At 41.4% G+C, this 115,901-nt stretch overlaps 1 protein-coding gene and 1 long non-coding RNA gene across 2 annotated transcripts; one reads left to right on the forward strand and one right to left on the reverse strand.

Annotated features, from left to right (window-relative positions):
- Positions 1–7,589: 7,589 nt before the first annotated feature.
- On the forward strand, positions 7,590–112,528 carry plcl1 (phospholipase C like 1). The gene is made up of 12 exons (XM_061792237.1): positions 7,590–8,318; positions 73,552–73,626; positions 74,689–74,976; positions 78,870–79,148; positions 84,399–84,790; positions 89,479–90,586; positions 92,806–92,982; positions 102,303–102,665; positions 105,278–105,481; positions 107,824–107,899; positions 108,431–108,540; positions 108,937–112,528. The coding sequence occupies exons 1-12, from the start codon at positions 8,142–8,144 to the stop codon at positions 109,135–109,137; spliced, it is 3,450 nt and encodes a 1,149-aa protein (XP_061648221.1). The 5' UTR covers positions 7,590–8,141; the 3' UTR covers positions 109,138–112,528.
- Positions 39,536–42,279, reverse strand: LOC133486691 (uncharacterized). The gene is made up of 3 exons (XR_009791105.1): positions 42,139–42,279; positions 41,902–42,005; positions 39,536–40,215 (listed from the first exon to the last, which is right to left on the reverse strand). It is a non-coding gene; the product is annotated as an uncharacterized LOC133486691 (long non-coding RNA).
- Positions 112,529–115,901: the final 3,373 nt, after the last annotated feature.

Consider the following 115,901-nt stretch of genomic DNA (forward strand, 5'->3'; position numbering starts at 1 on the left):
CAAACAGCAATCCAGCCCCTTGTCAATGCAAATGAATATCAGCTGGTTCAGTCCTAACTGATGGCCTACAAAAAGGTTTCATTGCCAAGGTGTGAGTCAAGAGACATCTCATGATGGGTAAGAGCAAAAAGCTGTCTCAAAACCATCGCAAACTAATTGTTGCAAAACATAACGATAGCATTGGATACAGGCGCATATCTATATTTCTGAACGTTCCAGTGAGCACGGTGGGGGCCATAACACGTAAGTGGAAAGGCAATCATGCCACCATAAATCTGTCTCAATCATGTGCTCCTCGCAAGATTTCTGAAAGAGGAGTGCAAAGAATAATCAGAAGAGTTGTCCAAGAGCCAAGGACCACCTGTGGAGAGCTTCAAAAAGACTTGGAATTAGCATGTACTGTTGTCACAAGGAAAACAGTGAGTAATGGACTCCACCGCCAAAGCCTGAATGCACGCTCACCACAAAGACCCCATTGCTGAAAAAAAAGCATGTCAAAACTTGTTTAAAGTTTGCTGAACAACGTCTGGACAACCCAGTTAAATACTGTGAGAACATAGTCTGGTCGGATGAGAATGAAATTGAACTGTTTGGATGCCATAATGCACACCACGTTGGAGGAGAAATGGCACTGCACATCACTCTAAAAACACCACACCAACATTGAAGTTTCGAGGTGGGAACATGATGTTGTGGGGCTGCTTTCTCAGCAAATGGTACTGGCAAACTGGGCAATGTACCAAGACATTCTTGACAAAAACCTGCTGCTATCTACGAGGATGATGATAATGAAACGAGGGTAGACATCTCAGCAGGATAATGATCCAAAACATACTGGCAAGGAAACTCTCAATTGGTTTCAAAGAAGGGAAAAAAGCTACTGGAATGGCACAGCCAATCACCTAACATGAATCCAATTGAAAATCTATGGAAAGAACTGAAACTCAAGGTCCATAAAAGAAGCCCACGGAACCTTCAAGATTTAAGGATTGCTTGTGTGGAGGAAAGGGGCCAAAATCACACCAGAGCAATGCATGCGACTAGTTTCTCCATACCGGAGGCGTCTTGAAGCTGTCATTGCAAACAAAGGCTTTTGTACAAAGTATTAAATAAACACCAGATGGCGTGTTCAATGCTTTTCCCCTGTGTCATTTCAGATTATTACACACAACTTAATTTCTGATCTTATTTATTCAACTGTTTTTGTATGTAGGGATTACTTGGGTTGTTCCCAACATCTGGTGAAATGTTCATGTCAATAGCACCTTGGTAAATATAGTCAATGAGAAATATGGTGACTTGTTAAATACTTACTTCAGCCGCTGTAGCTGGTGTAAAAAGGCTGCCAGTTAAGGTGGACAACAAGTGCCGATATTCTCCGCCAAAGAATGTCACGGCCAAAAACGTTGAAAACAGTGGTAAAATGAATGGACAGAAAAAGTGACCACATTAACTGCCAGAAAAAAATTGCAAGTCTAATGTGAGGGATACTTTCTCATTAAACAGTGGGTGGCTCAAATAAGCATTGCTGTTTCCCACTATGCACCGGATCGAGTCGCTATAATAGCAAAATCAGCTTCAACCATTTTTCTAAAGACCCCGTTCTATCGTTGTGTGAACAACTATATGCCAGTAGCAATGTCATCATGGCATACAGTAAGTTTGAGAGTTTGTCAGCACAAGAGAAGAATACTTACGGAAACAGCGTAAACTGGGTTTCGATCCATCCATCCATTTTCTGAGCCGCTTATCCTCACTAGGGTCGCGGGAGTGCTGGAGCCTATCCCAGCTATCATCGGGCAGGAGGCGGGGGTTAACTGGTTACCAGCCAATCGCAGGGCACATACAAACAAACAACCATTCGCACTCACATTCACACTATGGGTAATTTAAAGTCGTCAATTAACGTACCATGCATGTTTTTGGGATGTGGGAGGAAACCGGAGTACCCGGAGAAAACCCACACAGGCACAGGGAGAACATGCAAACTTCACACAGGCGGGGCCGGGGATTGAACCCTGGTCCTCAGAACTGTGAGGCAGACGCTCTAACCAGTCGTCCACCGTGCCGCCTAAACTGGGTTTTCATATCATAAATTCTGTCTGCTCCATTCTGAGGGCTAGGGTCCCGTTTAAGAATATTTGCGTATCCAGATGAATGTGAGTGGGTGACAGAAGGCCGAGAAATTACATGTTTTCATGCTTTTCATTAAACACCAACGTTATTGTCCTCAATTAATGTATTTCTGTTATTTTAGCTCAACAATACTAGTTCTGCGAGAATTGTACAGTCTAATTGTTATTCAGTTCCACTTAATCTCCGAGCTCTTTCTGCGAGTAAAGTTAAAAAGTAACACCTTCTGTTATGTGTCATGCAGCGAGTTAGTGCAGCGCGTGCTTGTACTTCAGCAGCACATAACGCAGGAGTGCGAGGGGTGAGCTGGGTGCACTAATGGGCCTCACTGGCTGACCACATTCCACAGCTGTGTGGCTCAAGGACCGACACATATCTCCTCCGCCTTGCAAGTATTCCCGAGGACCCACTCTCGCACGCTTTCAAAGTGTTTTTTGAAAAGAAGCAACACTGCTGTATGTGAGCATCGTTTTTGTTGCAAACCGAAGAACAATACATATATCGTGTATAGTGTTGCCACACTTACCTTGAAAAAGAAACTTAGTTACTTTATTCATTACTAGAGCTTAAAAGTAACTTAGTTACTTTGATGATTACGTTTCATCTAAGTATTGTAAGTCCTTCAAGGAGTCAGTCCTTACCCTCCATGACCGATTGATGAGACCAAGATAGAAATTGTTGGCCTTAATTCTAAGTGGCATGTGTGGAGAAAACCAGGCACTGCTCATCACCTGTCCAATACAGTCGCAACAGTGAAGCATGGTGGTGGCAGCATCATGCTGTGGGAGTGTTTTTCAGCTGCAAGGACAGGGAGACTGGTTGCAATCGAAGGAAAGATGAATGTGACCAAGTACAGGGATATCCTGGACGAAAACCTTCTCCAGAGTGCTCAGAACCTCAGACTGGGCCAAAGGTTCACCTTCAAAAAACACAATGACCGTAAGCACACAGCTAAAATAATGAACAACTGGCTTAAGAACAACTCCATGACTGTTCTTGAATGGCCCAGCCAGAGGCCTGACTTAAACCCAATTAAGCATCTCTGGAAAGACCTGAAAATAGCTGCCCACCAACGTTCACCATCCAACCTGACAGAACTGGAGAGGATCTGCATGGTCGAATGGCAGATGATCTCCAAATCCAGGTGTGAAAAACTTGTTGCATCATTCCCAAAGAGACTCATGGCTGTATTAGCTCAAAAGGGTGCTTCTACTACAACGTAAATACTGAGCAAAGGCTCTAAATACTTATGGCTGTGTGATATTTCAGTTTTACTTTTTTCATAAATCATGTTTCTTTTTGGGATAGAAATATATCTTATCGTTTATATTATCTCGAGAAAATAAATGGAAATATACCAAACTTATATCATCATGATCTCTTAATTGGAGGTCCAAAGTAATTTAACAAAGAGAATAGTTTTTTTCAGCTTGTATAGTGCAATTTCAAAGAAACCAACAGAAAATAGCATGCACAGCAATATTGCCACCCCTCTTTAATATTTGGTTGCACACCCTTTGGCAGCGATGACAGCCTCCAAATGTTTTTGTATCCATCTATAAGCTTTTTGCACCTCTCGGGTGGTATTTTCTCCAACTCTTCCTTTGGAATTTCTTCAAGCGTTTGAACATTTGCAGGGTTCTTTTTCCCAGTGGCAGATTTCAACTCCCCCCCCCCAAAGATTGTCAATTGAATTGAAATCAGGACTCATTGCTAGCCATTTTAAAACAGTAATTTTTTTTCCTTTTCAAACATTCCTGTGTGCTTTTGGGCGTGTGGACTAAGAGCCATGAGTGATGGAATTAAAAAAACAAACACACACACAAAAAAAAAAAAACAATGAGCTGACTTGACAGTGCAATAGGTGTAAATTAATCCACACAATTTACTTTCGTGGCCGACAGGTTTCCTTCTACAATGAATCATTACAGCTATTGATTTCCCCCCCCCCCAATCATGTTTTTATTGCAATTTTACATGGTTCACATGTTCATTAACCCAACATTTCATCATTCTCCTCCATTCATGTGTAAATTACAGTTGAATCTCCACAGCATATCCAAGACTGTATTAATAGCACAGAGATCAATGATTGGTCCATCCACCATATTATAAGACAATCTACTGTATTAATACAATATAAGAAGGAAACTCCTTTGAAAAAGAATACTGGGGTGCTCCTTTATGATATCAAAAAAAAAAGAAAACTCTAAAAATGAAATAGAAAAAGGATGAATAGAAGTCAAAGGGCATACAAGTTAGCATTAGCTAAAAGATAGCTGTACTTGGTGGTGTAATCCACCTGGTCCATCTTTCCGATCTTTTCAAAAACACACTTTCAGAGTCAAGAAGAGGTAGAGTTATACGTCACTTCTCACACACTTGATGTTTCCAAGTGAGTCAATAGATTTGCTTTCAAGCTATTTTCAACACTTTAGTTAATAATTTTTGAAATATAACAGACCACTTTGGGACTGACAAAATGTACCCATTTGTGAAAAAAAAGAAATTGAGGATATTTGGACATATGACTTTTCCGTCTGATAGTGCCAAAATGTTTATGTTAATGGGAGGCATGTAAAAAACATCAGTCAGTCTGCCACTTCCCCTGTTTTCCAGTTTATATGACACACAGACTCGTTCTAGCAGATCCAGCCTGCACGTTATCACCGTCAACAAGTGTGTAAGAATCCTCCCAGATCAGCATTGCAACCTTGAGCGAGGCATTTAATCCCTCCTTGCAAGCTCAAGACAACAAAAGGTCTATTGTAGGGAATACACCCAGTATCAGAATAGGAGAAGTTAAAAGAAAATGCTCACTACTGATTGGTTGTCAGGTTGGTATTGGTACTTATTTAACAACATATTTTTTTAACTGCAAAGTAGAACCACAATAATAAACATATGCCCTGTCGGATCTGTTGACGTTGTCTTAAACCATTAATTTGTAGTTAATTGTTATAGTTTCCAGCGGTGTACAACTGCAATAGGGCACGCGGAGAGCCGTCCCTCATATTTGGACCCTTTCGTGGAGCTAAATGAGGTAAACAGAATATTAGTAAAAGCTCCCAGTATGATGTGGAAAGCAACCACAATAACAAACAGTTAAATTAATGTCTCACAAAACCAAGCATAACTCTGCTAGCGGTTACGAAAATCCATCCATTTTCTGAGCCGCTTCTCCTCACTAGGGTCGCGGGCGTGCTGGAGCCTATCCCAGCTGTCATCGGGCAGGAGGCGGGGTACACCCTGAACTGGTTGCCAGCCAATCGCAGGGCACATCGAAACAAACAACCATTCGCACTCACAGTCATGCCTACGGGCAATTTAGAGTCTCCAATTAATGCATGTTTTTGGGATGTGGGAGGAAACCGGAGTGCCCGGAGAAAACCCACGCAGGCACGGGGAGAACATGCAAACTCCACACAGGCGGGGACGGGGATTGAACCCCGCACCTCAGAACTGTGAGGCTGACGCTCTAACCAGTCGGCCACCGTGCCGCCGGTTACGAAAATCTTTTTTTTTTTTTTTTTTTTAAAGAATTGATTTCGACTTTGTGGAAGAGTGGTTCAAAGGTCCAGGAAGGACCCATAAGATCGCAGTGATCTGAAGTCAAAATATTCTGGGATATTTGGTACATGTGGAAGTGAGGACATTATCAGTTGTGGATGGTATGTGACACAATAGATGCTGAGGTCAAAGGTAAGATGACTCGACACATATGACAGTTCTCAGCTGAAGTTGCTCCGTCCCACATGCCAAAAGCATGCATGTTAGGTCCAATGAACACTCTAAATTGTCCATGGGTGTAAATTTGAATGGTTGTTTGTCTATGTGCCCTGAGATTGACTGGTGACCAGCCCAACGTGTACCCCACCTGTCACCCAAAATCAACTGGCATATAGGCTCTAGATCACTCACGACCCTAATCAGGACGAGGTACAGACAATAGATGGCTGGATCATTGATAATTAATTTAACACTAAGATCTCTCCTTGCATGCCTCATTGTGGTGCACCGAAAATACATGCAGCATAGTGCAAAATAAATTCCCTCTTCTGGACCCAAATGTCAAATTGTGTCCACTTTTAATAACGTTGAGAAATTGCAAGCATTTTAAAACGAGAAAGTTAAGAGCCGGATGCGTTTAGTGTTTGTACGTAAACCAAGCAGACATACAAAAGCTGGGGTAAGATTTTCACGAAAAAAATGTGGAAAATCTAATCATTTGAAAACTAGGGCGTACGAAAACGGAGGTTCCACTGTATATGTAATAATATGATGACGATATTGTACATTCATATGGTTCTACAGTCATAAAGGCTGTCCGAGGGAAACCATAACTACAGTGTGGCCTGTGACAAAAAATGAGTTTGACACAATGATGATCTTGTCTCAATTGACTAAAAAGAAATACTTCCTTCGTGTGAAATTTGGGCCTGTTTGGTTAAACACAGACCTACTGGATTATTCTGTTGTATGAACAACAACAGGCAACTAGAGGATAAACAAGTAGATTGTACCATCTGCCAACTAGTGGAAGAGCATTTAATAGTTCTGCTTATCACTATATATCACTGGCATAGATGGATGAGCAAAGATACATTATTTGTAATACATAAATAATGATTTTTGGACCAATTTAGCACATGGCTAAAGATGAGGCGCTACCCTTTTTGCAAAACAAACTAAAACTAAGTAATTATAATGAAAATATAATTTTTTTGTCTTTATCATTTAGTTTCATACATGAGTTTTCGGTGTGGGTTTTAAATGTATTTATTTCTGATAAATACATAGATGCAAAAACGGATTCGGAAGGAAGGCCGAACAGTCCTTCGGGTATTGTAGTTCACTTACTATGTGTCCCCTTGCAATGATGTCATCGGGCAGCGCCGTCATATTGAGTGCTGGCCAGACCAAGCGCAAGTTTTGCCGCGAAGCTAACTTTTACGTCCTAGCTGGTTTTGTTGCTACGTGTTGCTTATGGAAACGGCTAAGACGGCTGCCGACTAGCTAGCGCCTTCACGGGACCTGCAACAACAGGACATTTTCGCAGGACTATTTCAGCAACAGCAGGAAAACATGAAAAGCTTTGTCACAATAATCATGGACTCAACAACAACAACAACAACAACAACAAACAGATTGGATGCACTTTCACTGGAGATACAAGTATCAGATAAAACATTCTTTTAAATTGTATTTTTGTTGAGTTTTCATTACACAATACTCATTGTGAACTTTTTTTAATCTCACAATTGACAAATACCTCAAATAAAACAGCTAAAACTAATACTGAAATTAATAAATACTAAAACGAAGCATTAAAATCACTGCTTTATCCACGAAGTATTTTCTGCCGTCTTTCGACTTTTGGGATCAATGGTCCTCGTTTGTTCAGGAGTCGCCTATTGGCCGAACAGCACGCCAATCACGATTGAGGTCACCATTAGGGCGGGGCTTGAAGGGAGGCGGAGAGGCGGGCGCGTGTGTCAATTGTTGTTGGGTATGGCCGTCAAAAGTCGCCCGCTGTTGCCGTGAACAGCGCAGCCGAAGCGGTACAAGCACTACCAGTTTTTTAGGGGTTGGAGAAGGGGGGGTTTGGGGTCTCTGGCCTGCGCACAGAAGAGGTAAAATCTTTCCTTTTTCTTCTTCTTTCAACTTGGCTTCCCTCGTGCACTTTGACATCGGAGAGGAGAGGACGAGGTTCGGAACCCCCTTGGATCCCGTCCACTTGCTCCGACGTGGGCGGGTTTTGACGCCCACTCGCAGTCCCTCCCCACGCTAAAACACTGCGAGGACTTGTTGCGCTTCACCGGGGGGAGCGCACCAGTCTGGTTGTGCGCGTACACTGCACCTGGTTGCGTTCAAGGACCCAAAACAGAGAAGCCAGCTCGTGGTTACGATCGCGCGGAACATTTACATGGCGTTCAAACACAGCCGAGACAAACTTTCATCAGGTTGATTCATTCCTCTTGCTAATCACCGACTCGAGCCGCCTCAACATGTCCGAGCGCGACGGACCGTGCAGCGACGCAGCGCCGGACTTCATCCCGGCCAGGGTGTCCCGCGGCCGGCGCAGCGGCGTCGTCCTGCCCGGCGGGGCAGGGACCGCCCAGGACCCGGAGACCATGCTGCTGGAGTCTGTGAAGGCAGCACCGCGTCGGAGCAGCATCATTAAGGTAAGGAAGACATACTGTGATGTGTACTTTATATAGGCCGTCCCCAATATATGAATATTTAGGTGTAAAGTCAAAGCATTATTAATTATATTTTAACCTGTTTTTAGATGAAAAAGAAAAATCAGTTAAGCTATAAAAAGTGAGTACAGTATACGATATTTTTTATTTAAAAAAAACCATATATATATATTTCTGGGGGGAATACTTTTAATGTAGTGGTGCTCATTTTTCCATTTGGGAAACAACAAAAAAGATGTTTTCAGGTTACACATACAAATGTATTATAAAAAGCACATATCTGCAAATTTGTGTTTTTAAACATAAAGCAACAAAAAAAAAAAAAGTCTAAATATTTCGGAAACAACACGGCAAATAATTGGGGATACACTGCATTCTTTTTTATTGGACGATGCACTAATTAATAAATCGTCAAAAATAAAAAAAATAAAAAACATTTATAAAAAATTCATAATAAAAAACATATCTTCATTTTGTGTTTAAAAAACAATTTTTTTTACAACTCAAAAGGGAAAAATGTGGGCATACATGCCTTTTAGACAAAACCCACATTGTTGCATAATAATAATAATAAAAATAGTTTTGTATGTGTTCAGGGAAAAGTCAAATATTTTTAGTATTGTTAGAAAGAAAACACCCAAAAAAGAAGAGATACATGCTTTTTATTGCACAGTGATAACATGGTAACATGCAGGTAGAGTCTAATTAAGGTGCTCATGAGCCCCTAGGGCACTGTATGTGGGGCCACCTCAAAACTAAGCTAAGCCCCAAAATACACACAAGATATGGTGATACATGTTTTTTATTGAACAGTGACAGACACTGAGAGAAAATACACATTGTTGCAGTGTAATAAATATGTATGTCCAAATTCTATTTTTTTCTGTCAGCAATAATAAAAACTATTTTAAGTCTTTGGGAAGCAAATTTCCACGCTCACCTGTGCTCAGGTTGCAGGTGAGTAAGAAGAAAGGTGAGGAAGTGAGGAGGATCATGTTTGGCCAACATTACGCTTCATGTCTCAGGCTCATTTGTCAGCAAGTGTGTGCTGGGCTCATGTAGCAGCACTCAAACCAGGACACAGATGTACATATCAACACAAGTGGCTCCAGATTTATCATTCATCATTTGAAGAAACATGCTTATTATTGCTTATTATTATTATTCCTCCATCCATCCATCCACAGAGCGCTTATTATTATTATTGATTTTAGTTTTACTTGTTTAATTTTAATTTTGATGATGTTACAGAAACGTGTTTATTCACAATCCAATGGCGGGGAACCAAATTTTGGGGGCAGCATATCGTCGAACGACAAAAAATGTATATAACGAAGTCGTTAATTTAAAACATGACAACCTCAGATTTGCAATGCACTTTGATATCTTGCCCCTACCCGTGTAAGAGTCCCTGTCTGTCATAGCTGCAGCCAGCCAGCTATGAGGTCAGCGAAGTCCAGTTGAATTTTTTTTCATCTCTCTGGAGGACATTTTCATTATTGCAATGTCACAAACAATCATAAGGTGGCTTGTTACATATGGTGGCCCTGAAGAGTAAAAAAGACTCAATACTGATTGAAGAGACCTTCACAACAGATCCGCAGGTATGGAAGGGGGCACAATACTTGACCTCTTTTACGCAGACATCCCATTATAACAAAAGTGTTGGCATTTATCTGCCTATGCCTTTTACACAGAATCCAGTGAAGGTAGGATATTGGTGCAACTATGTAAGAAGTTAGTGATAGACCGACATATTTTTTTTCAGGGCCGATACTTATTATTAGTAGTCAAAGAGGCCGATAACCGATAATTGGAGCCGATAATCGTTTTACGGTAAAAAGGAAAATATTGGTGTCAAAATTTGAAATAATTAAAAACTCCAACACTTGACTTCATTTAAATAGCTTCAAGCATATTTATTAAACCACTTTTCACATTTGCAACATGTTATTTGTTTTAAATCTTAGAAAATAGTCATCTTTGTTTTAAAATTCTAACAAAAAGTGCAGGGAGCTCCCAGCAGCATAAATAGCTCTCAAAACTTTTCTATAGTAAATAAACTTTTCCAAAATTTCAATATAATTGAAATGCTACTGTTTTTCATAATAATAATAATAATAATAATAATAATAATTTTGTTTAAAGTTCAAAAACAAAAAAGTACAGTGAGTTTCTAGGGTCACCAGGGGACTTGGTGTTAGAGAGGAGGATGCAGGCTTACATGAAAAAGGATGACAGAGCTGTAGCGACCCCTAACGCGACAAGCCGAAAGGAAAGGAAGAAGATTTATACATTGCATTTAAGGTAACTCAATGTCCTGTACATGATTGAAAGTACAACATTTACTGTAATCAAATTCATGCGATTAACACTTATAGGCGTGTACAGCTACAGGGACGGGGAGGGAGCAGACATGCCGCATGTGTTTATGAAACCTTAATGGTGTCATAATAATGTTACAAGTAGTTGTGTGTTGGAGAGGACTAGGATTTATTACAATTTATGTAGCCTGCTGCCTTAGCTTACCTTTGAAACATATACAGTCTTTGCTCCCTTGACCATCTCCGTTTGGTAAAACTTTCTCTTCTCTGTCCCGTGTGTGTGTGAGACTGAGCGCCTTGTGCATGCATTGCACGGCTTTTACTGCATGCTGATTGGCTGTTACCAGTGCAGTGGCTGTGCACGGGTAATCAATCAGGTGTCGCCGTGGCCGGGACAATGCTGGAGAGAGAAGAAGTCACAGACAGACGCTCGCAGTGGCGGCATCAGAGCCAAAATAATTAAATTAGCGGGCGTCAGATTAAAAAATGCGCCAAATGCCAAATATCGGCCCTGATAATCCACACCGATTTTCTCAGAAAATGTTGTGGATCGGCAATCGTTAAACCTGTTCACTACTGTATTTACGAGTACTGTACACAGAGTTGGGCCGAGCCATTGACTCTCAGTGATTGAGAATGGAAACTACAATACTGTAGTCAATTAGGAAGCGACTTGACGCTCGTGCTCTTGCCAGACACAAATAAAGCAGCCTAGTTGTGTTGAGTGTTTGTATAGTGTCCCCCCAAGTCATTCACAACAATGAATATGACAAGAAGTGTTTACAACTGCAATGTTGTTACCAAATAGGCGAACAATTATTGTTGCTTCTTCTATTTGTTCTTCTTCTACTACTACTACGACTGCTACTACTCACTCCTTCTTTGGATTTTCCAACAGTTTACATAACATGCTGCCTCAATCTTGGTACTATGACAGACATTTGGTTTGAGAGAGGAGACAGAGATATTGTTATGTGTGTTGTGCACTGCATTGTTGGTTGTCTCGAGTATACACCATAAGAGCAGATGTTAAGAAAAATCAGAATGTGTGTGTACTTTGCTTAACGGCTCTGAAGTTGGGAAATTGCCAGCTAGATGGCATCCGCCTATTTTGTGACGGTCTCGTTTGAGCAGAAAAGCCACATGAAAAAGCCCAAAAATCTCAGCTTTAGCGGGCAGTGTAAAAGGAGTTGTAGCAAACATTGAAGGCCTGTTTAGGCTGCAAACGAGTTGGGCCTGAATGAGTTGTTCCTCTGCTGGTTGCTGTCAAGGAGAGAAATCCATTCTGCCTCCATAGCTTCAAGATGTTGTGATTACACCACGCAACAATTTTGCATGATTGTTAAAATGGTTACACCTTTTACACAAGGTATTTGAGACCATCTCGGCTGATTTCACACGCAGAGCAAACATCCGTCTCCATATTTCCCGTCAGCGGCCCGTGACAGCGACCTGTCCATCTGGAAGAGCCAGACGAAGAGATCGCCCTCTCTCAGTGCAGCCGACAGGAAGTGGCGGATGAGAGCGACCATGTCAGTGATGGGCTCGGTCATCTGTGACAACGTCGCCCCGTCGGCACTCACTGAGATGTGTCACCGTGTCACATCACTGTCAATGGGAGAAGTTGACCTGGTCACATTCCCAGACCACTTCAGGGTGTACCCAGCCTCTCGCCCTAAGATAGCTTGGATAGGCTCCAGCACGCCGGCGACCCTAGTGTGGATAAGGGGTAGAGAAAATGGATGGATGGATAATTTGTTTCATTTGTTAAGTTAAAAAAATTAAAAAACAACAACTAATTATTATTGACGTCTATCAGATTAATCGATTTTCTCTTTGCAGTTTGCAAATACTAATTGAGGCTATTTAAAAAAATACTAGCGCTGCAAAATTACTTTGTAAAAAAAACAAATACAAAATTAAACTTAACTTTATGATTTGAAATTTCTCGGAATGGAATTGAAAAAAAAAAGAAGAACTATGTGACTTTGTAGGAATAAACTGGAAATGGCCTTTTATGCTTTAACAAGGAATAGGGAAATTTCTTTCTTATTAACACATTTATTATACAGGGTGTTTCAAAAGTCATGTTATTGAAACAAAGTGGAGGTCACTGAAGCACATTGTTTCTTATGCGTTCTTCGAGCGTAGGGAAATCCCGAGGCCTACGTTGTAATCTGTGTCCCTGAATTGTTAGCTAAACAATAGCAGCAAGTAATTGTCCAACGAGATGGCGCCCCTGTGCATTATTCGCGTGAGGTTCGTGCGTTCCCAGATGAGCAGTTCCCGGATTGGCGGATTGGTTGTCGTGGTTCCGTTCAATTGATTTCACACCATGTGTTTTTTTGTTTTGGGGTTACTTCAAGTCCAAAGTCTATGGACCAAGAGAGGCTTTCCCACCGCAGGAATCTTCGCAGGAACTTACCTAGCTACCCTGGTAGCTCATATTCCCCCTGTGTGCCCTCTGAAAAAAACTACCAGGATAAGGAAGGTTCTACCCTACCTTTCATTCTCCTGGGCCCGGCGACGAGCTGTGGTAGGGGTCTCGGTGGCGTTAAGAAGCGGAGGTCCGAGCCCAAGCGGGCGTGTACGTCTTCCTCGGCCAGGTCAGAGGAGAGGAACACCGGTGTGGACACTCTGATGGTCCAAACCAGTCAGTTGCGGGGGAAAAAAAATAAAAAAAACCTTCCCAGGCAGGAGCTCCTCCAGCCTGTGGGAAAATGCTGCGTTTGCCATAGTGCAAGACAAGGAAATGAAGCCTGGCTTTTTGTCTGTGATTGTACGTTCACAAATAAATATTTAGTCTTTTTTTTCATGAAAACACTTCACACTGTTGTATTTAAAAACTGACTAAGACCTGCCAATGTATTTTTAAATTTTTTTTTTTTATTGAACCTTATCCAGATAAGGTATTTGTAATGGCAACCTAGCAGAGTAAATCAAAGCAAAATAGAAGCAAATACATATACAAACTGTGCAATGTGATATAGTAACAAGTTAAATATTACATTACATCAAAGCACATGGTGAATACAAGGTCCATAAATGGCATGTGAGCGGATGTTCTCTAAAGCTGGAGGTTACTTGCCTGAATGCCAAGATATTAGATAAACTTGTCTCTTTCAATAAATAAATAAATAAATAAATACATAAATAAATAAATGTAGAAGCCTGAAGATGACTATAGATGTGATCTATTGTTCTCAAATTTGCAGTGGAACTGTGTAAGGCTTCAGGCTCATGTCCCTATTGAATTTTCCAGCTGAGAAATCACATCTATAGTCATCCGCAAGCTTCTGTTGTACAATCTATTTTGGTATGTCATCTCAATAAAATAGAATAAATATATTCTCATTTATTGAAATTTATCTGTATATAATAAAACTCCCTACCTCAAAGACTGTCTGCAACCAGGTTGGAATTGCAAATGAGAATCAGTTCTTAATTGCCTCACCTGGATAAAGGGTAAAGTTTTAAAGGTATCAAATGAATGAATGGATGAATATAAAATAAGACATTCACTTGAAAGCTTGAAATTGCAGCATTTTTTTTAGATCCAGTAAGTGTCAGTATTGAGCAACATCACCCTTATTTGCTTAAGCGACCCTGAACTAATAAGTGCGATGGAAACACAAAACACATGGGCCACCAGGAACTCTTCCTACCAGGAACTGGGGTGTTTGGTGGAAAAGCCCCTGAGGCCGCAGGATCTCCCAAAGCTTTTTTTTGTCTTTCTCTTTTCATATGGGATAATACCTTTTAACTGTTACTCTAGTAAATGTCCAACAAAAGCACAGTCTTCCAGGCAACGTTTCTGCAAAGTGTGTGAAATTTACGTGGGAATGAGATGGTTTTAGAAGACACACATGATGGTCTCCAGTATGTGGAGCTACCAGATGTTCTTAAATGTGTGCAGTTGCCCTTTAAAAGAAATCTATTGAGAAGGACCAATGGAATGGAGGGAAAATCTCCAGCTTGGATTCGCATTACTGCGACGTGTCTGAAATGCCTACTGACACACACACACACACGCGCGCGCGCACACACACACACACGCGCGCACGCACACACACGCACGCGCCCACACACAAACACACACATGCATGCACGCACACACACGTTTGTTCAGCTTTCAAAATACACACAGGAAATTAGAGGGAATCTCATTAAGTTTCATGGATGTAGTGATTGCGTATTGAGCAAAAGAATGCGTATGCAAATAGTAATCTAAATAATCATCATTATCATCATCGTCATAAACGTCAACAGCTTGTTCTGGTTATGTTGACTCTGCAGTCAAGTCTTGTTTCCTTGTCATTCATGTTGCTTAAATGCTTCAGCAAGTTGCATTGAACAAAGTTAGTCTGAAGTAGTGATGACATCATCACGTCCCTTGATAACAAGCATTAGGAATACCCAATAATGAGCATGCCATTATTGACAAGGAAAACAACAGCGGACTATTTTAAAGAAATTTTTGGCAATGTTTGCTAGCATTTTCATTGGGCATAAACACTCTCACCTTTTCAACTCTGACTCAGACTCTCCTGAATGTTTTAACGCTATTATAGTTTACGTAACTCAGATGAATTATGAACACCTTCTAGTATGCGAGTTCATGCTGTTCCCATCTGTGTCACATGGCCAATGCCACTAGAAACCACTGAAGGTTTCCATCACATAGTCCAATTAAGTTCTCCATGATACCGAATGGATGGGTGAGTCCTGATGCAGGTTGATGTGGCGATAGCTGTATCAGCTACGCAAACGGCATGGCATCGTAGTGTGGGAAAAGAAAACATGTTCATTTGGTTCACTGATGAGTCTAAAGACTTTTTCTGATAAGGATGTTAAATTCACAAAACACTAAATTGTGTTCAAAAATGCATACACTCGGTTCATCAGAGACGAAATTGTTTTCGGGTTTACGAAAAATCATATGTTTGGCTCACTGAAGACTAAATTGTATTACATTTTTACAAAAATGTGAATGTTAGCTTTGTCTTTCAGTGTTAACATAATGTAGCAGACTAAACTGACATTCATGTTCATGTCAGACAACCTGTGTTGGATATTTACCAAAACAAGTGTTCTGCTTGACTATGAATTAAAACTTTCTTTGATGTTTAGGAAAACCTTTATATTAGCTTAATTGAAGACTCATAATTGTCTTGATGTATTATAAAAACATCAGTGTTAGCTTCACTGAAGACTCTAAACTATTTTAAGATTTTTCCAAAATCATATGTTACATTCATTAAAGACAAAATTGTCTTTAATGAATTGTGATTAGGTTCTCCATATCAATATAGACTTTGGGATACAGTGAACATCCACGGGGGTTTTCCTCCGATTCTCCAACTTCATCCCACATTCCAAAAACATGCATGTTAGGTTCATTGAAGACTCGAAATTGTCGTTAGGTGTGAATGGGAGTGTGAATGGTTGTTTGTCTATATGTGCCCTGTGATTGGCAGGCGACCAATCCAGGGTGTACCCCGCCTCTTGCCTGAAGTCAGCTCCAGTTCACCCATGACCCTAATGAGGAGAAGTAGTATAGAAAATGGATGGATGGATGAACCCCTGTTCATCGGGGGGGGGGGATATATATATATATGTGAAAATCTGTCTCAGAACTGTGAGACAGATGTGCTAATCAGTCGTCCACCGTGGCGCCACTTGTATTGAATGGTCAAAAACTGGCGAACTAAAACAGATAATCCCGACCATACCACTGTGGCATCCTTCAATTGGAGGAGTTGGTACGGATTCCATTTTACGGCATACAGTAAGAAGAAAAGAGCAATGCTATTAACTCAAAAAATAAACAGTACGTTAAAGACAATTGTGTGATTGGTGCATAGCTGTGTGCTATGATGGAAATTCCGCCGCGTCGCCTCGTACAAATCGCGCAGGAATATTAATCTCAATCAGGTTAAATACCTCAGATCAGCCTCATGCTGTGATATCAATGCTAGCCAGCGAAGCATCATTCAATTAGCTCGCTGTGTTCGCGTGTAAACTGCCAGCAGGCAAATGTGGTGATGGATAGTGATAGTGTAGGATTAACAAGGATTAGAGCACAATACTTTGCGAGAGGTATTCACGTACGAACATGTCTATTGTGGTGGTTGTACAGTGGTGTGTGAATTCGGCAAAAATCTATAAACTACAACAATAATAATAATAATAATAATAATAAGAATAATAAACTCCAGATTGAACTAAAAGCACTAGTGGTAATATAATCAGTTTTTCAGTGAGTCACTCGATGATTCCTAACAACAAAGTGTGCGTATAAATGTGTGGCTGTGTGTGTTAAAATGTCACAAGCCCATGCAAGTAGAAGGAGGACAGTGTGACATTAATGACATCATGCTGACGGGTGTTTTTTGGGGTGTGTGGGTGGAGGGTTATGCTCATCGAAACATCGTGCATCGTGAAGCCATCTGGCGAGATGTGGCGTGGGCCTATAATTTGCAGGGGGGTGACAATTCTGGAAGAAAATGTTTTTAAATGAGTGGGGGACCACTTTCAATGTCTCTAAACCAAGTGGTAGAGGATGATACATCACCAGATAGTGGCACCGTCAAAAGACATTTTTCTTAACCTAAAATCAGAAATCTTAAAAAAATCCATGTTGTTACATATGTGACTAGTATTTTAGGGTTGTAATTGAAAATGGACGTATTGTGGAAAATTGACTTGACTTTGTATGTGCAATTAAACAACTAAGTAAATCTTTAGTATGCCTACAGTGAATCGCCATTTATCATAGGATATATGTTACAAAAATCTGCAATATAGTGATACCATCAGTATTTTTTTTGCAGAACAACTAAACTAAAACAGCAAAATGTGGTATCGTCTTACACTTCTTTTTCTTCCTCTTAATAATGCTGCATCCTTTCCAGTACTACATTAAATGCACGTACCTCTAAATTCAGACTTGCCTGTATACTGTAAAAACCCATGATAAAGGATCGCTTTAGTGGGGGCATGAACGAATAACTTTGATATAGCGTGGGTTCACTGGATTTCTGAAAATATGTTTGTGCGCTGTTACGGAACAGTGAGGCTAAGAAACAATTACTTGGCAACTAGACTGGACTAAATTCTGTGCGGAGGAACCGCTTTGATGCGGCGGTCGCAGCCATAGCGCTATGGTGTCAAAGCCAAAAGGTAAGCAGAGCTACAGTTTTAGCACAGATAAGTGTTCGCGAAGAGTTTTTGCGAAAATTAGCTTCTGATAATAATGTTCGGCTAAATTGACTGACAGGAGGGTAGCTGCATTTGTGCTTGACAAATCATGCGCCACCTCGCTAAGCTAATTGACAAGTGTTATTTGGTAGCTTGGTGATCAAATTCTGCCTTCACAAGTGATCATGCAATTGAATCTCTTGTGGCGCTTGCTTTAAATTTATGTGCGGTTAATTACCAGTGGTAGCGTCACACATGGTAAACAAATCTACACTGAGTTTTCTGGGATTCATAGATTAGCGTTAGATACCAGTGTGAGCTTCTAAAATGCGACACTAACTTGATGGCGGTGTTTGTGTTTGTGTGTGGCGATATGTCCATTCGCCACAAAATTGCTTTTATTGTCTTTGGCACGCTCTTCTTTTCTTTGAGCTCTGCTTCCGCCAGTAGAAGCAAGCAGTCAGCTGCTCACTACACACTTGCAGCATGTTTACAAAAAATTGTACAGGATTTAAGCTTAATTGAAGACTAAATTATCTTTCCATGTTTACCAAAACATATGTTAAGTTGGTCGAAGGCTCTAAATTGTCTTGGATGTTTACAAAAACACAAATTAGGGTTTACAGCAGACTAAAGTATCTTTGATGATGTTGATGTTTGCGAAACCATGTACTTAGGTTCATCAAAGACTGAATTGTTTTTCAGTGTTTACAAAAATGCGTATGTCAGGTTTATTGCAGACTCTGAATTGTCTAAATTTGTCTGTCTTATTTATGTCTTTCATTGAAGACAACTGTAAATTCTCCAATGTTTACAAAACCCCCTACATTAGTTTCACGGAAGACTACATTTTGTCTTCAGTGACACTAATGTAGGGAATGTTTAGGAAAATGTGTATGTTAAGTTCACGGTTCGTCATTTGTTCTTCAGCGCTCTTGAAATATCTCAAATATTGGGTCGTGATCACAGAACCATCAAATGTTTTGTTGCAAATAGTCAACAGGGTCGCAAGAAACGTGTTGAGAGAAAAAAACTCAAATTAACTGCCAAGGATTTGAGAAGAATCAAGATGATAAAAGCTGAAAAAGACCCCCACTGAACAAGACACTAGCTGAAGTGTCTAGACTGAGCTAAGAAATATCTGCGTACAGATTTCTCAACGGTTTGATGGAGTGATAAAATGAGAGTGATTCTTGACGGACCCGGGCTGGATCACGAACGGACACAGAGCTCCACTTCAACTCAGACGCCAGCAAAGTGGAGGTGGGATCCTGTTATGGGCTGGTATAATTAAAGATGAGCTGGTTGGACCTTTTCGGGTTGAAGATGGGCTCAAAATGAACTTCCAAACATTCTGTCAGTAGAAGCAGGAAGAAGTCTGCATTTTTCAATGCAGGACGATGCTCCATCACATGCATCCAAGCACTCCTCTGCGTGGCTGGCCAGGAAAGGCTTGAAAGACAAAACACTGATGACATGGCCCCCTTCTTCATCTGATCTGAACCCAATTCAGAACTTGTGGGCAGTTCTTAAATGGGAGATATACAGTGAAGGAAAACAGTACACCTCTCAGAACAATGTCTGGGTGACTGTGGTTTCTGCTGCAAAAAAAACAGATCGACTACAAATCAAGAAACTGACATAATCCATGGATTGAAGGCTTATCACCTTTTTTTTTTTTTACTGAGTCCATGCTAGAGAGCCACTCTATGGAGGTCTAAGTAGCCCAAATATAGGACATTTTAAAAAATTCAAATAAAAAAGTGAGATTGGAAAATGAGTGTTTTAGTTGCGTAATAATTCTGCACACCAATAGTTGCCGAATAATAGTCCACATGCAGATTCTAAACTATCTTCATTATTTGCAACTGTTAGTTGCAACTGTTAATGTCTTTGACGTTGACTTTACAAAAAACACTTACTTAAGTTTCATTGAAGACTAAACTGTCTTTAATATACTGTACCTGAAATCAGGTCAGGTTTGTTAGGTTTATTGACGACTCTGTTGTCTTGAATGTTTACAAAAACACCTTTTACGATTTAGGAATCCAACGTTTCTTTGATGTTTCCAAAAACAAAAGTTTGTTGAAGGCTCTAAATTGTCGTTGATGTTTACAGACCGTCAGACAGAGCTGCCGAATGTTACGGAATGTCTGTATTTTGTTACGGAAATCACTGAATGTTGACTCGTTACGGCCATAAACACAATGATTGTACAGGATATTTGGGGGAAAAAAAATCCAGCGTCTGACATTACCGTCGCGTCCATATTGAACAGCTGCTTGGTGCACGCTTTTTTATTAGGCCCCCCAGCTGCCAAGCCGCGGAGGGGAAAGTTCTCTTTGCGTCCTGTGTCAACTCATTGGAAGTCACTGATCATCGCCTCCATGGTAGCAAATAAGCTACACTTCTTACCATGCTTCTTACAAAAGTGTCGCAAAGGGAGGACGAGGGGAGAAAAAGACGGAAAAGCATGATACTAATTGCTGCATGCTCGTGTCACGCAGTCGGAGAACATTGGAATAAGTGATTTGGTGAAACGATACACGTGTCACATACGTCTGGCTGGAACCGCATTTTCGTGGAGAGTAACCAACTTTGAACAACAGAATAGCAGGCCAATTAATACGTTTTTAAAGATATAAATATAAAATTATACACGTCCACACGGGACGTCGCGTCTTTTTTTGGGACCAGGGTTGAAAACAGAATTGGCAAAGGGGAATTAATTCATAGATATATTTTTGATGATGGAATGTTGAAGTCTCATATACTGGTATTTTGATTCAAGCTGCAACTGGGTCTTCTATTACAAGGTTGATGTAATAAAAACATTCAAATGACAAATACTGAAGCCATAATTTCCTAACGATTATGATTATGACTGTCGCAAGGTAATGTTCTTGACAAAATTGTGAAAATATGGAAATTCAGACAAATTTGGACAAATTGTTCTGGAGCTGCTCTGTATTTGTTACTTAACTTTGCTCACAAACAAACAATAATAAAAACATCACCTCCCAACAACGAGTGAACACATGCAATCAGAGGTGGAATTGCATGCACCATGCACATGGGGAGTATATGTTACCGATGCTGAGTTTATTTTTGTCCTTTTGTCAGTCTGTGTGCTCCTGATCACTCAATCTCCCCCCCCATCCTAAACCTGTCTTGTGTTTTATTTTGTTGTTTTTGTTTTGTTCCAAATCCTGTTTTCTTTTAAATGTTTACATGGCCTTATCTCCTTGTTCTCACTTTGTTGTGTTCAGTAAAATTCTTATATCCTCTCCCGCAGTGCCAGGCAGAGAACAATCATTTGTTTACTCCTGGACACTGGTCAACACTAATGACAGTGTGTGTGTGTGTGTGTGTGTGTGTGCATGCAAAGCAATGCTGGCCACTGAGGGCCCACTGTGAGGTGGTGTCATGCTGCTGCTGGTGCAGTCACATCAGCTCATCACAGGTGCTGACTGTTGGCGACAAAGCATCTTCTGTGCTGTATGAGGACATCACTTTACATAATCACAGGAAGCAATATTAGGTACAGCTGCGTGGACTCTGTTCACATCCCATATTGGTAGCTTCATGCAAAATGAGTATGACACTGTGCAGTTCTACAAGGCACAACGAAGACTAAATTGTCTTTGATGTATACAAAAAACACGTTATTAACTGAAGACTAAATTGTCTTTTATGTTTGTGAAAACATGTACCCTATGTTCCCTGAGACTTTAATCTTCAGTTTATGAAAACAGGTAGACTAGGTCCATTGCATATGAAATTATTTTCATCTCTAAATGTAATATAACTTTTGTATGGGATACAAAGACTGGACTTAACAAAATATCCGAATTGGGCATCATGCACTGCAGTGTGAATGTAGCCTTTTTTTTTTTTTTTTTTACAAAAAGGTAGCCACATTGAGGACTAAAATGATTTTGATGCTTACAAAAACGTGAGGATGAGCGGTACAGAAAATGGACGGATGGATGTACGATAGCTTCTTTGAGGACTAAAATGACTTGGCTCTTTCAGAAAAAACACGTATATAGTATGTTCAATCAATTGGAGACTAAATTGTCTGATATTTACAAAACATGGACGTGAGCTACGTTGAGGTCTAAAACGTCTTGGAAGTTAGCAACGGTTACATTGTGACCCACTGTAAACATTGAACTTCTTTTAACTTTTTTTTAAAATAAAGAAAGTTACCTAAGGCACCTCGAAGTCTAACTGCAGTGCATTTTTAGTTGTTAATGATAGACAAAAGCAAATATAATTAGATTTATGGCATGTGAGCAGATGACATTTGATCATGTGTTTGCAGCAAAATTAGGTTGGGAGTGTTTCTGTCTTCTATTAGGATGTTAGTGCGAATTATGTTGGATTTATAAAGTTGACCTTCACTCCTCCCTCGCTCGCGGCATGGAATTAAAACACCAAAGCATAAAAGAGGATTTGAAAAACAAAACAAAAACAGGAGTTACGGTTGGAGGGCGGCAAGGACAACTAAGCGACGACAAGCTGTTTATCTACAAATCACTTCCTGTCCCGCCCACTTTGTGTGTGTAAACACATCTCACTGGTCATTGCCACCACCACCATCACACACACTCTCCCTCTCTGTCTGTGTGGATCTGAAGAAGGAGAGAGGATGACAACCTGGCAGATGTGTGTGTGTGTGTGTATGTTGCCCTCCAGGCTGAAGCTGGAAATGACAAAACAAGCCGACATGCAGTCTCTAGAGTTTCCCCCGACCTATCCACCCCGAGGTTAATGCTACACACAGCTGACACACGCGCACGCACACACACAAGAACACAGATGATGTAACAAGCCGTCGTTGTAGTGGGTCAGAGTTCTCTCTCTCTCTCTCTCTCTCTCACCCAAAAGATTTAAATGATTAAAGATACTCTGATTTGTTTGAATTGTACCACAGTTTTATCCATAGGAAATAAAAGATATATATTCCATCGCAGTCAAACTGCCACCATCATACATTTATCCACTGTAAATGTCAATGTATTAAGTACTTTTAGAACATTCTAAACCCTCATTCAAGTGTAAAATGGATGGATGGACACTGAACCCCTCACTAGGGGTGTGGACTCCAGTCATGAATTTGATGACTTTAGACTCGACAAAATGTCACAAGACTTGCAACTTGGACTTGAACAGCAATGACTCACGATGAATCGTGACTTCACTCGGACTCGAGCCCAGTGACTTGGAAAGGCTTACTGTTTTGATTGTACTCTATTGAGGTACAACTCCACAGGTGTCTCTCAAAACCTCAATATGCCAAAGTTTAGAATACTACAGAACTTTCAGGACAATGTAACCATAATGTCAATTATGTAATGTATATCAGTAAGGTAGAAACATCCCGCCGAAGTAACTATTTAATCACAGATAAAATCTTTTGACAGTTGACATGTTGTTAGGTATGAACATATAGAGGAATTGCTTGTGATGTCACTCTTTCAGACACTACCTAGAGTAATGGTGTCATTAAAAAAAAAAAACAGTGCAACATAAATCAACAATAAATGCGGCAGTTTCTGGCAACGACACTGTCAATTAATGTAACAGTAAGGACGTTAATTATGGCAAAAACAAAACAGCCACATTGCATTGTGGGAATCACAATCGTTTTTGTTAGCATTAGCAGCTAGCTTTGTGAGCGATCACGCAAACAGTTAACATGGCGGGCAGCACGTGCGCTGTTTGGGTTTCCTGTTCATCATTTAGTCAGTGTAGTGTTCTGAGATCCCACAGTTAAATAAAATTGTGCCTTTATAACAAGATGAGAAACTTGCCCTCCTCTTTTTTTTAATTAATGCCTTTTTTTGATACTCACAAGAAATGCCAAGGTTAAACTGAAATCTATTTATTCACAATCTATTTGTGTTTTCTTTATTTTTATTTGTGTTAAAATTGCCTCACTAGAAATGGTTGTAGACAAGAAAATTAAGTTTTCTGCTAAATGCACAATGAGAATTTAAAACAAATACAGCTGATTTTCTAAAAGAGGAAACCAATCAGTCGTTCATGATTAATTGACATTTTCTCTTGTGGATTCATAATTGCTCTTTAACCAAACAAAAATGTATTTTAGCTTATTACTTGATTATTCGATACAATTGTCAGTACGACACTCGATTACTAATTACAATACTACTGGTAGCAAATTCTCATTTGTAACAGGTCTGTTTAATGTCACTTCAGAAATAAAGTGAGAAAAAGTAAGTCATTGCATGTTGTATAATTTTTCATAGAATAACTGAAAACGTACTATCGATCAGTTTTGAAGGGGCAAACACAAAAATACAATATATTAATAAAATATACAATTATTATATATATTCATCCATCCATCCATTTTCTGAGCCGCTTCTCCTCACTAGGGTCGTGGACGTGCTGGAGCCTATCCCAGCTGTCATCGGGCAGGAGGCGGGGTACACCCTGAACTGGTTGCCAGCCAATCGCAGGGAACATAGAAACAAACAACCATTCACACTCACAGTCATGCCTACGGGCAATTTAGAGTATATTAAAATATATTATTACTTTGTTGTTAAAATGACTCAAAAGGACTCAAAACTAAGAGTTACGACTTGACAGGGGACTTGCTTGTCTTGACTTGGGACTTGACTCGGGACTTGAGGGTAAAGACTTGAGACTTGTGACTTGCAAAGTAATGACTTGGTCCCACCTCTGCCCCTCATTATGATAATAGTATTTGAGCCCCCCGACCCCACCAAAGTTTCTAAATACCTGTGGACTTGTTAACCACTGAGCTGTTAACTTCACTGCCAATGGAGATCCAGAACTTTTGTCAGGATTCAGATTGCAAGTTGGAGTCAGATGCAGAGAGGACAGGGAGGTGAGTTTGTGAATAACGGTTTATTGCAGTTTGGAAGCGAACAAAGGAACTCCGAGAACTAAATCTGGGATTGGCAGGGTTCCAACGAGGACCGGTTTGGCAGGGTAGAAGTCTGTGTTGTCGGTGGGCCGCAAGAGGTGAGCACTGGTTTGCAGGGAGCAAGGGCAGATGGCAGACTGGGGACAAAGAACAATAATTAGGTAGCGATAACTCACTAGGTCTTCAGGAAGCAAAAAGATAGGCGAGGTGGCTAGGCTACGAACTCGACGTAGAGCGTTGATAGTCTGCCGACGAGTTGGAGTCCCACAGCGTCTTAAGAGCAGTCAGGTGTAATTAAGATGTCAAGGTGCAGCTGCTAGACTCAAACACATCAACCCTGCAAAGCACTCATGGCACACACACACATGGGCTGGACTCAGGGTGCTGAAACAGCAGCCCTGGCAGTACCCCCCCTCCCACGGGCGCCACCCGGCGCACGAGCCAAGCAACCGGGTCGGGCACGATGGAAGTCACGGATCAACGACTTGCACAGGATCAACCGCGCAGGGACCCAACTCCGCTCCTCCGGACCATAGCCCTCCCAGTCAACCAGGTACTGGAGGCCACGACCTCGGCGACGCACTTCCAGGAGCTTGTCCACGGCCCAAGCGGGATGACCACCGATCACCAAGGAAGCAGGAGGGGGTGACACAGGGGGGGATAGAGGACTGGAATAAATCGGTTTTATCAGGGAAACATGGAAGGTGGGGTGAATGCAGAGAGAGGCATGGAGCTTAAGGCGTACCACACATGGATTTACCACAGCCACAATCTAATATGAAACGGGGGGACAGTTTTTTTGGATTCAACCTTGAGTGATAGATGCTTCGTACTGATCCAGACTTTCTGACCAACCGTGTATGCGGGCGCAGGGATGCGGCGACGGTTGGCTTGTACCTGAGACATGGCAGAGGACCGGAGAAGGGCGGCACGGGCCTGCTTCTAGACCTTGGAGCACTGGCGTATGTGGGCCTGCACTGAAGGAACTGCAAGCTCCTGCTCCTACGATGGGAACAGTGGATGTTGGTAGCCTAAGGAGCATTGACAAGGGGACATGGTCAAGGAGGTGCTGGGCAGCAAATTATGGGCATACTCAACCCAGGCAAGGTGGGTGCTCCATGAAGCGGGACGAGACTGGGATATGCAACGGATGTCATGAACGGAACAGAGGATAGGACCCAAAAATGCACGACTCCAAAACAACTTGACAGTTTCCAAAAAGAGAGGTTTAATAGACGGGCATAGGTCGGTACACAGGCAGGCAATCCAAAAGAGGCAACAGTATCCAAAAACATGAGGCAAAGAGACAAGGTCAATAATCGGAACAGGGTCAGGTCTTACTGTGAATCTATGACGTGGAAACAAGGAATGCTGGAACGCGACGACAAGGTACAACGAACTGGCAACGAGAGGAAATGAGACACGAGGTTATATACAAGGGGTAATTAGGGTGAACGAGGCACAGGTGATGAAGATGCTCACATGAGCAGGTGTGTGTGAAACAGGGGGGAAGACAAAACCCGGAACACACACACATGACAGTACCCCCCCCTTAACGGCCGGCCCCAGACGGCCCTGGGGCCCCTGGATGCGCAACGTGGAAGTCCCGAATGAGCGAATCATCCACGATAAACGCAGACGGTACCCAGGAACGCTCCTCAGGCCCATAGCCCTCCCAGTCCACCAGATATTGAAACCCCCTGCCCCTCCGACGAGATGACAACAGCCGCTTCACAGAGAAGACAGGGCCCCCATCCACAAACCGGGGGGGAGGAGGGGGCCTGGAAGGCGGGACCAGAGGGGACTCCCGGGCTGGCTTGAGTAGGCTGACGTGAAAAGTAGGGTGGACCCGCATAGACCTTGGGAGCCTCAGCTTCACGGTGACAGGGTTGATTATTTTTGTGATGGGGAAGGGCCCAACGAACCTGGGAGCGAGCTTCTTGGACTCCACCCGGAGTGGAATATGTTTGGTCGAAAGCCAAACTCGCTGACCCACTTTGTAGTTCGGGGCCGGTGTCCTCCGACGGTCAGCAGCGGCTTTGTAGGACCGTCCCTGGCGCAGCAGCATCTGGCGGGCTCGCTCCCAGGTCCTCCTGCAGCGTCTCACCAAGGTTAATGCTGCTGGAACTGTGGATTCTGGGGCTATGGCAGGAAACAGAGATGGTTGGTAACCATGCACAACGTGAAAAGGCGATAGACCAGTGGATGCAGAGGGGAGGGAATTGTGGGAGAATTCGACCCAAACCAGTTTCTGAGACCAGGATCGCGGCTCCTGTGAAGCGAGACATCGGAGCCCCGTCTCCAGGTCCTGGTTCAGCCTCTCGGTTTGGCCGTTGGTTTCAGGATGAAACCCGGATGACAGACTGACGGTAGCACCTATGAGTTTACAAAACTCCTTCCAAAATTGCGAAATGAATTGGGGACCCCTATCAGACACCACATTCTTGGGGAAACCATGGAACTTAAAAACCTGATTAATCATTAGCTCGGCAGTGTCTTTAGCTGAGGGGAGTTTTGGAAGTGCAATGAAGTGCGCCATCTTAGAGAACCTGTCAACAACTGTAAGAATGGTGGTATTGCCTTTAGAGGCCGGTAATCCTGTAACAAAGTCTACGGAATGACCCAACTGACCGCAGTAGAAGCACCGCCCTTCCCTCAGCCGGCGTTGACGTTCCTCAGAGGAGAGACGGAACCTGCCCCGTTGCATGGGCTCATCCGTGGTGACGCTAGCCAGTGGATTGAGACTGGCAGCAGGGAATCTGCCTTGGTTTGGCTTGCCACCGAGGCTCGTCCTCCAAGTGCGCGGTGAAGCATCCTTCCGCCGATCTCCTTCCAGCTCGCGATCCAAAAGCCTTCTGTCGATCTTGAGGGCGAGAGCGATGAGAGTGTCCAAGTCGGGTGGCAGGTCTAGCGGGACTAAATGATCCTTGACGGCGGGGGATAGTCCTTGAAAAAAGGCATCAAGTAGCGCCCGATTATTCCAATGAGTCTCAGCTGCTAGAATGCGAAACTCAATCGCGTAATCTGACACCCTGCGCTTGCCTTGTTGTAAGGTGACAAGGGAGCGAGCTGCCTCACGATCAGGAGTGGAAAATTGAAAAATTTGCTCCATAGTCTTGACGAAAAAAGCCCATGAATGACACGCGGCGGAATTGCGGCTCCATTCAGCAGTAGCCCACGCCTCCGCACGACCAGTCAGGTGGGAAATGACGAATGCGATCTTTGCCCGCTCGGTGGGGAAGGCGGCTCCCTGCAGTTCAAAGTGGAGTTCGCACTGCGTGATGAACGGCTTAATGTTCCCAGATTCTCCAGAGAACCTCTCCGGTCGAGAGAGCTGTGGGCAGACAGCAGCGGAGGTGGCAGGTGGCTGCATGGTGACTACTTCACATGGAAGTACCGTGGCGGTACTGGGTGTGGTGCCAACTGGTTCCTTCTCTTGAAAAAATTTCATAAGAAGTTCAAACTGCGAGGCCACCTGTCTCATCATATTGTCCTGATAACTTGACAGTCCCTCTAGATGAAGGTGGAGGGCGGCAATCTGCTCATCCTGCTTCGCGAGGCGTTGACCCTGCGCTTGAAGGGCTTTGCGCACCGGGTCTGAGTCTGCTGGGTCCATGTTCTGGCCAGTTCGTTCTGTCATGAACGGAACAGAGGATAGGACCCAAAAATGCACGACTCCAAAACAACTTGACAGTTTCCAAAAAGAGAGGTTTAATAGACGGGCATAGGTCGGTACACAGGCAGGCAATCCAAAAGAGGCAACAGTATCCAAAAACATGAGGCAAAGAGACAAGGTCAATAATCGGAACAGGGTCAGGTCTTACTGTGAATCTATGACGTGGAAACAAGGAATGCTGGAACGCGACGACAAGGTACAACGAACTGGCAACGAGAGGAAATGAGACACGAGGTTATATACAAGGGGTAATTAGGGTGAACGAGGCACAGGTGATGAAGATGCTCACATGAGCAGGTGTGTGTGAAACAGGGGGGAAGACAAAACCCGGAACACACACACATGACAACGGAGCGCCGTCTCCAGCTGTTGATTGGTGCGCTCACATTGCCCGTTAGTCTGAGGATGATAGCCAGAGGATAGACTAACACCTATACCAAGCGCTGTGCAAAACACTCTCCAAACCTGCGAGGTGAATTGGGGGCCCCTGTCAGAGACTATATCAGATGGAATTCCATGTAGGAATGTAACCATTCAGATTTGTATCCAGAGCGTTAAAACTCATGTGTCACCATGCGGGTCTTGTTATCAAAGTAACTCCCTGTATACACGGTGTACTTTTTTTTCAACAAAGTTCATAGTCTATCACTAACTAGTCATCGACCAATTAACCAGTCATAATCTAGGCCGTGAATATAAAACAAGAAAGTAAAGGAGCAATCGAGTGTGTCGTATTCTTACAAAGCTGCATTTATTACAATATATCTCTGCATGATGGGTCAAGTTCTTCCTGGTCAAAATGTGCATGAACATTTTTTTTATTTGCGGAGTTGGAGGTCATGTGAATGAAGTTCTGACAAAGCAGATCGGATGTTTCCTTCCCTGATGAACTAATGGAATTCCTGCATTCCACTCTCTCCCCCCTTTCTGTATACACAAACAGCAACTGGTCCTTAGCAACTGTTTAGATTCAGTGGGAGAGGAAGAGGAGATATTTGCTCTGCCTTGTGCAATCACAATGAATAGAGCAGCACACTTCAATGTGGCACACATCATCATCCATCCATCCATCCAGTTTGTAAAGCACTTGTCCTCATGGGTGAGTTGGATCCTCTCCCAGCTGACTTTGGGCGAGAGGACGGGTACACCCTGGAGTCATTGGAGCCATTCACAACCGTTCGCACTCACACCCACGTCAATGGACAATTTAGAGTCTTCAATGAAGCTATCGTGCATATTTCTGGCATGTGGGAGGAAGCATGAGTACTCTGAGAAAAGCCACACAAGCACGGGGAGAAATGCAACCCGGAGAGCCTGAGCCGAGAGTCTAACGCAGAACCTTTCGACCGTGAGGCAGAGGTGCTAACAATTATTCCACTGTGATGCCCTGTGGTTGCTGCCAAATAGTTCCGCCTTTCCAAAGGAACTCTCCCGTGAAATTTACTTTTTGGGTCAATGTTACAAGGGTTAGCTTGTGCCACTGATGCATTGCTGAATCACAGGTCCTGTGGAGAAGGATGAATTGGTCTTTTTTTTTTCTCCATATAAATAGACTAAAATGACTACGAAACAAGGTTATTCTTTCTTTGTAGCCCAGTACCAGATGATCAGTGGTTGGGGATCCCTGGTCTAGAGGGTACAATAAACCCTCGCATAATCGCGATATATAATAATAAGTTTCTTGGAACTTACCTGTGTTATTCGCTGAAATTTTTATATAATATAATAAATAATAAAAATATATACTTTTGCTATTTTTAAGCTCAGGCCAAAGCAGTAAAAGTATTACTCATCTTGGAGCCAAGGAACTATGCTGAAGTGAGTTGAAGAGCTTTATTTAGACAAGGCAGTGCTGTGCTGCCATCTTGTGGTATGTGTAGGCAAATATAAACATTTTGGGGTATCGTCAATTATGTGTAGATTTTCACTATATATGATGCAGGGCGAATCTCACATGAATAATGTGGTTCACTGTATATTTGAATGGTGTCTGGGAGTTGCTATGACATGTCATGATGCATTATCTTTATTTCATTATTATTACTATTAATTTAGTTTAGAATCCAATGGAAATTGTTGATTATTGTAATTATTTATTTTTTAATTTTTAGATGTTTTTTTTTTTTAAATCTCAAAATGACTGCTGGCGAAAGGGTCATTAAAGCAACACAACAGGGAATATGAGCGATCAAAATATTTATATTTTAGCACCTGCATTGTGTGTATGTGTGCGTGTGTGTCTGTGTGCTTGTGTGAGCTAACGAACTCGGTACGGTAAAGACTGCTCAACGACGTGTTCACTCGAGGACACGCGGGACACGTGGGATGTAGACTATGCACACTCGCACACGCGCGCACACACACACATATATACACACACACACACACATTTTCCGAACTCTGAGATTAAACCGGAGTATCCGGAGAAAACCCACACAGGGGCGGGGAGAACATACACACTCCACACAGGCAAGGCCGGATTTGAACCCGGGTCCAAAGAACTGTGAGACAGATGCGCTAACCAGTCGTCCACTGTGCCGCCCTACTAACTAATATGAATATTTGAATATAACAAATAAAAAAATAAAAAAAAACAAACTTGACAAACGAGAAGGGATCAGAAATCACACAACTGTTGCACAAGAATGTAAAGAATTCAATCACCATAACGCACATGTAAGCATTTGGAGGTTGGCGAGTTAGCACCGAGTGCAAGAATCTAACGTAGAAATCTTAATGTTTACTCACAGTGCTCTTTTGCATCAGAAATAGCACAGACCAATTTATTGTGGAAAATGTTGATTTAATGCCTTGCATATAAATAGTTGGTCCCTGGGGTGCCTGCCCACCAGAACGTGAACAACCGAGTAAATGTGTTGTATTGGTCTGTGAGCGGGACGCTCTGAATTTTATGAATTGTGTCATCACACGCTGGCAAATTTGCATAACATCCACCCACTCACAAGTTTGCCAGTCCTCTTCCACCACTTTTGGGGGCGGGGCTGGTAAGGCATTTCAATTAATTTCAATAGGGAAATTAGAACTGATATGCGAGTAAAGTAACAAATTAACAACACATTAACAAACAACAAATTAACAAATTAACAACAAACAAATTACTCTCGTAAGTCAAGGTAACACTGTAGAAAGCTACCAAAATAAAATTGACTGTCATTCACATGGCTGGTGGTAATCATCTCCAATTATCACCATCTAGATACACTTGCTTATGCCTAACAACAATATCTGGACACTGCTAACTTTTGGTGGATATTTTTCCTTTTCTTCTTCTCTCCTTATAGAAATAGTGTTGCAAAAAGCCAAACGTTAAAGTGACACTTGTGTGACATGCAGATGACACGCGTGATGGTTCCGTTGTCAGCATTTGTATGTCATAAAAGGCATATATTTCACTTAAGTTCATTGAACCTGTGACATCATTTAGCTGTGTGAGAGCACGTTTGGTGACAAGAGCGAGCTTAGTCTGTATTTAATTACAGTCACGCCGGTACAATTATAAATGGGACAGAACTAGTTTTGAACCACACCTTCAACTATGTTGTGCTTATTTTTTCCCCCCCGCACCTGAATGTGGCACCAACATAAATAACACCGTGCTAAAAACATTGCATAATTAGCCTGTTAGCATGCAGGTCAGGGACTGTTTGCCGTCCGCAACTAATCTTCATTAAACGTCCAGCCGTTATTGTGCTAAGCAGGAACCCTGCACATTTTGCGTTACCATATTTCCTTAAATATTGGCTGTTCCTCTAATAGATGCCGTGCCCTAATTAGTGTGCGTCATTCACTTAAGACAAACAAATGCTTTTGAGAAATGGATGCCTCCCTTTTCATATCCAGATTGAAGCGATAGTAAGTGAATTTATTTAAGTTCGTAGATGCTATGGTTCCCATGCATGTGAACTCCTTTGACATTAATTGTAATTTACCGCTAACATTTTTCAATATCATTTGACATTTTTATATATGTTGGACTCTCTCCAATAGACTCCTCCTTTGTAATCCTGAAGATTTTGATTGATTATCCTACAACAGATGTGTCCATAGTTTGCATCTGCGATGGAGAAAAGGATAGGGACTCGAGCCCCCTTTGATGTCTATGTGTGCATGTGCCTGATTATATATTTAAACACCAAAATGTTCAACCAAACCAAATAATTTCATCCAACAAAAATCTGTGAGATTAATGCTAACATAATGACAAATGCCATAGACAGGCTAACTGAAATTATGTAGTATGTAAAGTATGTATCTAATTTAGCATTGCTTTTGGAATATTTCGATAATAACAATTTCCATTAAATTTAAATAATTTGCCGCAAAAGCTCAGATTGATCAAATAGTTGTTTTCTTCCGCCTTCAAGATGACACTTATGATTGGCTCTCTCTGGTCATGTGCCATTCTGCCGCTTTGTGATTGGCTCTCTCTCGTCACGTGCCATTGTGCCGCGCTACTCAATTAGCTTCATAATAATAATAATGGCGTTTGGCAGTCAGAATCAGAATCAGAATCATCTTTATTTGCCAAGTATCTCCAAAAAACACACAAGGAATTTGTCTCCAGTAGTTGGAGCCGCTCTAGTACGACAACAGACAGTCAATTGACAGAGAACACTTTTGAGACATAAAAACATTGACAAAAAAAAACAAAAACAGTCAATGAGCAATAAATGGTTGCTAGTTGTCTGGTAATCTGGTAATGCCGGTACATTATTTTTTTTTTTTTCGACAATTGTGCAAAAGATGCAGAGTCCTCTAGCACTCGAGCACAACTCAGCTGCGAGTTTGCAACAATGACAAGACATTCACGGGTTGGAAATAGAGTAAATACTTAATACAGGGGCGGCACGGTGGCCGACTGGTTAGAGCGTCAGCCTCACAGTTCTGAGGTGCGGGGTTCAATCCCCGTCCCCGCCTGTGTGGAGTTTGCATGTTCTCCCCGTGCCTGCGTGGGTTTTCTCCGGGCACTCCGGTTTCCTCCCACATCCCAAAAACATGCATTAATTGGAGACTCTAAATTGCCCGTAGGCATGACTGTGAGTGCGAATGGTTGTTAGTTTCTATGTGCCCTGCGATTGGCTGGCAACCAGTTCAGGGTGTACCCCGCCTCCTGCCCGATGACAGCTGGGATAGGCTCCAGCACGCCCGCGACCCTAGTGAGGAGAAGCGGCTCAGAAAATGGATGGATGGATGGACTTAATAGAGGCAAAAGATAAGGGCCCGAACATTTTAGCGCAGAGCAAAAAGGGTTTGCTGGCAGTGAAGGTGCTGTGACGGCGAAACAGTCGACCAGTCAAATCTGAGGACACATTTACAGGTACGTAGTCTACTAGTTATAGGCTAGCGGTGACTGCAAGCACTCACATACATTAAAATGGGGAAAAAGTGCCTACCTTCCGTGTCTCTTGATGCCTAGCAGGTTTAATGATGCTGACAAAGTGAGCTTTAGTTTTTATATCATTTATCATGTAAATATGTATGTAGTGTTATGATGTAAACTGTAGCTCTCAAACACATCATTTTCCCTTAACTATGACGTCGAAGCGCCACCTTGTGGTACAATCTATCGGTTTTTCTCAGATTTGGAACAGGTGAGACTCAATGTATAGCTATAATTTTGAACATATCAAAGAACATTGACATTGAACATCTTTATATCATCTTTGTCATTTTTGCCTTCTTTGGCATTAATGTACCATCATTAATGCCATCATTTATCTAGATTTTTATACGATAATAGCCACATGACTGATTTATGGACATCTGTTGGCTTTATGGGTTGTTCTGTTGAGCAGTTTTATTTTACAGAGAAAGTGCTAAATTTAATTAGCATTGACTGTTGAAAATATTGAATGTGAAAGTTTAAGATTGTTAGGGAAGTCTGTACTGTGCAGCTGTTCTAACAGTAAAAAAAGTGACTGAAGTTCAATCTTGTGTGGTCTTTTATGATATTGTCTTTGTTGTAGTCTTAAGTCTGAAATAGTAACACTACTATTACATTTGTATTGTTAATGAAGGTTTCATACAATAGCGACAGTTAAAGCCTTGAATGGAGTGACTGGATTTTTATTTCCTATGGGGATAATGGTTGCCCAGAGGGACTGTGTTGTCAAGAGAAGTGTAATAGGTTTTGTCATTAATCCTTCTCTATTAGTCGACTCTCCCGCAATGTTGGTCTCACTCAGGCTAAAGCAGTAGTGCCTTTCTATCCTGTCGCCGACTCTTAAAGCTACTTCGTCCCCGTTCACCTCTTGCACTTTTGACACTGGGGACTCGTAAACACTTTATTGATGACCTGTCAGCGTATCGGCCAGATTATCTGACAACTCCTGATTGGATTACTGGTGACTCGGTCGGGTTTATTTCCATTCTGTGTGTTCACATTGGCAGGCTTTTAAATTCTCATTTAAGCATAATATTTGTTGTATGTATGATAGACGCCTTCCATGCAAACCATCCTGTGGCGCTCATGTTTAAGTGAGTAGGAACATTGGAGACTAATTAGTATGAATTCAAATGGTGGCTCCATGCAGAGTTAGGAAGGTCACTGTACACTACACGGCTCAAAACAACTCACTCGTGTGTGACAATTAGCTCACTCGCTAGTCTGCTTATGGTGAATGAGACCTAACTACATCATCATTATCATCATAATCGTCTTTCAGGAACATCTCGTACCATGCTTTTGATAACATGACACACTCTGAATTGTGAGAATTAAATGAAACCTCGGCACAGGTTTATAATGTACTGTTGAACACGAGTCCGTAATGTGAACGTAATTTGTGTCGGGAATTATGTGTCGTGTTCTTTTTTAAAGCGTCATTAAGTTTGTGTTTAAAAAAATAATAATTAAAAAATTAAACACAGTTCACGTGAAAATGTAAAAACAGAACACTGAGTGACAAATGATGTAGGTGGAATGTGAAAATAGTTTTTATCGTGAATCACATTTCGCGGTCTTGACATTGTTTTTTTTTGTATTCTTCATTATCACAAAGGTGTAACAAAAGTGAAACACTGTATAATGTAAAAACAAGTCTTCCTTTACTCTGATAACAAGGCAGCAGAGCAGATAATCACAGAATCTCTCAGTGCCTAAAGAATACCCTTAAATCCAATGAACAGACACTAACAGTATCAATATTATAGTGTATACCAGTACATTATTGGATTTACAGAAGTTCGTCTGCTGCCGTTGCACAATCTTTTGTGTGCTTAGAGCACAGGTCAAAGTTTTAATTAGATCACTATTGTGTGTTTGTCTGTGACCTGGAATTTCAAGTTGTTGTTTTTTTTGGGCGAGCTACCATATCTTATGACAGGATATTGTTTTCTTATCAGAAGTAGGCAACAGATGGCAGCATTCTTGGTTTGCATTTTGTGTGTCATTAACTGTACATGAGATGAAAACATGGGCTCAAATGGTAGTAGTAGTATTGGCATTTTCTTTGGTTTTGTTTTGTTTTGGCAAAAGCAAACTGCTCCACTAGATAGAGCAGCTACGCTCAAACTAGTTTCTAACCACTGTAACAGACCGTTCAGAGGATGCCAGATGGGAAACATTGTCTACAACCTGTATTTTTATGTACAGTGGTACCTTGACTTTAGAGTATAAATCATCCTGTGACCAAACTCATGATTCAGTTTACTCAAATGTAAAAAATAAATATTCCCCATTGAAATGAACGCAAATGCCATAATCACCTGCCCCAAAAGAACAGTACAACAAATTTGTTTGCATTTTGTGTATTAGTAACAGTTCTTGAGTGTCCGTGTGTGTGTGTGTTTAAAAAAAAAATACATTCAATACTGTATGTTTGAAGGTAAGTCCGGAAAACGTGCAAAGTCTGAGAACACTTTAGTACTCAATTGTTGAGATATGGCATTAAAGAGTTTTTCACCATCACAGTTGTTCGGATTTTCTGGGCGGGGTTAAACGTGGGTGGCGCTGAACCAACCAGGGAGCAGCATGAGTTCGCCCTCGCTCATTGTGTAAGTATTGCATGGCGTCTGTGGCAGTTCGCTGCAATTATGAGTAATGAGCGCTTAACCCATTTCTACCACAGCATCGCGCAGTTAGCCAATACACAAAAAAAAGTGTTTTGTCTTATTTGGGCCACAGTATCTCTGTCGTGTGGCTCACATGATTTGGATGGCTCCACTGCGAAGTGGCCGACTACTAACGACTAGGCTAGTACTTGTTAGCCGCTAGTGGGCTCGGGGACCGGCGGACTGGTGGACCGGCGTTGGGTCCGTCCAATACTCCACAGCCTCGCTCCATGTGCCACGTGTCGATCCAGGAAAAGTTAACTGTTTATGATGTTCGCCAGCTCGCAAGCTAACAAGCTAGCGTGGGACTACACAGGCACTTTATTTTCTTTTTACTACTCTGTAATTCACCAACTTCACCATTCTATCGACTCTAATTCTGTCGTCATCCACCTGCGTTCTTACAAGTATGAGGCAGCAGGTGGCAGTAAAAGAGGCATTTATTTTATTCCCCTGTGTGGCTCTGAAATTCGTAGTTTTAACTTAATGAGCGGTGGAACAGTGGCCGACTCGTTAGCACATCGGCCTGACAGTTCTGAGGACCCCGGCTCGTATCCTGCCTCGCCTGTGTGGAGTTTGCATGTTCTCCCCGTGCCTGTGTGGGTTTTCTCCGGGTACTCCGGTTTCCTCCCACATCCCAAAAACATGCACGGTAGGTTAATTGAAAACCCAAATTGCCTGTAGAAGTGAATGTGAATGCGAGTGGTTGTTTGTTTATATGGGTGTCGAACGCAGTTAGCTGGGATAGGCTCCATCATACCCGCGACCCTAGTGAGGATAAGCGGTGTAGAAAATGGACGGATGGAACTTAATGAGCTAATTAGCATTTGAAATACTGCATAGATTTGAATGTGATGCCAGTAAGCGCACATGCAGATTTGCATCAACCTTAATGCAGCAAATTGCTATTATCCTTATTGTATCACGATGCATTGATATGTAACCCCCAAGTGTGTGTTGATATTAAAGAAAAATATAAAAATAATAATAATAATTAATAATAAACTTATGACTAATGAGTGAATATTTGATGTACAATTCGGTTTGTTTGGCTTATCTGAGATCTTTCAGTGTTTCTCGACCCTGTGACAGATAGTGGGGCTTTCCCCTCAATCCCTCTGTCTCTCCATTATGCCAACCTATCGTAAACATTTCACTCACACTTTGCAGTGCCGCTTGATTTATTTAGTGCGCCTCTGACATAAAGCTCTGCTCTCCATCTCTGGCTCAGCCCGTCACCCCTGTCTAGAAAGCATACGGTTCCCATCCATCCTTGTTTGGGAACTTTTTTTTCATCTTCAAAGTCCTCTGAGGGCCATGACAAAATATGATGCAATTATTTTTTTTTTTTTAAGTCTTATGAATATTTGTGGTTTTTATGTTTTGGGCTTTTACTGGATAACACATCTACCAAGATTTTATTCTCGGAGATACTTTATACTAAGCTCACAGCCTTACTGTTGGGTAAGATAAATCCAACACTTACGTAAGGAATGAAAACACTGGACATTTCAAGAAATTCCTCATAATGATGTCTCAAACGTGGGAAAATGTGTTGGCCCGATAAAACCAACGCTTGAACTTTTTGGCCATAGTTTATCCCCTGACCTCAACCTTATTGAGAACCTGTGGAGCATCCTTAAAGGAAGGTCTTCCAGGGTAGACAGTAGTATGCCTCCAAGCAGCAACTCTTGCATCCTCACTTCATTTGTTTGTTTGACATTTCAGTCAACTATTATATTCCATCCTTCCATTTGCTGTATCGCTTATCCTCACTAGTGTGGCTGGTGTTCTGGAGCCTATCCCAGCTGACTCAGGACAGGAGGCGGGGTACACCCTGAACTGGTTGCCAGTCAGTTGCAGAGGTCATATAGACAAACAACTATTTGCGCGCACATTCATACCTCCGGTTTTCAATTCACCTTGCATGCGTGTTTTTGGGATGTTGGAGGAAACCGGAGTACCCGAAGAAAACCCATGCAGGTACGGGGAGAAAAATGCAAACTCCACACAGGGGAGGTCGGAACTGTGAGGCAGATGTGCTAACCAGTTGTTCACCGTGCCGCTCTACTATTATATTATATTGTTTTATTTAAAATGCTAGCATTGTCTGTGTTTTGTCCATCTTAAATTTGGATGTCAAAGAAGCAACTCGACTGATTAATATTTTCCCTCCTGTCTTATACACCCTCCCCATGTTTCAAGCTTCGGGATGTCTTCGTCTAGACGTCTTATTAAAGTCGATAACGGTCTGTGCAACCGGAGAAAGGCCAAGGTGACACGTCCCCCCCTCATAAGCTCGTTAGCACGCTGTGTCTCCATGGTGGATGTGTTAATATTCGTTTATTAGCCAATATGTTATTAGCTTTCAGCTGATGAGAGCGGTCCGGTCTTATCTGGCATGCATGGAATGGGTGGGACACATATCTATTATGATAAATCGGCGTTGTTCATGATAACCATTTAGAAGTGTCAAATTAATCTTTTTTTTTTTTTTTAAAGAAGAACGAAAAACATCTCACAGCCTGACACCAAACAATTGATCAACAGTACCTCACTATTGCGAGGCATTAAACAGGATGTTCTCTGCCACTGAGCTTAGAGTGTCACAGAGTGCAATCAGCAGTGATTCAGAGAGACTGGAAGAGTCACAGAAAGGAATAGAAGTGGACTTTCCTGGACATTTTCATGGATCAAACACCTGTTGTGAGTTTTGTTAGAGAACAGCAAGTTGTGCAGAAAGTACTGAAACATTAAACAGCTGGAAATGTGCATTAAAAAGTTTAGAGAAGATCAAATAAAGCTCACCTGCAAAGGTTATGCAGCATTTTAGGTCCATCCTGAAATTTCACCCAAAAGCTTTTAACTTTTTGTTTAGGTTTAGGTAAAAATGGATATAAGTAACCTTTTTCCTATGTGTAGCAAGGAAAAAAAAACAGCGTATTTCAGCAAAGCTTGCATTGGATTTATTTACGTTGTACCGGCATGATTCATAGTTTGATTGTGAATTTAACCACACAGATTTTGCTTTCAATCATCGGCTCAAACAGTTTTTATCATCAAAGGTTGTCTACACTCAACGATAGATGAAGATAAAAAAAAATAATAATAAAATCATCATGAAGTATAGAGAGTCTTTTTCTCAGACAGCGAGGAGTTTCTTTTTGTGTGTTTTCTGTTCTGAAAGCATCACTGGCAACAATATTGTCATACTAAACTATTAAAAGTTGTTTTAAATTTCTCCAGCTTGATCCCAGAGGTCCTCCGACTTTACACCCGCGCAAACTTGCCCGGGCGCTGCTGAAAGTGCCGCCCACAGGCAACTCAAGGTCACAGCTTCGAGGCTTACCATTTTCAATTCATTTTGCACTGCGATTAAAAAAAAAACATCTTTTTCTTTTGACATTCCTCAACCATGGCTTTAAAGCATATTTTGAAATCATTGAGAAACATTTCAAAGCAATGGAATAGTAAAAGAATACAAAATAGTTTTCTTTGTGTGTTAAAATGTCACCAGCCCATGCAAGTAGAAGGAAGACAGCGTGACATTGATTACATCATGTTGACGGGCGTTTTTTGGGGTGTATGGAGGGACGGTTATGCTCATCGAAACATCGTGCATCGTGAAGCCATCTGGCAAGATGTGGAGTGGGCCTATGACTTGCAGGGGGGGTGACAATTCTGGGGAAAAAAAAAAAATGAGTGGAGGAACACTTTCAATGTCTCAGATCTAAACCAAGTGGTGGAGGATGATACATCACGAGATATCGGCACCGTCAAAAGACATTTTTCTTAACCTGAAAATCAGAAATCTTACAAAAATCTATGTTGTTTCATATGTGACTTGTATTTTAGGGTTGTAATTGAAAATGGACGTATTGTGGAAAATTTACTTTTTTTTAATGATTGTGTACAAATAGATGGGTCTCTGTAGTGCCTGTCCACCCATCAAGTGTGTAATTAAACAAGTAAATCTTTAGTACGCCTACAGTGAATCCCCATTTATCATGGGAGATATGTTACAAAAATCTGTTACTACTATTAATAATTGTATCCTTCCCACACACTTTAAACACATTTAATCAAACACACTTTTTAAAGTATTCCTTAGCGCCTGTTATAACTTCTCACCTGCACAGTATCCAAATAAGAAGCAAAGTAGGCTTGCGTCAAGCTGTTTATTTGTCACTCCCAGTTGATGTTTACTCTAAAACCGACATATAAAACGAAAAGAACTATACATTGTATAATTCAAGCACCAAACTGTTCAACTTAACCATATCATTTCATCTAACGAAATTCTTAATGTTAACAACAAATGCGAAACGCCATAGACAGGTTAACAGAAATTACCATTGATGTTATGATAATAAACATTCATTTTGTTGTACTCAAGGTGGTATTCCAACAAGCCTGCTAGTAGGGTGCCCCATTAGGGAGCTCTCCAAATCCCAACGTGTCATTGTAGTGTCTGGTTACTAGACTTTACACCGATTTGATTGGGCTGATCGTTATCGGCCGATATTTAGCGTTTTATGCTGATCGGCTTTAATGTCATAATTCGCTGATCCGATCAATGACGTCGTTGATTGGCTCCGCAAAAGACATTTACTCCGCGTCGCCGCGTGCACAGTATATTTTAATCCAAAAGCTAGCTGCCAATGCTAACGAAAACAAGCCGACGTGACGTCAGCCACGCGATTCCCACAATGTAATGTGGATTTTTTGTTGTTGCAATAATTAACATCCTTATTGTTATGTTAAATGTCATTGTCGTTTCTGTGTATGTTAATAATGGTTCTTGGAATGTATACCTTATTTAGCGGTCACAGTTGAAAAACATGACAAACGTTGATTTAAGAACTAACTTCACATTAACAATTATGGTGTGAGACACTTCGACCTAATAAAGAGTCATTAAGACCTACAGCATTATGTAGTCACTTATCATATTTTCCTGTTGTAAAACAGTAAGTTCCACATATAGCTATAGCAAGAGAAAGCTGCAAAGTGTTATTTTCTCAGTGCTTTGGTCTTTTCAAGTCAGTGAGTTCAAGTCCAAGTGAAGTCACGATTCTTTGCTGTTCAATTCCAAGTCGAGTTGCAAGTCTTTGAACATATTGTCGAGTCTAAAGTCATCAAATTCATGACTTGAGTCCAAGTCATCTAACTCGAGTCCACACCTATGTGCAGCAGTGCCCGCATTGTAAATGTAAAAAATTGCCGACGATCAGGGTCATTAAATCGTGGCAGCCAAAATCGTGATCACGGTTAAAATTCTATTAATTGTGGAGCCCTGTCGCAATATAAAACATATATCTATTACATGAGCATTTGATGTTATGTGCTGGAAATCAGCTTGCTCACAAAATGTGATGTAGACCATCATCATGGCAATGTTGCTCTTCGACCTGAGATTTGTTGATGCTGTTGCGACTTTTGGCTTGTCCCACCAGAGATCACGGGTTCCACTGTAATTGCAATTTCAAGTGATAAGTATAACATTTTTCTGTGAGGCTTTTATGACAATCTGTGACCTGGTTGTATACTATTGTATTTTCCAGGTCACCACCGTTAGTGTGGTGGACGAGACATCGAGAGTACCACAGCTGTGCATGGCGACGCCGTGGTGGCAGTCATTTCCATGGTTACAGTGATCCATGATGGCCTGTGAATGCATGCCTCCTGCAGACAATGCTGTGCACTCTCATTACTGCCCGCCATGCGTCCTATATCCAGCTGGGAATGCCACACAGCAGGAGGAGAAGGAGGAGAGGAAAGCTTACAATGTGAATAATGGAGGGAAGCATGGAATGAAAAGAAGCTTTTAAAGTGGAGCGTGGCGTGAAATTAAGATGAGAGTAGATTGATGCCGAGGTGTGGAGGAATCAAATAAAAAGCAATAGGAGATTAATTGGGACTGTAATAGACACTGTCAATTAAAAAAAAAAAAATTTTTTTGATTGCTTTGATGTACAGTGGAACCTGTAATATTGGATTTGTCAGGAAAAATACGCCTCTTTGGTTGGTCATTCGCGACCTGACACAGCCAGAACCATAAATTGAATTTATTGTGGTAAGCAAGACTGCCCAGACAAATATTAGAGCTGTAACTGACGATTATTTTAATAATGGAGTCATCAGTCAATGATTACTTTTGATTAATTGATGAATCGGATGAAACAAAATTTTAATAACATTTCAATTCCTTTATTAAAAAACAGGACATTATATCAAATTGAAGATTGAAGAAAATGCCTAAACAATGAAATTTTGCATCACTACATCCAAAAATGACATCCATTTCTCTCGTTCAGGTCAGGTTTTTATGCTTGTTGTTCACGTTTTATCAATCAAATATTACCAACTTTGCTTACTGTAAATTGAATAGTAGGCATGGATAAAAAAGTAAGTACCTGGAAATTGAATGTTACGTCATCATTGTTCAAAATTCAGGGCATAAACCTGAATTTGAACCTCTAAAGCGAAAATACCTATACAAAAATGTGGCCATAGTTCAAAATGTTGACCTGACTGAGCAAAACCAATGTGATATTTGTTGACCAGTGTTATGAGTCAGTTCCTGGTTCGGACTGTAACATGTCAGAAAATGGGCAAAAATGTTGAAAATTGTTTTTCAATGTTAAAGATGTTTGCAAATGCCATATTCTGACGAAACACAAAGATGATCAGTTTGTGACTCGATTAATTTGATTGTGGACAAGCTCAATCTAAAATGGATGGGTGGATAATAAAAAGAAATGAAAAAGAACAGGAAAAACAGCATAAAGTCAGCTACATTTAGTTTACGTTAAAAGACTCAAGCACACGTTTTCTGTAGCTTGTCATCAAAGTTAATGGTTCATTTATCACAATTTGTAATCGTATGGTATTGGACTGGACCCAAAAGCAGATGGAGGCGGAGGAAGTAGTGGAGAATGGTTTATTTGGGGTAGCTCAGGGTTCGTATATGCAAGGCGTGATGGTGGTTCATAGGAACAAGGAATGTGCAGGAAGCAGGAGCGTGAGCAGGTGGAAGAGCTTTACGGCGAGGTTGGAGCGGGCAGCGAAGCAGGAGACACGGGAGGCACACTGGAGGCGGAGGACAACACAAGAGGGTCAGTACAAATGCGGGAAACCAAGTAATCAAATCAAGCACTTAGAGAAGGGATCTTGAGAGTCGGCCTGTGTACCACAGACAAGTGTGAATACTCTGGCGCTGGATCCCTGGATCTGGCAGGCTTATATGCAGGCAGTGATGAGTGCTGATTGAGAACAGGTGCGCGGGCGAGGAGGTGATGATAGCTGGAGAGAGAAGCAAAAGCGAGGCAAAAAGCACCACCCAAACTCCAAAAAGTAACTGCAGGGCACAGATCATGACATCATATCTTTTTATGTATACTGTATTTGTGGTTCAGCATTCACAAATTCAGATCTTTACAGATTTTTTGGGACCCTATGCTTCATTATTTATGAAAAAACTCACCTATATTCTTTTTTTTTTGTACTCAAGCTAAAGCAGACAAAAAGTACAATATTACTTTCGGGCCATTTTGTAGTCTCTTGGTCAATAGAACCTATGTTAAAGTAAGTTGATAGTTTTTTTGCTCCCATCTTGTGGCATATGTAGGCAATTATAAACTTTTTTGGAGGGTGTTAATTAATATTTGCTTTTCGTGGGAGCGCTCAGACCCTATCCACCACAAATAGCCAGGGTTTACTGTATACATACAGTGGTTAACAATGATTAACATGCATCTTCAAAGCAAAGCAAAGCAAATTTATTTACATAGTGCATTTCATACACCAGGTAACTCAGTGTGCTTTACATGATTAAAAGCATTTAAAAACAAAGAAAAAAAGAAACCTTTAAAACAAAGAGAAAAATAAAAATACAATTAAAACAACATACAGTGCATGAAAGATCATTAAAAAGTGTTTAACCTGGACTTAAAAACACTCACACTTGGGACTGATGTCACATCTATTGGCAACTTATTCCATTTGTGTGCAGCATAACAACTACTTGAAATGCTGCTTCACCATGTTTGTTTTGGACTCCACTATTTGACCTGAGTCTGTAGATGTCAGAGCCCTACTGGGTTTATATTCGATTATCATCTCTTGGATGTATTTACGACCGAAACCATTATGTGATTTATAAACCAGGAGCAGAACTTTAAAATCTATTCTAAAGCTAACTGAGAGCCAGTACAGAGACTTAAAATTGGAGTAATATGCTCTGACCTCTTTGTTCTGGTCAGAACCCGAGCTGCAGCATTCTGAATGAGCTCCAGCTGTTTAATGCTCTCTTGGGGGAGTCCTGTCAGAAGACCATTACAATAGTCAAGTCTACTTGAGATAAAAGCATGGATGAGCTTCTCCTGGACGGCTTGGCACATGCAAGCCTTCACTCTGGATATGTTCTTCAGCTGGTAGAAGGCTGTTTTAGTAATTGATATGATATGGCTGTTGAAAATCAGGTCGGAATCTATCAGTACACCAAGGTTTCGGACTTGGTCTTTGATTTTTGAAGAGAGTGACTCCAGGTATTTACTAACAGCAATCCTCTTTTCTTTACTGCCAAAAACAATTATCTCAATTTTGTTGTGGTTTAATGAAGGAAAGTTTTGTCTCATTCAGGTATTTATCTGTTTTAGACACAAAACCTCAATTGAACCGTAGTCATCTGGAGATACTGCTAGATATAACTCCGTATCATCTGCAGAGCTATGATGGTCAACATTAAGCTTCTGAAGAACTGGCACAAGGGTAGCATATACAGGCTGAACAGTAGGGGTACAAGAAATGACCCTTGAGGGACTCAATAGGTCGGTCATTGCCATTCGATGAGATTGAACAGTTCCAATGGTTACGAAATAACTCCTTTCCTCCAGGTAGGACCTGAACCATTTAAGGACTGTACCATTTAGTCCACCTCACGTTTCCAACCTATTCAGCAGTATATTAGGATCTACCGTATCAAAAGCCGCACTGAGATCCAACAAGACCAGAATTGACACCTTTCCCGAGTCAGTATTCAACCTTATATCATTTAGCACTTTGATAAAAGCTGATGCAGTACTGTGATGAGTTTGGTAACCTGATTGAAATTTGTCAAAAAGTCCATTTAAGTTCAAGAAATTGCTGAGTTGATTAAGGGGTAATTTATTGACTTTATTTTGGTCTTCATTTAGTGTTACTATATAATGCTTAGCTTATTTTTACTCTTGTATGACAGTTAGTACACTGACATGCTGTCCCGTGACACCTTGCACCAATGCTGCTGGAAAGTGTTTATTAAGGAGGACTTTTTGCTCTACAAGTGCTTGTGTGTGTGTCACATTCTCGTACATGGCCACACACAGGACTTCCTGTGGGACATTATTTTCTATATATAGTCTATGTGTGTTTGTATGTCTAATGGTGCGTGTGATAAATAGCAGATGTCATGTGTGCATTGAGGAGATATAGCAAGCGGACAAAAAAAAAGCACAAATGAGTTGGAAGCTGATAAGGAGGTCGTAGCGATGACAAATAACGGCGCTTATGTAGGACATAATCATAATAGTCCTTACCTTTTGCCACCATTTTGTTGTGAATTAAGGGGCTATAAGCATCTTCACATGTAGCTCCAAAACCTAGGTAGCTTGCCCAATAATCCAAGCAAAAGAACACTACATAAACATGTGAAAGGTATTTTTTATATAGTGAAGTCACACTTACTAAACAGATACCTTGTTATTACCGCCGACTGCTCAAGCATGTCTGGTTATCTTTTTAGCCTTAATTAAAAAAAAAAAGTAAATCAATAAATCAGTCAATAAAAGAGCACTCTTTGGTTCACTGCTAGGCTGTTTTATTTTATCTGGTTGTGGTAGCATTTGAGGTTTTTAGCATTAAGACTGACTGCTTTCGCTTGACCGACTGTGTTCACGTTAGCTCGCTGCTAAATATCTTTGCTTCGTTACATTAGCTGGTGAGCTCTACAAGTGAATTAATCAAATTACTAGCTAAACAATTATTATAATAGAAATAAAAATGATCTGGATACAATTCAGTTGTGTGTTTCAAGTTTTAAAAAATGCACCCAAAAATTTGGTTTTCTTGCTGTCCACACACATGAAATGCTTTCACGCTCCTAGCTTAGCATCGCCATCAGCACGCAGCTTAAAAGGGGCGTGTCATATCTACCTCGTCATATCTCCGGTCTGCTGTAGCGTGACTGGCTGTGTTAGCTTATTGCTAAAAATCTTGTAAGCTGAAGGGCCAACTTCACTAGCTTTCTGATTGTTTTAGCGTGTCACCTTTATTGTTACTGTAAAAAAAAAAACAAGAAAAAATTATCTTACCACATGGCTAACAGGTTGCTAGCTGGAGTTCTGATGAATGTGCCTGTTAGCTTGTTGCTAGCCATGTAGCCATTGGTTAGCGAGTTAGCGGGCAACTACTTTTGTTTGTCTGGTTGTGTTAGTTTGTCATCTTATTGTATTTTTGATGAGAAAACAAATAGAACAAACAAATGATTAGCTGTGTTTGCCAGTTTCTCTAGCTTTTGGGTTGCATTAGCCTATTAGCTTGTCGTTAAACAGATATCAAGCTCCTAGGTCAGACTAGTATCTTTTCTGATTGTTAACTTATAAAGGTACAAAGTTAGGGCACGTACGAAGGTACGTATCTTGGTAGTTAGCTGGAGTGACGGCTATTAGTTTGCTTGTGTTAGGTTGCTACTGTGAGGCGAGTGCTGTGGAGGACCGTGTTGACAGTGGGACCCTGCGAGAGGTCGACAGAGTGTTCCATCCTTTTCAAAAACCTTCAAACTTGTTTCCCAGTTATCTCGGCATGTTGCTCCTTGTACCTTGTCATCGTATGATTTAAGTTTTATGCTCTTAAATACTTCTAATTGTTATCCAATGTTTGTGTCGCCAGGGGATTTAGGTGATTGTGATGTCGTCGGACAAAGCGCACGTAGCCGGTCGGATGATTGTTTTCGTTTTTGTTAATGATTGTGCTGCAAATTTTCAATAACTCATTTATAATACTGCTTGTGTTTAAGTCTATTCAGCTGTGTTACGTGACCTCGTTTCCTGCATTTTTGTCCCGTGTGTGTGTGCATATGTATTTCCGTTACATAAGCAGATTATATTATGTAATATTTAGTTGTATTTTTGTCAAGCAGGTCATCATTTGCTTGCGTGTTTATGCATGTTCTATGTGTGTGTGTGTGTGTGTCTCTTACCCTAGTGTAGCACCCGCAGCAACCGGGTGCCACCTTGGTCTGTGTGCACACACCTGCCCTCGCTGCAAGCTCTTTTCTCTCATTATCGCTCTCCCCCGCCTCTCTCTCTCTCTTTTTCTCTCTCTCGCTCTCTCGCACCCGCACCAACATGCTTCCATTCATGTGTCACTCACCGTTGAATCTTAAACCAGCATGGAAAGGATGCATTCCACAGGGGTTTTGCTTTTTCTTTGGCTTTTTTGATGTCAATCAGAATGAAAAACACAACTGAATAGCTATTATACGCGACATGGAAAAAAAGGGAAACACAATGATCAGATCATAAAGCTATAGAATTGGGAATAATTTGTGTGTGTGTGTGTGTGTGTGTGTGTGTGTGTGTGGTGGTGGTGGTGGTGGTGGTGAAGAGCTTCCACACACAGCAAATCAAAAGTACAAATCCTCTCTTAGTGCTAGCCAATCAGAGGCAGAGTAGGGCGGGCTATCATTCCGTACAATGGACAAAGGCGTTTTTTCTGGACTTGATAAATCTTAATTGATGTGGTAACACCCGCCACGCCGGTCACGACGCAGCAAGCCGTTGGAACAACGGCGTTTGCTCCGTAGATGCACATAGCTGGGACAAAGTGAAAGTTAACTTTCGCTAGCCTGCAGGCTAACGAGCTAGCGAGCTAAGGGCTGGAGCTGAAAAGCTCACTCGACCGCAGCAACATCGTTAAAATCTCAGCGCACACACACACAGACACACACACACACACACATATATGGGAAAGTTAACTGTTTCTAAACCATAACCACAGCGGCACATGTTATCAATATTCAGGCTGTAGTAGACTTCATCGAACACATTTTCAGCATCATTTGATTGCCAGGTAAAAGGTCTAACATCACAGTCCAGCAGCTCAAGAGCGGGCCTTATTTTACATTTTAGTCATCCTTTATTTAAACGGGTAAAAGCTTATTGAGAGATAAAATCTATTTTTCAAAAGCCAAGAGGCAGCGGAAATTATACAGGCAACAGAAATTATACAGTACATAACACGACAACATTCATACAAAAAACAAAGACTAACAAATAACAGTGATATTAAAATGTATGACATCTGATTTAAAAACAGTGACAAAGCCCAAATGCTTTCGAGTACATACATGGTGTTTTTTAAATTCATTTAAATTTGCCAGGCTTTAAGACATTTTTTGGGCCTCTTTAGTGGGTTAATGACTCTATACCAATTTTTGAAAACTGATTTATTTATAGTTTTTATTGATCAAAGACATATATATATTTTTTTATTGTTCTACATTACAATGCCAATGTTCAGTGTTCTTTAGAATTGAAAGTTAATTGTTCTCTAAAAGGATGCACTTGAAATATTACACTCTATAATATGAATATGTCAGTGGCATAAAAACACTTCAACAATACTATTGTTTATTGTGGTAGCTTTTGCGAAAATATATAGTTCTTAAAATTTTGCTATTGTGGCTGGCTGAAACATATTGACAAATATATATATAAATATAATATATTGAGCGAGAGCAAGAGCAATAGATAACACAAAAATATTGTACAAATTGTACAAATAAAAAGCAACAACCGTTATATAGCGGACGATTAGCTTACAGAATCTGTACTCTGTGATGATAAATTGCAGGCACTCCAGGGCTGGGTCTCATTGTTTCCATTCATGTGCATCCTGGGACTCACATAGTCTCAAGTGTAAACTGATCTATGCATATCCATCCATCCATTATCTTAACTGCTTATCTTCAGTAGGGTCGTAGGTCTGATGGCGCCTATCTCAGCTCACTCTGGGTGAGAGGCGGGGTACACCCTGAACTGGTCGCCAGCCAATCGCAGGATCTATGTGTGTGTGTGTATATATATCCATCCAACCCCGGTCCTCAGAACTGTGAGGCTGACGCTCTAACCAGTCATCCACTGTGCCGCCGTGTGTGTGTGTGTGTATATATATATATATATATATATATATTTGACTGTATTATCTATTGTATATATTTGTCATTTAAAAAATTCCTCTCACTGTTGTGGCATTTAGCAAATACGAGACAAACTGGTACTCCCAGTTGATCTAAAACAGGAAACGTTTTGTCTGATTTCATGACAGAGAGCCAAGAAAAAAAGCATAATGTGTTTTTTTATAGTCGTAGCATGATTGTGTGTCTATGTGTGTGTGTGTGTATATATATACTGTAGATCTATCTGTCTTCACGACTCGCTGTCAGTAATTCTGTTCAGGTAGGATTTGTCATCATCTATTTCATGCCAGCTGCATTGGTACCTCCTGCTCCCTTGTCTCGCTTTGGTCACCCGTCAAGTCCATGGCCCACCTTCTTTTCTCATCATTTTATCATGCTTATCCCTTCACCGCTACATTCATCACACCATTCGTGCGTCATATGAATGGCCCGCTTGGAGCTGCGGTTATTAACAGCCGAGATGATTCACTTAAATCTGCTTGATTAGCTTTGCCTCTCCTTGATGAAACCTCAGAGAGCACAAATAACGCAGTTGTTCACATGCAAAAAGCAAAGACCCACACAGCAAAGAGTCTATTAAAACTTCCATTCATCTGTTTTCTATACCCTGGAATTTATCCGAAGTGATTTTATTCAAATGGCTATAGACTAAACGCTGGTCGAGTTGCCAATCAACCACAGAGTGACAGCACAATGAAGCATCAAGGTGGAATTGAGCCCACGCGAAGTCCGTTATGTAAACTACAACACAATAAATGCAATTTTCTTCCCAGTTGACCAGTCAATTGTAGGGTGTGAATGGGGCTTAGAGTAGGAATTAATGTCATGACGGCACCACTCAACTACCAATGGCAGTTTTATATGCTGCATTCATTCGGCACTAATCACACGCCAAGATAGCTCACCCTTATGTAAAGAACAGAGAACAGCGGCAACTTCCACTCTTCTTCATCTTTTGCTTCTCAATGGGAAATGAGGTCAGAGTGCGATGCCTTATCCCGCAGATTGTAGGGAACATCAATGTCATTATTACATTGAGACGTTTGCTTCACAGTCTGCACAAAGGGCTTCGGCTTTTGTCTTTGCGATCATTTCACCGCACACTCCCGTTTGTTTTCAGCATTGCCATTAGCGCACATTGGAGACATGTCCTTCGAAGAAAAAACAGGAAAGCATTCGCCTAATGCAAGCGCCGCCAAACTCCCTTATTTCATTTCATGCTCGACTGACAGCAGCCTTCTAGCACCAGAAGTAAAAATAACACATAGATTAAAAAACAAAAGAGAGATTCTGTCATTTCTGATGAAGGTATCTACTTTTTGCATGATGTGTTGCTTTGTCTGTCTGCAACATTTGACAGTACAGTGAACCCCCGCTGTGTCGTGATTCATCCTTTGCGCCCCCGCTATATCGCAGATTTTTATGCGGCTGTTTATTTTATGGGTTTTTACAGTATAGAGGCAAGTCTGAAGTTATATTTGCTTGCCTTCAGTCTAGTGGCGTGGTGTACCATTTAGCTTTGAGCTCTACTGTAGATGCAGTGTCATTAAGCACAAGAAGAAGAGGCAGAAAATGTCTCCTATGCTAATTTACATGAGCCTGTCCATGGCTTTAGAAAGTGCGATCTAATAAGTTTAAGTGTGCTTTAATAGGTTTAAATGTGCATGTGGGTAGGGGTAAAACTAATCTTAAAAAGTACACTATTTTGCCAAAAGTATTCGCTCACCTGCCTTGACTCATAAATGAATTTAAGTGACATCCCATTCTTAATCTATATGGTTTAATATGACATTGGTCCTCCCTCTGCAGTTATAAGATCTTAAACTCTTCTGGGAAGGTTTTCCACAAGGTTTTGTAGTGTGCTTATGGGAATTAATAAGCATTTTTTTTCAGAAGTACATTTGTGAAGTTACACACTGATGTTGGAAGAGAAGGCCTGGCTCTCAGTCTCCGCTCAAATTCATCCAAAAGCGTTCTATAGGGTTGAGGTCAGGATTGGACAGGCCAGTCAGGTTCATCCACATCAAACTCTCTCATCCGTGTCTTTATGTACCTTGATTTGTGCACTGATGCACAGTAATGTTGGAACGGGAAGGGGCCATCTCCAAACTGTTGGAAAGGTCCAAAATATTAGCCCCTGAGGTCCAGTGAAAGGAACTCTGAATGCTTCAGCATACCAATAGATTTTGGTCGTTCGTGTTCTAACATGTCTGTGCACCAATGCACAAAGCAAGGTCCATAAAGACATGGATGTGATAATTTGGTATGGATGAACTTGACTGGCCTGCACAGAATCCTGCCCTCAATCCGTTATCACATCTTTGTGATGATTTCGAGTGGACAGAGAGCTAGGCATACTCATCCAACATCAGTGTATGACCTTCCAAATATGCTCCTGGAAGAATGGGCAAAAATTCCCATAAAGCCACTCCTAAACCTTGTTGAAAGCCGTCCCACAAGAGTTGGTGTTATAGGTGCAAAGGGTAGACCAACATCATCATAAACAATCTGGATTTAGAATGGGATATCACTTAAAATCATATGCGAGTCAAGTCAAGGCAGGTGTGCAATACTCCTTGTGGTCTCTTTATATTGTGTTCGTAAATGGACACAGAGGTTCTGAACATCTGTAGAAAGCCAGAGAAACATCCCTCCATCCATCCATTTTCAAGACCGCTCATCCTGGTGAGGATCAATGGGTCGCTGGAGCCTATTCCAGCTGACTTCGGGCGAAAGGCGGATTACACCCTGAACTGGTCGCAAGTCAGTCGCAGGGCACATATAGACACAGACAACCATTCACACTCACATTCACACCATCACTGGGTGGGAACTGAACCCACGCTTCCCGCACCAAAGTCAGGCGAGTTTACCACTACACCATCAGTGACCCCAGAGAAACATTATTTAAAAAAATACCAGTTAAATGAGAAATGAATTGTTAAGAAGTCCGTAGATTGTGTGGAAGTTATTGTTGATTAATTCTTAAAATAACTGAGTCAAAATGGAATGTATTACTTGGCTGCAACCAACAGAGGCACTGTGGATTCTTTCTGAACTCTAAAGAAGGACAGCGTGACGTCAGCTATGGGAAGGAAAAAGACGTCTATGCAGACTATTAATTAAAGGCTGTCCTTCACCTGAAATTGCTCGCCAGCAGTTGTCATTTGTCGGGTGTGGAAGTAGAATTTTATTACAGAATCAACATTGTATTGTGTATGGGTGATTGTGACCTGGCTCAGAAGAGTGCATGTTTTTTTTTTTTTTTGGATACGATTACATAACTGCTGTCTGGGTCAGTAATGGCGGTGTCTGCCAGACTTGCTGCTCCATGTTATGCTGTGTAACAAGGACACGGGCAAGCAGTGGTGAAATTTGTATTTTTTTTTTAAAAAGATTTTTATCATCTGCTGTTGCATCACTTGTGTAAATTGTCTTATCCCTCAAAAACACCCTTTAAAATGTGAAAATGTTATCACAGTGCATGTGCTCAGTTTCAACCCCTGCCATCTAATTACCTTACAGTCAATTATTTATCTTACTCTTTCTGCTTTTCATTCTTCAACTTCTCTCTGTCTTCATCTGTGCCTCATCTTGTGTGAAAGATTCATCAGGCCATTTAGCAAACGTCTCCTTTTCTGAAGCATACATGGCTCACATCCAACTCATCTTCGTGTGCGCTCCTTCCCACCCACCCACACACGAACACACGGCGCTCCGATAGCAGTCTGGACTGTTGTTTTATTTTAGTATGCAAACTGATTAACTGTCCCTTATTTGACTCCATTGATGAAGTGATTGCCCTACAAGGCCTTAAAGCTCAGGAAGCTCTCTAAGGGCTTCTTGGCTCGGTCGGGCTGAAGAGAGGTTTATTCAGGAAGCATGGAAATTGGCATTGTTAACTGCAAAATACACACTTACCGTATATTGGCTTATGGCGAAAATCTTATCTCCTTTTGAAATTCAAAAGGCAAAGAAAAGGCACGTTGCTAACAAATTATTGAGATTGTTGGTTTTGATGTACGTGAATAAACTGATGCTCATATTCATACTCAGGAAACAAACCAAAAGAAATTTGTTTTACCGAGTTGAGGAAATTGTGGAGTTTTCCGAAAAGTTTAACAAGTTAGTCAAACTGTTAGCATCATTTAACCTTTATAAACTGTTAACAGTGTTGGGGTGTAACTAATTACATGTAACGAGATTATGTAATTTAATAGGATAATTATAATGTGTAATTAAACTGCAGTTGCCTTTGGAAATGTTCCCGATTTCAGTTTGAGTTACATTTGAAAAATAGCCGCAAAGCAACGAATTTATCAAATACTGCAGCTTTTTTCGTATCAACATCTGCCTTCTATAGCCGACACGTGCGGTTGGCTCACTCTGGTCATGTGCTGTTCTTCCGCGAATCGACTTGTTAATGGTATGGCAGTCAGCTGAGCAGTAAGAATGTCGGTGGCACACAAGACATTCCTCTGTTGGGCCCAATCATTTTCGTCCAATGCAAAGAGTTAAGGTGCTGTCGATGTCAAAACAGTCAATGTCGAACCTGAGGACACATCTATAGGTATGTAGCTTACTAACTTATAGTTCTAGCTTTAACTGCACATAGTCTTCAATAAAATGGGGAAGAAGTGCCAACCTTCCGCGTGTCTTTTCATGCCTAGCAGGTTAAATGATGATGATGGAAAAAGTCAGCTTTCGTTTTCATATCACTTCTGATGCAAGAACAGTGTGATCAAGTCAAATGTAGACTAACAATTAGCCTCAAACATGACATGGTTTTTCCAAATATGACTTTGAAGCGCCACCTTTCGGTGCAATCTTTATGAGTTTAGCTGAGATTTTGAAAAGATTACATCAGGTTCGACTCATAATGTATAGTTGATATTGTGAACACAAAAGAACATTGACTTTTGAACAGTTTTTATGGAGCATTTGTGCCATCACTATCTCTGTACAGTAGGTTTAAATTGCACACATTTATCAATAGGTCAACATGGTATCATGTTTTCCACATGCTGTATAGCTATAATTCAACAAACACCTTCTGTTATTTACGTTTCATCATGTTTTATTATCAGTTTGTTATTGTGTAAAGAACAAATATGTGGTTAATTCCAAAATAAGGACCTACTGTATGGTTTTAATTCACTTTTTTTTCCCGAGAGGAAACATTCAAGGGTCATGCATTCATTCCAAATTAAGAAAAGTAATCAAAATGTAATCAAATGTAATTAGACTTTGCGTTACAAATTTTCGAAAACATTGTGTAGTTCCACTACACAATGCACCTTAATCTGCATCTACACCAAATGTCCAAATCCTGTAGTTTTGAACCATTCGTTTATCGTCTTTTTCTGCTCTTCTGTCATTTTCTCCCTCAATCTTTCCCTGCTTCCTCCCTTCTTTTCATCGCCATTCATTCCAGCTTTAATCTTCTCCCTCTGTCGCTCCACTCGTGCACACACAGTAGATATCAGTTCGAGTCAGACGAGCTTGACGCTGTTACGTAACAAACGTCCTCTTGACTTGGAAGTGTGTCATCTCTCGGAATAAGGGCCCCCCTCGGTGAGCACAATCCAAAAAAAGACCCTCTCCCAAACCCCCATAGGGCCTCCCTGGAGAATGTTAATGCTTGGATGGTGTGATGGAGGAAGGGTCGGGCAAAGGAAGGAATGGATGAGACAATAACAGAGACTTGATATACTAGTACAGAGTGGAAGAAGGGAGACGGTTGTCGGGGGTGACCGCCGTTCTTGAGCAGTAACGAGAAAAGAAGGAGGAAGGAGTAACGAGAAGAGGGGGAGGAAGACGAAGATAAATATTGAAGTCATGGAGAGCTGCTGCCTTGTCCTTTGTATGCCTTTACAAAGATACAAATGCTCAGTTTTATTGACGCTGACAGAAAGGTATTCGTGTAACCATCTGTTTACGGTCCCTGTTTGTTGTGCTTCACAATGAGATCTGTTCCTAATATTCTGACCCAACAATGGAAGCCAAATATCCACATGTCAATCAAAACAGAGCATTATTGTCGTGCTGGCGCCGGTGGCATGCGCAGTAGCACTGGATTAGCGTCCGCCTGTAGCGGTAATCTATTGAGTTAATCTGCCGCCAGTATGCCCGCAGATCATTAGCCGGATTTATGGCATCAAATCATGAGATCCGATTGGGAGCAGAATTACGCAACGGCCAGGTGTTGGCAGGGGGTGTGTCAGCCATGTGTGTGATTTATGCACAAGGTTAACAACTAGTTACTCAGTGAATGGAAATTGAAGTGTGTGTGTGTGTGTGTGTCATAGCTGTAAATGGATTTTCACATTTTTCATTTGAGAGATTGTTGAAGGTTATCGCGACTCAACAGAAGGCTTCGATTTTATTGTCGTGTTGTTATTTTTTTTCCCATTACATTCATTAAACTTTCATTTGCAAAGCAAAAATCCAGAAAAACTAGCCAAGGAAAATAATTGTTTACATTTTACTGTATTTTTGTTAGGCAGCATGGTGGCCTATCCCAGTGTATTATCTGGGTACTTCTCCCACATTTCAAAAAGAGTTTAATTGAAGACTTAAATGGACCATCTGCACAGCATTTTCGGTAGAACGAGTACGTGGCGTACGAGTTTCCGTTGTCGATATGTTTCATGCTATCTGACGGAAAAATAACCTCCTTCTTTAAATGTGTGGGGTTGCACAAGAGGTACAGTATATTCAATAGTATTCTAACAAAGTCTATTATACAGTGGCCGTGAAAACAAAGAGCCACGATTGTTAGCATGGTAGCCAGATAGCGCGACATTATCTCCCCCTTGTTGTCTAAAATCAATGACCTCTGATTGCGAACGTTAGCCCTCAAATGCCACTCATGCGGACAAGGTCGGCGGGGTTAGCAAATGCTAAGGGCGCTGCTGCCTCAAGGGGGTGCCAGAAATCCGGTGAAAATATTATTTTAAATTGTTTTTTTTAGGGGGGGGGGATTCACCTTCAAGACATCCATCCATCCATTTTCTGAGCTGCTTCTCCTCACTAGGGTCACGGGCGTGCTTGAGCCTATCCCAGCTGTACACAATTTTAATACAATTATATTAAAATAAAATCAGAAAGAAATTCATATAACCAATGAAATAAAAGAAGAGATGCAAGGTGCAATTATGAACAGTACCTCACCTCGAAGCTCTCTCTGTTTCCCGCTTTCCTCACAGTGTGCGGAGGTATGCATTCAAAGCCCCTCAGAATTAACAGTGCTAAGCAAAACAGAACACTTTTTGCTCTCACAACCACCCAGACAGCAACACACAACAATAAACGCACATTAGAGTTAGTTAAAGGGCAATAAGAACATGTAAATAGATCACTTATTTAATGTTAAACTAAAAAGTTAAAACAGTGACAGCCTCATTTGAATGGTTGTTTGTTTATATGTGCCCTGCGATTGGCTGGCAACCAGTTCAGGGTGTACCCCGCCTCCTGCCGATTGGTATACTATTCGCTCTCTGTTGGGGTAGAGGGAAATTTATAGATGTGACCCCAGAGAACTCTGGAAACAAAACGACCAAAAACTGTCCAGAACACAGGGAAGAAAAAAAGAGGGGTGAAAATGGGGGAAAGCGAGGTCAGGGTGTTGCTACTTTTGGTTTGTCCCATTAGATGTTGTAAGATGTTAGATGTTGCTGGCATGATTTGTTTGGCAGTAACGATACAGTAATGAAATGAGGAAAATGTTCTATTTTCTATACTAAATTGTGTGGCATGTTATCTTTAGAATTAAAGACAATGTTAAAAACTACTACTTATAAAAAGGCTTTTATAAATCAAAATCCCATCTAGGACACCACATTGACTAGGACTGGCTTTGCATGCAGGGGTTCCTATTAAATCGTACTAACAGAAATGCGCTCTACCTGGCCAGCATTCATTTTTTTTCTCCCCCCCCCCACTGGTAAAGTAATTTTCAAGAATAACAAGACACGTCTGTTTGAGTCTATGTGTGTGGTGAACTCATTCATCCTGAGTGTAGAGCCAGCTGCTGTCTAGATCTGCTCCAAGTTCACGACAATGACCCATTGTCCTTTCTCTATTTATTTTGACATCACCTCTTGCTTGCCTTCTGCCGCGCAGTCCACACATCTCTTTTCATCTCCTTCATTCACTCTACTCCAGGTGGATGCGTATTAAAAGATGGCAGAGCAATTGTTCGTTCTTCATCATAACAATTACACATGTGCAGTCTAATTAGGCCCAATTTATATTCTGTCTGGGCAGCGTGGTGCGTTAGTGTTTAAGCATGTCTGCCTTACAGTTCTGAGGTTCGGGGTTTGAATTTCAGCTCACACCCTTCTGCGTGGAGTTTGTATGTTCTCCTTGTGCTTTCGTGTTTTTTTTGTTGTTGTTGTTTTTCCACAGGTATGATGGATTCCACATTCTAAAAACATGCCTGTTAAGTTCACTGAAGACTCTGAAACTGTCCAGACGCGTGAATGTGAGTGTGAATGTGATTTGTTATCCATGCATGCCCTGCGATTGACTGGCGTCCAATCCAGGTGTGTACCCTGCCTCTTGCCCAAAGTCAGCTGGGATTGTCTCCAGCTCATCAGCAACTGTAACGAGGAAGATAGCAATAGAAAGTGGATGGATGGATATGTCCATCCACCTTCTGACAGCATATTTCCATTTTTTTTTTGCCAACTCGCATTTGAGACTTTTACACTGAATATGCACACCTCTTTGGCATGGTAGCCAGATTTAGGGGTTTCCCTCACAGGGGTCAACTGTCCCAAGGGTCCTTCCAACGGGGCATGCCACAGATGGCCTCATGACAGAGTGTCCCACTTCTGACAACAATTTTTGTGGAACTCTGAGCAGTATTACCACATTTGAACTCCAGTTTGTTGGCACCTATTGCTTGATTGTCTATTATACAATGACCGTGAAAGAGGCAGATATCCAATACAAGAGCCAATACACAGAAAATACAGTGGAGTTCAATGGGGAAATACACAACTCACAAAAAGTTAGGCATATTCGGCTTGCCGCTGAAATTTCATGATGAACCCAAACCTCCACTATAACCTTTATAGGTGATTTTGTTTTTGGTTTTATTCTTTAGCTGTCAACAAACATATGCATTTAAATGAAATACATTTAAACAAATGGACTTTGCCCAAATGAGCCCCTGTTGGAAGCAGGTATCCCTCCAAGATTGGCCATGCTTAAGACTCTCCATTTTAGGGGGGCTGCTTTAGCTGAAATTCTACAAGTATCTGCATCAAAATTTGGCCTACATGTCCGCATACTTTTCAACACTAATTCGTTTTACTTGCAGCTGCACCTTTATATGGATCTACACCAAAATGTTGCCGCTTGTGTTTTCCCCCAGCATGTCTGCAAGTACTAAATATGTACTACCGCCATACATAAGACACATTTAACCTCCAGCAACTTGATTTAGTCGTGAAACATGCACGCTCATGCACCTCCGGTGTACTCTGGATAACGTGTGTGAATGTCAACATGAAGGTCGGATGTGAGCCCGCAAAAAGGCCTGCCTCCCAACTTCCAAACTTGTCTGATGAGTCACACGCAGACCCAAGGCGCGGTCTCCTTGTAGGGTAGGTGATATGTCGAGGAGCACCTCAAATAGCAAAACCCACCCAAAAAAAACAGATGTCTATGTTAAGAAAAAATGAAAGTCACACAATTCGGACTTACATGACTTACACGTTTTCCACGGCACAGTGACAATAATAGCTGATGCTAATTAATCAAACTGGCAATTCGCTGTCCAATAAATAACCTCCATCCATCCATTTTTATTTAGAATGGAATAGAAGTCAGCTGACTTGGGATGAAAGGCAGACTATACCTCGGATTGGTCACCAGTCAATCAAAGGGCCCAAATACTGTAGAGACAAACAACCATTCACACCGTCACTGTGTGGGCACAGAACTCCACATTGCAAGTCAGGCAAGCCAACTACGATACCGTCAGTGACTATGCAAAAATATCTGCTGTATGGTATCCCCCAAAATTATTTTAATGAAAAAATCAAGTCACAGAGTTTGGACTGGAACATGTTTTTCATTGGACAGCAATGAAATACCTGGACATTTTTTACAGTTTACACGCAAGCCCCAATTTAGAGTTCACCATTGAAGTCTGCTGGATGAGCTGCAGCGTGATAGAAGACAAATAACAAGAAGAGGCTGAGAAGGTCCCCAACTAAACTCCAGTATTAGCCGTTGTTTAGAGCAGAGAGAATAGATGCCTGTGAGTATTGCTGTATGCTCTTTTTGCATGCGTTACATCTCCTTGTCTGTTAAAGTAGTGGTTGTTTGACGGTTTATGATAACCGTAAACCCTATGCTAATTGTCGTTAGCCCCTGTATTGTGTTCAGCATTATAGAATGAGAGGAAATTATATAATTTGGTTGAACATTTTGGTGTTTAAATATACAATGTTTAATTCTCTTGTTTTATGTGTCAGTCTTACAATTAACTTCAACTGTGAGTGATGAATGAACAGTTCATCACGCACGCTTGGCCACTTATTTGGAAAACTGTGAGCGAAAGAGTGAGAACATGCGCTAAGAAATACTTTAAAAAAAGTTTGTTTTTAAAAATAAGTTTAAATGTGTTTCAAGTGTGTGGAAGAGGTAGAACTCTTCAAAACATATTTTGTCTCTATATCGCAGATTTTCGCGTATTGCTAATGGGTCTGAAACGTGTCCGCTTTGATGAAAGATGCTTTAATGTATCGCGATTGCTGGAATATCGTTACTGTTCAATGAGAGGTAGCAATATATTTTTTTCTGTTATCATCATGTCAATACTTAGCATGCATTGTGCTGGCCTGAAGAATTCCTGAGTCTCTGTTATTGATCAGGGGCCTTGCAGCAAGAAGCAACAACTTGAAGAGCGGAATCAAGACTTATTGAGCTGGAACGTTTGTGCAAGACCTTCAAGCAGACACAGATTATCGTAACTTTACTTGCGGGGTAAATTGATGCCGGCTACACAAACGTATGGATTTCCAATGGATGAGGGCTGTTTGCCTCTGTTCACGTAAGCGTCCCAGAAAACGTCTTTTCAACAAGTTGACCAGACGGGGCCGGACAGACACGCTTAGTGAAAACAGGTCAGCGCGTATTTAGGTGGACCGAGTGTGTGCGGCCTGGTTGGCTGCTGATGCTTAGGGCCTCGGACGTTTGGGAACATTGATGTTGTGGCTGTAGGCTGATAATCCAGAGTTTGTGTTTGTGTGTGTGTCGCATATTTTTGCATTGACATTCCCGTGCACGACACACAACGCCACCCAGGAAACTATGAGCGTGGCCTGGCAAAGTCGCTAATATACAGTAGCACTCGGCTTTTGTCCAAAGAGGGCCAATGGGTTCTAATCCACTGGCTGCTCTTAGGGTCTGCCCCCTGCGCTCTCTCTCTCTCTCTCTCGCTCTCTCTCTCTCCCACCCCATGGCAATTTGTTTGGATAGTTCATCTGCAATTTGGTCGTTGGCTTCACAGCTTAGTCACCGCCTGAAGAAAGAGTCAGAGAGCAGATGGGAGTGGAGAGACGAGCGAAGTGGAGCGAAGGCTGGAAGTGGGAGACTGGATCCGGAAAAGTAAAAATATGAATGGATGAAAAAAATATCCTGGGTTGGGACGTAACATTAGGTACATCTGCACAGTCTCATGCGAATCCAGATGAAGGTGCAGATACAAATGAGATAAGCAATGTTTTCAGTATCATTGGCATACATTTATGATCTTTACTTAAGAGTTTAATTTTTAATGACCAAGCTCGTAACTCGATTTACTCATATATCAAATCCCCTTTGAAATAAATTGAAATGCCATTAATCTGTTACAGCCTCCCCAATAGCCACCACAATTTCTTGGGTGTTTTTAATAAAGTCGAGTGTAGGTCCTGTTCAGGGTCAGCTTGAGCCTATCCCAGCCGACTTTAGGCAAAAGGCAGACTCAACCCTAGACTGGTCGCCAGTAAATCATCAGGCAATTATCCAACATAAGAAAGGATAATACTGTAATCAAATGCAGGGACAATCGTATAACATGATGGAGTGTTTATTAGCGTTCCCACAATCGGTGGCCAATTTAGGCAGGAATTTGCCCTCTGAAAAGTATTTTCCCAAGTGTTTAATGACTATATGTATGAGCACTGAAATCAATTGAGTTTTTTTACAATTTGTATTTTTTTTTAGATGTGCCTGTATATGATTGCTACCATTTTGGAAACAGTTACGCAAACAGAATACATTCAAACAATATTTTATTATTTCCTGTTGACGCAATATTTGGTCAAACATTTTTTTTCTGTTAGTCATAGTAATTTCCAAATGCCACAACTACCACCATATTGCAATGCATCACACAATGTGGCCTCAGATACAGTGGCCTGTGATTATACACATGAAGCATCAAGAAATGGACCATTACTCGAACCAATGGCTGAAGTGTTATGATGCTTCGTGAGGCTTCATCTCACCATCACAACAAGCAGATCAGGTACCATTTATCTTAGCTTAACTTGTGGTAAAGCAGCACTGACTGGGATGTCACCCTATTGCACACAACCCACAGTCAGGGTTTCATGAAAAAAAGTGCAACATATATGTAACCGTAGAGTTAAATAAGACACATTCAACAAACTACGGGTAATTTAAACACACATGATCAATGTTACGTTAATCCTTATCGTTAATGAACATTAAAGATTAACGTCTTTATTATGACAACAGTTCAACATTTTACGACGCAATGCATGCTGCGAGCACACTGCTTCACAATTTTGCTGCATGCAAAGAACAGTAACTGTGTGACGTCGACCAAAATCCCATGATGCAGTGGAAACTGTAGTTAATTACTGTACAATTAGTTAAAAGATTTTTACTATAAGGTATGTGGTAAATAACCGTAGAATTTACAGGAATGTCTAAGTAGTTTATTAACAACGATGCACATCCATTGCCTTATTTAAGAGAATTGGAAAAAGAAAAATGACGTTGTGCCTTATGCCAGCCTAAGAACCACCATTTTCTGGCATTGAACAATTTTCCATATAATCAGAAAAAAAAAAAAACATACACAGTGTATTGACAAAGAGCAAAGCTATGAGAAGATGTTAATATGATAAGCCTGAGCCAACGCGTTAGCTTTTGCCTGCTCAGAACAAGCACTATGAAAGCTCATAAAAGCAGAAAAGTTTGTTCTTTCACCTTGTGCCAAGGTATCAAAATGGGTATTTTAAATAAATTTTTACTCAACTAGAGTGTGTGCTTTTTTTTACTTTCACTTGATTTGAATTTGAAGCAGTACTTCCGCCTGTGTATCTCTCGTACAAGTATCTGTAGAATGTGAGTATTCATGCCACCTCTGCTTCTAGCTATGAAACGTCATGCCATTGGTGTTCATCATAATACTCTAGACTGTTCAAATTGTGACTGTTAAATTTTTCTGCATCGTCCACTCACTAAAAAAAAAAGAACAACTATTGCTTTTTCCTAAAAATAAAAGATTTCAGCTTTTCATTTTCAATGTTAAATCATTGTTTAGTGTAAACCTGTTTCAACTAAAGATACAACAAGCAGGATTTGTTTTGGCTTCTGTTTCTCTCTGTACCCAGTAAGATCCTAACTGTGAGTTTTGGCCTACTGTTATACCCTTAAGGATTTAACATTTATGTGTATTCACTGTTAAAACTTGAGGGCGACCAAATTTACCCCCGAATTAGAACATCGGTCTTGTCATGAGTGGGTCAAATACACGAACAATTACAGTTTGTAGTGCGTGCCAATAACACAGATGCACGAAGCAGATTTTTCAGCTCTCAGGTTGCTCTCATTGGCTTCCCTTGCATTCCCTTACATTACATTATTGATGATGACGATAAAGTCTGGTTACTGTGGTATGTAGGGCTGTTTGTGACACTCCTCTTCACACACTTCGAAGATACTATCACTATTGCACACACACACGTAAGTATATTCAGTTTCAGGACAGGCCTGCACACCCCCTTATGTTGCAAACTCATCTTATAAAAAAATGTTAAAACAAGCTCTCAGTATGATGCTGTTTGGTTGTATAGCAGTCCAAACTACCACCACAATAACAAAGTCTGCTCAGTTAATACCTCTCTGACAAGTATTGCATCATAGGCTTGCTGACAATACAAGTAAGAACCTGCTTCCGCAAGAACGCCGCCGCTCATTATTAAATGCGAGCAGCTATTAGCGGGTCCCCTGGCTGACACCTCCTCACCACATCACTGATGAAGGTTGTCATAGCATTGACGTTTGCCCGCCATGCAGCGATGGAGCTGTCAATCAATGTCTTGGTGGAGGGTGATTCCAAGTGCAGCGACCTGACATGTGAGCAGGGTGTGTTTATCAACCTATTTTTAAATTCATGACTTGATTTGGTCTTTGCTGACATTTCACAACCACACACACACACACACACACGCACACACAGACACACGCACGCACACACAGACACACACATGCAAACAGACACACACAATGTACATACATTGTCATTGCTCATTTGTTGATCATTTTCCCGATTGGAAATTTGCAGTTGGGCATTCATAAGTTACATTTTTCATTTTTTTGTCAACTTCTTTTATTCCTTGAAACATTCACCTATTGCTTTTCTACTCATATGACTGATATTGAAGTATCATTTTGGTGCCATCTTGTGGCATTCTGGTGTCAATGATCTATGTACAAGTGAGTTGAGGAGTTTCATTTTGACAAAAATAGTGCTTTGCTGCCATCATGTAGCCTTCTGGTGCCAGTGTGCTATGTTGAAGTGAGTTGAGGAGTTTTATTGGTTTTTACAAAACCTGTGCTTTGCCATCATCTCGTGGCATCAAAGGCAATTAAAACCTTTTTTGGAATGTCAATTACTCGTGTCGCTCTTTGCAGCTGGTCTCTGTCCCATATTTAACGTGCTGCACTTGTAGATATCCAATACATTCGGAAAATCTATCATTCTGATCTGAAGTACAGTGGAACCTCGATAAAATGGACCCCGATATAACAGATATTGGAAAAAATGGATCGTCGGGACAATAACATGGAAATTGTTTTTTAAAGAACTCTCTGCTATACTAGACACATTTGACCTCTCTCAGCATATTAAGAGTCCAACCCACACTCGAGGTCACATCTTAGACCTGGTTATCTCTAAGGATGTTGAAATTCTATCAATTGACATTAAGCATATGGCTATTTCTGACCATTTTTGCGTATTCTTTGAATTACAGATTCTTCCAAAAGTTCAGACAACCTCTATGCCTATTAAGAAAAGATACATAAAGAGTACCGCTACCGTTTTTGGGGACCATTGCTGTGCCACAAACTGTGAATGCTGAGACAGTTGATGAACTTTTGGATAATTTCACCTGTATAATCTCAAATGTCATGAGTGCCGTCGCTCCTATTAAAACTAAGACAATCTGAGGCGCTCTAGAACACCGTGGAGGAGCACAATGATGGTAAAGACCTCTAAATCAAAGTGTAGGAAAGCGTAACGTAAGTGGAGAAAAAAATTAAACTCCAAATTGACTATGACCACTACAGACAAAGTCTTTGTAATTTTAACCAAGAGTTAGTCAGGGCTGGACACTTTTCTGAAATCATCAGTAAGAACTTCAACAATACTCACACTATGTTTGCTGTGGTTGACAAGCTAACAACCCCCCCGAATCAGATAGCTCCAGCACTTCTAATAGCAGATAAATGCAATGAATTTGCTTGTTATTTTAGTGAAAAAATACAATCCATCAGGTTAAACATTAGCACAAATCAGCAAAATGATAAAATTATACTACATCTGAAGCCACCCAGGAAAAACTCTATGACCATGTCAGGATTTGATACAGTTGACCAAAAAACTGTAGAGAGAACGGTTCAGCAGCTGAAACCATCAACGAGCTGTCTTGACTTAATACTATTTGACTTTTTCAAAGCTATTGCGAAGTCTGTCCTAGCTGATTCGCAGCAAATTGCTCACTTCAGTCAGGCGAATTTCCTATAGCTCTTAAAGTAGCTGCCATAAGCCTCCGCAAAAAAATAGAACGCTGGACGCTTCCATGTTAGCAAGCTATAGACCCATCTCAAATCTCCCTTTCATAGCCAAGATTGTTGAGAAAGTTATTTTTAATCAACTTAGCAATTTCTTGAACTTTAAATTGACTTTTTGACAAATTTCCGTCAGGGTTCCGAACTCATCCCAGTACAGAATCTGCTCTTATCAAAGTGCTAAATTCTATAAGGTTGAATACTGACTCTGGAAAGGTGTCAATTCTGGTCTTGTTGGACCTCAATGCGGCTTTTGATACGGTAGATCCTAATATACTGCTGAATAGGTTGGAAACGTGAGGTGGACTAAATGGTACAGTCCTTAAATGGTTCAGGTCCTACCTGGAGGAAAGGAGTTATTTTGTAACCATTGGAAGTGTTTAATCTCATCGAATGGCAATGTCCTATGGGGTCCCTCAAGTGTCAGTTCTTGGACCCCTCCTGTTCAGCCTGTATATGCTACCCTTGGGTCAAATTCTTTAGAACTTTAATTTTGACTCTCATAGCTATGCAGATGACACACAGTTATATCTAGCAGTGTCTCCAGATGACTACAGTTCAATTGAGGTGTTGTGTCAATGTCTAAAACCGATAAATAACTGGATGAGCCAAAATTTTCTTCAATTAAACCACAACAAAACTGAGATAATTGTTTTTGGCAATAAAGAAAAGAGGATTGCTGTTAGTAAATACCTGGAGTCACTCTCTTTAAAAAACAAAGTCCGAAACCTTGGTGGTCTGTCATATCAAATCAATTACTAAAACTGCATTATACCATCTCAAGAACATATCCAGAGTGAAGGCTTGCATGTGTCAAGCAGACCAGAAGAAGCTCATCCATGCTTTTATCTCAACTAGACTTGATAATTGTAATGATCTTCTGACTGGACTCCCCAGAAAGAGCATTAAACAGCTGCAGCTCATTCAGAATGCTGCAGCTCGGGTTCTGACCAGAACAAAGAGGTCAGAGCATATTACTCCAATTCTAAAGTCTTTACACTGGCTTCCAGTCAGCTTTAGAGTAGATTTTAAAGTTCTGCTACTGGTCTATAAATCACTAAACGGTTTAGGTCCTGAATACATGAATGAAATGCTCATGGAATATAAACCCATTAGGGCTCTGAGATTGACAGATTCAGGTCCAGTAGTGGAGCCAAAGCAAACATGGTGAAGCAGCATTTAGCTATTTCACTGCACACAAATGGAATAAGTTGCCAACAGAAGTGACGTCACACCCAAGTGTGCATGTTTTTAAGTCCAGGTTAAGGTTAAGGTTTCCCCCCCATGCTTTTTAGAGCATTTCCACTTTTAAATGATATTTCTTGCACTGCACGCTGTTTTAATTGCACTTTTATTTATTTTTTTGTCTTTGTTTTAAATGTTTATAAGCTGTTTTTTTCTTTGTTTTTAAATGCTTTTATTCATGTAAAGCACATTGCGTTACCTTGTGTATGAAATGCGCTATATAAATAAATTTGCTTTGCTTTGCTTCAATGTACCGGACAATCGGCTATGACGGAAGACCCCCCCGCCCCTATTAGTCCGTTTTATCGAGGTTCAACTGTTATGTCATTCCATGCGTTTTTATTTTTTTAACACAGTGTGCCGCCCAAAAGAACAAACACAGTGAGTTGATAATGTTAATCCTTTGATGTTTGCTAAACTGAGGTCTCACCATGTCGCCGTGACATGAAGCGTAATTTTTAACCGCTTTGTGTAAATGACTTTTTGCCGGGCCAATTATAAGTTAGGATAATTTTATTCCACTCATTTCTTTCACATGCCTCCTTAAGAATTAAAATGAATTCCGCCACTGAGCTTCTTCCCAGATTTGCTCCTTTCATTTCAAGCTGTTTCCCTAATGCCATGTCAAAATCATAGTACCGTATTTTCACGACCATAAGGCGCACTTAAAAGTTTTACATTTTCTCCAAAATGGATGGGGCGCCTTATAATGCGGCGCGCCTTATGTGTGCACCGAGTTCCAAAATCTAGAAATGTTGTGTGATGAGCGCTCCGCTTGACTTTTTTTTTTTTTTTGGTGACTTTTTTTGACCGCTTGACTGACTGGGAGCATTTCCTGCCGACACGCTGCTTATACAGAGGAAAAGCGGACGTTGCTGAAGACAGCATGCGGACGTAAAGGGGGAAGGGTGCGTGAAGGAGGACGCTAAAGCTGCGCCCCTAGTTGGTATATAGCGCCGGGGTGTGCATTGTGCAAAACGACATCGGTTTGGCTGAGGACCCCCCCAAAAATGGCACCTACGAAGAGACACGCTTACGAAGGATAGTTTAAACTGCATGCTGTCAGTTACACGGAGGAACATGGGAATCGAGCAGCCGCGAGAGAATTCAAGATCAACGAATCCATGGTTCGCAAGTGGAGGAAGCAGGAAACGAGCTTTGCCAAGTCAAGAAGACGAAGCTGAGTTTCCGCGTAAACAAGGTGAGGTAGTCCGAGTTGGAAGACCAACTCGAGCAATGGATTAATGAGCAAAGAACAGCCGGGAGAAACGTCTCTACAGTCACCATTCGACTGAGGGCAATAACGCTTGCAGAAAAAATGAAAATCGAACATTTTCAAGGAGGTCCGTCTTGGTGCTTTTGTTTTATGAAACGGCGCCATTTATCCATTCGGGCAAGGACTACCGTGGCGCACCAACTTTCGGCAGATTACAAGAAAAAGCTGGCGTGGGAGCGATGGATGACAGATGGCGAACACAGCTTTACTAAGACTGGGAGGCGACGCCAGGCGAGTTACGCCACCATATGTGAATGGATTGTGGATGCGTGGGCTAACGTGTCTGCTTGCACTGTTGTTCGAGCTTTCGTAAAAGCCGGCATCATTTCTTTCTCTTAATCACTCACTTAGCACACGCTCGCACCACTCACTGTATATATTTTTCTCATTAATCACATCTGGGTGCATATACATATCAAAGGGTTCCTGGAGACTGGTATGGGGTCGGAATGCTGTGGGTGTCGGACCGGGTTTCAGCATGTCTGGTGTGGCATTGGGTCCCAAGTTGTCGGGGCACCTCGGTGGGGCCGGCGGACCGCTCTGGGTCCCTCGGCGTGGGACGTGTCCCGTCCACCGGGCTGCTCTCGGGTGGACCCCTGGGCCCGATCCCGCCCCTCGATTGATTGGGTGGCATCCTCAGCCTCCGTGGTGCTGGCACAGCAATAACAGGACACTTCTGTCAGTCTTTGTGCATGTAAACCGGTGTCAATTCACTTGTATGTGTCCACAGGCACACACTCCTTGGACTCTTTCACTGGGTGTGGGGCCACTCACTTATTGCGACAAATAACTCATGAATATGCAAATTGCTTGTGTATCCCCTCACTCATACTCTCGTCCTATAGACTTTTATAATTTACATAGTCAATCCCACCACACTTCAGTTGTACAGCAGGGTTCACGACCCTTGTCCTGCATGCTTCTTCCCCTGTCCTTTTCCTGTTCTATCTTGTCCTGTCCTTCCCTCACAGGGTGTAGCACTACAGCCCATGCAACACTCATATTTAATGTTTCATTGTTGTAGATAATGTAATGACTTACTTTTCTCATCCTGTTTACAATTAGTGCTTTGTCTTTTGTCTTGGTTTCTCTCTCCCCTCTAGAAACTTTGTTCTGTTCGACTGATCTATTCTGATTCTCAATAAACTTCAATTATAATACTAAGAAACACACAGACTGCGGAAGGTGAAAAACTGTTCTGGTCTCAAAGGGACACAGATCCTCCATTCTGCTTGCCCTAACAGCCTAACAGGACCAAAAAACAAAAAACAATGACTTCCCTATGTAATCGGCATTAATAACCAATCGTGTATATGTACATTGCATGCACAGGTGGTGCTGTGTTTGTAGATGAAACATTCTTGCTTTCGAAAGGTTGGGTATAAAGTTTCCAGTGTCAAATCTGACATTTTCATTTGGGAATAGCGACTAAATAGGGATGTGTATCTGGAAAGAAGATGGAGGAAAACAAAAGGCTGAATGTAAAAAATGGGATTACCAAGTGAAACCCAACACTAACACGCACTTTGTCAATCTTCATCACTCGCCACGTCAGCCGTATTTATAGATGAAAAGAAATGTGTAGTTCCTGCCTGCTCAAAACAAAGCTCCACCCGCTCTTCGTGCACGTCCCACGATTCCTCATCTGTGACCTGTCCGTTTGTCATTCTTTTGTTGTGTACAGTGAGCGGGACAGGGGTCCAATGCTGGTCCACCTCTGTCCAGAGATGACGAGTGTTTCAATGTCTTCATGGTCAGATGATTACCAGTAGCCATGTAGATGAATAACCACTGGTGTTTAGCTAGGGACTGGTTTTGTTATGGTTTCTCCTTCCTGTTTCTGTTCCCATTTCCCTTGGCTTGATTGGACTCTCAGGCAGAGCAGATATCGTCCAGCTTTTTGTGATCAAAAGACTTTGCATCTTCTGTGACTGGTGTAGTGCATTTCAGTCTCATTTGAAGAGAATGCTCATACATCTGTAAAAATGATTTAACTTTTTGTTAGTTAGTTCATTGTAATACCATTGTAAAACTGGTTCGCCACTGTTAAACGTATACACATAAAAAAATTCTCATGTTCGCTGTTCCTTTTCAATCAAGTTTTGCAAAAAAGCTAGAGCCCTTTTCCAATGGGCTAAAATCAGCGTTTTTATTTATTTATTTATTTTACACGTTACAACATAGGACAAAGATAATGACAGGAAAAAAAATCGGAAATCAGATCTTTGCCAATTATTCTCTCTGTTGTAAGGTTAAACAAATACTAAACAACAAAGTTTTGTAAAACAGTCAAATGATCTGCCTGTAATTTATGTATTTATTGTTGTAAGAGTTAAGGGACCAGAAAAGAGGTGATTTAACGCATGAATATTTTTTAAATCAATCGATTAAGCGCTTTTTGGACTTTTATTCTGCTAAATATCGTAATCGGCCCTCGGCCTCAAAAAAAAAAAAAAAAACAATATCGGTCCACGCTCTCAGACTTTTCATTCAGTAAATCATCACGTAGCTTATCCCGTATTTATATCAGTATGATAACCATGTGCACCAAATAGGTGATTTGCGGCCGTGTTTAGGTTTGTGTGTTTGTATATTTTTGCTGTTTGGGCAAAACAAAACATGAGGCTTAATATTACAAGCAAAATGACAACAATAAAGTGAAGAATAAGGTCGAGAACATGCACTAACTGACCAAGAGAACCAGATAAGAGAGGACAGAAAAGGGTAAGACAGGATGTGGGAAAATGAGCAAGGCAGTGCTACTGTCGAGTGGTGCGGTGGGATTCTTTTTTAGTGTCTAAACACCTGTAAGAACTAGGCTTTAGACGATCAGGATTTTTGGGGCCGATAAGCGAATTTAAAAAACCGATAACCGATCACATGATAGAGGAATGTGTCTATTTAAATGACCTGTTCATTTACTGTATATACTTGTGTACTTAATTGCTCCAAAAATTATATTTACAATAAATAATGTATCTTTGTTCATCTATTTATGCCAATGAGGCTTAGTGACGGACAGAACAAAACAAACTTCTATTAAATGCCAGGAAGTAAATACAGTAATGAATGTATCCACTTTTTGTGACATTTTTGTTTGTTGGTGTGCCGTGAGATTTTTCAATTGTAAAATATGTTCCTTGGCTCCATAAAGGTTGGAAATCTAGGTCTAGTCAGATTGTGTATTCTAATCAGTCAGATCTAACCAACATTACATGACAGAAATAATGGGTGCTAATTTACTGTAATTAGATTATTTCATTTTGAATTAAATTACTTCACCCACACCGAAACTTTAGCGCAGGGGTGCCCAAACTTTTTTTGCCCCAAGATCTACTTTTCAAGCAGCCAACCTCCCGCGATCTACCTTTTTTTGGGGGTGTGGGGGCCGCGACCATGTCTCCGGTTTGAGAGCCCAGTGCGCTACCAATGAGCTAAAATTCTGGGCCTTGCATCACCGCATGAGCCAATCTTGCACAACACAACATAATTAACAATGTACATTTTTTTGTCATTACCTGAGTTTACGCCAATTTGCACTGAAGTGCCAGGGATGCCAGGGATGCGTAGTCAGTGTCTTATTTTCCATGCACAGTCCTAAAATGCCGCTCCACATTTCCGTTCTTTGGTAATGCGATGGCAGACTTGCAGATGAGGCATACGCATTTCGAAAATGTCATCGTGAAAAAAATACTCCTCCTCCCATTCCGTATGAAAGTGGTAAGTTTTTGTCTTCTTACTTGGTCCAGCTCCCCCACTCATTTTTATACCCTTTCTTAAGTTTAAGAGAAAACACGAGAGATAAAAATTGGAGGTAACTCACTGACTAGCTGGGTAGTTTTGACACACTTGGCGCCGTTGTTTGCGCATCTGCAGTTACCTTTTAGCAGCATTGTTTGCACTGTGTGTGACCTAAGTGTCAGAATAATTCAGATATAATCGATTATATATGTATATCAATAAAGCAATGGGATGGATGATAGTCTTTTTTTTATGTCACGTGATGTCATGCGATCTACCAATAGTACCTTCGCGGTCGACTGGTCGATCGTGATCGACGCATTGAGTACCCCTGCTTTACAGCATGATTCGACAGAACGGTGGGATGTTTACGTCCAACCGTTCGTGCTAGCAGTAGCTTGCTAGGCTGCATAACGTTTTTGTTGCCTGCTTGCGAGTCATATCATATTACATGTACGTGATCATACCTCAAGCAAGCCTTAAGCGAACGTCCTCTCCTGTCCTGAGCACCGGTGACCACCAACACGTTTTCCCCCATTTTGTCCTTCTAATAGTGTCGGCGCGCTCCACTCTTGTTGTCGTCGCCACGGTAATGAGTGTATTCGGTCGCATTCGAGTTGACAAGATAAAGCCCAATGATCGTAAATAACGGGATGCGGTGGTACCGGAATACAATATTTGGTTGCAGTAGTCTGACATAGTGCAATCGTGAAAGAGAAAATTTGTCTGATCCGGGGCATTACGTGTTGCCTGTCTCCGACGTGGTGTCTGTCCCACACCGTCGTTTTTTTTTTTTTTAAATAACTTCATGAGCCGTCAGATATTTACAGTATTACGTCAAAAGACATGTGGCAAGGCTATAAATAAACTAGCTTTTGGATTCAAATATACTGTGCACGATGGCGACGTGGAGTAAATGTCTTTTGCGGAGCCAATCAATGATCGGCGAAATATGATATTAAAGCCGATCAGCTTAAAATGCTAAATATCGGCCCGCCAAAACGAACCCAAGTTAAGCGCCCGTCGTGAGTAGGGTTGGGCATCAAAAATCCATAACTGACCGGAAGCGGGACCAACGCCCAAATCAGGAAGCCAAGGCAAAACCCGCACATACAAACCACCCGACGCGATGAAGCAGCCCCAAACAACCACTTCAACAATACTACATTCGATCCCCAGCCGAACTCCGAGCCAAATGCCCACCCCAGTCTATTTATTTATCTGAGTGATGGTGATATTGGTGATGTGGCCAAAAGTGGTCATTTTAGTACCCATTACTTTGGACAACAGTAATGATGAATGTAAAATGATCTGCTTTAAACTGGACTTTTGCTTTGATTGCGTACTGTAGTTATAACAGATGCACATTGCACACACATTTTGACCAACTCGCCATTTGTTTTCCCAGGATCCTTCAGTGCAGAAGGTGGGCGGAGGCAGAAAGAAGACGGTGTCATTCAGCAGCATGCCCTCAGAGAAGAAGGTACATTATATACCACCTCTCACAACAACAAGCAGGGACCATCCGACATAGTTGAGTGCTTTAATGTGGAATCTTTTAATTTCAGTAAATCCTAGACGTTTTACAATTTTGAACAAGAAATGCTGATTTTAAACTGAATTCACCTTTTCACTTGGCTTCTTGGCTTCTTGGCTTGAGAATAACATTCAATTACTGAAATTCATTTGTTAACCCAGGAATGCAGGTAAATAGCTTTAATTTGACATACCCATGAATAAATAATGAAGTGCTTCACTATTTATCTTAGATCAAATTCATAGCTAACAATAATAATTATATTTTAGCGTTACAAATATACTTTGGTTTAAAGAATGTCTACAAACGAGTATATTAACTATTACGGAATCATAAAAATATCTTGGCAATTACCAATGCTGTTCATTTAGGGCAGCGGTGGTCATAAACATTAAATGGATTGCTGGTCTGCTTAGCATTGCAAAATTCTGGGTATTTTAAAAACTGGAAACTCTCCATATGGGAATTAACTGGAATTTATGAGTGCAAACAGAAATAAACCAGGAATTTACAAAATTGAAGGTTGTCTCAGGAAGGAACTTAAAGATAGAAATATAGTTGGAGAAAATATATTTAGCATAATGCTGACTAAAACAACCAGATTTCATGCAAGTACAGTTGAATATGAAGAGCCTATTTGTCACGTATGGGGAGTAGCTGGATCCAAGAGCAGGCGGAGGCAGATGTAAAATGATGAACAGTTTAATGAGGAAAGGTAATGGTGGTGGTCCTAGGTGGGTGGGCAGTCGGTGGCGTGGACAGGTGGCAGGCAGTGGTGAGGACAGGCGGCTGGCTCGGCGGCAGGAATGATGTGGATCAGGAACAGGGGGGAAAACACTGAGAGGAGACACAGGAGTCAAAAAAGGGAACGATGAATAGAGTGACTTACGTGAGGTAAATGGGCCGTGGTACCGCTGGAAGTAACTGCAATACTTTGGCGAGGATTTCCTGGAACAGGCAGGCTTATAAACTTTCTCAGTGAAACACAACATTGACTTTGCGCCACAGGTCAACAGTGCAGCCGACTGCCTGGCCTTCATGCAGGGCGGATGTGAGCTGAAGAAGGTGCGGCCCAGCTCCAGGGTCTACTGTCGCTTCTACACGCTGGAGGCTGACCTGAGCTGCTTGCGTTGGGAACCGTCCAAGAAGGACGGGGAGCGGGCCCGCCTGGATGTCTCCAGCATCCGAGAGGTGCGAACTGGCAAGAGCACCGAGACCTTTCTGCATAACGGCCTCCTCTCTGAACAATTGGCAGAGGAGGCCGCGTTCTCTATCATACATGGGGAGGACTACCAGGTAAGACTGGATAAGGAGAGTGGTACCTTGAAGTTTGGATGCCACAAAAGTTCTACTTCACAATTTAGAAATCGACAAAGCTGGTGTTCTCCAATGGCACCACTAGTAAACAATCTGTTACATGTCGTTTGACCAAGGCAGAGTGATTAAAAAAAAACAGGGGGAATGACTGGAACCCTAACCCTAATCCTAGTGATTTTCACTTTCCTTCCACTGTAGTGTGTATATGTGAAGTGTTGTTCGTAAACACGTTATGTGAGGTGAGCTGCTTGAAAGTGAGACCCAACACTGTCTGTAATTTACGTTTCAGCAGCTAAGTTGATTAAAAAATAGCTGTGGTGATAATTCAGACATATTGACTTTTCTATAAAACAATTAAATGAAAAACATGGAATATGGCGGTAACTGAGCACGAAGGATTGTGCTGCATCGCAATGTATTCTTACACTGCTGCGCAAAGTAGTGCATTGCAGGCCATTCATAACCTTGAAACTGCGCATGTCGGGACCGTCATAAACCGAGGAACCCCCTGTACTTGAAAATAAAGACATTCATATTTTTATTATGAGCGGCAAGGTGGCCGACTGGTTAGGGCATCTGCCTCCCAGTTCTGAGTGAAATCTGGCCTCGCCTGTGTGGAGTTTTCATGTTCTCCCCATGCCTGCGTGGGTTTTCTCCGGCCACTCCGTTTTCCTCCCACGTCCCAAAAACATGCATGCTAGGTCAATGGAAGACTCGAAATTGTCCGTAGGTGTGAATGTGAGTGCAAATGGTTGTTTGTTTATATGTGCCTTGCGACTGGCTGGGTGTACCTCACCTCTCGCCCAGTGTCAACTGGCATAGACTCCAGGTTGCCCACGACCCTAGTGAGGATAAGCGGTGTTCAAAATTAATGGATGGATATTCTTATTCTGAAGTGTCTCACTTTCATGATCGTCAGAGACGATTGCCAGTACCGACGTGGATGATTAATCCTTAGCGCGGTTGCTGGTTTTGCTTGATAGTGTTTTATTTCCTGGTTTTGTTCCCATTCCTGTTTGGTTAGAGAGGACTCTTATCCGGAGTATTTAGGAGTTCTGTGCGAACAAAGGACTTTGCTTGGATCTCCTATGTCTAGTTTGGAGCATTTGAGTGTCATCTGTTAGTGCTGTTTGACAAGAAGATGCACTGAGTCAAGATGGGGATCTCAAGGGATCTCGTTAGATGTACGTCCCGCATCTGAGACGCGCACAAAAATTAGCAGGGATGCATAACGTAAGATCAATCTGCGTTTTAGGACGCAGAGCTATAGACCAGTACTCCGGCGTGGTGCTGGAAATCCGCCGTATCAATGTTTTATTTATTTATTTTTGGACGAGACAGGTCTAGAGTGCGACTAATTTGGTTGCATATGCGCCCTAATTTCTGAATGGTGCGGGGGAAAAAAACAGCAGGTGCGTACAGGTGCCCAGTCATATGAGGACGAAAATAACATTTCCGCGACTTGAAAGCACACATATGAAACCCATCCTGGTCTCTAAACCAATCAGAGCTAGTGAAGGGTGGGGACCCTCCATCTGATTGGCCGTGTGCTTCTCTGTTTATGCAGGCGCACGCGTGTGTGTGTCTGTCTGTGTGTGTGCGTGTGTTTGTGTGTGTGTGTGTGTGTGTGTGTGCGTGAGTGCGCGTGCTTTTGAAATGCGGGCGCTCGCGTACACGAAGCAAAATTTTCCGACGCCGTGCCACTAGCTGCGCCTTAACATAAAGTTGAGCGGCATAAAGGTAATTAGTTCCAAAGCCTAACGCCACCACGACGATGTGGGAACATTTTGGGGCACGTTTGGAAATTCAATCTGACCCAGTTCAGAGAGGAAGAGCATGCTCCATTTTCAATGATTTTACAAACAGGCGTGTTTGCCATTGGCAGGGATACGTCAGTGCGTCCGCCATATTGAATGTGCCAGTTCTGCCTGTAAACATCTCATCCTGTCTGCCACTCCCGCCGCTCTTTCTCCTCAGTCAGAGAGGCGGGAGTGCGCTGCAGCACTCCCAGAGTGTGGCGCTCTGACTACCCGAGCGGCACACTCCAACAACGCTCTGAGTTTCCGAACTTTCCGGAATGTAGAGAGCGCGCTTGGAGTGAATTTCCGAACGTACCCTTGGATTCAAGCCAGATGAACGCGGCCATCCCGCTAACACCAATGAGCTTCTACAGTATGTAGAAGTTGTATGAAGTCACAACAAAGACAACACAACTTAAAACCTCAAAGTGACAAAATCTATTTGAATTACAACCATCCCACACAATTTCTTCAGCTGGGAACAAAAAACACGGTGGGACATTTCCCGTTTCCCATCCGCTTGCAATTATGGAACCCTTTGCCCAACAATGCAAATACAAATGTGGCGCACATATGCTCACATTATATACAGTATGCCATTACTCACTGTTGTAAGCGATGTAGCCATTGAACATGTTGACAAAGCAGCGAAAAAGAAAGGCTGCAGCCTTTTAAAAAGTCATACAAATCTTGAATCAAAGCAGGTTGCTTTGGTCTACTTGTGTTGTTATTAATGTTGCTGCTTGGCACTTTTTCTGAACCAACTAGAAACTTTATTGGCAGTATATTGCCTGTTAAGGCATTAATGACTGTTTACACTGCTGTGCCAAATGTTTAATATTTGCTCAAGTACAGATTTTGGGAACAGAGCCCTGAGATATTTTATTTATTCTACATTACAATGTCAATATTTATTGTTCTTAGAATTAGAATTAAAAGTAAATTGTTCTTAAAAAGGATGTACTTGCATTATTATGGTCTAATATTATTATATCAGTGGCATAAAAAACATCAACCATACTATTGTTTGTCATGATAGTTTTTGGAAAAATATATCGTCTTAAAAATTTGCTATTGTGACAGGCCTAAACAGATATAATATATTGAGCGAGAGCAAGCGCAATGGACAACACAAAAATAATTTGCGAACGGTACAAAAAAATAGAGTAACAACTGCAATAAAAATCTGCCATCTAGCAGGCCCGTGACACAATAACCGGGATATAGCGGAGGATTACTGTATCTTTATTCCGTGATGATAAGTTGTAGGGACTCATTGTTCCCGGGTTGGGACTCATTATTTCCATGATGTGTAAAACGATCTCTGGATGTAGCTTCCTCCGGTAGATTCTTGCACTAGTCGCTCAGTAGCTAGCTGCAGATTGGCTTGTAAGATATTATTATGTTTAATGTTACATTTGTGGTATACTTCATTTGCTGTACATAGTTATAGTTAAACAAAGAACAGTTAAAAAGTAACAATTAAGAGAGATTTTAATGGGTGTCTTGGGGGATAGAGACCGAGCCCTGCTGCAAATAGTAAAAATCTGCAAGTAATTGTCCCCAGCTAAAAGTTTATATAGACGGCACAATTTGGAAAACCACTACTTTTGTCTAAAAGAAACTCCTTAACTCACTTCCATATAGTTCCTTGGCACCAAGATGCCACAAGCTGGTGGCAAAGCACTACTTGAGTCTAAATGAAGCTTCTTTATTCACATTTACATAGTTCTTTGGCACCAATTAATTAATTCATACTTTTATTGCTTTGACGAGCACAAAAACTGTGAATTTCAGTGAATAATGGAGAATATCTGCACATTGGTCATTGGTGAACTTCTTGCTACTCATGCTTGTATGACAGGAATGTTAAAATGTTGAATAAAACATTGCCGATACAGTTACAGTAATAATGGTTCTTTATAGGCACAGTTTGGATACACAAATGTAGTGGATGTCAAAGGGAAAGTACGATCAGAATTGTGGTCAAACCTCAAGGTACCACTGTATCATTGATCATTACAAGGATCATTATTTTTTTTTTTCTTAGCCTAAACAATTTCATCCCTACAGTCCTTAGACTTGGTGGCACTCTCAGCAGACGTGGCCAACATCTGGGTGACGGGCCTCCGCTACCTTTTGGCGCACCCCTCGATGGTTGGTGGAGTAGTCGGAGGAGTCGGCGGTCTGGGAGAAGGAGGAACAATGGAGGCCAGTTTGGGCAGCAAGATGAGGAGCGAGTGGCTGGCAAGCGAGTTTGGACGAGTGGACGAAGACGGTCATGGCATCGTGTCCGAGGACGTGGCTGTCACGACCATCGTCAAACTATGTCCTGGCATCAAGGAGGCCAAGGTGCGACAACTGAATTACATTTGTCATTACAAATGTGTGGGGAAATCTCTGTAATTGTTTTTTTAAATTAAGGGAGTCAAATAATGTTGGTTAACACTCGAGCGTATATTGGTGTTGGATAAAACGGAATTTATTTAAGAAATAAATTAGTCGAAGCAGCGATGCCTGCGTTGCTGCTGGTTTAGCGTGATTTAACGCTTAGCGTTATAAATCAAGCTATTTTGTCTCGAAAAGAGCACCACGTCACTTTTTATAACTTTTTATAACGCAACGACAAACCAGTCTCATAATCTAAAGGTTGCTTCATTTTATGAAATATGAGTTCTAGATGGCAGAGGCTTACTTAAACTCAAAACACACACAAAACACAACCAAGAGTGGAATTTCATAGAATATTTAATGAAATCTACGAGGGATCTATAGGGAAACACAAAGAGGCTAACTACAGGAAGAAAATAACACTAATACTGGTGAAAGAAGAAAAAAAATAGGTAATAGGACATCATGTGCTGCTGGGCTAAAAATGTGAATGTGAGCGTTTAATGCGTTGAGTCAGAGCGAGAGCGAGCAAAGTTGGGATTTTGTGTGACGATAGTAATTTCCCCCAAATTATTAGGCACTAATCTTGTACATTTTGGCAACGATTGCAGTGTCTACTCACGACCGTAGGTCAGCTGGTCGGTAGGATGGTCTGTCTTAGTCGTCTCGGGAAGTATGGAGACAGGTTTGGTTGAAGAAAAAAAAAGATGAGGAAAAATAAAACAAAAACTAAAGAGGCGGAAGAAGAAAAATTGTTGTCCCGTTGGGATTCGCTCGTAACCTTCCTGCTTAGTGAGCTTGCTGTGGGCTTCGATCTTGCTCTCAACTGCAGGTGTACTAGGTACGGATTCAGGGCATGATTTCTCAGTGTCTCCGCCAACAGCTCAAGCTAGGAAAACGATCGAAGCCGCATGGCCGACTTTTTCGATCGGACCGCGCCGCCGGCTTCTCCGGCTGTCGTTTGCGCATGTGGTTGCGCCACAGGGAGACAACGGAACAAAAGAAGGGGGAGGGGGTTGGCCGAAGCCACCCCGTAGCTGGGGAGATGTTAAGAAGAGCCAGGAAGCAAGACAAGAGCAATGAAAAAGAGCGCGAGGGAGGGGGCGGGAGTCAGAGGTTAAATACCCAGGGGGCGTGTCTAAGAGGACGGAGGACCGGACAAGACCACGCCCATCGACTCGAATTTAGTCTACGAAGTTTGCCTTTAAAAGTGGTGTAAAAATCATATCAATATAAAATACTCCCAACTTTGTACTCTTTACTTATAGATCAAGCATATAGAATGAAAATTTTAGTATTGGCAAATCAACTGTGTATGGTTCAATAACATTTCATTTAGCTATTTGGGGCTTCAAATCAGGATAAACAGTTCTCAAAATGTTCTAGCTGCACCGGTAAAGTTGACACACTGACACAGACATCAAGCCATACATTTGGAATATTTCTATAGAGTTCGTGAAATATCAATACTGACATTTTATCTTCGGATAAAAACAACTCAATGGAAGTTCACGGGTTGCAGTACTCTCAAACGCCAGTGGATGGCGTGCATGTTTGGATATTAAGCAAATAGTTCATCGTTGTATTTGCATTCCATTGATCTGTCCCAGCTTGGTCACCCGGAGAGAGGGCAACAGGGTCAGAGTCACTACAATACATTGCAGCATAGCATTCACTACTGTGGCCTGGAAGTGCAAAACAATATAACAAATTGTGAAACCTTTTTACATTTCAGAAAACAAATGAACAAAAGCAAAAACACTTTTACAAAAGACGAAACAAATTATAATTGAGACAAAACCTGTGTTTTGGCATTTGTTAATTTGTTTTCTGAAATGTAAAAGTGTTTCTCAATTTGTTATATTGTTTTGCCCTTCCGGGCCCCCGTAATTCACAATATACTGTGAACCATTGCTCATTGCGGGGGATACTTTCCAGACCCCCACACCCCCACCACCACCCCCCGTAATAGGTAAAATCCCAGAGATGATATAGAGAGACAATATAAAAGTTTTACACCTCCACGCAGTTCACACATTTAAACTTAAAACACCCTTTGTTTTAAAGTATTCCTTAGCACCTGTTCTCACTCACGCTCGCACAGTTCTCCAAATAAGAGACAAAACCTGCTTGCTTCAAGCTGTTTATTTGCCACTTCCAGTTAAAGTTTTCTGTAAAACTGCTCCACTGTCTCCCTGTCTAATACCGCATCCAAAATAAAATGGTGATGTGCACCTTCAAGGCCATCAATAACCTTGCAACACCATATCTTGCTGACCTCCTTCACGTTGCGGTACCCTCCCGCTCTGTCTTTTTTCCACCTCCATCCACCTCAAAAGGCACTTTTACCCGTTTGTCCACTGTGGGGGGCAGAGCCTCCAGCCCCTCTATTCTCCATCTTTGGAACTCACTACCACCTGACCGCTAAAACACAGGCGTACAGTATTAACACTCTTCAAATCCAAACTCCCGACACACCTATTCTGGTCTGCCTATTGACTTTAACATTTCCCATATAATATGCCAATTTAATTGATGTTTTTTGTATTGTTACTTTTATTTTATTGTTTTATTTCTTTTAATTCTGTTTGTACGGTGACCTTGAGTGGCTTGCGAGGCGCCAATAAATAAAAGTAATTATTATTATTATTATTAAAGCTAAAACAAAACAAACGATAATTGATGGCCATACCAATTTCTTGAATGAAGGTCGGCTAGTTTAAAAACATCCTAGATGCGCCAAGGGAAATTTGCATAGATTAGTTACAGTAATTATAAACCTTCAATTGACTGCTTCTTTCACACGCACGGAGCAACAACATAAAGCATACAAACAGAGCATAAAACAATACTCATAGGCAAATATTCCATCTCCTGTGTGGGAACACAAGTATTATTAGAGACGAGGACTTTCTCTACCTCTTTCTTGTTCTGAATAGAATAGAACAGAACTTTATTGATTTGTCACTGTTACAGGGAAAATGAATATCAGTTAGGCATCTCACAATTTGTATTATTGAGGGGGAAAAAAAACCAAGTATAAGCGCTGTATCTGTTCCAGTAGACCTCAGTGCTCTCCAGCATGTTGAGGCACAATGCGGTACTACACCCAAAACATGCAACTCTCAATTCAGACTTGCCTGTATACTGTAAAAACCCCATAAAAAAGATCCATTAAATCCAGCGATATAGTTTAGTGTAAGTGCTTTGAGTCTCCACACGTGCAATGAACTTGTTACCATGTTAATGCTTTTTAACGATCTCATGTTTGATATTTTAACTGAAAATGTTTTTTGTTTGGATTCTCAATACTGAGTGGTGCAGTGTACCCCTTGTAATAAGTGTTAAGATAAAAAACGGTCTCACGTTTCAAGCAACAAAAGAGAGGTAGGGCAAGAAAAGGCTGCCGTAGCACAGAGTGACTGACTGTTGTAAGGCCGTTTGTGCAACAACGACACAGAAAATGTGGGTGTTGAATCCTTTCACTGGGAAAAGTGATTAAGAGATATAGTGCAGTTGTGTGAAAGATATGCACCATCATGCTGGGTTTTCCTGAGACGTGTGAATGTCATAGAAATCCATTTGGGAAATGTAGCACACTTTAAATATGAAAATATCTGCCGTAGCGGATGTGTCATTGCCAGTGAGACGTGTGTACCGCTGCGACTAACATGCTACACTTTGAAGGAGAGCATGGGTTTTTTTTCTGTATGAAATAAATCCAATATAAGCAATTTAATCAGAATACTGCGCTTACAGTATGTCCTAATGCATGTTTAGTGGTCCATCAATAAAAAAGAACTGTGTCTGACATTCTTTAGATCAGCGGTGCCCTGCAACCTTTCTGCTGCCACAGACTGGGTGGGTCACTTTAACGTATTTGATGAACGACACAAAAGCAAACAAAAACAAATGTTTCACTATCGAACTCACCATTGCGCCATTATGATGACTGTAGTTGTTGTAGCAGTAGTGTGAGCCCTGCGCTTTCAAAGCAACTCCAAGCCACCAACAGCATGTTTGACGGTGGGCAATTGGTGAGTGTAGGTGAGCATTATGGGCCAGGTGTGTCCCGCACCGTCTGCACTAATCAGCCATCACCGGGCCGTAGCCGGGCAGTTAACCGAATCAAAACGTGCAATATATTTCACCTTCACCGTGGCACTGGACTAAAGCCTCTGAATCACTGAAGTGGAAAAGTGCTGACATGCGCGCCATATTTGCCAGGGAATGCCCACATTTTAGGGTTGCACCACCCAGAGTGCGTATGTGGCATGAGGGTGCATAAATGACAAATTTGAGTGGACGAGAGAATGCGTGCTGGCAGAAAAGCACGCACCTGCACGCCTTTTCTGACTTAGCCACACGCTAACATTGTGAGCAGTGTCAGCAGCAAATGCCCCATTGGGTCTTAATATATATTTTAATATTTAATATATCTTTTGTGACGCTAGTCCCGGAATTTTTCTGACATACCTCATAGGTCACACAAGACACTGGTGCTCTTCTCATCTAATTATAAGATTATGTAACTGCTTTAAACAGTTATAAAACATCACGTTTTGCTGGATTTTGTCTAAAATGTATGGATTATTATATGCATACTCATAACTGAGATACGTCACATTTGCCGATGTCTGTGTGAGAGAGAGAGATTGGATTATTCCCTTCTATAAACTCCAACGGGGTCATTAAGCCAGCTTTGTTTGCAAATGTTAAGAAATTTCCTCCGGGAGGCGACCATCTTTTCACATTAGACAGAGTAGATGCTAATCCGACTCTTATGGAGTGAACAGGAATTTGCCTGTGGTGACGAAAGAAAGATTTTCCAGCAGATTCTTTGCTTCATTTCTCGGTTTTTGTTATTAGAAGTGACTTTCTGGCTGCTCCATCCATTTGTGTCCTCTGCTGTGAGAAAGGCAGACATTATTTTTTTCCCCCCAAGGAGCACATAATGAGAAAGAATGTTAAAATGAAAAGAAACAAGATTAAAGAGTGAGTGTGAGTCGGACAAAGGATGAGTAATAGGGACGACGTTATTACGCCGCCGCAGTGTATCTGGGTCATTTCCATTTCCTCGGTGAAACAAAGCAACCAAAGTTTAATCAGATCGACCAACTTCATGGAACGGATGAGGCAAGAGTTTTGGAGAGTTTGTTATCATTCATCTCAGTGATCGGACTCTCGTCAGCTTTCGATTTGTCCTTGCAGGTCCGTCTGCGCTTCAAGGAGATCCAGCGCAGCAAGGAGAAGCTGACCTCCCACGTGACGCGCGAGGAGTTCCACGAGGCCTACTGTGAGCTGTGCACCCGGCCCGATGTCTACTTCCTGATGGTGCAGCTGGCCAAGGACCGCGAGTGTCTAGACGCTCAGGACCTGCGTCTCTTCCTGGAGACAGAGCAGGGTCTGTCCTTGGCCACGACTGAGGGCTGCCTGGAGCTCCTGAGGCGCTATGAGCCCTCAGCCCAGGGCAAGGAGAGGGGGCTGCTGGGGCTGGATGGCTTCGCTCGCTATCTGCAGTCTCCCGAGTGCCAGTTGCTGGACCCCGAGCACGAGGGGGTGTGCCAGGACATGAACATGCCCCTGTCGCACTACTACATTAGGTACTTAGATTTTTACAGTACAGTTGACTGTTTCCAGTTGTTTCATCGTTATTCACACAATGATGAACCAAAAATACTGGGAAGTTTGTTTTTATGCAAAAGAAATGCAAAAGGCTATTAGAGCTTGAACTTTCCAAATACAGCCAATCATCTTCCAATAGGAAATCATGGAAATAGAACTACATTGTTACCTGGACTTATGAGCGACCCAGTTTACAAGTTTTTTTAAATTTTATTTTAGTCTAACTTGATTGATTGATTGTTTGTCTGTATGTGCCCTGCGAGTGGCTGGCAACCAGTTCAGGGTGTACCTTGCCTGTCGCCCGCAGTTCGCTGGGATAGCCTCCAGCATACCCGCGACCCTAGTGGGGATAAGTATCACTGTAATCTCCTCCAGAGTCAAACTGTCGCCATGATGCAAACTGCAAAATTAAAACAAATTTGAAGTCAGGAGTGCCCAACCATTTTTGACACCATTCGGCCAACCTCCCGAGATCTACCAGTTCAGTGTCAACATTGCAAATCCACACACCTTTTCCAGCCTGCAGTAATAACCTCAAAACACTTTTTCTTGTGTTGTATACAACCACTACACACACACACACACACACACACACACACACACACCAAGAGAGAGAGACACCCACACACAAACACACACCAATCTGCATGATGAGCAATAGCCATACCTGACCTTAATATGAACCAAACCGATAAATAAATCAGATACAAGACAGGTAGGTCTCTGAGTTTGAAAAAAAAAAAAGGAAATCACTTCCTACCTCAGTGACACTGAGGTGGAGACTAGCTTCTCATAGTCAGGAGTGGAGGAGCTGGTTGCAAGGCGTAGGCAGACACCAAGGTGGTCATCAATCATTGTTGATCTGTACCTGGACTTGATGACATTCATGTTTAGGCCCACTCTTCCTTGCAGAATTGTTTGAATTCACCAAAAATGGAGGGTTTTCGAGTATGAACAGCCTTTTTAAGGTTATGCCACTGCATTTCAAATCGGATTCAAGTCTGGACTTTGATCAGGCCGCTCCATAACCTTCCATTTTTTTTTTTAAGCCATTCAGAAGTTGACTTCCTGGGCCTGGTTGTTCAAAACTCGGTTATTTTTTAACCCCTGGTTAAGTAGACTTAACCGTTAACTTTAACGATTTATGAAGAAGTTGATTGGCCCACAATGAAGTCAGTTTTTCTGTAAGAGATATTGACAGAATCATATTCCATCCATGTGAAGCACCCGCAAACTATCTGCTATGACGTTTTTATTGATTTTCCCTGTTCACTGGATCATTGAACACCATTTAAAGTTAGTTCAAAGAGACATGGCAATGATTATGCATTTTATATAAATACATGTAAAAGTCATAAGTGTTTATATTGATTATTATATTTCAAAATATTATAAATAAATAAAAAAAACAATAGAAAGTACAATGAAACCTAAACTGGCATTCAGTTTAATAATGATGAAAGATCTATATATATATATTTGTTTTGTTTTTTCAAACCAGCCTTATCAAAAATAAAAATGGGGTATGATAATTATTGCTTGATATGAAGCATAAAATCACTGAATCATCTATTAAAACTCTAGTAATTGTAGGTGATGCCCCTTCTCTATTCAATCTTAAGTACAAAACAGAGAGCTGCACGTGTTTGGAACATTAATATTAATAATAAATAAATTCTGTGAATTTCATTTCAATATGATACATATTATCATGATAGACACGCCATAATTGTTCCTGTAGACTATGTTACAGTGTACAAAACAACAATAAGTTTATAGTTGTTTAATCTTGCAGGGAAGTTCACCAACATTTGTGCGAAATGGCCCGGGTCTGCTCACGACAGTTTTTTTTCACTAAACCGGAAGTCAACAAAATGAGGAATTGTGGGATATATTGGCACTGACCAGTGACGTCAACCACACGGTTAACTTTGACGGTGCCGTTAACTAACGACGCGACGAACCATGTTTTGAACAACACATATTTAACGGTCGGTTAGCTAACGGCGGGTTAAGAATTTAAACGGTGGTTAGGGGTTAACCAGTGGTTAAAATAACCGAGTTTTGAACCCGGGCCCTGGTGTATTTTGCATCATTATCCTGCTGCAGAACCCAAGTGCGCTTCAACTTGAGATCACAAACTGATGGCTCCTTCAGGATTTTCTGTTAAAGAGCAGAGTTCATGGTTCCATCTACCACAGTCTTCCAGGTCCTGAAGTAGCAAAACAGCCCCAGACCATCACACTACAATGTTTGACTGTTGGTATGATCTTTTTCTGAAATGCTGTGCTACATGTAAGCCAGATGTAGACACACACCTTCCAAAAAGCTCAACTTTCATTTTGTCAGTCCATATAATATTCTCCCAAAAGTAAGACGAGCCTTTATGTTCTTTTTGGTCAGCAGTGGTTTTCGCCTTGGACTGTTTTTGCCCTGTCTCTTCCTTATTTTTGTGTCATGAACACTAACCTTAACTAAGGCAAGGGAGGCCTGCAGTTCTTTAGAAGTTATCCCGAGTTTCTTTGTGGGCTCCCAGATGAGTTATTGCTGTTCTCTTGTGGTAATCTTTGTAGGCCGGCCACTCCTGGGAAGGTTCACCACTGTTCCATGTTTTCTTCATGTGAGGATAATTGCTCTCCGTATGGTTCGCTGGACTCTGTCACGATACTAATTCGTATCACCTTTGACTGGACCCAAAAGCAGACTGAAGCGGAGGGAGTAGATTTAGAATGGTTTATTGGAGGTTGGCTCAGGGGAAGGATATCCAAGGAGAGATAGTGGACCGTAAGGACAAGGAGTGAGCAGCAAGCGGGGATGTGAGCAGGTGGGATAACTTGGCGGCGTGGCTGGAGCGGACAGTGATGCGGGGGTGGGTGGGGGTGTAAGGAGCACTGGAGACAAATGAGAACACAAAGAGGTAAATAGGATTTCGGGAAAGCGAGTGACTTACATACAAGAGTGCGAGGGTCGGCCTGTGTGCCACAATAAGGTGTTAATACTCTGGCGATGGTTTCCTGGATCCGGCAGGCTTTTATGCAGGCATTACTGAGTGCTGCGAGAGGACAGGTGCACGGAGGTGTTGCTGATTTGCTGGGAGAGAGAGAGAGGGAGGCGAGGCACGAAGCGCCACCCAAGCTCCAAAAAGGGGACTGCAGGAAACAACCATGACAGAATCATTGCTTTTTGTAACCCTTTCCAGACTGACAGACTTTATTTCTCGACTGTTCTGGAATTCCTTTGGATCGTGTCATTTTGTTGCAGCTTTTTAAAAATCTTTCGTCTGAATTGATTTTGTTGGGTCTGGAGATAATCAAGCTTGAGTGTGATCAGTAAAAATTAACCAAAAATTGTGATTAGCCACAATTAATTCCTGATTTAACAAGGGGGGTAATTACTTTTTTTAAATTGTATTTTAAATTTTTTGCCAACCCCACTGTTGCATTGCAGATCAAACAAACAGGCTTAGAATGAGAAAAAACAAACAAATAATCTTCCTCTCACTCAGGGTGAAAATGGTAGGTTTCGGTTAATTTCCCCTCCATGTCAACGTTTAGAAGTACGTAAGCACTCTGCTGATCGTTAGGTGCTATCTACAGCTGACCGCTTGACAGGCACACGCTACTGTGGGTTAATGGTGACCTACTTTTTTCTTTTTGTAATACTTGAAAGTGATAGGGTGCGCAGGCTGAAGTGAACATTATTACAAATAATCTAATAATAATACATAATAATAACAACATGGATACCCCCCGCTCCCTCCCCAAAAACATCTTTTAAATGTCTAATTATTTTATGTTCTTAATTTACGTTTCTTTAAGTCAAGCATACTGTCACTATCATAAAATGTTTATTAATTTTACAGGCAATCTATTTTAGTAAGTTAACGTCCAAAAACAATGCAATGTGGTATGTTAACTATTCTTTCCTATATCAAACCTTCATTAAATGCAGGCAATGTTTGAGTAAAAATTTAGATTCTTCACTATCATACAAGTGTAAAAAGTTAACTACAGTTAAAAAAAAAAAACAGTCTGGAATATTGTTCATAACAAATGACGATGCGTATTGTGATGCTGGAGTCTGATATATTGCTCCTTACTTCACATAACGTCCTGTGCCTACAGTGTTCCTCCTTTATTCGCGGGCGTTAGGGACTGAGACCTGCCACGAATAACGAAAAATCCACGAGCAAATGATACCCCCACTAAAAACTTTATAATTCCGTGTAGATGTGACAAGATGGTGGTAAAGCACTACTTTTCTCTGAATGAAATTCCTCAACTCACTTCTACTTCCTTGGCACCAAGATGCCACCAATACTTTTATTGCTTTGACCTGAGCACAAAAACAGCAAAAAGAGTAACAGGGATAGGTTAAAAAACCTCAAACCTGAAAAATGTGGATTTTCGACTATATTCTTCTTCACCTGACACCCCTTGTTGAAGTTCATTATTCTTTTGGAAAAGATGTACCCCAAAAAGGTCACATAAAAACAATGAAAAAACGTAATCATTTGCTGCCCAATGAACTTGTGAGATATGTTGAGGTCAAGCGTGAAATGCTGATGGTTTTGTGCGATTACAAATTGTACAACCACAGGGATTCCACTGTAACAATTTGAAAACCGCAATTTATTCACTTATTCTGATTCCGATTGTTTCCTCAGCACCTCGTACCGGTCCTACCTTCTGGATGATCAGGTACATGGCAGAGCGGACCTAGGTGGGCTGATCAAAGCCCTTCAGTCTGGGTGCCGGTGCCTGGAGCTTGGAGTAACCGACGGCCCAGAGGGGGAGCCTCTACTCGGTGTTGACTACAGTCTGGACATCCCTTGCCACCATCATCAGCATTACCACCACCATGCACCCGTCACCATCCGTTCCGCTTTGGAGGTGGTCAACAAGTACGCCTTCCTGACCTCGCGCTACCCACTCCTAATGTACATGTGCCAGCGCTGCTCCCCTGCCCAGCAGCGTACCATGGCACAGCACCTGAAGAAGGTACTTGGCTCCCGGCTTTACACTCCGGAGTCCCTGCCGGTCAGCCTGGGGGGACGAGCCACCACCTTACCCACCCCTGAGCAGCTGAAGGGACGTGTTCTAATCGTGGGCAAGAAGCTCCCTCCAGAGCATGAAGGATCCGATGGGGAAGTGTCTGAGGAGGAAGAAGAGATTGGAGGTGGGGGTCCTTTGGCTGGGCGGCGGATGACCATTCCGGGTGAAGAGGATCTGGGTGTGGTCTTGGTGGTACCACCACCATCACAACCGAGGAAGCTCCGCTTACACAAGGAGCTCTCGGACCTGGTGGCCATCGCTCGGACAGACAGCCGCCACTTTTACGCCCAACGAGCCGTTCACAAGCAGCACTCGCCGCCCAGCAGTCCCGGGTCTCCCTGCACTCCCTTGGTGAACGAGACACCCTACTGGACACTGTGCTCTCTGGGCGAGGGGGAGGCCGGGCGGCTGAGCACAGAGAGCCCGGAAGACCTTGTCATGTTCACCAAACGCACTTTAACGAGGGTGCGGCCCAGCTCAGTGCGCCTGGACTCCAGTAACCCCAACCCGCAGGGATACTGGAAAGGGGGCGTGCAGCTTGTGGCGTTAAACCAGCAGACCCCCGGTGCCATGCTCGACCTTCACAAGGGCCGCTTCTCTCAAAACGGAGGGTGTGGTTACATTCTCCGACCTGCCGTCATGAGGGACGAGGTGTCGTATTTCAGCGCCCATACACATGGCTGCGTGCCTGGTGTACCACCGCAAACTCTTCGCATTAAGGTTTCTCCCCATTTTAGATTTTTTACAACTTAATTGACATATTTCCCCAAGTAGTGGCCGTCCACTTATGTTTATTTACTCAACTTCAGATGGGGGAAGGCATCTATTAGAGGTTGGCGGGAGGGTAAAATTAGATGCGATGGTACCCGTGTTAAATTCATGTGTATTATTGGACAGAATGGCGCACGGTGTATCAGTTGTTAGTAAATCCGAGGCACTGTTCTGAAGTTGGGGATTCAATTCTTGTGTGGAGTTTGCATGTTCTGCCCCTGCTTGTGTGGCTTTTCTCTAGGGACTCTGAATTCCTCCCAGATTCCAAAAGTATACATATTAGGTTCATTGAAGACTCGAAATTGGCCTTGTGTGAGTGTAAATGGAATTTTCAACTCCTGGCTGAATTACGTGTGCTGCTGTGGTTATGGTTAATAAGTAGTTAACTTTCCCATGTGTCTGTTATGTGGTGAGACTCACACACAAGCACTCTGAGCGAGGCGCTGGCGTACTAAACAGGTGGCTAGTGGCTAGTACATACTAGTCTAGCTGCGATTAGCAGGTCACTTGTATCACCACCACAGAGACACTAGCCCGAATAACACAAACCACTTAAGGAAGATGCATTTTTCGAGTTGTAGGCAGCGCTTGATGGCTAACTACATGATGAAGTTGTGCTAGAAATTGCCGAGGTATTATTAGTAGGAAAGTCGCAATCCCAGCGAATAGCCAGAGATGGCGCTTGCTAGTTGTATAGTGGGGAATGGCATCATACCAGAAAGTATACCCACAAGCCCGTTGTCGTTTAACAAGGTTTAGGAGTGAGCTTATGGGAATTTTTGACCATTCTTCCAGGAGCATATTTGTGAGGTCACACAGTGAGTTGGATGTGAAGCCCTGGCTCACTGTCCACTCAAAACCAACCCAAAGGTGTTCTATCAGGTTGAGGGCAGGACTCTGTGCAGGCCAGTCAAGTTCATGCATACCAAATTCTCTCATCCTTGTCTTTATGGACCTTGCTTTGTGCACTGGTGCACAGACCTTTTGGAACAGGAAGGGGTAATCCCCAAACTGTTTAACTGTCCGAAATCTCTTGGTATGCTGAATCATTCAGAGTTCCTTTCACTGGATCTCAGGGGCTAATATTTTGGACATAGCTGTGATAGGCTACAGCACGCCCACGACCCTAGTGAGGATAAGCAGTCCAGAAAATGGATGGATGGATGGATTTCCAACTTTGTGGGAACAGTTTGGAGATGGCCCCTTCCTGTTCCAACATGACTGTGCATCAGTGCACAAATCAAGGTTCATAAAGACATGGATGAAAGAGTTTAATGTGGATGAACGTTACTGGCCTGCACAATCCTGAGCTCAACACTGTCGAACACTTTTGGATGAATTAGAAGAGGAAGAAGAATCACCTTTATTGTTATGAACATGCATGCATGGACACAAAATTTGTTCTCTGCATTTTACCCATCACAGTGAGCACACACACTTTTTAGTGGAACACACTGGAGCAGGGGGCAGCTGAAGCGCCCGGGGAGCAGTTCTGGGTATCAGTGTCTTCCTCAAGGACATCACTGCCGTGTGTCCAGGGGATGGTCTGGTCGGGGTCTTGAACCAAGGTGCCCCACGGTGGTAGACGATGAGCTTAACCATTGGGCCACAGCTAATAGAGTGGAGAGTGAGAGTTTGTAACCTCTCAAATGCGCTTCTAGAAAAATGGTCATTCTCATAAACACACTCCTAAACCTTGTGGAAACTCTTTCCGGAAGAGTTTATGGTGTTATAATTGCAGAGGGTGTGGACCAATGTTATATTAAAGCCTTTGGATTAAGAATGGGATGTGACTTAAATTCAAAACAAAACACGACAATACCTTTGGTTCAACTTTAATAATAAAAATAATAATAATAATATAACATGCAACAAGACTCCATGCTTGAATTCATTCTATGTGCCTCAGTAGGTGCCACTGTTTTGGTTAGTAAAATAATTCAAATGGCCTCAGCAGTTAATTGTTTGTCTGTGTGTGAATGTTAGTCTGTATGAACTTTTTTCTGAAAGGAAGAGGGAGGCGTGTTTTTGAGGGGAGGTGTTTCTTTGTCTTAAGACGCATCCAGTGACTAATTGAGGCGCAACGTTTATTTAATGGGCGGCCATGATTTGAGAAAATATAATGTTTTCTAATGCGCTATTATCTAATGTAGTGTTCTGCTACACAGGTTATTAGTGCACACAACCTACCTAAACCTCAGGGATCAGGTGCCAAGGGAGAGGTCATTGACCCGTACGTGGTTCTGGAACTACACGGAGTACCTGCCGACTGTGCAGAACAGCGCACACGCACTGCTCTACAGAACCAGGATGACCCCCTCTTTGATGAGACCTTTGAATTCCAAGTAAGACATTGTGATACTTTGGATAAAATGTGCTGATCTGTATCAGAATACATTTTACAAATGTAATGAAAAGCAGGAACATGGGCTTGTTAAAGGCTGACAGAGTGAGTGAGCAATGCCAACAGAATTTTACAATATGCAGTATCAATCTTACGATTCAAACACTACTTAGAGGATTATTCGTGAGAAATTGGATGACAGGCATTGAGAAAGTCAGCAGCTGCTTGGCTCAGCTCATCTAATATGTGTCAGTGGATTTTTAAATCCACTGGTTAAAATATGACTTTTTACTTTATTTTTCAAAATTTGTTTTACAATTTTATTTATTATCAACACGCTAACCTCGACAGCCTGGGGTACCTCGCTCTGTTCAAATTCCACCTGTCTGTATTGTTTTCATTTACTTTGTGTACTCTATTGAAACAGTCCAACAGACGCTTCCAAGTTACCAAAGTTGTGGTCAGGAGAGTCACCGTCGATGATTTACTTTCAGCCATTTATTGAACGGTACAAACAGTCAAACACACAAATATAAGATGAAAACACTCACAAGCAGCTATAGTAGACCAAAACTCATGTCCCTGCACTCACAGAAACTAAGCGGTCAACTACCTGACATCATTCACTTGGCCACGGCCCCTTCAAAAGCAAGTTATTATTTTTTTAATTTACATTTTTTGTTTTAACTATGTTTTCTTCTGTTTTTCTTGCAATACAGTGCTGTTTTTATTTATTAAAACGACAACAAAAAATGATGGTGTTTTTTTGGGGGGGGCTAAAACGGATGAATGGAATTTCAATTTGGTTCAATTGTGATTGTGGATTTGACAACTAGTAAAAAGCTTGGTCACGGAACAAATTTAACTTGTAAGACAAGGTACCACTATACAGCGGAAACCCGCTTACTCGCCGTCTGGCACCCGCGGATTCACCTATTCGCTGATTTTTTCTTTATTTTTTTGTACATTTCTTTCAAATTTTTTTAAAAATTTTTTTTCATTTAGTTTTCTTTTTTCTTTGTTTTTTTTCCTTTTTGGGGAGTTAAAACAACTACAAATATTAATATAATAATTAATATTAATATATAAAGTATTAGTTGAGTTTTCAGTGTATGAATTGTTGCAGTACAAGATTCAACATTAAGAGTCAAATGTTGAAAATGTTGAAAGCATAAAAGAGGCTTATGTTGATCAGCTTTGCACCTGTTCAAAAATAGACTCAAGTACTTAATTGGAGAGGATTTAAGGATTTTTAAATTAGACGCTGGCATAATTCTGTGTTATTTGCCGAGAAGTCACACTGCGTGATGTGAGCAGTCAATTGACTGTCGTGTCGCTGATTTGGCTCCTTCCGACGCGTCATGCTATCGTTGCAGCGACAGGCTGTCACACGTGATGTGACCACTTTTCTGCCACCGCTGTCATATATACACCTTCCTGCACTTTGATGCCTCACAGATGATTAAGTGAAATATTATCAGAAACCTGAGTAGTATGTATCTCTAATGAAACGACGTGACAGAAAAATGTTACTGTACCAAAAATAGTATGTTCCAAACTCCCCGCCTGTGTGGAGTTTGCATGTTCTCCCCGTGCCTGCCTGGGTTTTCTCCGGGCACTCCGGTTTCTTCCCACATCCCAAAAACATGCGCGGTAGGTTGATTGAGGACTCTAAATTGCCCGTAGATGTGAGTGCGAATGGTTGTTTGTTTCTATCTGCCCTGAGATTGGCTGGCGACCGGTTCGGGGTGTACCGCACCTCCCGCCCAAAGATAGCTGGGATAGGCTCCAGCACGCCCGCGGCCCTAGTGAGGATAAGCAGTAAAGAAAATGGATGGATATATATATATTATATATATATATTTTTGGGGGGAATTTTTATTTTATTTATTTATTTATACTTTGTGACGAAACCAGGCTTGTAAATGAATTTACTTGCGTATCAAATCAATTTTCCATCCATCCAATTTCTACACCACTTATTTTTGGGGACACATACGGCCACCTCTCTCGGTGTGCGGCGGGCCTATAATCGTGCGACTTATAGTACAAATTTACACTGTTGGCATTAACTGCAGCTTTCTGGCTGTGTGGCTATAACTCCTACTTATGCTATTAATTATGCAGACCACAAATTGCTGTCCTTTAGTTTGACTAAAAATGCAAGCCCCAAATTCCATTTGTTGAGATTTGAAGAGGGTTTGGACTTCTGTTTGTTCTTTTGCTCTTTGTGTCTTGTGTATCAGAGAAAATTACCAGCAATCATGCTTTGCCATAATTTAAGTGTTGCTACAGGTAACGCTTGATATTTTTTCAATACACAACTGCAAATGGCTTCCCTGAGTGTTTTCCAATCATTTACAAAGACTTCTCTGCTTGCACTGAGCACTAAGTTGAAAGCACAATTATTGATAACCAACCAACCATCGACAATAAATCATCCATCCATCCATCCATCCATTTTCTATACCGCTTATCATCACCTTTCGCGACTGGTCGGAGTGCTATGGTTGGGCTGCGGGATGGCCTTGGCTCCTGGGGAGTGGGTGGTGTCCCCCTAGCTGGGTCCCCCACAGGATGGGCTCGCTGGCTTGGCCCACCCTTCCTCGATGTGCCAGCACAGCAACTCTGTACACCAGTTGAGTAACATGCATGTGATATGGTGTTCATTCACTAATAAGTTCCATAGACACGCTATAGGCTTTAATTGTGTGTGCTGGGGCAACTAACAATCACACAGGCTGTATTAAGATATCAACTCACAGGTTCTTACAGATGTTTAGACACTATAAAACCATCCCACCACACTACTCATCAGTAGCACTGCCTTGCTCATTTCCCACATCCTGTCCTGTCCTCCACTTTTTCTGTCCTCTTTCATCTTGTCCTACTGGTTAGTTCTTGCATGTCCTCACCATGTGTCTCCCCCCCCCCATCCACAAATAAGATGTTGTCTTTGTAACGTTACTTGTGGTCATATATCTAGAGTGTCTAACTCCTGCTCTGCTGTGGTTCGCATCCCTCGGTCTATCCCCTAAAACTCTTTTCTGTCTGGCTGCATTTTCAATAAAAATCAGAATTATTAGACAAAAAGAAAAAATAAGCAGACAAAGTATTTCGAACTCCGCTGTTGCAGAGCAAAACTGTTTCAGCACAGAAGGCACACATAGCCACCATTCTGCGTTGGCTGAACAGGACAGGTTGAAAAAAAAAGAAAGAAAATCTCATTAAAAAAAATAAATAAATAAATGTGGAAAATGGTTGACATTCAGGGAAAAACGTTTATTAAGGGACATTAACCACACACAGACTCTATTCTTCTCTCTTTTGCTTAGTTTTTTTAATTTATTATTATTTCTTTTCTTTTCATGCTCCCCCTTTCAAAGAGATAGTTATAGTTTGTTATTATAATGAACAGACTGTTTTCAGTATGGTAAAAATTCAATTTGAGATATTAAACAACTGTATAATAAATCATACAGTGATGTATACAGTGATTCCAGTTGGAATTAAAGAGTCTCTTTATGTACTGTTTGATTTTATGCGCAACATTGTTGGTTGTGAAAAAGATTGTACAGGTACTAACAGAGGTGGGTGGAGTATCCAAAAACTGTACTCAATTAAGGGTACTTTAGGACTCAAGTAAAAGTAAAAAGTAGTCCTCCAAATAATTACTAGAATAAGAGTAAGAAAGTACTCAATGAAAAAAAACTACTCAAGTAATGAGTAAGTATTGAGTAACTTCTTATTTATTTTTTAAATGAACGGCAAATAAAATAAAAATCACTGAATAAAATATGACACACATCACACAATATCACTTGATCTAAAACATCATAAATACAATCTTTATAAAATAAAATCTTTGGAAAAGGACAAATGAAGGCAAATTCTACCTGTTAAACAGCACAATACGAGGCAGATTACAAAAGCAGGAACAAGGCTGCAGCAGATGTGAAAAGTATACACACCTCTGTTCGAATTCCAGGCTTTTGTGTTGTAAAAGAATTTTGACCAAGATAAATCATTTCAAAATCTTTTTCCACCATCAATGGTCACCATTGCAAAAGAGATGTGGTGTTTTAACTGGCCTTTTACCTGGTTATATAAAGTTCAGATAAATTAAATAAAAATGCATCCGGTTGCACAAGGATGCACTTCGTCTTAGAACTGGCATGTGGCTGTGTTCAGAAGTAATACATTCAAACTCATGTTCAATGGGAGTCAACATACAGTTGCCACCATTTCAATTTTTAAGTGGAAAAGAGAGAGAGAGAGAGAGAGAGAGAGAGAGAGAGAGAGAGAGAGAGAGAGAGAGAGAGAGAGAGAGAGAGAGAGAGAGTGCACAGAGAACGCACAGCCAAAACAAAAGCAAAAACATCTACAACTTACCACAAGTTAGAAGTGGGCTGAAATTTGGAAGTTTGGGCAATGACAAAACTATGCTGCATGTTAAAGCTGTTGTTTTACGTAGTTTGTAATGTAAACACATTTCGCGCGCGGCTGTCACGACTCACTCTGATTGGCCCGCGAAGCCAAATAGAAGACTTTGTGTACAAACATGTGACTTTTTTGTCTCGTTTGATTGGTGAACTTGAGTCAAACACTGTGGTAATCACGGTGGATTGGAGCAACGGCGCCCGATGTGGAAGTTGAAAACGAAAGTCTAAAAATAGATCTCGCACGCAGTTATTGATGAATAAAAGTAGCGAGCGCCGTGTAGATTCTTGTAACGGAGTAAAAGTACCATTTCTCCTTAACATAAATACTCGAGTAAAAGTAAAAAATTTGGCCCTCACTCACAACTTTTGCAGCATGTAGATGTTAGTGACACACACATACACGCACACACACACACACACGCGCGCCCAAATGCATGTACACAACAACTAGAATAGGCTTTTTTAAAACATTAATATATTAACTTGGTGCTTTACTTTCTCTCCTCAAGTAACTCATGTTCTCCGACGTGGAAAAAGGTCCTAGCACACCATGCGCTTTCAACGTAAAATCATGCGATAGTAAAATACGCTCAATATGTGATGCCAAAGAAGAAAATTGTAATCTTAACCATAGTAGAGGCATTCGAGATACCGTACAAATTTATTGAGTACTTTAATTCAATCAGATTTGAAGGTAACAGGCCTGTCGCTCAAAGTATAGACAACAACAGTACTTTCATGGTGGAGGCGAGCATGAAAATGACCGGAGAGCATAGATGACAACACACAGCACATTTTCATTACTCCAAAAGGTGAGGTGTTTTACTTTAGCTTCATTATACAGTTGTTAGCTTGTTTTTACATTTGTATGAGAGATAAGAATCTTAAAAATAAAAAATAAATCACATTGCCTGTACACTGCAGGTCCTAGACATATCTACAATACTTTTGGGATGTAGTATTGTCTCTATGGTGCCTCAGGAAATGTGAAATATGAATTAATATCATCCACGCATTCCTGAGTTTCAGACGTTTTTCTGCCGAGAGGCCTGAAATCAGGTAATTTGAATTTCTCGAGCTTATCTACGTCACTGGCGAAGATCTCCGCCTACATCTCTGCTCCCGAGCCAGCGCTGTCAACATAACAAACACGTGTGGTCTCCCATTGGGAGGCAACAAATCAGAGGAAAGGGGGCAGTCTTAATGTGGACAAAGTGGATACAAAACTGGGGTCAAAGAGAAGTAGCTGTCAGAGGGGCCTTTTCTGGACACCTGTATGACAAAACCAAGATGTCTTTCGAAATGAAAATGAGATTTTTATACTAAGTCCATGTTAGAGAGTCACTCTATGGAGGTCTAAATAGCCAACAACACATTTAAAGTGAATAAAACACATGCATGTTCTCGCTGCTTGCCAAGAAATGGAAGACTATTGTATAATATCACTTTGGGGTAAAGAAAAGAAGACTCACTCGCACTCACTCTGCAAATAAGAGGCTTGCTGCAAGTTTATTTGTCACTCCCAGTTAAGGTTTATTGAAAATCTGACGCATCAAACAAAATGACAATTAAATATTGTATTAAAACACCAAAATGTCGAACCAAACCAAATTTCAACTGACGAAAATTCTTCAACTTAATGCCAATTTATAATGTGAATTGCCATTAACAGGGTAATGGAAATGAGCATATACAGTATTTCACGTACCCTGTGAGGACATGCAACAACTTAACCAATAGGACAGGATGAGAGAGGACAGAAAAGGACAGGGTTAGAACAGGATTGGACTTAGAGTAACTATAAACCATCAAACAACTGTGACTTTAACACCCAAGGAACAGCAACACATAAACAAACACAAAACTCAAAGGCATATATTCTCTCTGCTGTGTGGGAACACCGAATATTAAAATGGAAAAATGTGGTATTGTATTACAGTGAGGGGGCACTGTCGTCTTCTTGCTGTTAATTACGCTGCATCTCTTCCAGTAGATGGTACTCTAAATTCGGATTTGCCTCTGCACTGTAAAAACTAATAAAAGCAAATGATGAACCTTGATGTAGTGGGGGCTCACTGTATCTCCTATGGGAATTTTTTTTTTTAAAATTACAACCCCAATTGCAATGAAGTTGGGACGTTGTGTTAAACATAAATAAAAACAGAAAACAATGATTTGCAAATCATGTTCAACCTATATTTAATTGAATACACTACAAAGACAAGATACTTAATGTTCAAACTGATGTACTTTATTGTTTTAGCAAATAATCATTAACTTAGAATTTTATGGCTGCAACTCGTTCCAAAAAAGCTGGGACAGGGTCATGTTTACCACTGTGTTACATCAGCTTTTCTTTTAACAACATTCAATAAACGTTTGGGAACTGAGGACACTAATTGTTGAAGCTTTGGAGGTGGAATTCTTTCCCATTCTTGCTTGATGTACAGCTTCAGCTGTTCAACAGTCCAAGGTCTCCGTTGTCGTATTTTACGCTTCATAATGCGCCACACATTTTCAATGGGAGACAGGTCTGGACTGCAGGCATGCCAGTCTAGTACCCACACTCTTTTACGACGTAACACGTGCAGAATGTGGTTTGGCATTGTCTTGCTGAAATAAGCAGGGGCGTCCATGAAAAAGACGTTGCTTGGATGGCAGCATATGTTTCTCCAAAACCTGTATGTACCTTTCAGCATTAATGGTGCCTTCACAGATGTGTAAGTTACCCAGGCCATTGGCACTATCACAGCCCCATACCATCACAAATGCTGGCTTTTGCACTTTGCGTCCATAACACTCCGGATGGTTCTTTTCATCTTTGGCCCGGAGGAAACGACATCCACAATTTCCAAGAACAATTTGAAATGTGGACTCGTCGGACCACACAACACTTTTCCACTTTGCATCAGTCCATTTTAGATGAGCTCGGGCCCAGAGAAGCCGGCGGCATTTCTGGGTGTTGTTGATAAATGGCTTTTGCTTTGCATAGTAGAGTTTCAAGTTGCACTTACGGATGTAGCGCCGAACTGTATTTACTGACATTGGTTTTCTGAAGTGTTCCTGAGCCCATGTGGTGATATCCTTTACACATTGATTTCGGTTTTTGATGCAGCGCCGCCTGAAGGATCGAAGGTCACGAGCATTCAATGTTGGTTTTCGGCCTTGCCGCTTACATGCAGTGATTTCTTCAGATTCTCTGAACCTTTTGATGATAATATGGACCGTATATGATGAAATCCCTAAATTCCTTGCAATTGTACGTTGAGGAACATTGTCCTTAAACAGTTCGACTATTTTCTCACGCACTTGTTCACAAAGAGGTGAACCTCGCCTCATCTTTGCTTGTGAATGACATCCGAACTTCATTGGAATTGAGGTTGTAGAACAAATTTGAATTTAACCAGCATAACGTAAAAGCTGTGTTGCAATAGCACTACAGTATTAATCCACTATATTCAATATATATATAGTATATACAGTATTATGGAATGTAATAATAATAGAACTCTAGGTGTTTTTTTTAATAATAATAATGACTTGTGTTTGTGTGTTACACCTCCTAATTGACACTGAGCGTTGCTTACGCTTCTTCATCCACACAAAGCAATAGAGTCACACTGTTGGCATGCTCGCTGTTCCGTGACTTTTCTGCAGGTTCTCCCGCTGCCTTATTAGCGCGAAGGCTTCCTCTGAAACGTGTGAAATTTAATATTGCGAGCCCCTCTGCGACGTGGCGGGACGTGCTTTTTATTGTAGCGTGTAATTAAAGTGGATGCTGCGCCTCGATGGCTCGGCAAGTGACACCTCGTAACAGGGAACTCTGTTTGAGCCTCTCTTTGGCTCAATTTTGTGATGACATAATCACACTATGAACACTCAATGAGGCTTTTCTTTCTTTTTACATATTTTTCTCCCGCTTAAAGACCAACGCAGAGATACAATATAGACAGAAGGGACACAACGCATACGCAGTTAAAACTGTCATGTCTTAGTCAATGCTTGGTAAAGGCCCTTTTTCTGTTCCCTGTGCACAATGCAAAGTTCCAAAGGCTTGCTTGGATGAGTTTGATTTGGAAGAACAAGCACATGACCTCACAAATGGTAAAAAAAAAAATCCCACTGAAACCCTCCATCTTCTAAAAAACTTAAGTGTCAAATCTGTTAAAAACGAGGTGTCCCAATGCTTTTGTATGTACCTCAACTAAAATAAGATGAAATAAGATCATCCTATACTGAGGGGAATTTCAGGTGTTACAGCAGATTGTGTAAACATAAAAGTGAGCGCAAAGTAAAATAAAAATATGCCGTAAGAAACTTTTTGAAAGAGAAAAATAAAGTTAAACAAGAAAAAATTCTGTACAATATTTTTACAATTACAATAAAAATACATTTTATGGTGGCCGACTGGTTAGCACATTTAGCACAAAAGTGAAAAAGTATTGGGACACTGTACCTACAAGAAGTTAATACAACATGGAGTTGCTATTCTATTGTATAACAGCTTTCACTCTTTAATTAATTTGATAAGTTGGAAGGGGGCGGCACGGTGGACGACTGGGTAGAACTGTGAGGCTGACGCTCTAACCAGTCGGCCACTGTGCCGCCCCCTTCCAACTTATCAAATTAATTAAAGAGTGAAAGCTGTTATACAATAGAATAGCAACTCCATGTTGTATTAACTTCTTGTAGGTACAGTGTCCCAATACTTTTTCACTTTTTAAAAGCATCCTGGCATACGTTTGCCTTTTGGTCACAATTTATAGTTTGGCAAGATCCATTTATGCATATATGCGCTGATAAAAGCAATAAAAACATGCTTGTGGGGCATCTTTGACTTTTGTCACATGACCAGCCTGTCTTCCTCCCCCGTCTCTAGGTGAACATGCCTGAGCTTGCCCTTCTTCGTTTCGTCGTGCTGGATGATGACTACATTGGAGATGATTTCATCGGCCAGTTCAGCGTGGCGTTCGAGTGCCTTCAGTCTGGCTACCGAAACGTGCCCCTGCTGGACCTGATGGGGGAGGTCTTGCCCCATGCCAGCCTCTTTCTCCACGTGGCCATCACCAACCGGCGAGGGGGCGGCAAAGCCCACCGCAGGGGCCTGTCGGTTAGGAGGGTGGGTCGGCGTGGGCGTGAGTATGTCACGTTAAGAAACACAGGTATAAAGGCGGTGGACGAGACCTTCAAACTGGCCAGCGCTCCCCTGAAAGAGGTGATGGATCTGCGGGAAGAAGCTCAGGTAAGGTTTAGTCATTAGGTACACCGTCACTTTTGAAAGACAAATAAATAATATAAAAAACTTTAATGACAAAATGTATTTATCAGAATTGTTATGGCAGTCATTACACTCATTGTATCCTTATCGTTATTTTTATCCTTATTCTTATCGTTATCCTCATTGTCATGCTTATCCTTAATCATTATCCTTAAGATTATTGTTTTCTTTACCCTTAATATTTTCCTTATTGTTACCAGTATGTTATCGTTATCCTTGTCATTCTTGTTATTATATACAGTAACTGAGAAACTATGGCTTTTACTCATGCTTTTTTATGCTCATAGTTAACTTTACCTGACAGAAATAAGCAGGTGCATAAAATAATAAAGGTGTACTGTTTAACTTAAAAGAGGCTTTCACAAATTTAGGGTCGGTGGCCAAAATTTGTTGCAAGTACATTTTTAAGGGCATTGCCGATTGAACAGAGCAACATGTGGTAATCTCTTTTATTGGTATACCATTTCTTGGATTTCTTGTATTCATGGTGGTCTGTTCTTTACCATGTTATGGCAATATATTATGTAGTTTAGTAAGTTTGGGGTCCCATGGAGGACAGGAAAGTGGTAATTTGGTTTTGAGATGAAAATGCTTGGGAAAATGCTAGCTTATACAACCCCAATTCCAATGAAGTTGGGACGTTGTGTTAAGCATAAATAAAAACAGAATACAATGATTTGCAAATCATGTCTGACCGATATTTAATTGAATACACAACAAAGACAAGATATTTAATGTTCAAACGGATAAACTTTATTGTTTTTAGCAAATAATCATTAACTTAGAATTTTATGGCTGCAACACGTTCCAAAAAAGCTGGGACAGGGTCATGTTTACCACTGTGTTACATCACCTTTTCTTTTAACAACATTCAATAAACGTTTGGGAACTGAGGACACGAATTGTTGAAGCTTTGTAGGTGGAATTCTTTCCCATTCTTGCTTGATGTACATCTCCAGCTGTTCAACAGTCCGGGGTCTCGGTTGTCGTATTTTATGCTTCATAATGCGCCACACATTTTCAATGGGAGACAGGTCTGGACTGCAGGCAGGCCAGTCTAGTACCAAACTCTTTTACTACGAAGCCACGCTGTTGTAACACGTGCAGAATGTGGTTTGGCATTGTCTTGCTGAAATAAGCAGGGGCATCCATAAAGAAGATGTTGCTTGGATGGCAGCATATGTTTCTCCAAAACCTGCATGTACCTTTCAGCATTAATGGTGCCTTCATAGATGTGTAAGTTACCCATGCCATTGGCACTAACACAGCCCCATACCATCACAGATGCTGGCTTTTGAACTTTGCAACCATAGCAGTCCGGATGGTTCTTTTCCTCTTTGGCCCGGAGGACACGACATCCACAATTTCCAAAAACAATTTGAAATGTGGACTCGTCGGACCACAGAACACCTTTCCACTTTGCATCAGTCCATCTTAGATGAGCTCGGGCCCAGAGAAGCCGGCGGCGTTTTTGGGTGTTGTTGATAAATGGCGTTTGCTTTGCATAGTAGAGTTTCAAGTTGCACTTACGGATGTAGCGGCGAACTGTATTTACTGACATTGGTTTTCTGAAGTGTTCCTGAGCCCATGTGGTGATATCCTTTTACACATTGATTTTTGATGCAGTGCCGCCTGAGGGATCGAAGGTCACGGGCATTAAATTTTGGTGTTCAGCCTTGGCGCTTACATGCAGTGATTTCTCCAGATTCTCTGAACCTTTTGATGATGATATGGACCGTAGATGATGGAATCCCTAAATTCCTTGCAATTGTATGTTGAGGAATGTTGTCCTTAAACTGTTTTCTCACGCACTTGTTCACAAAGAGGTGAACCTCGCCCCATCTTTGCTTGTGAACGATTGAGCCATTCAGGGAAGCTCCTTTTCGACCCAATCATGGCACCCACCTGTTTCCAATTAGCCTGTTCACCTGTGGGATGTTCCAAACAGGTGTTTGATGAGCATTCCTCAACTTTCTCAGTCTTTTTTGCCACCTGTCCCAGCTTTTTTGGAACGTGTTGCAGCCATAAAATTCTAAGTTAATGATTATTTGCTAAAAACAATAAAGTTTATCAGTTTGAACATTCAATATTTTGTCTTTGTAGTGTATTCAATTAAATATAGGTTGAACATGATTTGCAAATCATTGTGTTCTGTTTTTATTTATGTTTAACACAACGTCCCAACTTCATTGGAATTGGGGTTGTAATAAAAAACATTACATAATGATGCAAAAAGTCAACAATGAAAAGAATCAGTGAAAAAGAGCGGAGGAGGTTCTTTAAGAATTTATTAATAGCTACCAACTTGTTGCCACTCACTCACCTGTTTTAGCACACACACACACGCACACACAGACACACACACACACTCCACGCACGCACTCGCACAAAAACATTCTGTACTCACTCTGTGGGCTCATCTGCAACATTCATCACGCCTCCGTGGCTGCAAATCACACACATGTTCACGCTCACACACAGGTGGCATGTGGTATTCGTCTAGTCTGGTCTGGCCTCAACTCTTTTTTTGTTTTGTTTTATTATTAGTATTTATCATATTTTGGTGTTGCTGTCAGGGCACCATCGCCAGTTTCAAAGAGCAGTGTGGGCTCCCCACGGTGGCCAAACTCAAGCAGTGCATACAGAGCCTGGCCACCAGGCTGCAGAGCCCCGAGGGCACCATGGGGGCCATTATGGTGCTCAAGGAGGGCTACCCTTGTCTGGAGGCCCTCGTCAGTGTCACCGAACCCACCCGCAAGCTCCTCTCTGCCTATGACACGGTTAGTACCAAAGTATTTTCCTCCTGTTTCCAAAATTAACTAATTAACTCATTGCTTTCAGCCGTAAAGTAGAACAAGTTCGACTATTGGAGGTTGTATCAGAGCCGACACCGAGACGAGACAATGCCTGTCTGTGTGGGGAAGTGTTCCCCTGCTATTGTAAGGACCAAGTCCTACCGGTAATAGCAGAAATCTGTTGAAATACACTATTTTTATAAGAATGAAACTCCTCAAATCACTTCAACACAGTTGCTTATCCCCAATATCCCACAAGATGGCACCAGAATAATACTATTTCTAGCCTTTAGCACAAAAACAGCAAATAACGGAGGATGGATTTTAAAAAAACTAATGTGACTTTGCGAACGTCAAGCCGTGAATATGTGGTGGCCTCTGTATTCCAGGATCCTGGAACAGGGGTGTGAGCACATCTCAAGTAGAGCATTTTTTTTTTTTACGTCACACCAAATGCTGACGGGATGACGTATTATTTTGTTAACACAATATCCAGCCTTCGCTGAGTTCTGTGTAAGACAAAGGCAAAATGGGATTCCTCTGAGTGAAAGAGGCTTCAGTTTTTGAAATTATGAGGAAAATGTAATCAAATTAGTTTTCATATTTGCTAATTAATGCTAAACACAATTCCACCTCAGTACAATGTGTGATTAAAATCCATCCGGCAATGTTATTGGACCAAAAAAAGTGCAACACTACAACACCTCCCCCGGGCCATCACTCTATAATGGTTAAAACATCAAATTATAAAACCCACCCACCCACCCACACACCCCCACACAGTGGCGTAGCATTAAGTATGCAGAGAGAGTTAAGCAGTCACCCACACGCCTCATCAAGCTCTTGCATCCCAAGCGTCCAGCTGCTCCCACTCCATCTCAGAATGCCTCCCTCCCACCTGTGTCACCACTCTGCTGTTACACTTACACGCAATGTCACACACAGTGGCGTAATATTTCCATACATTTGATAGAAAAGCCACCTTGTAAGCTTCTTTTGCAATGCGAGAAAGTACAGTGGAACCTCGGTTTTTGTGATTAATCCATTACAAAAAGTCTGACTAAAACTGAATTGTACAAAAACTGAAACAGTATTTTCCAGAGGAAATGATGTGAATCCAAACAATCCGTTCCAAAAACCTAAAGAATATATATTAGGAAGAAAATAGAGAGAGGAAAACTATAGTTTAACATCGAAAGAAAAAAAAACAGGGTGAAATAAATATTAATGAATAATGAAATAGATAAGTGCTCATTAAACATCCCTTTTACCTCTATTGAAAACTCTCGATGAAAGATGGTGAAGAGGCGAGAGGGAGGAGGAGAGGTTTTTGTTGGAAGGGTAATCTGTCATTTTCTTGTCTTCTTTTTTCAAAGGGCAGGCACTTGGAACTTTTTTTGTGCCCACGGTCGCTCATTGAACAATGGGACTGAATAAATAAGCACCAAAAAGTTTTTTAATGCTTCCAATGAAGGCGCGGGCTGACACTGCTGTTGCGTTATGTGGGGCTAGATTCCAGGAAACGAGTGGTCGGGTCATGCGGGCAGGTGAATGGGTTTCGTGCAGGCCATTTTCAACTTCATGAAAACCGAATCGTACAAAAAGTAGTACACGTCGACTGACTTTCCAGTGTATTGGGACAGGTCTCCTAATCGATTAGTTAATCAATTAGAGGCTGGACTAGACTGCTTAGTTTAGTCATTGTTCATCTTAAAAAAACATTTAGGACAATTGTATGCATCCATTGTGGTGGTAACAGTGCGGGGGAGGCCCTTTTCTGTTCCAAGAACCCAAAGGCATGCTTGGATGAGTTTGGTGTGAAAGCGTGAAGGAAAATTATAGATCTGGTGAGGAATGTGGTAGTTTTGTAGGGAACATGCCATATCAGGCCAGACAAAATTTTCATTTGGCTGTGAAAATGTTCTTTTTCTGCCTCATTTTCCCACAGACACAATTTTGGGTGACGTTCCTCAGGGAAATGTTTGAGGTCCATTTGTTTTCCAAAACGTTTCCCAGAAGAGTGGAAGATCTTATAACTTCTTCCAATACATGTTTTCCATATATGCAAAGTGTATATGTCACATACACTTATCTTTTGCACCACGGCACTCTTACGCCCATCCAACACAATCAATCGGACACAAATTTGAGTGGGAAATAGAAATGTTGAGGTGCATTCATTGTCTCTGAAAGTTGAGCATGCTCATCTTTCTTTCTTTCATCTCTCATCTCATCAAGAACATCAAGTCAGTATCCAGGAAAACTCCTTCACGTCATAAAGGTGGAACAGCCAACTGTGCCAATACTTTTGGTTTGCCTCTTTTCAGATGATTGTGGCCCAGAAACAGCTGATTGAGAATGCTGATGGTATCCAGGAGAGGATTGCGCAGGTACAGCGAGAAGGTAAACTATGATAGTGTTCACTTTTGATTAACACTCGCACGGGTGTCAAACTTATTTTTGTCACGGGCCACATTGTAGTTATGGATTCCCTCAGAGGGCTGTTATGATGGCGGAAATCATGTAAATGTTAAATCACCTCGTTATATTATAACAAATACACAACAAATTGATGGATAACTGTTTTATAAATCAGAGTCAAAGGATAATAATTCGTTCAACTATTCAATATGTCAGCATTATGTATTACATATGGCAATTTGAAATATTGGCACAAATTTGAGCAAGAATAATGTAAGTTGACACACATGATCTGCTTTCGCGGGTCACATAAAAGGAGGCCGCGGGCCGGATCTGGCCCTCAGGGCCTTAAGTTTGACACCTGTAACTTAAGGTGTCAAACTCATTTAACGTTTAATGTTTATCATTGCAGTTGCAATTTGAAGTGGTATGCAACTACATTATACCGAGAGCTAATCATTTGAATTGCTGAAGTCATTAAATAGGTAGCCAAACTGCACGTGTGTTATGTAGGCATGGAATTCCACGAAGATCTGCCTCGGCTGGGGGAGAAGGAAGGAATGAAAGGATGCAAGCTCAGCAAAGCTGTGGAAAGTTTCACTTGGAATGTCACTGTGCTCAAGGTACAGCAAATATACAGAAAAAACACAGAGTGCACATATATTGTATTTTTGAATTGATTTAACATTATAACAGTTGTTTATATTTTTTACTAGTATCAATTTTTTTTTTTTTTTTTTGACTAAGCCATGTTTAAATTCAGATTGATTGTAATGGGACATTTTTACTAGAATTTACAGGTATCTTTGCTTCGAAAAACTGAGAACTGAACATAAATGATGAGACAGAATCTTATTATCATCTTTATATCATAATATCCACTTCCCAAGTGCTTTATTTAGGTACAGCTGTACAAATTAATACCAGCCAGTAAATTCTGCAGGAGAAAAAGTGAAAAAAAAAAAAAAGGCTTATGCTAATCATATAAAAGACATTGTTGTCCTGTTATGTTGCTGCAGGGGCAGAGCGACCTGCTCCGTGGAGCCAAGATGGATTCGCTGGATGCTCTGAGGCAGGTGGCACTGGCCTGCGAGGCCTCTGGACTCACCTCAACTTCCTCCAACTCCTCCTCATCCACCTCCTCTGCGGCCGAGCTGCACTACACCACCCATACCATTAACAGGCGCCGAAGCAGCACACACAGCAACGGACGCATCTGATGTCGTTGCTTGTTTGTGTGGGATGTATCCGGTGCAGTTAACTCTAAGAGTCTTACTGTGGTCCCAACTGAGACGTAAAATTTGTGCTTCATTTTCAGGCTCCTTGTAACTCAAGCGCATTAACTCAATTAAACTTAAGAACCGCGTGCGCTGCTTTATCAGGTGGATAACCATATTTGGTTCTGTAAAGGGTGGTCAAAAGCAGAAATTTGGCATTTTCCCCCTGCCAAACCGCATATGAATCATATTTTTTTTCATTCTTTAAAATAAAAAGAATATAGGAAAATATTATGAGTTTCAATTCAATATTATTCAGATTTAATATAAAGATTCAGACTACATTTATTACATTTGAAAAGCATTGAAAACATGTAGAATTTCTAAGCATTTAAATTGCTGTCATTCAAGGAGCACATATGTATTTTAATTAATTTATTAAATTATAGGCAGTCATAAAGAAGTGTTTTTGGATTGAAGTCCCCCGGCCTAAATCGATCTGCCGGAACCCATATTTTTCATATATATTAGGAACCCACCTATATTTGATTTGAAAACTTGACCTTATGGTTTCTGTTTATATGAAGCTTAGCCCAATTGAATGTTCTCGTCTCATATTTTGCATATTCCTAGATAAAGGCCTGTCAGAAGCACTGTTGTTTCCCAGATCATCATCATGTTACATCATTGAAATGTAACACGCAGTATTCTTAAGCAGACGAATTCCGGTGCAGGTTGTCAACTCTGAGAGGCCGGGTAATTGGAGACGATTTTTTGGAAGACGTACATGGGAGAGGATCACATGAACCCATTTCCTGCGACATTTTGCGACAGGTTGTAAATCAGGATGCCACTGTATGAAATGGATGTAGCAATAATAACAATAGAGAAAATTGGTTAAAAAAATAGATTTAGGCTGATGTGTCTTTCTAATCAAACTGGTTGACTCTTTGAATGTGTGACAACATCGACTGCCTGTTGATGATGGTTAACTTTGGCCTTTTGAGTGCAAATGTATGTTTTCTTGGTATTATTACGTCGTCTTTTAACCTGAACTTCTTGAGTCTTCTCATCTGTTTGTTTGGAGCCCGCAGTTTACGCACAGGGAGAACAAGCGAACGCCTCACAGTAAAGCTGGAGCCCAGATTTGAACCCAGAACCTCAGAACTATGAGGCAAATGTGCTAACCACTCGCCCTGCCATACTATTTGTGGTAAATAAATTATTTTCTGAAACATTAAGTGAATTAATTTCTCGTGGCATGATCTCTCGGGACAGTGATTGGAATCGCTGACTTGGTCGCTATGTTATGATGTCATGCTACTACTGCATGTTTGCTTTCGCTTTCAGTCCAGGTAAGCTGACAGGATGCCAAAGAAATTGAAACAAAGTAAATAAGAAGAAGTGGCACTGGTTAGCACATCTGCCTCACAGTTCTGAGGACTCGGGTTCAAATCCAACCTCGTCTGTGTGAAGTTTGCATGTTCTCCCCGTGCCTGGGTGGGTTTTCTCCGGGTACTCCGGTTTCCTCCCACATCCCAAAAACATGCGTGGTAGGCCAGTTGAAGACTCTAAATTGCACATAGGTGTGAATGTGAGTATGAATTTGTCTGTATGTGCCCTGCAATTTGCTGGCGACCAGTTCAGGGTGTACCCCGTCTCTTGCCCGAAGTCAGCTGAGATAGGCGCCAGCACACCACGTGACCCTAGTGAGAAAAAAAACGGTATGGAAAATGGATGGATGGATCAATAAGAAGATAGACACAAAGTCTTTTCGGAGGGTTACGCTGTTAGGTTTTAGTAGTTAGGTCTGACATAGGTTAAAATAAGGTCGTCGGCACGGTACTGTAGGCACTAAGAGGGTCAGCGGCTAGCTAATGAAGAGTGCAAATCAAATTAGATAATGACGGTGGTGTCCACATTTAAAAGTGTTCTTGTTTAACTTACGTTGTTACTATGCCATAAGCTTGTGCACAGGTGTCAAACTGGTGGCCCGGGGGCCAGATCCGGCCCGCCAATCTCGGCCCCGCGAAAGCAAACCAAAACCGCTAACAGTGTTCCAATGTAATATGTTGAGATATTTTTGTTTACAATCCCATAATTGGTCTTGTTAGTGTTCCTCACTATTCGCAGGGACAGGGACCCGAACCCTGACACAAATAGCGAAAATCTGCAATAATCGACGCCCTCTCCAAATGGTTTATAATTGCCTATAGATGCCACAAGATGGCAACAAAGCACTATCTTTGTCTAAATGAAACGCCTGATCTCATTTCAACATAGTTCTTTTGCTCCAAGATGGCACCAGATGGCGACAAAGTACTCCTGTTGCATGGGCCTAAGCACAAAAACAGCAGAAAGGTGAATTTTTGAGCCAATAATGGAAAATAGGTTTTCAAACCAAAATCCAGAAATCGGCGAATTGACTTTTCTACGATGTTCAATTCTATTGAGATGCACCTGTATGTAATGTAGAGCTCCTTGTTGTAATGTCTTTTTACTGTCTTTAATTTGGCTTGTACAAACAATACTCATGCCTTGTATTAAGATGCATCCACTTTGTCATTGTCACATCTCTGTAGGTTAATACATAAAAAAAAAAAAAAAAAGAGTAGTCCTGTGAATGTTTAAATTGACGAGTTTAGGGCGTTTATTATCCTCTTCGTGCCACTCTCACACACTCCAGTTTTCTGTACTTGAACCCTCGACCTGATACATTGTTTTCGGTATTTAAAACCGGAGCGTTTACTTCTGGAAAGGGCACTTCCAGCAGGGAGGCAAGTAGTCACTGCCAGGCTCGGCTTGAGCGCCATGGAGATATCATGCACAACCCCAGCAGAGAAACCGCTACAGCTTTGGCTCTGACTGTTACGTAATTTGGAGTTTTTAGGGACCACCATTTTAGACAGGAGAACATCGCGTTCAGGTGTCTGCATTGCCCACGTGTCTTAAACCTTTCGAACCTCTCTGTGCTCTTTTCTGTGTGCGACCTATCTTTGCAAGTGTGTGGTCCAGTAGGGTTTTACGTCTTTAAAATGTTTGTGTTTCAACGCCAACATAATTATGTAAAGTGTACATGTACCTGTCATTGTGATGTAACGTACCACCTGTGTGGCATCTGCATTGACGGTGATGGCTTGACCCAGTCTCGTTCCCCCAACTGTTCTAACTGTTTTTTTTTTTTTTTTTGTCTGTCTTTGTAAGATAGAATGAAGACCAAAAGAGATAATGAAATATTTATTGATGTGTATTTTAAAAGCTATGTATGAATATATTTAATAACTAAATGAACATTGCTTTTATTTTAAAAAGCTACTGTGTTTTCTATCTGACAGGCATTCTAATGTAACAGTATGTATCCCAGGCTTAATAAAGTGATCTTTTTACGATGAAACTTGGTGTCGTTTGAATGTCTTTCTTCCCCTCGGACAATTCATTTTACCGAGAAAAAAAAAAAAAAAGTGTTGGTTGATTTTTTTTTTTTTTTCAGATTTTTCCAGAATGGGTGAATGAATGAATGGCTGTCAATTTCCTCGGTCATGCCAGCAGGGGGAACCAAACATCAACAAGTGATATGCTGATAGTCTAGTCACATTTAACATCACATAGTTGACAATCTGAGCATAAAATGTTTTTATCTTTGGCCATTGAGTAACGAATCTATATTATTATATGAATTATTATATATTTCAATGACAGTATAATTTATTTGGAATAGTTTGGTCAGGGTTTGAATCTGGAGTGAACTGGCACGCTCTCTTCTGGCAAAACATAGATATTAGGTCGAATTGAGACTCTAAATTGCCTATAGGTGTGAATGGTTGTTTTTCTACATGTGCTCTGTGATTGGCTGGTTTCTGGCGACCGGTCCAGGGTGTAATCCGCCTTTGTGCAAAATCACCTTGGCATAGGTTCCAAATCACCCGCGACCAATCAGTGACAAGCACTATAGAAAACGCGATTGATGATTTCTATTTCTATGGAGAGTAATTGTAAATAAATGAGTTGCTTCGTGCTCTGGAAGTTGACTTTTTGCATTAATGTGTTAACCTCAATTGTGTTCGTTTTGCATGATAGAATGTGTAGGGGCCATCTGCCAGTCATGCATGTGAACACTTACTGTATATGGTGCAGTCGTCATGCCATTAAATGAGAGCATTCCCAGCACATATGTGTTAATGTGCTGAAGTATTGTCTCTTTATGAGGTTGACGGGCGGTGAGATCCCCCCAGGAGGTGTTGGCCAGCAGATGGGAGGTGATGGAACTGTGTGGTTAGCGTAGGTGGTGACATGACAGCCTTTCGGGCCCTAATGCAGGCGAACATCTGGAGGTGGCCGGGCCACGTTGCTTCTTGGCCCTGTAGCGGCGTCCTCTAGCCTGGAGCCAGACACCACCACGAGTGAGGTACACCACCGGATGAACCCGGGCCCCTGAGGTGGGTAGCCCTGATCACTTCAGGGAAAGTTAAAACTCAAACTTGTGTTGCTGTATGATAGGAAAGAAGTCAGTTTGCTTGTACCGTACTGTATTCACTGTGAGACCTTCGGTAAATTCTACAGTTATTTACCAGATGCCATACAGTAAAATACTTATAGTTATTATACAGTAATTAACTACAGTTTCCATTGCATCAGGAGATTTTAGTTGATGTCACACAGCGAGTTACTGTATTTTGTAGCAGAAGCCACGTGTCTCCCAGAATGCATTGCGCCGTGAACTGTTGCCGTAATAAAATGCTAATCCTTAATGTTCATGAACCATCAGGATTAACATAACATAAATAGTGTGTCTTATTTAACTATCGCGTTACGTTTATGTTGCACTTTTGTTTTCGTGAAACCCTAACTGTGTGTTGTGTGCGATAGAGTGACATCCAGATGATTAATCACCTCGGCCTTTATCTTTTGCAAGCCAAAAGAGTTCCTATTTTCCATTTGTGACTCATCAGCACCCAAATAATTAAAAACATTATTAAAAAAAAAGTACATACAATGGGTACTGAAAGTGTTCAGACCCCCTTAAATGTTTCACTCTTTGTTATATAGCAGCCATTTGCTAAAATCATTTAAGTTCTTTTTTTTCCCCACATCAATGTAAACACAGCACCCCATATTGACAGAAAAAAACAGATTTGTTGAAATTTTTGCAGATTTATTAAATATCACACAGCAATAAGAATTCAGACCCTTTGCTCAGTATTTAGTAGTAGCACCCTTTTGAGCTAATACAGCCATGAATCTTTTTGGGAATGATGCAACAAGTTTTTCACACCTGGATTTGGGGATCATCCGCCATTCCTCCTTGCAGATCCTCTCCAGTTCTGTCAGGTTGCATGGTGAATGTTGGTGGGCAGCCATTTTCAGGTCTTTTCAGAGATGCTCCATTGGGTTTATGTCAGGGCTCTGGCTGGGCCATTCAAGAACAGCCATGGAGTTGTTCTGAAGCCACTCCTTTGTTATTTTAGCTGTGTGCTTAGGGTCATGGTCTTGTTGGAAGGCGAACTTTCGGCCCAGTCTGAGGTTCTGAGCACTCTGGAGAAGGTTTTCGTCCAGGATATCCCTGTACTCGGCCGCATTCATCTTTCCTTCGATTGCGACCAGTCGTCCTGTCCCTGCAGCTGAAAAACACCCCCACAGCATGTTGCTGCCACCACCATGCTTCACTGTTGGGACTGTATTGGACAGGTGATGAGCAGTGCCTGGTTTTCGCCACACATACCACTTAGAATTAGGGCCAAAAAGTTCTATCTTGGTCTCATCAAACCAGAGAATCTTATTTTCTCCCCATCTTGTAGTCCTTCAGGTGTTTATTTTAGCAAACTCCATGCAAGTTTTCATGTGTTACTGAGGAGAGGCTTCTGTCGGGCCACTCTGCCATAAAGTCCCGACTGGTGGAGAGCTGCAGTGATGGTTGACTTTCTAGAACTTTCGCCCATATACCGACTGAATCTCTGGAGTTCAGCCACAGTGATCTTTGGGTTCTTCTTTACCTCTCTCACCAAGGCTCTTCTCCCCCAATTGCTCAGTTTGGCCGGACGGCCAGCTCTAATAAGGGTTCTGGTCTTGTCCCAGACATCTTCCATTTCAGGATTATGGAGGCCACTGTGCTCTCAGGAACCTTAAGTGCAGCAGAATTATTTTTTGTAACCTTGGACAGATCTGTGCCTTGCCACAATTCTGTGTCTGAGCTCCTCAGGCAGTTCCTTTGACCTCATGATTTCCATTTGCGCTGACCTGCAGTGTGAGCTGTAAGGTCTTATATAGACAGGTGTGTGGCTTTCCTAATCAAGTCCAATCAGTATAATAAAACACAGCTGGACTCCAATGGAGGTGTAGAAACATCCTAAGGATGATCAGAAGAAATGGAGAGCACCTGAGTTAAATATATGAGTGTCACAGCAAAGGGTCTGAATACTTATGGCTGTGTGATATTTCAGTTTTTCTTTTTTCATAAATCAGCAAAAATTTCAACAATTATGTTTTTTTTTGCTGTCAATATGGGGTGCGGTGTGTACATTAATGAGGAAAAAAATGAACTTAAATGATTTTAGCAAATGGCTGCAATATAAAAAAGAGTGAAAAATTTAAGGGGGTGTGAATACGTTTTCTACCCACTGTAAGTTAGGTTCCACTGTATATTGATTTGATATCTTTTTTTCTTTTTTTTTAATGGCTGTTTTAGTAGTTATGAAGTATGGCCCTCTGGTTTGTCTCAATCTACCTGCTTGGGAAAAACCTGCTGAAGGACATGTACACACACATGCAAG

This window comes from Phyllopteryx taeniolatus, chromosome 12 (genome assembly GCF_024500385.1).
Source record: "Phyllopteryx taeniolatus isolate TA_2022b chromosome 12, UOR_Ptae_1.2, whole genome shotgun sequence".
NCBI classification, from domain to species: domain Eukaryota; kingdom Metazoa; phylum Chordata; class Actinopteri; order Syngnathiformes; family Syngnathidae; genus Phyllopteryx; species Phyllopteryx taeniolatus.

What these genes read in the sequence shown, in the direction of transcription:
- plcl1 (XM_061792237.1), top strand. Translation starts at nt 8,142, where the DNA reads ATGTCCGAGCGCGACGGACCGTGCAGCGACGCAGCGCCGGACTTCATC. An exon ending in ATCTGCGGGAAGAAGCTCAG is followed by an intron (nt 102,666 to 105,277) that starts GTAAGGTTTAGT and finishes TGTTGCTGTCAG; the next exon opens with GGCACCATCGCCAGTTTCAA. An exon ending in TGCGCAGGTACAGCGAGAAG is followed by an intron (nt 107,900 to 108,430) that starts GTAAACTATGAT and finishes TGTGTTATGTAG; the next exon opens with GCATGGAATTCCACGAAGAT.